The 107,863-nt window shown below is 40.6% G+C and overlaps 3 protein-coding genes across 4 annotated transcripts; all 3 read left to right on the top strand.

Annotated features, from left to right (window-relative positions):
* The first annotated feature begins 4,019 nt into the window (after nucleotides 1-4,019).
* HSF4 (heat shock transcription factor 4) lies at nucleotides 4,020-69,981 on the top strand. The gene is made up of 13 exons (XM_072117589.1): nucleotides 4,020-4,276; nucleotides 32,644-32,752; nucleotides 35,574-35,701; nucleotides 36,670-36,794; nucleotides 40,209-40,284; nucleotides 53,876-53,940; nucleotides 55,305-55,404; nucleotides 60,207-60,331; nucleotides 62,171-62,395; nucleotides 64,754-64,859; nucleotides 65,621-65,686; nucleotides 67,088-67,175; nucleotides 68,723-69,981. The coding sequence occupies exons 1-13, from the start codon at nucleotides 4,154-4,156 to the stop codon at nucleotides 68,896-68,898; spliced, it is 1,512 nt and encodes a 503-aa protein (XP_071973690.1). The 5' UTR covers nucleotides 4,020-4,153; the 3' UTR covers nucleotides 68,899-69,981.
* Nucleotides 69,982-75,150: 5,169 nt separating this feature from the next.
* LOC140070739 (5-hydroxytryptamine receptor 3A-like) lies at nucleotides 75,151-90,477 on the top strand. Its single transcript, XM_072117588.1, has 9 exons — nucleotides 75,151-75,412; nucleotides 76,426-76,586; nucleotides 77,393-77,437; nucleotides 79,712-79,821; nucleotides 85,418-85,584; nucleotides 86,954-87,111; nucleotides 87,198-87,405; nucleotides 88,702-88,908; nucleotides 89,285-90,477. The coding sequence occupies exons 1-9, from the start codon at nucleotides 75,376-75,378 to the stop codon at nucleotides 89,560-89,562; spliced, it is 1,371 nt and encodes a 456-aa protein (XP_071973689.1). The 5' UTR covers nucleotides 75,151-75,375; the 3' UTR covers nucleotides 89,563-90,477.
* Nucleotides 90,478-99,609: 9,132 nt separating this feature from the next.
* On the top strand, nucleotides 99,610-105,807 carry ARL2BP (ARF like GTPase 2 binding protein). Of its 2 annotated transcripts, none has more exons than XM_072117587.1 (7): nucleotides 99,610-99,793; nucleotides 100,806-100,859; nucleotides 101,842-101,903; nucleotides 102,400-102,506; nucleotides 102,637-102,722; nucleotides 104,181-104,277; nucleotides 105,347-105,807. In XM_072117587.1, the coding sequence occupies exons 2-7, from the start codon at nucleotides 100,822-100,824 to the stop codon at nucleotides 105,428-105,430; spliced, it is 474 nt and encodes a 157-aa protein (XP_071973688.1). In that variant the 5' UTR covers nucleotides 99,610-99,793; nucleotides 100,806-100,821; the 3' UTR covers nucleotides 105,431-105,807. The 2 variants fall into 2 exon arrangements, with proteins under 2 accessions (XP_071973688.1, XP_071973687.1); XM_072117586.1 differs by having other exon boundaries at nucleotides 99,612-99,782.
* The last annotated feature ends 2,056 nt before the right edge of the window (nucleotides 105,808-107,863 follow it).

Raw genomic sequence — 107,863 nt, 5'->3', positions numbered from 1 at the left:
CTTAGTGAATCGCGGCACAGTGCATGATCGTCGGCCAATGCACTTTCGGAAATTCTGCAGGACCGGGTAAGTAAATATGCCCCATTGTAGTTCCTAGTGTGGGTATGAATTACACAATGTTATTTAATGGATAGCTGGAAAAATATTCCCCATGCCTTGGTTTTTTTTAGTGATCTTTATTTATGTTTTTCCCTATTTGCTACACATGTCCCTTTATTCTTTGGATCCACACTTCATTTCACCATATTCTGACACCAATGACATTTTGGGGAACATGTGACCTTATGATCACTTTTTATTCAAATTTTTATGCGTTGTGAAAAAGTGGAACCCAATAATAATTGTTTTTTCATTTTGATAGATTAGGCATTTAGGAAATTAATTCTGATCTAGGAAAATAGCGGTGATATTAATTAAAATTTTTGTTTTCATCATTTAAATGGTGAAACTCACATTGCCCACAATATTTAAACAGTTTACTCCCTTGACCAGTGCCAGAAACATGATGCACACATAATAAACACATTTTAGTTAGGGCTAGGCGAAGGAACGGTTTTAGTGGGGCCCAAAATAAAACTATTTTACATTTACATTCAGTAAGAGGCTCCCTTTAGCCCTGCACAATAATAACACTTTGTAGTTTACAAGTAGTAGTATGGTAAGGCAATCCGTAATATGGGGCTGTAGAAGAATTGTATAGTAGGTAGACAGATGGTATGTAGATTGATGATAGTATACAACTCTATATTAGGGCAAAATGTAATCTTTACTTAAGATTCCCCCATCTGTAACAATAATTATCTAAAATTATACACAAAAAGCAGGGTGTATAATGTACCAATGTGATACTGGAAAAATTACTTTATTAAGCTCCTGAGCAAGGCTTTATTTAAATAAATGTATTACATTATATCGAATTACCAATAGTATAAATTTAGTACATCTCCAATAAAGCAAGGAATACTCTATCCTGCATTTTAAGTTAATTATATTATGTAACCAGTGCTCTCAGTATAATTATAGATAGATAGAACATAGATACAAGATATAGATACAGTAGAAGAGAGATATGAGACCTCTGGTGAAGCTCTCTGGATGCTTTACTTTAGTCCCAGGTTAGAAAAACCCATAAGAAAAAAATGAGAGTAATATACAATAGAGTATAAAATGGTAGAAACTTTATTAAATACAAGTTATAATAACAATCATAAAAAGTAGACAAGCAAGTGAGGTAACAAACAGACAAAAGAATAATTCAAAGGGACCGGGTGTAACCATATTAGACAAACTCCTGTGAACAGTTAAGATGCTTAATAAATAAGACCAAAATCGGTCAGCATAAAACAGATTAAACAGGGAAAATTAGTATAAACATGTATACAAACCACGGACCCAAGATGAAGACACAGCCCCGACACGTGTTTCGCCACGGAATGGCTTCCTCTGGGGGAAGGCATTCCGTGGCGAAACACGTGTCGGGGCTGTGTCTTCATCTTGGGTCCGTGGTCTGTATACATGTTTATACTAATTTTCTCTGTTTAATCTGTCTTATGCTGACCGATTAAGCATCTTAACTGTTCACAGGAGTTTGTCTAATATGGTTACACCCAGTCCCTTTGAATTATTCTTTTGTCTGTTTGTTACCTCACTTGCTTGTCTACTTTTTATGATTGTTATTATAACTTGTATTTAATAAAGTTTCTACCATTTTATACTCTATTGTATATTACTCTCATTTTTTTCTTATGGGTTTTTCTATTCTGATTTAAGGGGGTGGCATATGGCCCCAATTCCCACCCCTCCTTCTTCTTTTTTGGTGTGTAATTTAGTCCCAGGTTGCAATAATCAGATGTAAAGTGTCTGTAATGAAGCTTTATTGATAATCCTTCTTCCCATTAGAGCAAAAAATGTAGAAAATCTTATTGTCTGGAGCTACTATTATAACATATACACTCACCGGCCACTTTATTAGGTACACCATGCTAGTAACGGGTTGGACCCCCTTTTGCCTTCAGAACTGCCTCAATTCTTCGTGGCATAGATTCAACAAGGTGCTGGAAGCATTCCTCAGAGATTTTGGTCCATATTGATATGATGGCATCACACAGTTGCCGCAGATTTGTCAGCTGCACATCCATGATGCGAATCTCCCGTTCCACCACATCCCAAAGATGCTCTATTGGATTGAGATCTGGTGACTGTGGAGGCCATTTGAGTACAGTGAACTCATTGTCATGTTCAAGAAACCAGTCTGAGATGATTCCAGCTTTATGACATGGCGCATTATCCTGCTGAAAGTAGCCATCAGATGTTGGGTACATTGTGGTCATAAAGGGATGGACATGGTCAGCAACAATACTCAGGTAGGCTGTGGCGTTGCAACGATGCTCAATTGGTACCAAGGGGCCCAAATAGTGCCAAGAAAATATTCCCCACACCATGACACCACCACCACCAGCCTGAACCGTTGATACAAGGCAGGATGGATCCATGCTTTCATGTTGTTGACGCCAAATTCTGACCCTACCATCCAAATGTCGCAGCAGAAATCGAGACTCATCAGACCAGGCAACATTTTTCCAATCTTCTACTGTCCAATTTCGATGAGCTTGTGCAAATTGTAGCCTCAGTTTCCTGTTCTTAGCTGAAAGGAGTGGCGCCCGGTGTGGTCTTCTGCTTCTGTAGCCCATCTGCCTTAAAGTTCGACGTACTGTGCATTCAGAGATGCTCTTCTGCCTACCTTGGTTGTAACGGGTGGCGATTTGAGTCACTGTTGCCTTTCTATCAGCTCGAACCAGTCTGCCCATTCTCCTCTGACCTCTGGCATCAACAAGGCATTTCCGCCCACAGAACTGCCGCTCACTGGATGTTTTTTCTTTTTCCGACCATTCTCTTTAAACCCTAGAGATGGTTGTGCGTGAAAATCCCAGTAGATCAGCAGTTTCTGAAATACTCAGACCAGCCCTTCTGGCATCAACAACCATGCCACGTTCAAAGGCACTCAAATCACCTTTCTTCCCCATACTGATGCTCGGTTTGAACTGCAGGAGATTGTCTTGACCATGTCTACATGCCTAAATGCACTGAGTTGCCGCCATGTGATTGGCTGATTAGAAATTAAGTGTTAATGAGCAGTTGGACAGGTGTACCTAATAAAGTGGTCGGTGAGTGTACAGTTCCGACTTACATACAAATTCAACTTAAGAACCTATCTTGTATGTAATCCGGGAACTTCCTGTAAACCAATTTTAGGAGATAGATAAGTATACAGATAGATGATGGATATACAGACAGGAGATAGTTGTTAAGCATCTTCACCTGATAGATTGTATTGCTCTTTTATTATTAGGGGTATTAAAAGAACAATCAAGCTCTTCCCACAAAAGTCCACTTGCAGCGGGCCCTTTATGACAGGTTGCCAAATGACCTGTTTGCCGCCCTCTGGGTAGAGGGCCTCATATGGTGCAATATCGCCATTTCACAAGAGAGACCGACAGCTTTTATGTCACTTCCCTTCCTAATTTTGATAATATTATTTATCCGAGAGGTTTCTATTAAATAACTGCTTTCCTTTAGGTTCAGATGTAACCAGGGAAACAACTGCATGATAGTTGCATGTTTTTCACCTATTTGCGGAGTTTATTCTTTTTCATATACAGTATTTGGAATGTACCATTGATTATACCAGGTACAGGCCCATTGTGGCAGAGATGGATGTGAGTGCATTCACTGTACTACCTAGTAAAGCAGGTTGGCACTATACCACAAAAGTAATAAATGTTTTGATAAAATGAGTCAGATTTCAGCAGATTACTGAGCCAATCATAGCTAAATGCTGAAATACATCTGCTATGTATTATTATTCAATAGCCATTGAATGGGTTCTGTAAACTCTTTACATGAAGTTGCATGTTTGTTCAGAGCATTGTGGTCGGAGTATGAATACCGCATCACTGGGCATTGTCCCGTAGTGGGGAGGGGGTCAATGCCAGCAAATTAGTGCTGAGTGTCTATCAGTGTGACTTGCTGGTGTGAATCAGCTGCAGCCGCTCTCTTTGTGACATTGTGACATTAGTACATGGGTCCCTCTCGGCTTTCCCTATCACTGTACCATCGCGGAGGCATGGAGTTTGAATAACACATAACTGTCATAATGCAGGAATCTGCTAATTCCCTGGCAATGGATGGGTACTGTAGCAATGTGCCCGCCTTCCTTACCAAGCTATGGACTCTGGTGGAAGACCCTGAAACCAACCATCTTATTTGCTGGAGTGTGGTATGTGAAGAAAAGAGTTTTTTTTCTTTTTTTTTAATATATTATATTATATATAATATAAAGTGTGTATGACTGGATTAGTCATTTTTCATTTAGTGGGATACGTTATTGGCAAATCCATCTGGGTATTACTGCACTCTATAGCTACAAGCTTAGCAGTCACTGACTGCTTGATATCTTGTAAGATGTTGTTCATTATGGAAACTGCATCACGTGATAAATTACTAAAGTTTGGCTTAGTGTTACAAAAGTTGGGGACATTGCTGAAAGGTCTTTTTGCTGTACATTTTTAGGGGTTGTGAACATTAAGTAACCTAGCAGCAATTATAGGATGATCCGTGCTTGTCTATTTCTGGTAAGCAGATCACCTACAATTGTTTGCTAGATGTAAAATTGTTTACGTTCCAGACAAATGCAATATCGTTATATAGAACGATATCCACTCTGATTTATCAATTTCTGAAAAATGCAAGATGTGACTGTAACTCATTGTTGATAGTTATATTATTATGGTATACTACTGTGTTTTACCAGGAAAGTTCTTACAGTGATAGTTATAAAACCACTGAACAAGACATGAAGACAGGGAAACATGGGAATGAATAGAACAGCCTGAGCACATACTGTACAAACTATATATCACTCTACATAGTTCCTCCAACTTTATTATATTCTTCTGTTGGAGTAGATGCAATGTTCTATCTGATAGATTCCCATTAATGATCAAAGTAAAAGTCAAATTTGTTCTGCTGATATAGTAGGTAGTAAATCCACATTACCAAAACTACACATTGCCCCTTTCACTATTTTAATTTAGTCAAAGATTCTGAAAAAGGAACAAGACACTCAAGTGAAGACTGTTGTCTCAGCTCCATGCTCCAATATATCTAGGCGCCTGCAGCTCCGGGAGATTTTGGAACTTTATTAACTAGGTCAGTGGTAGAGTGTTGAAGAGGTATGTAAACTACCAGGCCCTGGGCATCAGTGACTAGCATTTAGGGACATATGGAAGGAAATCTAGCTGTTACTTTAGCCTTCAGCTGAGATCTCTGTGGCTTTCACATTGGGGGACAGTCAAAATGTTACAGTGGTTTGGAATGTGGAATGTTTGGCTGGCACAGTCCAATGGGAACGTTCATAGTTTTTTGTCTTTTATATTTTGAGCTCAAGTAGCAAGTAGAAATGTTATCTATGTATGTATTCCAGTTGTTGAATTAGCTGAGAATTAGCTTTGTGAATATTTGTCAAAGTTTGTACTGTTTTTTTTAATAGCTGAGACTGCTTGTACTAAGCAATGTCCCTTCCCCCACGAGATCAATAATGTTTTATTGTATTATATATACTATATTGGAATTGGCTTGAGTAGTTCTCAGTTGCATCTGTTATCTTGGAGAACAAATGGTGAAACTTCTGATCCCAGTACAGAAGATCTGAAGCTTGTGTGTCACAGTCACCTTCCATCATTTCTTGCCTTAGGGTGTAGTAACAGCTTCTTGACAGTAAATGAAGATCAAGTGGCCCATCAAGTCTGGCTAGTTTTCTTAGTAATACTTGTGTTGTAGGCTTCAGCTCTATGGCCTCACCATTTCAACTCTGAATGATAAATTTCAGAACATTTTAAACAGGGAAATTTCTACCCATTTCCTTTCCAATCAGCCATATGATACACACTGCTGAGTTGCTATTATCTGTTGTTTTATTTGCTCTCATTGTACACCAATATACATGTTTTCGTACTTCAATGATCTTCAATGATCTTCAGATCCCAGGGGCGTAACTACAGGGGTAACAGCCATAGCAGCTGCTATGGGGCTCGCAGTGTCAGGGGGCCCTGGCACCGGGGGTATACATAATATGTATATAACATATATGTGATGTGTATATGCTGTATGTTTGTGTATATGCTCTATGTGAGTGTGAATTTATGTACAAATGGGTAATTGTAACTCGCATATGAGAGTATACAGATATTCAGATTCTTCTATAGGGCCTTGTCTCTCCTAGTTACGACCCTGATACTATAAGTGTGTGTATATGCTGTATGTCTGTATATGGCATTGTATGTATGCAGGGCTGGCTACAGGATTCGGTAGGCCCTTGGGTGACAAAGCCTTAGTGGGCCCATTTTCAGTAAACTCACGTTGCCGCATGGATTAATTATATGCAGTCCCCCTCACCCTCCATAGATTAATTATATACAGCCCTGGCACCCCATGGATTGTATGCAATGTCTCCCTCCCTTGGATTATATGCAGCTCCCCTTCCCCCCATGGATTAATTATATGCAGCCTCCTCACCCCCCTGGATTATATGCCTCCTCCTTACCCCCATGGATTATATGCATCCCTCTCACCCCCATGGATTATATGCAGTCTCCTCATCTCCAAGCGTTATATGCATCCCTCTCACCTCCATGGATTAATTATATGCATCCCCCTACCCCACAATGATTAATTATATGCATCCCCCTACCCCACAATGATTAATTATATGCATCCCATGCCCCCATGGATTATATGCAGCCCCTCCTTACCCCATGGACTACATGTGATCAGTAAAAAAGAAAAAAAGTAATACTCACCTCAGTCTAGGGTTTCCACTATGATGTCTTCATCTGGTTCCTCTTGCCGGCAGCCGTACAGTGCAGAGATCCAGGCCAGCGTCCTGCAGTACCCTGAGCAACAATTTACGGCACCAGCACCCAGGCACTGCCAACATACTGGGGACTGAAATGTGGCCACAACTGCATCTCTGGGCCCCGGCACTTGCCCCAACACTTAAACGGGTATGCTGGGTGCTGGCGCCAACCGTGTATGTATGTGTGTATTTGCTGTATGCAGGGGCGGAACAATCGCGCTCACAGGGGGTGCAATCGCGACTGGGCCTGTAAGAGGGGATGAGCCCAGGACAAGGCTGTCACTTAATCAACTTCCTGTGCACGGTTATATAATTAGGTGTCACAGCCGTGGCCCGGGCCCCCCTGTCATAAATATCTAATTGATATGCGCGGGGGACCCACGTCTGTTGTCCGGTCCCATGCTGCAGCTTTGAGCTGTATCGGAGCTGAGCTCCGATACTGCTAGAAGCCGGGGCAGAGCACGGACACTTCCTGCTCTCTCAAGAGAGAAATTGAGCCGAGCACCAATCTACACTCAATAAACAATATAGATATGTATAGCGTTAAATATATTTAATAATAAAACAATGTATTTCAAAGTGTAACATTACACAAATTATTATTCTCATATGGCATAAAAAATATACAATATGTATAATAATGTTTAAATCTCAGGCTGGGCTAAAAAATAGGGGTTAGAGAGGCACTGAAGGGCCCAAGTGCACACTACTCCCCAAGAAAAATTTTTAAGCATATAAAAAGGATAAAAAAAATCAGTTAAAATAGATTTGGCAAATGGAGGTATGTCCGTGGAGAACGTTAAAAGTCCTGAATAAACAATGGTGGATGGTTGTCAATGTGGTTATTTAGTATCCAGCTATAAACAAGCGTTGATCTGATCCGGACTAATGGCGGTCTGTATGTATCGTTAGCTTATATGGAACTAGTGACTGGCATTTAAAAACTTGTACAGGCTTAGATTGGGTATAAAGTCAATACGATATAATGGTATTGCACTTGAGTTTTATACAGGTTTGCACTTTCTATCAAGAAGTGAACACCAAGTATTGCACTCAGGGTTTTGCCACACTAGTATTGGAGGGTTCCTGAAGACAGCCGCCACAGACGTTGCATGTGGGAGTGATCGTCTTGACTCGGCGTTCTGTGGGCTGTTGTGCGCATTCGTGAGCCCGCTGTGCCTGATAGGATCATATCCTCCGTATCCCAACCAATGTGTCTCCCAGTGGTCCAAACAAGCGGCAAACGGAGGTAGTCCGGTGAGTATAGACAAATATTGGTACATGTTAAAGGTGTCTAGGAGTATTACATAACAAAATGTCCTTATTCTATGGCATTAATCTCCACGGTATCCATCCAAAAAGGTTTTTAAAAAGGGATTGCTAAACGCGTTTCAAAGCCTCCTCTCGGCTTTTTCATCAGTAGCTGAATGATATATGTCGCCCATGTTGCCTGTTATATACAAAAAAAGATCTATAACCCGGCCTGGATCTTTTACAATGTTCACACTGCAGTTTTGGTTTAAATAATCAAATTAACCGGTTAAGGACCGGGCTCTTTCCTGTTTTTTCATTTCCATTTTTCACTCCACACCTTCAAAAATCTATAACTTTATTATTTTTACACGTAAAGAGCTGTGTGATGGCTTGTTTTCTGCATAACAAGTTGCACTTCATAGTGATGGTATTGAATATTCCATGCCATGTACTGGGAAGCAGGAAAAAAATTCCAAATGCAGTGAAAATGGTGAAAAAACGCATTTGCGCCATTTTCTTGTGGGCTTGGATATTACGGCTTTCACTGAGCGCCCCAAATGACATGTCTACTTTATTCTTTGGGTTGGTACGATTACAGGGATACCAAATTTGTATAGGTTTTATAATGTTTTCATACATCTACAACAATTAAAACCAGTTAAATACATAAAGAATAATACAGGTAAATAGATAACAGTAGTATGGCATATAGATTTGATTGTTGTCAATGTAAACTTTTAGTTTGTAATTATGGCTGTAAAGTATTTAACCCTTCCGTTAAATACTTGGTGTTCACTTCTTGATAGAAAGTACAAACCTGTATAAAACTCAAGTGTAATACCATTATATCGTATTGACTTTATACCCAATCTAAGCCTGTACAAGTTTTTAAATGCCAGTCGCTAGTTCCATATAAGCTAACGATACATACAGACCGCCATTAGTCTGGATCAGTTCCACGCTTGCTTATATCTGGATACTAAATAACCAAATCGACAACCATCCACAATTGTTTATTCAGGACTTTTAACATTCTCCACGGACATACCTCCATTTGCCAAATCTATTTTCACTGATTATTTATCCTTTTTATATGCTTAAAATTTTTTCTTGGGGAGTAGTGTGCACTTGGGCCCTTCAGTGCCTCTCTAACCCCTATTTTTAGCCCAGCCTGAGATTTAAACATTATTATACATATTGTATATTTTTTATGATAATATTTTGTGTAATTTTGTTACACTTTGAAATACATTGTTTTATTATTAAATATATTTAACGCTATACATATCTATATCGTTTATTGAGTGTAGATTGGTGCTCGGCTCAATTTCTCGCTTGATAGTTCCATATTATTACAGATAGGCACCTGTAATCTGCACATCTACTACTCTACTAGTCCAGTAACAGTATTAGGATAGTGCTGATATATATATATATATTTTGGTTTATACTTCCTGCTCTGTCCCTATAGTAGCGCGTGGGATAGAACACCAGTGTCCCAGCACCGCACAGCGTAATGATGTAATTATGCTGCCAGCACTAGACAGAGGACTGGAGGAACACAGAGGACTGTAGTGCATGTGCCCCTGGGTGTGCTCCCGCACATTTCAGTGAGTGGAGGCTGCTGCTGGACATTTTGGTGAGTGGAGGCTACTGTCGGTCATTTTTATTGGGTGGAGGCTGCTGCCATTCATTTTTGTTGATGGAGGCTGCTGCTGACGGTCGTTTTTAGTGAGTAGAGGCTGCTGTTGGTCATTTTTATTGAGTGGAGGCTGCTGTGTGGGAAGGCTGTCTGATGTTTGGGAAGGGGGTGGCAGCACTGAACCAAAGTGCGCATGGGCGCCCACTGCTGTCTTGTTACGACACTGGTTGTATGTGTACCTATATGTGATGTGCTTATGATCTATATGTGTGTGCATATGTGATGTGTATATGTTGTATGTCTGTGTAAATTATGCATGGGTGTATATGCTATATGTATATACTGGGGCACATTTACATACCCGGTCCTGTCACGATCCCTGCTGTGCATTGTCCAACGATCGTACGATTCACTAAGATTGTGCACCCAATTTCCTGCATGTGTCGCTTCCCGGCTCGGTACTGCCGGAGTTCGCCTTCTTCTTCCCGGTGCATGTAAATGTACGGTATGTCTTGTGACACAATTTAAATGTTAAATCCCACGCTCAGTCCAAATCCGTCGGATCCTTCGACGGCCTGCCCCTCCGATTTCCGTCGCAGGAAAGCCGGCACTATTGGGCCCTGCATCTACTAATTACACCCCTGTCATGTCCTAAAGAGATTGAATACACAACGAGCTGCTGGCAGATGTGAAATCAGATTTTACAAGAAGTATAAACAATCACGAGGGGAAGTCCATCCTCTTCGAATTATATGTTTTTAGGAAGCAGGAAATAATAATGAATCATTTGGTTCTAAAATACAAAATAATTTTTTTCACTCATTAATTTGGCCTAAATACCCCTCATGAATCAGTAGCATGTAGAAACATCTTCAGCAGAGGTAACTCAAACTAATCATTAAGTCCCCTACTTAAGAATACCCGATTTACAGAAGACCCCTAGTTACGATCGGACCTCTGGATGTTGGTAATTTACTGTACTTTAGCCCTAGGGTACAATAAACAGCTATAACAGTTATCACAGGTGCCTGTAATTAAGCATTATTGTTAATTGCTGGTTCTTATGACAACCCAACATTTTTAAAATCCAATTGTCACAGAGACCAAAAAAAAATTTGACTGGGGTTACAATGATAAAATATACACTTCCGACTTACATACAAATGCAACTTAAGAACAGACCAACAGAACCTATCCTGCACGTAGCCCGGGGACTGCCTGTACATGTAAATGTAAGTTACAGCGATCACATGCTTAAGGTCGCGATAGGCTAAAATTGGAGAATGCACTGTACACGGCTATGACAGTGACTTCTTCAATTTCTTAGTGGTATGTAATGGAGCATGACTTGTTATATTTACATTTTCTCAATTTTGTTGAAAGAAGACTAATGTTTACAACATTTTCAGGACAGCGATCAGAAAGCAGTTGGTAGCAATGTATTATTACTGACTCGGCAAAGCATGACTACGAACTAGGAGAGAAATAAGAGTGTAAATTGCATGGCAAACCTCTTTGTGGGCACCCAGGCAGTTCTTTACGATCAGTGCTATTTTAAAGTGACACATCCTTGGTCACTGCAGGAAGATCAAGTAGGTGTGGGCAGTGCTTGATTATGATTGGAGCTCCTGCTCCAAAAAGTAACTAAAAAGGTTAAAATAAATATTTTTTAAAAAACAATTTAGGGCAGCAGCGTATTCCGCTCTATGCTTTTACAGCAGGATTCTGTTTACCAGTATTTGTCAATTTACGTGTTTGTCTGGAGCTTTAATTGCATACATGCTGAACCAAAAAATTAGATCTGAAAGTAATCTTACAATATACATTCTATCACTTGAGTATTCAATTATCCACTGAATACAATTGTATTTAAAAATGAACTGCCTATAGTTGGATGATATAAAAATATACTTTTGCCTGGCGAAATGTCTATTAATGGAGGTTTTTGAGCGGGGAATTGAATCCCTGAACATTATTAGATACCTGAAGATACTGAGTGTTTAGTTGAGCCTTAGCAATAACACAACAGAAAGATGTTCTTATTTCGAGGAAAGCCAGCAAGACAAATGGAGGTGAAGCAAAAGGATCGGAAAGACTGGGGAGGTGCGAACGAGGACAAAACACCTATAAAACATTACTATTTAGACTGTGACCATGACAAGTAAAAAAACATTAGAAATACAACCAGAAAGGGAGAAATTCCATCTAAAAAACCTGAAACTCTCATCATAGAGAGATAGAGAGGCGCAGACCTGCAACAAGGTTAGATACCCCCAATAACCAATAATGTAAAACCTATTACACAGAGAAGGGAAATAAACAAAGTCCTACAGAACCGGCAAGCACAGAGGGTGGTGATATAATAACCTGCCTATGTTAACCCCCCCCACCACCACCACCACCACCACCACCACCACTGATCTCCATATTTACTCCTTCATTTTTGTAAATAATGTATAACCTAGAGGTGGAAGATATTTCCAGGAATCCCTGCACAGTCTAGAAACAGCATAATAAAGCATAATTAATGTTCTCTGTGTAACAAAAATCAATCAGAGAGTCTAATGTCCTCTAAGGGCATAAATAGGTACGGAGGGCTTGCCTAACTTAGAGACAATAACCTTCACATATCATCAAAAGTCAAGTGCCATCAAAAAATAGTCAAGTAGGTCCCCCTGCATGCCTGGATGAGGCCTCTGGAGTTTCATCTGAAGCCTCACGCTTTTTCATTTTTTTTAAAATAATTTTTATTAATTTTTCTCTTATAAAAAGAAATACATTGACACATTACTTTCGATGAATTACAATACTTATTCATTACATATCTTAAAGGGAACCTGTCACCAGGAGACCCATTTTAGCACTCCCCAAGTCCCCACAGAGCATAGTACACGTTTTTGTATAAAACATAGGTTTTACAGAAAAAAAGATATTAAATTGTACCTTTCATTAGCATCTGCTGTGTTACTATTGGGAGTGGCTGGAGAGGAGCAGCCCCCCCCCCCCCTTGGGAAGGCACTCCTCCATGTGACCTTTTTAAATATATGAAAACACCCATCACTGGGCTTAGCGACGCCCCCTGCTCCTCTACAGCCAATCCTGAGTGTGGGAAGTTATTCATATATTTGAAAGGGTCACATGTTTCCCAAGGGTGGGGGGGACTGCTCCTTTCCAGCCCCTCCCAATTGCCAACTGCCTAGTCACACAGCAGATGCTGATGAAAGGTACAATATAACATATCTTTTTTTCTGTAAAACCTATGTTTTATACAAAAACACTTTGGCAGTGTATGTACTATGCTCTGTGGGGACTGGGGGAGTGCTAAAAATGGGTCTCCTGGTGACAGGTTCCCTTTAAACAATATTTTCTACTGTCCAGATAAATACACCAAAGCGGTGGTGAAGGTTGCTGAACTCTTTGAACATGGTTGTGAAGATTCATGAGAAGGCAAAGGATCAAGTTTAGCCAAAAGTTGTTCCCATTTCTGTTTGGTGGAGGGAACAATATCAGTGTAGATTTGCATATCACAATACATTAAGTGGATTATAGAGAGATTCCTGTCCGCCTCCATGACCATTTAATGGTGTGACAATGTAGTTTTACAATGTCTCTCAGATGCTAGCCCTAAAACCCCATCCCATGATTTGTCAGCTATCCTCTACTCTCAGTCAAAAGTAGCAATGTAATGTTTACTGCCCGACACTCCCCTTTCTGGAGGCTCTGAGGGGGTCACTGGGCTCTCCCATGGTCTTATTTCCTTGAAATATAAAATTGTCTGGAGGTGCAGGCTGGAATGCCGACCCTTGTGTATGGTATTTAAATTTTATCATATAATATTTATATTACATGTAACTCATGTTCCTATTGTTATATTTTTCCTCATGTATACTGTTTGATGTGGCGAGGACTGCGTTCCTGGCTGTTATCTGCGTTCCTGCTACCATGAAGCAAATTATAAAAAATAACAATGTATTTTGGGAGCCCTTCTGACCTAGCTGCCACCAAGACCCTATGACAGTGGTGGCGACCCTATGGCACGGGTGCTAGAAGTGGCACTCAGAGTCCTTTCTGTGGGCACCCAGGTCTTCACACCAACACAGAGTTTGCCAGATATGACTCAAGGCTTTCTCCTGCGGTCCAAGACAGCTGAGGACATGCCATGCTCAGCGCCATTTCAAAGCAACATCCTTGGCTGCCAGGACTACAGGAGGAGCGAGAAGATGTGGATAGAGATGGATTGTCATTTGAGCTCCTGCTCTGGCTCCCTTGATTCTTCCTCTTCAGGAGACCCTGGAGGGAAGCTACAATCCAATTTTCTCTTTCATCTTTCTATTGTATTGGTGAACTCAGGACACCAACACGATTAAAACCTGTGATACAGCAAGGATCAATAAGTTACTGTTTAAATGGTCATGTTGGCACTTTGCAACATACAAGTGGGTTTTGGTTGTAGCTTGGGCACTCTGTCTCCAAAAGGTTCGCCATCACTGCCCTATAAGTTCGATTTCCAGGTGTGCTCCATAAATATTGGGGATAAGGTGTCATATTCATTTTTTTTTTTTTGCTACATTGTGAGAATCCATTTGGGATTCCGGGAGGCCTCTAAATTGTATCTGTGGGACCTTTTTTTCTAGGTCTTCTATCCATGCCAAAACAGTGTATTGTTAGCCTTGTGTGTCAGCAACATGGCTGGAATTTTGGTTGTATTATTAAGTTTTGACTCAGTTGCCACAATGTTGTTACCCACCTTCTGTAGATCATGATGTACATAGTTTAGAGCTCAACTTAGCAAGGTCCCCTTTTGATACGCGGTCCATTTATGCCTTCATGATTTCCTCCATTTGATCTTGCTGCAGAGTATCCATCTTAACTGTATCAGAGGCAGTGGAGACAAGGAAGGAACAGTGATGGGGGGACATCTGGCAGGTTCCTGAGATTGGAAGATGGCCGGGAGATCTTGAGATGCCATGTTAAGCAGCGTTGTATGCACCTCTATTTGTTGATTTGTTATATAAAATACTTATGGTTTAAAGGAAACCTACCACTTGAAGTGGCAGGTTTCAGATGGAAATACCGAGCACCAGCTCAGGGTGAGCTGGTGCCAGAGCTTATTTTTGTTAGTGTTTTAAACCGCGGTATCGAGGTTTAAAACACTTTTTAAACTTTATAGCCGGGGCAGGAAAGATTTAATTATTCACAATAATATCTATTATAGCCGGGGCAGGAAGGATTTAATTATTCACAATAATATCTGTTCAGTGCTATAACTGGGGCAAAATTCCTAACGGGAATGTTCTATATTTTATGGCTTGGGCAGTAGGCATGGGGCCGTCGAATCCACAGCCGTGAACACAAGCCCATACAAAATAATAGGGCCATGCTCTCTTTTAAAGTTACCCCCTCTTTTGAAGTTGCTTCCCAATCTCATGTTTAACCTTTTCCCTGCTAATGGCGTATCTCATACGTCCTCACAAGGTGGCACCTCTCTGGCCAAGCACGTATGAGATTTGTCCTGGATTCTAAAATCAATAATTTTGGATCCGTGACATCTAGAATATAAGTTTTTTTTTTCTCTGAAAGAGCAGAATCTCTTTTTCTTATGAATCTAAAATTTGTAGCTAGGAGCCAGGGAAGCAGAGAAATTCACATTCAAAAGCCCTTCACACAGGAGTTGTGGGGACGTATATACGGCCACAAATTTAGAGCCATATATGCAGCCCCATAGACGCCTATGGAGCCGGTGGTGGTATGGTGACCACACACGTGTAGCACCATAACGTGCTGTGAATGGGTAATAGATAAAGCTTGCTCTATATTTCCTCCTGTTAATGGCTTGGCGCAATTCTTTGCTATGTAGAGTGGCAGCTATATAGATGAGCAGCACTCACCCCCCCCCCGCACACTGCCGTGTTCTGGATTGGCTAAAGTAGCCAAAGATATATCTTTTTGATGTGTGTGGCACATTTACTAGGAGTAGTGCAAACCTCTTAAATACCTATGAAAGCAGTTTGCGCTATAAAGAAAGTGCAAAAACTGGCACAAGAGTAATGGAGGGAGAGGCTGAACATTCAATTATTTTCTTTTTATGTGGCTAATATTAACACTATCACAACAAACTTGTCCAAAAAGTTGCATGTAACATGAAAAATACATACAGGTTCCTGAATCAAGTTTTTATTTCATACCCTCTCTCCATTATTTTTACCTACAATATGTTGTTCTTACTAAATTTCTTATCAGCCACGGAAGATTACATTATTGCGCTGCTACTACAATGGCACACATATAACACCCTTTTAAAAGTGATCTTTGCTACCTCATTGGTTGGATTATAGATAAATATTTTTTTTTACATTTAGGTTATCATTATGTACTATATTATATTTCTGTGAAGCTCAGTGCAATTTTCTGCACAACTTGTTTGGCACAACCCTCAGATTTATCGTTCTCTTTGCTGCATATATTGGTGAATGAACTCCTCACATTGTAATTTTTGCAAAAATAAAAATTTTGTGTACATGGTAGCCTGTGTTTTCTGGAAAAACAATGATGTTGACAGGGATAGGAGCTTTTACGTTGAACTTTATACATTTTTTAACACATTTGTGGATTGCAATCAATTATCGTATGACTTTTGCATTTTTGGGAGTTTAAATTCTTGTTGATGTTGTGTTTTGCAGTATATGTAAATCTGCTCACTTTGACTTATTGGGGCACATTTACTAAGGGCTTTGCGCCAGTTTTCTGGTGGACTTTGCACGTTCTTTCTGGTGCAAACTGCTTGCACAGGTATTTAAGATGTGTCTGCATTAGGCATCATGCGACACAAATTAGGGGTTGTTCCGGTGCTCAAGTTGCATGATGGTGGTAAGCATCATCAACTGTTAATCAATGCTAATACAATGGGACTTCCAGGCCTGCACCTGATGGTGATGCATGTGAGACATACAGTGGAAGCCTGAATGGCATTGCCATGTAAACTGCCGCTTGCCTTCAAACTATGGGCAAACTGGGGGCTGTGGCTGGCTATAGGATTGTACTGAATAGCCTTCCTTTGTGAAAGGACCATTAATGGAAGCAGTGGTGGATGCTTCCCACTGTGTGAGCAGGAGGATCATGTGCTAGGTGGAACTGGAGCTCTGGTGGCATGTAAACTCCACGGGCTGCAGGAGCATTTGAGGACTGCCACTTCAGCAAGTAGACAAGGTGTGGAGGTTTCTCTGACTGAGGTGTGTACTAAAAGTGAGAAATTCTGTGGCAGCCTGGGTTTATGTGTCAGCCACGCATCATTGCAACTGTGAGGTGTGGAAACTTGCTCCAAGGAGAAGAGGACACTTGGCTTTGTGGTCCTCACACAGTCCCAGCATGGCCACTTAATTCACGGAAGAACACAAATTTATATGGAAACTAGAGTAGACATTGTCAGCTTTGTTCTGTTTCTCTCCTTGATAGGAAGATCCGAGATTACCAAGAACTTGTGGGTGGTCACATTCCAGTCTTATTTCAGATGCCAACGCCATCTTTGAGTGCAGTCTCAGACACAGACACCATCTTTAAAGAAAAGTATTTCACAGTAGTTGTAAAAAAATATCTGATTACATGCTGAAAGGTTAATAAATGTATTTTGTGTGCACAAGCAAACCTACTAAGCATAATCTTGAGATTTCTCACTTCACATTTGCTGTGTGCTTAGGGTCATTGTCTTGTTGGAAACTGAATCTTCAGCCCATTCTGCAGTCCAGTGCACTCTGGAAGAGGTTTTTATCCAGGAAATCTTAATATTTTGCCACATTTATCTTTCCTTCAACTCCAACCAGTCGTCCTATCCCTGCAGCTGAAAAACATCCCCTAGCATGATGCTGCCACCACCATGTTTCACTGTTGAGATTGTATTTGGCAGGTGATGAGCAGTGCCTGGTTTCCTCCCCAGATTTATACTAGAATTTTAGCAAAAAAGATTTGCTGAAGTGATTCCTAAATTGATTCATTCTTTTTAATATGGGCTTGTAAAGAGGCAGCATTGACTTAAAAATACCTGTACAGTTTTGGCGGTGCTGGAATGGGCCAGGTCAAGGTGCAGCATTTGAATGAATGTATATAAAACTGAGGGGGTAACGTCACAGGATTTTAAGATAGGCAGAGGTACATGTCAAGGGTGCCCTCTTTTCCCATTATTATTAAATTTAACTAGTGAACCACTTGCCAGGAAAATTCACAGGGATTCAAAAATTTCAATTATTTTGATGAGAAATAAACAAAGATTATATTTGTGGAACATTTATTGTTATTAAAAATATTGCAGAAACCACACGGTAGACTTATCGTTCCCAGATCTAAGAAGTTTTATCATGGCTTGCTATGTGAGATTTGTGGCATGGTGGAATCAGTAGACAAACCAAATTTGTAGATTTGGAAGTTGAAGAGAGTTTGGTGCGATCATTAACATTAGGAATATTCGTGCATGAGAATATCTCTAATATAAAATTACCAGGAAAAGCCTCAAAACTTTTAAGAGATACTAGAGCAGTCTGGAGAATAGCTTGGAAAAATTATCAGTTGCCAGTAGAGGTTTCTGAATATTTATCAGTAAGGGATTTCTTTGTTATAAGTAAATGGAATGGCAACAGAGCTGTATCTGAATTTGGGACAGTAAAGGTATATTCAAACTTTGGTTCTTTTCACACAACCATACGCTCTCTCGACTGTAGCCCGAGTCAGAAAACAGTCGCACACTGGAGAGAGACATTGGGGCTCATTTACTAAGGGTCCGTCGGACGCATTTTCGTTGGGTTTCCCGACGATTTCCGTTTTGCGCCAAATTGCCCCGGGATTTTGGCGCATCGGTGCCTGCTTGCATTTTTGGGGGGGCGGGCGGTCGGACAACCCGAAAGATTTGGGAAGAAGCAGGATTAAGAATGTTGAAAGGCTGGAGAAATACACAGAATATAACATGTTCAGATAATTTGAGGGAGATGCAATGGAGAATATTAGCCTGAACATATTGGGCATTTAATGTACCTATTGGGGATAATACTATAAACATTAATACCAAAAATGTAGTAAACTTAATGCTGATTTGATTCATTGCTTGTGGTATTATTCAGGCGTTAAAATTGTGCGGCGAATGGCAGAACTTTTTATTAACCAATCAATATAGGATTGTGATGTAATATTTATTATTATAAACCAAATAATATCAAAGAAGAATTGCTAAATTTATTTAATACCAGCGATCAAGAGAGTGTTGATGTTAAAATGGTTATCAATGTATTTATCTACAGTGATACCACTAAGTGGAAAAGTGGATAGAATATTTAGATTTTCAATGGTTAAATAAAAAGTAAAAACGTAAAAAGAAAAATGGGACCAAATGGGAATCTGTGAGCAGAATATTCTCCCATCAAGAACTGGTGAACTTTTATGGCACTATGTAAAGATTTGGAACAGTGGCTGAGTGGGTAGCACTACAGCCCTGCAGCACTGGAGTCCTGAGTTCAAGTACCACCCAGGTCAACATCTGCAAAGAGTTTGTATGTTCTCTCTGTATTTGTATGGGTTTCCTCCGGGTACTCCGACACTCTAAAACATACTGGTAGGTTGTTTAGATTGTGAGCCCCATGGGACAGGGACCAATTTGTCATGCTTTGTGCAGTGCTGCGTAATCTGTGTGTGCTATAGAAATAAAGAATTATTATCATCCGAGTGGAGATCAAATGGTGGATATATATCACAAGAGCAGAAAAAGGACAGGAAAGGGGCTAAGAAATGTATTGTTATGTAATTTATTTTATAATATTTGCTATTGTGATATTTGAATATTTATTGCATTTTATAATATATGGTAAACACCCATAAAAATTGGTTGTACTCTCTTACTCTGTCTCCCTAGTGACATTGGTAGATCACACACGGATCATTGATACACACAGCTGTTACCTCTCTCACCTATAGCGATCACCTATACTGATCTCGTACTAACTCCATATTCAGGATATTTACCCCCCCTCCTCCCACCTATACTGTACTAGTTCTGTTTGATACAGTAGCTGGCTATGTATAACTCTGAAATAATTTCCATGATTTCACCCTGGGAGGGGTATATGTTATGCCATGACCTATTGTAAGGCACTATTCTGTTTTTCAATTCAATAAAACTTTGTAGAAACTAAAATTGGGTGTACTGAAAAGTTTTAATATGCTGTTTAAAAAATAGATAATCTTTAAAAAAAAGAAAAAAAAGAAATGCACTCAGGGAGAACTCTGCCCAGGGAACAAAGAGGACCAGTCATCCTGACAGGCAGAGACAAAATGACCAAGGTAGCAGCCCAGAGTTTGACTGCGGATGGTACGCAGAAGAGAAGTCCAATTTCATATGCAGTTGATTACATAGAGATCGCCAGAAGCGGGAGACAAACTGGACCCTCGGTCCGATAGGATGTGCAGCTGAAAGATGTGGGTGAAGAACAGGCTGGCAAGGCGAGGAGCAGATGGCAGACCTGGCAGCGGGACAAAATGGAACTTGACGGTATTCCCAGAGGAAGATGGACGGTCCGTGATAAAGTCCATGACCACGTGAGTCCACGGGCAGTTGGGTATCAGCAACGGCATCAGGAGACCAGCGAGTTTGAGGTGTGATGGCTTATTACGTGCACAGGAAGTGCAGGAACCCACAAAATCCTGCACATCTTGGACTAGATCTGGCCACCAATAGTAATGGGATGTGAGAGCTACTGAGTGCTGCACCCCAAAATCTTCTTCCGAAGGGCAGGTCGGACATACATCTTGCCTGGTGGGAGCTGCTGGAGGTCCACTGGAGCAGCCACAACCAAACGTTTGGGAGGGATGATATGCTGAAGAGCCCATTAACATCAGAGGCATGAGAGAGAGCATCTGCCTTGATATTCTTCTCTGCAGGACGAAGGTGGATCAATATATTGAAGCGTGAGAAGAGCGACCAACAGACTTGCCTACGGTTCAGACATTGGGCTGTCTGGAAATACAAGAGATTCTTATGGTCTGTATACACGCAGAACGGCAAGCTCCCTCCAAAAGATATTGCCATTCTTCTAGGGCAAGCTTGATAGCCATAAGTTCTCTATCACCAATAGAATAACTTCTCTGCAGGAGAAAAAGTCTTGGAAAAGAAGCCGCAGGTGAGTGAGTGAAGCAAAGGGGGACCTTGAGAAGGCCTCTTCAGCTGCCTTCAGAGGGCAAGAGGCGGGATTTGGCGCCCTTCTTGGTGAGCACCACGATAGGAGACACCAGAGTAAAGAAGTGTGGCATAAACTCCCGGTAGTAATTTGCAAAACCTAGGAACCTCTGGATGGCACGTAGACCTTCTGAACGTGGCCACTGCAGATAATTTAGCAGGGTCCATCTGGAGATCTTTGTCCGAGATAATGTAACCGAGGAAAGGAAGGCTTTGCTGGTGAAATAGACAATTCTTGGCGTAGAGACGATTAGTCTATAGGCGGCCAAGAACTTTCCGTATGTGAGACTGGTGGGTCTCGAGGTCTGGAGAGAACACAAGATGTCGTCTGGGTTGACCACTACACACAAGTACAGCAGATCTCTGAAGATGTAATTGATGAATTCTTGGAAGACTGTGGGAGCATTACAGAGTCCAAAAGGCATCACTAAGTACCCAAAATGCCCATCACGAGTAATAAACGCTGTCTTCCATTCATCACCCTTGCGGATTCGGATGAGATTGTAGGCCCCACAAAGGTCCAATTTGGAGAGGATCTTAGCTCCACAGCTCTGTGATCAACGGCTCCGTGATCAACGGCAAGGGATAACGGTTCTTAACTGTGACCTTGTTAAGACCGATAGTCAATGCATGGACGGAGTTACCCGTCCTTTTTGGGCACAAAGAAAAAGCCTGCACCAGCCGGAGAAGAGGACTTACGTATGAATCCCCTCTACAGATTTTCCTTGATATAGTCCGACATGGCTGCGGTTTCTGGTACGGAGGGTGGGTACACACGGCCCCGCGGAGGGGACGTACCCCGCAGCAGATCCACAGGACAGTCGTAGGGGCGGTGAGGCGGCAATGTCTCGGCTTGCTTCTTTGAGAAGATGTCAAGCAAGTCCTTATAGCAGATGGGAAGACCCTCCAGGGGGTTGGGAGCCACAGAAGAAACAAAGACTGGCACTGGATGAGGTTCACACAGCGAGACCCCACCCAAGGATCTCCCACATCTTCCAGTTAAGAACAGGTGCATGGAGCTGCAACCATGATAGACCAAACAGGATGGAGGACGTGGACCGCAGTAGTACATAAAAAGACAGTCTCTCCTTGTGCAGCACACTGATCTGCAAGGACAGAGGTTTGGTGCAGTACTGGACTGGGTCAGAGAGGATTTGGCCACTGACAGAGGAGATGACCAAAGCCTTCTTGAGGAGAACCACGGGGATGCGATCCTAGGAGACCAGAGTGGCATCCATAAATTTCCCTGCAGAAGCATAGTCCAAGAAAGCCGAGACCTTGATCTGGGTGCCGGTGCCAATGCTGAGAAGCACCGGAATCATCAGGCGTGCAGAAGCTTTCTTACTCCCAAGAGCCCTAGGTGCTGACGTTTCCTGGACCCTGGGGACGGTTAGGACAAGACCCAAGGAAGTGTTCAGGACTGGCACAATAAAGCAAACATATGATTAAGCATTAGGAGTCTGGTACATTTCTTTTGAACATAAGCCACAATAGATATGAATTCCCCCCATGCTACCGTTTTGTGGGCTTCCCAGTTATACGGAAGGGGTAGATCTTCTCTGTTAGTGTATAAGAAATATTCCTTCACTCTGTCACTTAACACTTTTACCTGTGCTTGGTCTCCTAACAAGGTGCTATTTAAGGTCCATGACCAATCAGGGTTGGGCAAGGATGGCATGTGGTGCCATATGTATGGTCTGTTAGCAGAATGGAACCTATCTGCACCTCTTTAACCCTCTCTTTCAGGGCTGATATGAATACATAGTCAAGCGTGTGAAAGGTTTAATGTGTAGCAGAGTAAATGGTAAAGTCTTTAGCTCAGGGTTTAATTAAACACAAGACGTCTTCCACATCCAATCTACTAAGCTCTTCCCTAAAGCAAGCAGGTTCTTGTATGACAAATGTCCTGTCGTGTCTATCATGATTCCAGACACACATTCAGATTACCTCCAAATAAGCACAGACCCTCGTTAACCCCTTCCCGCTCAGCAGCAGATATATCTTTTAAAACCCGCCAAAAAATATGATTTTTACCTATTGAATCCCCACAAGCTTTTCTTCTCCTGCCCTCAAAAAAGTTCCTAAATTTCAACAATAGGGGATACCAACTCCAAAATGGTAACACTGGAAAAAGCATCTCATCCTGCAATAAAAATGCCGTCACATGGCCCCAACAACATAAAAGCTAAAATTTTATAGCCTGCAAAAGGGACCAATGAGAAAACATAAATCTCGGCAGCTGCAGGGCGCTCCTTCCCTTCTGCGCCTCGCTGTACGTCAATAAAACAAGTAACGGCCACATGTGGCGGGTCTCTGTACTCGGGAGAAATTGCAGAACAAATTGGGTTTTCTCTTTTTAACTTTTGGAAATGTGTAAATTTTAGGGCTAAATGATCGTATAACCAACACAATTTGACCATGCATTACTATGAAGATCTCAAGGGGTAAACAATCTTCTTAAAAGCTGTTTCTGATAGCTTGAGGGGTGCAGAATAAATTATCCAGACATTTAAAAAATTATGAAAATGTAAAGTAGACATATGGGAAATGATATTCAGCAATTTATTCAGGTGGTATATTTATCTGCCTGAAAATGGCAAATTAAAAAAAAAATCATAATTTTTTTCTTTTTTTGTAAATAAACGCAAAATCAGCCAAAATGTAACACTAAAATGAAGTACAACATGTGGGGTAAAACAATCATTTTGATAAGTAACCAGGGGCGCACCTACCATGAGGCGAGTTGAGAAACTCGCCTCAGGCGGCAGCACCTCCTGGTGGACGGAGGGGCGGTATCAGGTAGGTCACTCACCGCAGCTCGGCTGTGAACGTCCCCGGCCACCTGGTTGCCCCTCCTGCAGCTGCCTCCCGAACCGTCTCTCCCGTCCGTGACCTGCTTCTCGCAGCCAACCGGCCCGCCTTTTACAGCCACCCGGCCCGCCTCTCCCGTCCGTGGCCTGCCACTCCCAGCCACCTGGCCCACCTCTCCCCTCCGCGGCCCGCCTCACCTATCTGCGGCACACCTTTCCCACTCGCCCGCCGTCCACGTAAGTATGTATCTATTTTATCGTAAGATGTGTGGGTATATATATATGTATATATATATAATATATAATATATATATGTATATATATATATGTTTATATTCATCTGTATATACTGTATGGTGAGTGTGTGTGTATGTGTACTGTATGATTGTATATAAGTGTGTGTATACTGTATGTGTTTAGTGAGTGTGTGTGTTTATGCATGCTATATGAGTGTATATGCTGCATATTTGCTATATATATGTGTACATGCTGTATGACTGTGTGTGTATATCTATATATACCGCCATATAGTAAATTTTACATGGTGGCACACTGAATGCATCTTATATTGCATGGCGGAACGCTGTATATAATATGGTATATGGCGGCATGCTGCATGTATTATGTGGTATATGGCGGCACGCTGTATGTATTATATGGTATATGGTGGCATGCTGTATGTATTATATGGTATATGGCGGCACGCTGTATGTATTATATGGTATATGGCGGCACGCTGTATGTATTATATGGTATATGGCGGCACGCTGTATGTATTATATGGTATATGGCGGCACGCTGTATGTATTATATGGTATATGGCGGCACGCTGTATGTATTATATGGTATATGGCGGCACGCTGTATGTATTATATGGTACATGGAGGCATGCTGTATGTATTGTATTGTATATGGCGGCTGAATATCTTGAAATAAGGGTATAAAATTGGCCCCAAAAAGCCCACCGTAGGTAGGAGTTAGGTTAATACCCAGATATTTTAAGGAGGAACTTTTCCATGAATACGGGAATGCTGACTGCAATGCTTCCAGCTCCCCCTGGAGGATATTAATCGGCAGGGTCTCTGTCTTTGTACGGTTAATTTTATATCCCGACAGACTGCTATACAGTTTTAGGGTTTCGTGCAAGTTTGGTAAGCTTACCACCAGATTGGTTAAAGTGAGCAAGACATCGTCCGCAAATAGGGAGATTTTAAATTGCGTATTGCGGACCATAACTCCTGACACATCTGGGTTTGCTCTAATGTAGGCCGCTAGGGGTTCGATGCACAAAACGTATAGCAACGGGGAGAGTGGACACCCCTGGCGTGTGCCATTACGTATAGGGAAGGGAGAGGAGTGAGCATGTGGTAAACGCACCACCGCGTGTGGGGTGGAGTATAATGCCCGTAAGGCTTGTAAAAAAGGGCCCCTAAACCTAAAGCGTTGAAGGGTGGCAAACATAAAAGTCCAGTCCAAGCGGTCAAATGCTTTTTCAGCATCGAGACTAAGGAAGAGTGCTCGCTCCCCCTGGTGTCTAACAACTTCCAGGAGGTCGGCTGCTCTTCGCGTGTTATCCCCGCCTGGCGAAACCTGACAAATCCCACCTGGTCCTTGTGGACCAGTTGGGGAAGCCAGTTATTTAACTTGTCAGCTAATAATTTTGTAAAGATTTTTAAGTCTGAATTAAGGAGGGCTATTGGTCTGTAGCTAGCGCAAGTCAATGGGTCTTTACCTGGTTTGGGAATCACTGTAATATATGAGTTTAGCATAGTGTCAGGTATAGGCGTCCCTTTCAGGATACCTTATTAAAGATCTTTCCCATTGTTGACTTAATACTCCATCTTACAGTAAACACTTTTTGTATGTTTCAGCAGCGCTGGTTGTTTGAGCTGGCTTCAAGCCTGTATATTTCTGTGTCCTTACCCGGGTTCATGTATTTTATGTACCGCTCTCCGCTTTCTACTTTATGTGACTAGCAACCATTTTTACTATTTGTTTGCCATAATAAATGTGCAACTATGTCCATATACAGGTGGAGTCATGTAACTTCCTATTTGTATGTAGTACAGAAAAATACAAGTTTACTTGACATGACTGTATAGAGGGTGACAAGGTGAAGGGGGATACAATTTGAAGGGGGATGATGGGGACCCACAAGAGGAGTGGACATGAGAGGCCACAATATGAGGGGGGCCCAAAACAGGAGGGGGAAATGGGGGGGGGGGGGCTAGAACATAAGGGGGAGGTGAGGGGCCACAATAGGATGGGTCATGATTGACCACAATATGAGAGGGGGTGATAGACCACAATAGGAAGAGAAAGTGGGGGGCACAATGCGAGGGAAACCAATATGACAAGGAGCTGAAGGTGTCCACAATATGAGTGGGAGATATGGTGGTGTGAGAGGGAAATGAGGGGGCAACAATATAAGGTAGAAATGAGGGAGACCACAAAATGAGGGGGCTAAAATATGAGGGGAAAAGGATGGAGGCTACAATATGAGGGGAAGATGAGGAGGCCAAAATATGAGGGTGTGATGAATGGGGCACAATATGATGTTCCACAATACTGGTGGCTGATGGAGGCACTTATTACCTTTCATAAGAGGTAATGCAATGCACATCTGGAGTATCTCCTCCCCAAGCACATATGTGTTTAGACCTAAATGCTTGAATTCGGTTAGTTGCAACAAGTTTTTTTTAATACGGAAAAACACTTGTATGACGCAAGCATTTAGGTCTAAACCCAAGTGGTATCTGTGCATGCCCCCTAAAAGGTTTCTTTACATGGCTTAATGGCATAATAAAATCGGTTTGTAAACGTATATGCAACTCACCCGAGGTGAGTCCAATCACACTAAGGGTGCGGGCACACGATGCGTTCTTGGTCAGTTATTGGTCCGTTCTTGGTGTGTTTTAAATGCACTAAAACCGCATGCATTTTAAAACCCTGTTTTTCTTCATTTCTGGAAGTGTAAGCAGCTGTATCAACATTTTCACAGCTGTTTAAACTTCCACAAATGAAGAAAAACGGTTTTAAACCAGCCAAATGTATGGTAAACATGCAAAAAAAAACACCAAGAACTGACCAAGAACGCACCGTGTGTACACTCATGTCCTGTATTGCCCTGTCTTCTTGTTCCTGATTGACAGGTATGTATCTGATCTCATTAAATCACAGCATGCCTTCATGGAAGCATGGGGAGGAGTAGAAGTCCATGGAGGCTGCTGTGATTTCATGTGATCAGATACATACATGGGGTAAATGTTGTAAATGTAACAGGACCTTAGATGACATCTCCTTGGTCACATGACATGCTGAGTAAAGGCATGTGACATGTGGAGGACTAAATAAAAGTGGCTGGCCAAACAGGACACGCCCCATCTGATGCCAGGTAATATAAGATAAAGTTAATTTATGTGGTAAGGGAAACAATTTTTAGCTAAAATGGTGTCAGTTTTTTGTTTTGTTTTTTTTTAAATTTGTTTTATTGAAGACAGAAGCACAAAAAGAGCACTAGGAACACAGTCCTTATCACATTAAAATACATCAATTAGGAGTCACATATAACATAACCTGTAACAAAAACACTTTAAGTTTGGACTCTACAAGCTCATGTTCCAGTTTCTCCCGTGCCCCCATCGATTTTTACGAATTAAGAACCAAAGCCGGGGTGGAGTCTCCGGGATCCCATGGCGGTCCATGGAGAACTCACCATGGTAACACATAACTACGACAAATGGGAAGAGAAGTGGAGGGTAGGAAGATACTAATAAGAGTTGGGGGCAGAAGGGGAAGAAGGGGAGGTAGTAGGGTAGAGAGGGAAAATGGTGTCAGTTAATAGGGCTCTTGCACTAGCTCTATTTGTGAAAATTTGGTTACATTTTCCCTTTAAAATACATTGCAACCACAAGTGGACAAACCCATCTCAAATTTCATCTGGATTTTACCATCTTAAGCCCCTTGCCGCAAACTAACATAATAGTATGTCGGCTTGCAGCAAGGGGTGCATAGTGAGGGTGCTGTCAAGCTTCGAGGTTGTGGATCCTCTGGACCACTGCGGACGATGACACAAGCCACAACCTGGGACCAGAGTCTAAGTGGTACCCGGTTTTCACCAGAGCCCGCCGCAAAGCAGGTTGGTCCTGCTGCGGCGTGGTACCACCAGGTCGTTCCACAGGCGTGACTTGTCCACAATGGCAGCCAAGGTTGAGGTACTTAAACGGCAGGCAATCTCGTAGTCAGGGACAGGCAGGAGGTCAGGACGGGCAGCACAGGATCGGAGTCAGAGACGTAGCAATAGGTCAAGGCAGGCGGCAAAGGAGCAAAGTCAAAAGCAGAACCAGGGTCACAACGGGAATACACATAAACAGCACACGGTATAAACAAAGCTTTCTCTAGGGCACTGGGCACAAAGATCCAGCAGGGATCACAGGAAGAGGCAGGATTAAATAGATTACCTGAAATGGCTAGCGCCAATTAGTGGCTCGCTGGCCCTTTAAATCTGCAGAAGGAGTCGGGGACACGCGTGCACGGCCGAGGAAGAAGGAGCCAAAGCAGGAGCTGGGACCCGTAAGTTGCGCTTGCGGTGCGCAGGCGAGGGGCGAGAGGCACGGGTGAGCCTGCAATCCGCGATATGGATCGCGGGACCACCCGTGACAGTACCCCTCCCCCTTCGGCCTCCCCCTCTTCCTGGGCTGAAGAAATCTCTGCAAGAGGTCCTGGTCCAAGATATTGTCCTAAGGCTCCCAAGATCTCTCCTCAGGCCCGAACCCCTTCCAGAAGAAGAACCGCTTACCCCTCACTGTCTTCATATCCAGGATTTCCTTAACCTTATAGATGTCAGAGGAGTCGGCCACAGAAGCAGGAGGGGAGAGTTGTCGGGAGAAGCGGTTCAAGATAACAGGCTTAAGCAAGGAGACATGGAAGGAGTTCGGGATGCGCATGGTGGGAGGGAGACACAGCTTGTAGGAGACTGGAATGATGCGATTTAGCACCTGGAAGGGACCCAGGAAATGAGGACCAAGCTTGTAGCCAGGAATCTTAAGTCGGACAGGATTGAAGACAGGAGAAGGCCTGCGTCTTTTATCGGCCCGGGACTTGTTCCTAGCTGAAGCTTGTAGTAAGGAAAGACAAGTCTGTTCCCAAATGGTCTTAAAGTCCTGCACCAATTCCTCAACAGCAGGAATTTCCGATGACAGGGGTAGAGGAGGGCGGGGATGCAATCCATAATTAACAAAAAATGGGGCGGAACACGCGGACGTAGAGTCCAAGGAGTTATAAGAGAACTCTGCCCAAGGTAACAGAGTGGACCAATCGTCCTGACAGGCAGAAACAAAATGGCGTAGATAGCAGCCCAAGGTCTGATTAACTCTTTCCACTTGTCCGTTAGACTGGGGGTGATAAGCGGAAGAGAAGTCCAATTTCACCTGAAGTTGGTTGCAGAGAGAATGCCAGAATTTCGAGACGAACTGAACCCCAAGGTCAGAGACAATGTGTTGGGGAAGTCCATGGAGTCTGAAGATGTGATGGAAGAACTGGCTGGCAAAACGTGGAGCAGATGGTAAACCTGGAAGAGGGACAAAATGGGACATCTTCGAAAATCGGTCGGTCACCACCCAGATGACGGTATTGCCAGATGAAGGCAGTAGGTCCGTAATTAAGTCCATGGCAATATGAGTCCAAGGACAGCTGGGTATCGGCAACGGCAGAAGAACGGCAGAAGAAGACCAGCAGGCTTGAGACGTGACGGCTTATTACGGGCAAAGGAAGCATGGGAACCCACAAAGTCCCAAACGTCCTTGGCCAGATCTGGCCACCAGTAAAACCGGGAAATGAATGCTGCACCCCAGGATGCCACGCCACACGTGAGCAATGTCCCCAAGACAGAATCTTCCTACGTAGAGCAAGTTGTACGTATGTCTTGCCAGGGGGTAGTAGACGAAGATCCACAGGCGCAGCCAGTACCAGTCGGTCAGGAAGGATGACATGTTCAGGAGCCAGTTCCTCCCCAAGGACATCCGAGGCACGAGAAAGGGCGTCAGCCTTGATGTTCTTCTCGGCAGGGCGGAAATGAATGAGTAAATCGAAACGGGCGAAGAAGAGTGACCAGCGAGCTTGACGTGGATTGAGTCGCTGAGCAGTTTGTGGTCTGTATAAATGCTGACCGGAAACCGAGCTCCCTTCAGGAGCTAACGCCACTCTTCTAAGGCGAGCTTAATCGCCAACAGTTCACGGTCTCCTATGGAATAATTCCTCTCAGCGGAGGAGAATCTCTTGGAGAAAAATCCACAGGTGACAGTTCGACCTTTGGAACCCTTCTGCGTGAGCACTGCACCGGCCCCTACTGAGGATGCATCTACTTCCAGATGGAAAGGCTTCTCTGTGTCGGGACATACCAGTACTGGGGCTGAAGCGAACTTGAACTTTAAGTTTGTGAAGGCCTCCTCAGCAGACGAAGGCCAGAGTCGGGGGTTAGCACCCTTCTTGGTGAGCGCCACAATAGGGGATACCAGCGAGGAGACAGCACACATAAACAGCACACGGTATAAACAAAGCTTTCTCTAGGGCACAGGGCACAAAGATCCAGCAGGGATCACAGGAAGAGGCAGGATTAAATAGATTACCTGAAATGGCCAGAGCCAATTAGTGGCGCGCTGGCCCTTTAAATCTGCAGAAGTTGGTGCACGCGCACCCTAGGAGTCGGGGACGCGCGCGCTCAGCCGAGGAAGAAGGAGCAGCAGCAGCCGGAACTGAAGAAGCCAGAGAAGGAGCCGGGACCCGTAAGTTGTGCTTGCGGCGAGGGGCGAGAGGCACGGGTGAGCCCGCGATGAGCGATATGGATCACTGGACCACCCATGACAGGTACATTTGCTGCATATTGCACCAGCAATCGGCGCTGCCATCTTGGTTGTGGTTGTCAGCTATGATGTAATTGGGGATCCATGATCCATCGCCATGACAGCTGGGAGTCTGTCATTTTCTGTAGATCTGTTAGGGTGGCACATTGTTGCAGATCATGTGCAAAAATGCCAAATGCTGCTCCACTGTAGTATAGCAGTATATGGTAGGATGATCAGACCCCTAGGGTTAAAGTACTCTAGGTGGTCTAAAAAATATAAAAAAAATATAAAAACACCTAAAAGGTAAAATCACCCCCTTTCCATAGAACTGACATAAATATAAACAATAAAATAATAATTGTTAGATAACGACGGGTTCCAAAAGTCTTAATCTATCAATATATAAAAAAGGTTATTAAAAAAAATGGTCTAAACCCCACTTTTTTGTCGTGTTGTCTTTTAAATAAAAAATGATCAAAAGGTCCCACACATTCACATCTTGCATAAAATTTGCTCCATATGCCACAGTAAGAAAAAGTTCTTATCGTCAGAATATGGCAAAATAAAGTTCACTGCATATGAAATTTTTTTCCTGCTTCCCAGTACAATAGGACAATAGGAAGTGCAGAAAACAAGCCCATATAAATCTCTGAAAAAAAAAGTTGCATATGTTTAAAGAAGGCGAACAAAAAATCGAAACACAAAAACAAAAAAGGTCAATGTTTGAAACAGGTTAATAATGATGTGTTTTACTAAGGTCCTTGCGCCAGTTTTCTGGCCGGCTTTGCACGTTATTTACAGTGCAAGCTCATTGCACATGTATTTAAGAAGGCTGCACTATTCTTCATGTGACACAAATTTCTGCACTGAAATGGGCGCTGTGGTGCTCAGTTGGACCGTGCGCCACATATCATGTAAAGTTCGACAGAATTGTTGCCCTGTGTTAAAAGTGCACCAAGTGCTGCAGAGAGCTTCAGATTTATGAAGACGTTTCACCAGTTTTCTGTCTGACTTTGCACATTCTTTTTAGTGCAAACTGCTTGCACATCTATGTCCAAGACACCTTTGTGGCACATTTGTGGCACAGCTGCACTATTCCTGACACGACACAAAATTCTGCACATATAGGAGCTTTCTTGTGCACAGTTGGACCTCGCAACATATTTATCATACTCATATTCAGTCTCCGACAGAATTAAAAGTTGGTGTGCATAGGGCCCCATTGTGGCTACAGGGGGAGGAAGGGGGCCGTGTGGTTGCAGGAAGAGGAAGGGGGTCGTGTGGTTAAAGGGGGAGGAAGAGGGCAGTGTGGCTACAGGATGGGGGGGGGGGGCGTGTGGCTACAGGGGGAGGGGAGCACCAGTGTGTCTACAGGGGGAGGGGGGCACCAGTGTGTCTACAGGGGGAGGGGGGTCAGTGTGTCTACAGGGGGGGGGGCAGATGTCCACAGGGGCAGGGGGCAGTGTGGCTACTGGATGGTGGCCCATGAAGGGGCCCACTAAGGCTCTGTTGACCAGGGGCCTTCTAAAACCTGGAGCCGGCCCTGAGGCCTCCCATGGCAAATGGAAATTAGCCTGGGGGTTGAAGTAAAACCTTTGCTAGCTGCTAAACAGCTGCAGATAGCCAATTATAGTAAATTGGAGAATTGCTTATTTTTTCTTAGTGCAGAATTGAACTCTATCTAAAGTTATATGTTCACCATACATAAAAAACAAACCCTGCTGATAGGCCACCAAGTTCTGAACCTTGTAAACCCCAAATGACATGCTACTTACATTTTGATACCAGATACAGAACACTACACACTGGATAGTTCATGTCTTGACAGGTCAGATCTAGTAGAACACTGCTGGGCAGGTGGTTTGAATGTTATGACTATTGTATTGTCCCGGGAGCTAAAGTTGCTATAATCTTCATGTCATTCTAGAAGTTCATTTTCCCCATTTTATTTTGTTTGCTTTACTCTCTTCCAGAATGGAACCAGTTTCCATGTTTTCGACCAAGGCAGGTTTGCCAAGGAAGTCCTGCCCAAGTACTTCAAGCACAATAACATGGCCAGTTTTGTGAGGCAGCTCAATATGTGTAAGTGTACAATGAGCTATAGATTATTTGATTATTTTTTTTGAATGTCTTTACTGTCCATATTTATAGAAATACAGGTATTATAAATAATACAGGTAGGCAGCGCTCACTCCTACTCTCTCCAGCGCATGTGACAGACTAGGGCAGGATCTTTAACTCTATCCATACCTAGATCATATTTCCCTTAATGATTAAAGGACATTTAGCATCAGAATCACTAATGGTACACACCTAAAACTCACATCGCCTTGTGATGAAGTGGAGTCCAGTGTTGCCTTTGTCATATCTGGGAATGCTATGTATTTGAAGAAAAATGCATTTCAAAATATGTAAATGAGCCTTAGGGGCTCCACTCTTGGCCAACTTTTGATTTATTCACTCCTCTCCTCCTTTGCCTCCCACCTTGTTCCTCCCACACTCCATGCTGTTGATATCACCCAACTCTCTGCAAACTTTGTGCATGCACGTTACAATGTTCCATGTTCAGCCAGCTGTTTACCACTGCAGCTGTACAAGGAACATTGTATGCGTAAGAGCCCGTCAGGCTCATTTACATGTTTTTAAAACGCATTTTTCATCAAAAACCAGGCATTCATGGATATAAGAAAGGCAGCACTGGACTCCACTTCATCACATAGACATGTTAGGTGTCTACAATCAGTGATTCTAATGGAAGATGCAAGAAGTAGGAAAAAAGAAAACAACAGAGGACGGCACCTCGGGTGATATCGTCAGATAACCGGCAGAAGGACGGCACCCCGGGTGATATCGTCAGATAACCGGCAGATGTAGTAGACTAATCAGGGGTGCTCACCTTGACCGTTCTTGGAATCAATGCATATATAGATAAAAGGTAGGTCCACATCCAAGAATACGATGGTCCCGAGGTCCAGACCTGTTGTGTCTCTTACAGGTAGGTATAGTGGTAGGGCAAGCAACTGTGCTGAGCAGCTCTCACAACTCCATAGACTGGGATCCCAAATGACCAGTAATAATGCAATATACAATTACCAAAGAAAAGAACGGAGTACACATGGGGCGCTGACAGTGCCAATACCCAAAACCAGTTCCAAAATACCAATAGAGCTATATATTACTTTAGCAAAAAATGTTTTATTTTAAAAACATAAAAAATCACAGAGACATAATAAAACTATATATATATATATATATATATATATATATATATATATATATACACACACCTATTTAGTTGTTCAATATGACATACAGTATATATGACATACAGTTTTATTATGTCTCTGATTTTTTATGTTTTTAAAATAAAACATTTTTTGCTAAAGTAATATATAGCTCTAATGGAAGATGTCCATTAAACTTTGTAAATAGAATAGACTGTCAAAAGTTAAGTCATTAGATGCATTAGACTTTCAACAAATCAAATAGTTGAAATATTCAAATTTTGTTCTATATGAAAATATGAAAATTGCACAGTACTTCTTATGCCAAGGAAGTAGAATTGCACACATTTTAAACTATCAAAATTAGATGTGATGCAGAAGGGAGTTGTGAATAATACGGTAGTTGTAGTTGTAAGAAACTAGTGGTTGGGTTTGTGCCAACACAACTTGGGCACGCCAAACACCTTTTTAACTAGGAGAGCCTGTGCCCCATAGCAAACTTCTGAATGGAGTCCACCTCCCCTTACAAAAAATACACATATCTGTATCTCACAAATGTTTATACAATCACACACATTTATACACTCAGACACTCATTTATATACACTTATGTGCAATCATTTATACACGTATACATACAGTATATACACATCTTATACACACAAATAGTACATACATATCAAATATACACACATAGTACATATATATCATATTATTATACATACACTCCATATATACAAATGTATACAGTATTAACACACCATATATACACATACAGTATAAACACACATACATATAGTACAGTATATACATATCTTCCACCATACACACACACACATGCAGCATATACATACTATACACCATATACAGCATATAGGCATCACATATACACTCACATACAGCATATACACACATACATAAAGTACCTTATTCAGACATACAGCATATATACAAACACATTAAGCATTTACAGATTGCATATACATACACATATAGAGTATATAAATATCACATAAAGACATTTATACATTCATACACACATATTCACTTGTCTTCTAATCCTGGGGCCCAGTAGCTGCTGAAGACATGGGGGAAGTAGACTGCAAGAAGTAGAGATGAGATATTTCTAGTCCTGCCTCTTTGCCTTTCCCTTTCCCCCCAATATTTATTTTCTGTGCTGCTGGCTCAGCTGTGTACTGTGGAAGATGTGCAATTTTATATTCATAATATGCTGTACAATGGTGCACATTCCTCATTATTTAGATTGGCAGATTGGGTGGCCCCCTGACACTGCGGGCCCCATAGCAGCTGGTATGGCTGCTATCCCTGTAGTTACATATCCCTGTCTTTTTTTAAAACAGATTCCAAGTTGATTATCTTGGCAGCTACTATGCATAGTGCATTTTACAATAACATATTATTTGTAGTATATTGACAGCCTTATTAAGATTGGTAATGGAGCAGATTTATGAAACTTGTACTGTATATAGCAATAATTAATTGACTCGTATTAGTGTAAAATAATAAGTGCTGCCAACTACACCTTTCAAAAGAGAAAATAAACAGTCAAGTATTAGTCACATTATACCATATGAATACATTCAGAGTTTATGTGTGGATAATTATGTGACATCCATCTTGTCTTGTGTAATATTTTTTCAATTATTTAATTTTTTTAGATGGATTTAGAAAAGTGGTGAACATTGAACAGGGGGGACTAGTAAAGCCAGAGAGGGATGACACAGAGTTTCAGCATCTGTACTTCCTGCAGGGGCATGAGCATCTGCTAGAGCATATCAAGAGGAAGGTAACACTCATTTTATCTCCTTTTTTGTTACGAATGGTGATGCTTTGATTACGAAAGGGATGCAGACATGTGTGTCACAAAACTAGAGCCTGTGATTGGCTGCAGGGGTCATGGATTTGTATGGCATTTCATTGCTTCTGAAAAAATGTAAATACAGAACAGTGTGCAAGTCTATATTAAAATGTTATATTTGCAGTTTTCCCAACTCTCAGAGAAGGGCTGCAGCCAGAATAATCAGAGGTTCAGTTGTTGGGATAAGACTCAGGGTCTTTAATGGAGACTGCGGTCCCTTTGAGCCATGCCCCTGTAAACAAACAGAGGCACGGCTCTGACGGACTGCGGCGCTGGACACCGGGAGCACAGAAGCAGGTGAGTACGACTTTATTTTTTTAAATGCCCTCCCCAGCCCACTTATTACATCTTTGTAATAGTCGGACAACCCGTTTAAGTGCAATAATTTACAAGAGACACAATGGGAAAATGTATCAAGAGCTTGTGCGCAGTGTTTCCCCTGCCGCGCTCTTTCCGCAGAATATACTAAGAGGCTTCAGTTGCTTAATATATCCTGTATTATAATTCAGTTACTCAATAACTATAGTAAATGAGCCTCGTCCAATTGGTGTGGAGGTGGCTTAGGGAGCGAGGGAGTCTCTATTTCTTGTGTAGAAGCCATGATAAATACCCCTAATTGTCTCTATGACATGAGTAACCTCTTCACGGTCATGTTGTCCATCTTTGGTATCTGATGAAGATATCACACATCTTATTTCATTGCCTGCTAACCCAGAACATGTCTTGGCTGGAGAGACCCAGTGCCACCTGTAGAGGAAACAGGCTGTAAATAGGAGCTTTGTGCTACTCTGCCTGCCAATAATACTACGTCTCTGCATATACTGCCTGTCCTAAAAGTGCACTTGGTCCTTTTTCCTACATGAATAACTGTACATAAGTTTTGGCATTCCCTGCAGGTTTCTGTTGTCAAAAGTGAGGAGACAAAACTTCGACATGAGGATGTTAGCAGGCTACTTTATGAGGTGCAGAGCCTGCGGAGTCAGCAAGAGAACACAGAGTGCCAGATGCAAGATATGAAGCAGTGAGTTGTGTCTGTAGAGATGTGACTTACCACAGAGCATCACCTATTTCATGTAATAATCTGTACCTAATGCTGACATTATCTGAAGAAGTTGCAGGAAACATTTTAAAGAGAACCTGTCAGGCAAATTAACCTCCAAAACTAAATATATTTTCATAAACTGCCATTAGAAAGCATTGCCCCTATCCCTACATTGTCCCTCTACATGCCTACATACTCAAACTATCTGGTTCTAAAGCTGTATGCAAATGACATCCTGTATAAAGAAGAGACACTCCTGCACCTGGCTCCTCTATGTGCTTCCTATGAGATACTCCTATACACATGACTGACAGCCTGTATAATGATGTGACACTCCTGCTGCTGGAGGCCACACCCCCTGCAGCCTGTGTGTATGAGATACTCCTATACACATGACTGACAGCCTGTATAATGATGTGACACTCCTGCTGCTGGCTCCTCTATGTGCTTCCTGGTGCTGATGCCCCCTGCAGCCTGTGTGTGTATGAGATACTGCTATACACATGACTAACAGCTTGTATAATTATGTGCTTCCTGGTGCTGGCTCCTCTATGTGCTTCCTGGTGCTGGTGCCCCCTGCAGCCTGTGTGTATGAGATACTCCTATACACATGACTGACAGCCTGTATAATGATGTGACACTCCTGCTGCTGGCTCCTCCATGTGCTTCCTGGTGCTAGTGCCCCCTGCAGCCTGTGTGTATATGAACTACTCCTATACACATGACTGACAACCTGTATAATGATGTGACACTTCTGGTGCTGGCTCCTCTATGTAATAATTGGTTCTTGCACCCCCTGCAGCCTGTGTGTGTATGATATATTCCTATACACATAGGGATTTAAATGAAAACACCTAGCACCAACTCACACTGTACCCCAGATATGCAATAAAAATGTTTATTGGATCTAAAACTGGAACATATGTGTAGTATACAATTCTATGTTCAAAATGCGAGAATGTATAGGACCTGCAACATAAAAAAGAAATATATACCAAAATCTTTACTGAAATTCTATGATGTATACTAAGTAAACTAAGTAAACATCTCTTTTGCGTTTAAGATCACAGGCTGGGCAAGGAGTAGGGTGGCACTGAAGGGTCCAAGTGCCCACCTCTACAAAAAGTGTGAAACTGATTGAAAATGATAAAAAAAAGCATAGATCATAAAGTATGGATTGTAAAATCATAAAATCATATATGTTCGTGAAAAAGTCCAGAGAGCGAATTCTTTGTACTTCATATGCTTCTTGTAAACAAATGGAAAATAAAAACATAAAAAACATTTTAAAAAATTGTAATATTGAGCTTTCTATTTGTCAGCAAATTTTTAAATGTTATTTATGTTTTTATTTTTCATTTGTTTACAAGAAGCATATGAAGTATAAAGAATTCGCTCTCTGGACTTTTTCACCAACATATATGATTTTATGATTTAACAATCCATACTTTATGATCTATGCTATTTTTTATAATTTTCAATCAGTTTCACACTATTTGTAGTGGTTGGCACTTGGACCCTTCAGTGTCACCCTACTCCTTGCCCAGCCTGTGATCTTAATTGCATTTAATGAGATGTTTACATAGTATACATCATAGAATTTAAGTAAAGATTTTGGTATATATATTTTTTTTATGTTGCAGGTCCTATACATTCTCGCATTTTGAACATAGAATTGTATACTACACATATGTTCCAGTTTTTAATCCAATAAACATTTTTATCGTATATCTCGTGTACAGTGTGAGTTGGTGCTAGATGTTTTCATTTCAATCCATTTTTGTATATTGGTACAGGTTAGGCACCTGTATATTACCTGTTAGCACCTCCACTGTCCCACTATTACTTAGTCTGCGGGGCAAGGTTAGTGCAGAGATAACTGTATATATAAACTCCTATACACATGACGGACAGCCTGTATAATGATGTGATGTTTAATGGTGAAATGGCTCCTCCATGTGCTTCCTGGTGTTGGCACCCCCTGCAGTCTGTGTGTGTATGAGATACTCCTATACACATTACTGACAGCCTGTATAATGGTGTGCTTCCTGGTGCTGGCTCCTCCTTGTGCTTCCTGGTGCTGATGCCCCCTGCGTGTGTATTAGATACTCCTATACACATGACTGACAGCCTGTATAATGATGTGACACTCCTTGTGCTGGCTCCTCTATATGCAGTGCCAGGGCCAATTCTAGCATATTTGCTGCCTGAGGCGAATATTAAAATGCTGCCCCCCCCCCCTCCCGCTCCCCGTTAAGTAAATGCTGAAAAACTTTACTAACAATTAACATCCCCACAGGCAGTTCCCTGACACACTGTGACTGACTTCAGGTTCTGGGAGTCATTAGTGGCATCTAGTACCTTTTAGATGACAATCTCTTCCATCAGTAGGACAATATTCCAGGTTCTCCAATCCATGACGAATTTACGGCCGGATATCTTCAGCTCCGTGCAGCATCTCCACTCGGTGTACCTAAAAATACCACAATCACTTACAGTATAAAGTCTCCTGGATAAAAACACTGTGCTCCTAAATAATATATACCCCTCACAACTAAACTGACCGCACTCTCCCCACATACAAAACATCCCTTCATTATATATATATATATATATATATATATATATATATATATATATATATATATTTCTACTGGAATTATAGCAGGCACAGCCACCAATCAATATAAAAAGCCCCTTATTTATTAATACAGACCCCTAACATTTGTTTTAAATGATGCAAAGTAATCTATTGTATCCTGTAACTAATATATCCCACCCTGTTATTATGTTACATTATTTTACATACAGTGCTGACCAATGTAAATATATAGCACCTCCAGTTTAGTAATATACTGTACCCCATATACAGCCCCCTCACAGCTTAGTAATATACTGTATCCCATATACAGCCCCCCAGCTTAGTAATATATTGTATCCCATATACATCCCCCCAGCTTAGTAATATACTGTATCCCATATACAGCCCCCTCACAGCTTAGTAATATACTGTATCCCATATACAGGCCGTCTTCACGCAGCTCTTCTGTGAGCCGCGGCTCCGCACAGTGACACAGGTGGCGTGACGTCATGACGCCTGTGTCACTGCTTAGAACGGAGCGATGCAGCAGCTGTAAAGGCTGGTGGGCGATTCGGGCGTTAACGGGCATGACAACTCAATACGACAGATCTGGAAGCATTTTTGGTTGACCTGTCAGACATATCAGGAGAGTTGAAAATTATTAGCTAACTCTTTATTGTAAATTTCACCCAGTTGGGCTTTTCTATTATGGCCACAACAATTTTGCTATTCTGCTGAACACGAATGTCTATATGCAATACTAATTACTAATGACAGTATAGATGTAATTTTTAGATCTGTCTCTTTTCTAGGCAGAATGAAGTTCTGTGGCGGGAGGTGGTCTCTTTGAGACAAAACCATTCACAGCAGCAGAAGATCATCAGTAAGGTGAGTCTATAGCAGGCAAATATTATACATCATTAAGGTTGCCATAAATGTCTTAAGTTGATCAAAATGCAGACTTTCAATCTAAAAAGATTGCTACAATTTAAAAGACCACCATTTTAGCCAACCATCACTGTCATCATTGAAAGTCCTCATCAGCCAATAGTCATCATCCTTTTAGGCTCCTTTGCAATGAACTCACGTGGCTGCATTAAAAATTCAGAAACTAAAACCTTCTTCTATTCACAAAAATATTCCCTAGTTTATCATACCATATCATGGTTATTTTATATTAAGCCCCCTTATGGTTGTTTTATATAAAACCTACCTCAACTCCTATGGATTCATTAGATACAGCCCCTCACCCCATGGATTCCTCTTATACAGCCTTATGTGGGCCCCGGCCAATGCCCAGGGATGCCCAGTGCTGGCAGAGTTTGATGTGGTGGAATCTGTCTGATCTTAGTGTAATAATAAACACTTGGAACTCCATAACACAGAATTTTACTGGTGTACAAATTATGACAATCCAAATTCATGTAACGTTTCGGTCTTTACTATAGACCTTCATCAGACACTGAAAGTGAACATAAACAATATAGAAACTAAGTGAATCGATCAAAATTTAAAAAAAATGTCCATTATTCTATCTCTGATTATGTGTGCTCATAACTATGTTTATGCTTTACTGGTATTGTAATCTCGTCTTCCAGTACCCCTGTTTAGACTGTCCTTGTGGTCTATCTGCCACTACACCGGACTATGCACTAATCATGTACATGTGCATGTTTCTCTATGTCCGAATAAGACATAATCGTATTCTCACATATTCATCATTGTGACTTCCAACATCCCTCTATGATTAAGTTATGTACCATATGTACATACTGTACTATATGTTTCCCATTGTATTATACCCTTTATGTCTATGTAAATTATAGCTGTGTTTTTTTTTGGATCGATTCACTTAGTTTCTATATTGTTTTATGTTCACTTTCATCGTCTGAAGAAGGTCTGTAGTAAAGATCGAAACGTTACATGAATTTGGATTGTCATACTTTGTACACCAGTAAAATTCTGTGTTTTTGCATCATCAAATGGAGTGCCAAGTGTTTTATTATTATACTTAACGGACTGGTATCCTACTTGAGCACCCCCTTGCACACCCAAATGCAGTCCTTTACTACTGTCTGTTCTTAGTGAGCTGGATCATTAGGCTCTGCTCTCTAAAAAGAGGTGGCTCTTCTGGTTTTCAGGCAGCTAGACACCCAACCCCACTCCACTTTTAGAATTATTATCAGTTATTAAGTTTTATTGTTTGTAAATATATAGATAGAAAGAGTAATGCAATTAAAGAGTTTTTCCCATAAAAGAAAATTCTCACATCTCAACACCCTAGTGATGTTAGTCATGGGCGGTCTAAGCAGTCTAAGCAGACACAGAAACATATCAACTACTGCCGTCACACAGAAATCCAAGATGGGGGCCACCCGACCCTGAAGTCAGAAGTTACAGGGTCATGTCTAGGGGCAACTGAAATTGAGTACACCAGGACTGATAGAGACAGGTTGGACTTACATCTGTGAAATGCTGTATTTTTGTTAATAACAGTGAATTAGAGAAAGTGTTATTTTGTTATCCCGAGTACAAATAAGAAACTTGTTTTTGTGGGAATACCCCTTTAATATAAAAGAACTTCTATGCATATAATGGTCTCGTTTTTTGTGCTGACCAATAATTTACCAAAGTATCTATAAAAATGTAAATAAATAAATAGATAAAATATGCAAACATATTTCTAAGATAGATATATATATATATATATATATATATATATACATACATATATATATATATATACATAGAGATATTCCCATTTCAGCAAATTAATGTTATTGTTTGTATTATAAAAAGTTATACAATTTTCCAATATACTTTCTGTATCAATTCATCACGGATATACACTCACCGGCCACTTTATTAGGTACACCTGTCCAACTGTTCATTAACACTTAATTTCTAATCAGCCAATCACATGGCGGCAACTCAGTGCATTTAGGCATGTAGACATGGTCAAGACAATCTCCTGCAGTTCAAACCGAGCATCAGTATGGGGAAGAAAGGTGATTTGAGTGCCTTTGAACGTGGCATGGTTGTTGGTGCCAGAAGGGCTGGTCTGAGTATTTCAGAAACTGCTGATCTACTGGGATTTTCACGCATAACCATCTCTAGGGTTTACAGAGAATGGTCCGAAAAAGAAAAAACATCCAGTGAGCGGCAGTTCTGTGGGCGGAAATGCCTTGTTGATGCCAGAGGTCAGAGGAGAATGGGCAGACTGGTTCGAGCTGATATAAAGGCAACAGTGACTCAAATCGCCACCCGTTACAACCAAGGTAGGCAGAAGAGCATCTCTGAACGCAAACTTTCGAACGTACGTCGAACTTTAAGGTAGATGGGCTACAGAAGCAGAAGACCACACTGGGCGCCACTCCTTTCAGCTAAGAACAGGAAACTGAGGCTACAATTTGCATAAGCTCATCGAAATTGGACAGTAGAAGATTGGAAAAACGTTGCTTGGTCTGATGAGTCTCGATTTCTGCTGCGACATTCGGATGGTAGGGTCAGAATTTGGCATCAACAACATGAAAGCATGGATCCATCCTGCCTTGCATCAACGGTTCAGGCTGGTGGTGGTGGTGTCATGGTGTGGGGAATATTTTCTTGGCACTCTTTGGGCCCCTTGGTACCGATTGAGCATCGTTGCAACGCCACAGCCTACCTGAGTATTGTTGCTGACCATGTCCATCCCTTTATGCCCACAATGTACCCAACATCTGATGGCTACTTTCAGCAGGATAATGTGCCATGTCATAAAGCTGGAATCATCTCAGACTGGTTTCTTGAACATGACAATGAGTTGACTGTACTCAAATGGCCTCCACAGTCACCAGATCTCAATCCAATAGAGCATCTTTGGGATGTGGTGGAACGGGAGATTCGCATCATGGATGTGCAGCCAACAAATCTGCGGCAACTGTGTGATGCCATCATGTCAATATGGACCAAAATCTCTGAGGAATGCTTCCAGCACCTTGTTGAATCTATGCCACGAAGAATTGAGGCAGTTCTGAGGTCAAAAGGGGGTCCAACCCGTTACTAGCATGGTGTACCTAATAAAGTGGCCGGTGAGTGTATATATATATATATATATATATATATATAGTATAGTATGTGTATATATATATATATTTATATAGAGTATATGATACAAAGCGCTTTATGACGCCAGTAGCATCTGCATAAGGTATAAGATAAAAATCTGCACTTCTTTAGATATATCTTTGTTTATTTTATCTATTTATTTTATTTAAATTTTTATATATACTTTGATAAGATATTGGTCAGTCCAAAAAACTAGACCACTATATATGCACAGAAGCTACTTTTATTTTAAAGGGAACCTGTCACCAGCAGGACGCCTAAACATACCTTGTAGGGTGTAATAAATGCTGTCCAGGCATGTCCCTATAACGCTGGTGTGTCGGCCGCATGCTGAAATATCACCTTATTTTCCAAGTCATCTACTAGTCAGGGGGGCGGGCTTTGGGGTTGACTAGTCAAGCGTGCACTCAGCCTCTGGTGTTTAGCATCTCCTCTTCAGTCCTGCGCGTATCCAGAGGCCCAAGCGACGGTGAAGTGTGCAGTTTGCAGTTCATGCGCTGTGCATGTTTCTCCCTCCGCCCAATCCATAGGCCGGCAGTAACTGCCAAGTTTCACCGTCACCTCCCCTAATCCCACCCCCTCATGAATACTCTGGACCGCTTACAGCGCTTGTAACTGTAACACTGCTGCATCTGTTGTAGCACTACAGTAAAGTAAAAGTAAAGTAAGCAGCTCCTAGTGCCGTTTTTACAGGTGACAGGTGCTCTTTAAAGCTGGATGCAAATGACCTGAGATGGAGCCAATGAGTCATTATCATATTCAGCAGTCCAGATTATTCATGAGTGGGAGGCACAGCCACACCTCCCAGTGCTTGACTGGCTCCTCTATGTGCTTCCTGGTTCTGGCTGCAGAGCTCCCTGCAGCCTGTGTGTATGAGATCCTCCTAAACGGATGACTGACAGCCTGTGTAATGATGTGACACTCCTGGTGCTGGCTCCTCTGTGTACTTCTTGGTGCCGGCGCCCCCTGCAGCCTGTGTGTGTATGAGATACTCCCATACACTTGACTGACAGACTGTCTAATGATCTGACACTCCTGGCGCTGGCTCCTCTATGTGCTTCCTGGTGCTGGTGCTCCCTGCAGTCTGTGTGTGTATATGAGATATTTCTATACACATGACTACCAGCCTGTATAATGATGTGACACTCCTGGTGCTGGCTCCTCTTTGTGCTTCCTGGTGCTGGCGCCCCTGCAGCCTGTGTGTGTATGAGATACTCCTATACACATGACTGACAGCCTGTATAATGATGTGACACTCCTGGTGCTGGCTCCTCTTTGTGCTTCCTGGTGCTGGTGCCCCCTGCAGCCTGTGTGTACGAGATACTCTTATACACATGACTGACAGCCTGTATAATGATCTGACACTCCTGGCGCTGGCTCCTCTATGTGCTTCCTGGTGCTGGCACCCCCTGCAGTCTGTGTGTGTATGAGATACTCCTATACACTCCTATGACTGCATCCTGTAGCAGTTGTAACCGCCTGACATGCTGCTATACACTACTTATGTATCTGAGGTCTGTGTAGATAAAGGCAGCGGATAAAGCACTAGCAATGGTTTACTATACATTACACACAGACATGAGCAGGGGGAGGAGAGCGGAGGGGTAACAGGAGTGACATCACTTTCTTTCTTCATATGCCCAGGCTCATTTACATAATAAAATAAAGATGATATTAGAATGATTAACATATGAATCAACTAGATAAAGGCTGGTATGGAATCCTTGTGGCAGTTGTGACAGAATTAGTTACAGAGACCTGATGACAGGTGTTCATTAAATTGTCTAAGTTTATTTGCCATAATTGCCATAATGGTGATGAATAACCTATAATAATTCCAAACAAATCTAATTCACTAGTGTCAGGGAAATATCCCCATATCTCGATGTGATGTGTGGTTCCAAATCATTGTATAGTACGAGCTGCTCGGTGAATCACTCAGACCTTCACATGTTTGAGAGAATTCCAATTTATTTAGGTTGCAGACAGTTTTTATAGGTTCTTGAGACAAAGGAACCTACTGACAATACCCACATTCCAATAGCCCTCAAGAGGAGCTATCAGTGTAAAATGATCTGTGTACTCGGGGGGATGGTGCATAGGGGTCTTTTCTATCAATAGAGCCAAAGAAGAAGACATATAGAGGGAGAACACAATAGAAAATGGATTATGTTCCCTCCCAATTCCTCCCTTTTTGTGAATAATTTCAGGTACTGCTCAGGTGGTACATTGACATGTGCTAGTCACACATCCAGGACTTATGTAACCCTTCACCTGCTTCACTCCTGAGCATCCTGAACATTATATCACAACACAATTCATGTAAATCCACTGTAAAGGGTAGAATCTCTACATCCTATTGGTGTATATCCTTATACATGTCAGCCTACCAACCCCTGAGTACTATTAGACATGGTATGCGGCGCACACACTGTAGTAGGAGTGGTAGGAGTGGTAATGTCCATAGCAGCATCGAGCTACACAGATTCATGTTCAACAGTCTCTGGGTCCTGCGCCCTTCTTCAGCTGTCGCTGTCTCGTTGTAGTTTCTATACGTGGATATGTCACAGGTATTTGGGATGACACTTCAAAAGACTCTCAGGTGTCACATCAGGACCATCTCATCACCTGGGTGCAGGTCCTCTGCTCTAGGTTCCAGGTTCTGGAACTGAAACAGATACTTGGTTATGCACCTAAGAAAAAAATATATCTGCAGGTTTTGGACACCCCACCAATTCTCTATGACACCTCTGGACAACCTTAGGGAAGTATGTTCATCCATGGGGCAATTCTAAAAACAACCTCAGTAGGTGAAAAGAATTTTTAATCCCTAGAGCTCTCGTCAACTATATTACTGCCCCAATAGGGATTATTACTTTAGTCTCTAGAATAAGTGGACTAACGTATTCCTCGATCCCTGGCTGTGGTCTTTACAGTTGCTTTAGTTACAGGATAGGGTTCAGATTACCCAGAAAAGAGGTCCACACACATAAGTACATGTTCATAGCTACTTACCTTTGGTAGCTGTACTTAGCCAATCTGCAGCCTCTGGAAGGGGTAAAGCGGCTTTGGAGTGTATATATGAGGGTCTTCACTACTCTCCCTACATTGTACTAGGTATATATAAACTTGTGTAAATGGACAGTAGCAAAAGTGAATCTAAGTGATACTCCATGCTTATCCACCACGGAGCATATAGAGTCTTAAACTGGTGTCTCACCCTGTGGGTGCACATAGGGTAAAGGGCCCTTGGCAGACATTGCTTGTCACCTTTTTTGCCATAGTCCACCCTCCATCCATGGGGTCCCAGTTACTCCGGTCTTGCTTCCTCACCCGTGAAGCCGGTTTCTATATAGACAGGAGTATAGATAACCCTACTGGGCCAGCATGGGTCACGGACTGTACTGATCCAGGCTCCTTTCCCCTAGGCTTTCTAATAACCAGTATGGTCACTTCATGTATTAGAGCTTTATAGGTTTTACCTTCTAGGATGGACCTTTATTGTAACACTAAGGCCTCTATCAGCTATTTCAAAGTCTCATAGTTGTTGATATACTTACTATATGAGGTTAGGAATCATAAGGAATACCAAAAGAGTCAGATTCTTACCCTCTGCCACTTAACACCCCTCCATCAGTGCCCTCACCTCCGCCTCCTGTACAGACAGGTAGGTCAGGAGTGGTTCTGGTTCTGTTACCTCATGTTGTGTGACCGCTGCACATCTGATGTAGAATTAACCCCATTCCTGGTTTCTAAAGCCATCTACAAAAAAACTCAAAATGCAGATTAGTGATATATTCAGTTTTGACATATTAAAAGGTAACTGGTTCATTAATCATTAAGATAATAGAAAATTTTAAATACAACCCGTTTACCTCATGTCTCCCCCCTTTGAATCTAGCGAAAGTAGTGGAGCTGGATTCAATACATCATAAAGAGGGCACATTATAACCAAGGTTTCTAGTCATGAAGAGGTAAAATACTATCAGGATAGTCCAAAACTACCACAGAAGCTTTTTATACACAGGCAGCAGTAGGATACAAAACCAAGAAGGATCCAGGTTGTCATGTGACACACGATCAGCACAGCTTCCGGCCTGTGTCCTCTCCTCTGAGGTGCTTGGCTTAAACTTAAATGAGAACAATAGAAAGTGAACAATATATTCCAGAAAAACACAGTTTTGGGACCAATGCCGATGTATCAATGCTGTATAATTATAAAACTATACAGTCATCCTGGGGACACATACTGGGCAGAAGCATCACTAGAGACAGTGACGTAGGAGGCTTCTAGGGATGCTATAACTTCTGCCTAAAAAGCTCCTAATAATAATCTCAGTCATAGCTGCTGAATAGGACTAATAGTGTAGGGATCATAGGGAGGTTTTACTCCTGGTTAAAACATTACAATTACAGATGTTGCACCGAATCAAACCCAAAATCTACTTAGGGCCATGAGGGTTATCAGTCCTCAGTAATGAACACACATTCTCATTGTTCCTTTCTTCTCTTAACATTCCAACGTGTGCTCCCCCTCCCCCCCCCCCTCCTGTGTTCACTGAGACAAGGGGGGAGGCAGCCCCCTCCTTCTCCCTGTGGTGTCTGTAGTACTAGGTGTCCCAGCATACCAGGAGAACAAAGAAAGAATCTAACACACCATTGTAACATCTAAGTTCACTCCATCATCCTACACAAATTGCAAAAACTTTTGACCACACCCTTCAAACTTTAGGTGTATTATAAAGTTTTACACTACATGTCTGATGTTTTTAAACATAAATCACAGGATTTCTCAGGTCCAAGCCTGCAATGAACAATGTCCACAATTGTGTGCTGTGCTTTCCTCACATCTGGTAATACCATTATTACTATACATGATATAGACAAAACACATATTTATATCTTTGCCATAATCTGCAGGACGGTATAATGGAATAAACTCATAGAACATCTACAGTATCTGGCAAGGGTCAGCTCAGGGAATCCAATTAGGACTGCACAACCGTCCAGGAGCTCTCCCCACAGAAGACCAAAATCCGTAACAAATATGTTACTACCTGGGTTTTTGGACTTTGAAATTCTGAGAGGTGACTCCTAGATAAGCAGGCACAGTCTCCCACATTTATTCCCTGGGTACTATATCTTAGTTGTCTTCTAAAGTTACAGCAATACAGCTGAGCGGACTGTGGGTGCAAATCCAAAGATCTTTAGGCAATGCATTATTACCCATACCACTGCTCTACTGCCCCCTACAGGAGAAACATCTGAAGACTACGTCTTTGTTCTGTGCAGAGCCCGCACTTTTTCTAATCCAGTCCTGACCGGATATATTCCAGTGTGGGGGTTGGGTCGAGGTGCCACATTGCATTCACATGTCTCCACCAGTCTGTTTCTTTGTTTCCATACATCAATTCATCCACCATTTTAGGGTGGAGGCAGAACTTTTTCCTGAATGTTGTCTTTGTCTTTTGTCTGTCCAACGTTTTTGTCCATCATCGTCATAACACTCATACAACACACAATTTCCTATGGCTGTTTCTTTATAACCTCCTCTGGTCACTTCCTCTGTAACTTTCTTCTATCCACTTGCAATTTCCATCATATCATCATCATGCAACCAGCCTTTGTTCTTTTAAGAACCTTTCCATTTACCAACATACAAACAACCATCTTTTGATATACTTGTCCTTTTCCAACACTCTCTGACATCCTTTTACAGCCTCTTTTTTTTATCATTCAAGATCCGTACGTCTGGTTTTCCCTCTGAATTGCCTCTCATCCTACCTAGCAATTTTTCCCATAATTTTCTATATATCTCTAGTGCCGGCACACACTCGCAGTCACTCACTCTTCCATAGGGCAGTTTTAACCACTTCTAATTCTAAATTTTTTTTTTCTTTTTTTTTTTTAAACCGTTTGCCCGTCAAGAAATGACTGCAGTCCCCTTCCTTGAAGCAGCTCTGGATCCTACCACACAAAATAAATTTATAAAGTCCGACTGTCCAAACTCAGTCTACTTTGTCTCAAGCGAATTACGTTCCAAAAAGCTGCTCGTCTAGGAAACTCTTTAGGTAGGGGCAATTCCTGGATGTAACGTTCTTAAAACCAGTACAGTACAGTATCACAATAGCGCTATCAAACACACATGTTCAAACTCACACAATAGCCATATACACTACCACACATCACATGGAGTTTTCAAATAAACTAACGAGATTCTTTGGACTGGGCAATATAGGCATGCAACTCACAGGACGTGGGGCCATCCAAACAAGGAGAGACAGAGCAATTTTGTAAGAAAAAAGCTTCTTACCTTTTTGTGCAGCTGCATGGTCTGTCTGTCCTGAAAGGATGATCCCTAAATTCTCCGGTAGGCGTCATGCAAACCCATGTCCCTGTTCGGGCGCCATGTTTTGTCAGGGAAATATCCCCATATCTCGATGTGATGTGTGGTTCCAAATCATTGTATAGTACGAGCTGCTCGGTGAATCACTCAGACCTTCACATGTTTGAGAGAATTCCAATTTATTTAGGCTGCATACAGTTTTTATAGGTTCTTGAGACAAAGGAACCTACTGACCATACCCACATTCCAATAGCCCTCAAGAGGAGCTATCAGTGTAAAATGATCTGTGTACTCGGGGGGATGGTGCATAGGGGTCTTTTCTATCAATAGAGCCAAAGAAGAAGACATATAGAGGGAGAACACAATAGAAAATGGATTATGTTCCCTCACACTAGTGATACCCTAATGTTGTTCCACACTAGGTATTTATCCAATTAGTTTGTGCCTTCTTTTCAGTTACATATATATACTCCACTTTTAACTTGCTTTTTTCTGGTTAAAAGGGTTATGGTTACTGCAGAAGGGGTGAGGTGTTATACTAATAGGGGCATGGTTAAGAGAGTCGTCATTCTCAGCCAAGAACCGACTTCCATTGTTCACCTGAAACAGGCAGCCCTTAGAGCTGACTCGTTCCTGAGTGACCCATCACCAGTTGGATAAATGTGGCGGAGAGGAGACTGAAACAGGCTGCAACTGTTTCACATAATCACAGTCATAAGTTTTCAGACCCTTAACTTACATGCTGTCTATTTCCTTCTGATCCTCCTTGAGAACGTTCTACTCCTTCATTGGAGTCCAGCTGTGTTTAATTAAACTGACTGGACTTGTTCAGGAAAGGCACACACCTTATATATATATATATATAAGGTCTTGCAGCTAACAGTGCGTGTCAGAGCACATGAGAATCATGAGGTCTAAGGAACTGCCCAATAATCCCAGAGACAGAATTGTGGCAAGGCACAGATCTAGCCAAGGTTACAAAACAAGAGCACAGTGGCCCTCATATTCCTTAAATGGAAGAAGTTTGGGACAACCACAACTCTTCCTCTAGCTGGCCGTCCAGCCAAACTAATCAATCTTGGTAGCCTTGGCGATAGAGGTGAAGAAGACCCCTAAGATCACTGTGGCTAAGCTCCAGGTATGCGGTAGGTAGATGGAAGAAAGTTCCACAAAGTCAACTATTACTGGAGTCAAGGCTTTATGTGTCGATGGAATCCTCTCCTCAGTGCAGGACATATGAAAGCCTGCATACAGTTTGCAAAAAAACACATGAAGGACCCAGACTATGGGAATTAAGATTCTCTTACTAAGATTGATTGGTGTTACACTGTAAACACTGAACATTGTAAATAAAACTCAAAAAACATTTTAAAAAAAGATTTTTTATTAATACTCTTAAAAAAAGTGATTAGAAAAATTACGCGCCTCAAAATAAGACCTCTACAGACAACAACTCTTCTCGCAAAAAATAAGCCCTTAACTAGATTTGTCAGCTGTAAAATAAAAAAATTATGCCTATGAAAAGATGGTGATACTAAAGTTAACAACATTTTCTCCAAAATTAGTTTTTATTCAGTAAAATTGGGGAAAAAATAAGAAATCCATATAAACAACCAAAAAATAAAGGAAAACAATCTTACCAAAAATTTATCATTTTCATTTCCTCCACCAACAAAGAGTTAATAAAAAGAAAAGTGCATCTCATATGGCAAAACAATAAACCCCTATATCTTCTACATTAAAAAAAAGCCTTTACAATTTGACAATGAAAACCTGCTCCGTCCATTCTATGCCCGATTGTGTGCCCATTCAGCAGGTTACCACCACATGTGGGGTATCGGCATACTTAACCCCTTCCCGACGCATGGAGTCCCGGTGCATGGAGAGGGCTCACGGGCCGAGCCCTCTCCATAGCCGGAAAGTCTATGCTGCTAGTCTTTGCTAGCACCGATCGCGGGTGTTTTCTCCGCGATCGCCGCCGGCAATGCTGCCGGCGGCTTCAAAGAAATGGCGCCGCATGGGCGCCGCCATCTTGTCGTGGATCGCTGCTCCCCGATGACGTCACGGGGAGCGGCGATCTGTCGCCATGGTAACCTCGGGTGTTCCGAACACCCGAGGCTACTTCGTTTTAACCCATGCATTACAATGTGCTAAATGCACATTGTAATGCATGGGGGGTAAAATCCACATATACTGCCATACTGTAGTATGGCAGTATATGATAGGATCGATCAGACTACCTAGGGAGTCTGAAAAATAGTAAAAGTAAAAATAAAAAAAAAGTTTAAAAAAAAAAATTATAATAAAAAAACCTAAAAATTCTAATCACCCCCCTTTCCCTAGAACTGATATAAAAATAAATAAACAGTAAAAATCATAAACACATTAGGTATCGCCGCGTCCGAAAATGCCCGATCTATCAAAATATGATAATGTTTTTTCACTGTGTTGAACCCCGTAACGGAAAATAGCGTCCAAAGTCGAAAATGGCATTTTTTTGCTATTTTGAAAAATATAAAAAAATTTATAAAAAGTGATCAAAAGGTCGCACAGTCCCAAAAATTATAGTAATGAAAACGGCATCAAAATTCGCAAAAAAATGACACTATCCACAGCTCCGTACACCAAAGTATGAAAAAGTTATTGGCCCCAGAAAATGGCAAAATAAAAAAAAAATATTTTGTACAGGAGGTTTTAATTTTTTTAAATGTATGAAAACATTGTAAAACCTATACAAATTTGGTATCCACGTGATCGTACTGACCCAAAGAATAAAGTAGACATGTCATTTGGGACGCAGAGTGAAAGCTGTAAAATCCAAGCCCACAAGAAAACGTCACAAATGTGGTTTTTCACCATTTTCACTGCATTTGGAATTTTTTTCCCGCTTCCCAGTACACACCATAGAATATTAAATACCGTCACTATGAAGTGCAATTTGTTATGCAGAAAATAAGCCATAACACAGCTCTTTATGTGGAAAAATAAAAAAGTTATAGATTTTTGAAGTTGGTGAGTGAAAAATGGAAGTGAAAAAACTAAAAAAGGCCAAGTCGTTAAGGGGTTAAGAGAAATCGGGTTTTAAACTTTGTGGAGCCTTTTGTAATTTAATCCATTTGAAATGGATGTATTGTCCAAAAATATTATAATTTGTAAACCTCACCTCCATTTTATTTTACCCTTTAAAACACCTAAAGGGTTAACAAACCTCTTAAAAATGCTTTTTGATACGTTGAGAGGTGCAGTTTCCTAAATTAATTTAGGGTAATTTAAGAGTCTTGCTGTTATTTAGGCCTCTCACAGTCAATTGAAAGTTGAGCAGGTCCCTCTAAATACAGGTTTTGGCGTTTTTCCAAAAAATGTGACAAATGGCCCCCAAATTTTAAGCCTCATAAAATTCTAGGAAAATATGTGGTTTCTTAAAAAAAACATGCAACATAAAGCAGAAATTTGGGCAATGTAAGTTATGAATTAATATACATAGTATAGAATTTGGAGCTATGAAAATGGAGAATGAAGAATCTTTCGAAATTTTTGCCACATTTACATTTTATAACTTATGTCAAAAAGATATCATCAAAATTTTTAACTCATTTGAGTCTCAAAATTCCCTGGATATGTTAAAGCGTTCCAAACCTATAACCACTTATATTGATTTGAAAAATGGGGCTGTGTCTTTGAGGCCAAAATAGGCTGATTCCAGAAGGGCTTAATAAATTTGCAAAAATATCAACATTTCTGTTTTTTTCTGTCTAGATGGGGTGTTCAGTGGGCAAAAAAAGAACGTTTTTGATCTTATCAATTGCCTGCAATGAAACAAAGTGTAGAGTGAAGAATTTAAAGGGGTCTGAATCCTTCCCGCACCCACTGTACATGCTAATGGTGGTATTCAACTTCAAGGGCTCATTTACAGTGATAAATGTAGATACCATAATAAGTTGTTTTGCTCTGTTTTGGAAGCCTCCAAAGGTTGAAAGGTTAATTAGTTGTGTTACTAACACCTGATTATGTGTTTTTTCATGACAGTTAATCCAGTTTCTATTCGGACAGTTGCCTCCTGGCCCCTCCAGTACTGGGATAAAGAGAAAGATGTGAGTGCCTGCAGGAGATCACCCCCACCGGCTCACAAAACTCCCCACCAACAAAATCACAAGCTCAGCGAGGCCTCGAGTGCAGGTCACCTGACCCGCTCACCCTAGTAATGGGCACTGAATGGACCTGCTGAGTCAGAACTGCTGACCACTGGCTTTCAAATTACTGTGTACAAAGTGCAGTCTCAGCTCCTGGGACTATTGTAGGGGCAGAGAAAGAAAGGGAAAAGCATCCCAAAATAGACAAATAAGCATAACAACCAAAAACTGACAACTGGGGTAATGTATAGAATCTGAACACCCTTGTGGACCAAACCAGTGTATAAAGAACCTATTACAGACATCTACCATCAGTTTGACATACTTGTTTCTATATGCCCCTTTTAATGCACAAAAAACAGAACCAATTAGTGCATAAAGGAAAGAGCATGTTACACTGGACATCTAACATCAATCAAACTGATGGTAGATGTCCTTTAACATGTTGAAAAGTTAGAGGAAAAAACACCTGCATTGTGAGAAAATGATGCCCAAAATTACATTTCTGTGCCATGAACTTCTGTATAATGGCTTAATTTTGTCCATTACAGAATTAGGGACCTCAGGATATTGTACCATCATCCCTTTGTAGGTTCTATCGTTGATATGAAAGGCAAGGGGTGGGGGATTTGGAGTTTTGTTGTACAAATGCCCAAAACCATGGTAGGGGATATATTGGATGTAGACGTAATACTTGCAACTTTTTGGCTGAGGGAGGACCACATAAGAAGACACAACTATTATAATGGTACCTGGCTGAATTTTGTCTTGAGCCCTTGGTGCTTCAAGTATGGCTATATGCACACACGCATTTCTTTTGGGTATGTGATAGTACAAAGCTCCATGTGCGCTATTTCTACTGCCTTCTATCGAACCAACTGACCAAGCCACACATTTTGTCACATATTTTGATCCTCTCCCTGCCTCAGGACAGTCCATGTCTATTTCCAATGTATGGGGCCTGTGAAAAGCATATATGTTTGTGTCCAGGTAACCTTACATCTAGGAATGTCATACAATGTGTAAATGTATGGAAGAATAGAAGGAATGCAGAAGTACAGTGTAGTAATAGTTAAACCTAATAATTTAAAAGAGCAACTTCCTTCATTTTACACTTCCAATTGTATTTCCAGGATTGCTGATATATTGTGCATAACCAGTTTGCCAAGATAAAGCTCTCACACAAATGCTCATTTTAAATGAGCTTATTCAACACCCAGTTATTTCAGTATGCTAGTTAGAAATTGAACTTTTCTGGGAAGTTACAGTTTTGTCTTATGATTTAAATTATCTGTTTTTATAATAAAAGGTTTTTTTTTCTTTAGACCTCTTATGTTGGATGATGGAAACTCTGGCCTACCACTGTCAAAATTTAGTAGGCACCTTCCTGTAGATTCCTTGCATGATCCATATTACATTCAGTCGGTAAGCTTTCCCTTCATTTGCTTGTTTTATAAGATGTTGGTATTGGGGTGTTCATGGTATATTGTCTGACTAAGACTACTTGCACAAGAACGTTTTTTGTGGTCAGCTTTTCATCAGTTACATCCACAGGAAAAAGGCCATGAATCATTCCTATGTCATTTGTTTTGCGGATCAGGAAAAAAAAACGCAAGGCTGGCATATGATGTCACTAACTTTTCAAAAGCCTTGAAGGGTTACATAATTGTATTAAGTAGCAGCTGATCCACAAATGTGTGTCATTCGAGTGGCATCAGTATTTTTCACTGACCTTCTGCCTTGTATCTGACTCCGATACCAGTCCATAAAAACAAGCAGGATTAGGATCTGCTCTGAGTTTTCTACAGCCTTCTCACGCATCAGCAAAATACATGTTCATGTCTATAAGTCTATTGAAATCAATGTGTCAGTGTTCAATTCGCAAAAAAAAAAAACATATAGCACACGCGAAAAAACAATGTTTGTGTGCATGTAGCCTAACACATTTACAACAATCCATATGTTTGCCTCAAGTGGCAGATAACGAGCAAATATTTGGCAGATATAAAAAAAGGGGAAAAAATGAGTTCACTAGTAATATAAGACATTATAGGACACTTTGCGATCCTCCTCTATCAGCTATACAGTTTAGCAGTGGTATATATTGTGGAAATTCAATGGAAAGATGCTGACACCGTAATTCAAAATAAAATCATAAAAAGATGGTTTCAAAAAAAATGGGTGACACTACTGAATAAATTTAATAACACAGTACACTACTGCCAGTACAGTGTTTTTGCAAATATTCTGTAAGGACAGAATATTTATATTTAGCTCCAACATCTTTGCTCTATAAAATAGCAGTAACAGCATGGAGTTACAGTAGTCATGGCAAATATTATCACAGTCACTCAAGATTTTATGCATCCCCACCACAGTAAGTTGGGGTAAGGAGTATTGTGGGGTGCAACTTAAGCTGCAACTTAAAACTCTGCACATAAAGGTGTGTTCTGGTTTCCGATTCACATCGGTTGCCACATTTATATTAAAAGTCTGACATAATTCTGAGTCATGTTCATGAAACTAAGTGTACCAAAGAAAAACTGGTGCACTCAGTTTAAGCAAGATTGGGGTGCGCCAGATTATTGGAGAACGTGCGGCTTATCACTGTTTTAGCAGACTATTGCACACCAGTTTCTCCACTGGTTTCCCATGTCATAGCTAATTTAATTCAACCCCTTAAGGACGCAGGTTTTTTGCTCATTTCTCGCTCTCCCCCTTCAGAAATCCATAACTTTTTCATTTTTCCGTGTACAGAGCTGTGTGAGGGCATATTTTGTGCGTAACAAATTTTACTTTCCCATGATGTTATTTATTATTCCAGGCCGTGTACTGGGAAGCAGGAAAAAAATTCCAAATGTGGAAAAATGTAAAAAAAAATGCATGTGCGTCATGTTCTTGTGGGCTCAGTTTTAACGACTTTCACTCTGCGCACCAAATAACACCTTATTTTTTGCAAAATGAGCGGACATTTTCATTGCTCCCATTTAAGGACTGTGCAACATTTTGATCACTTTTTATTACATTGAAAAAGGTGTAAAAGTCGGATTTCGGACATTTGGGTGCCATTTCCCGTTTTGGAGGTCACCGTCGGCAATAACCATTTTTATATTTTGTGCATTTTGGGACCCGGCGATACCGAATGTGTTTGTGATTTTTACGGTTTATTATGTTTTATATCAGTTCTAGGGAAAGGGGGGGTGATTTGAATTTTTAATATTTTATAAATTTTTCACATTTTTGTAACTTTTTTTTCACTATTTCTTAGACTCTCTCCTATGTCATTTTTATATTTTGTGCATTTTGGGACCCGGCGATACCGAATGTGTTTGTGATTTTTACGGTTTATTATGTTTTATATCAGTTCTAGGGAAAGGGGGGGTGATTTGAATTTTTAATATTTTATAAATTTTTCACATTTTTGTAACTTTTTTTTCACTATTTCTTAGACTCTCTAGAGTACATTAACCCTAGATGGTCAGATCGTTCCTACCATATACTGCAATACTACTTTTTTTAAATATGATTCATTACAATGAGCCACTGGCTCATTGTAACGCATCTCCTGAAAACTGTCAAGGACCCGAGGCTGTCATGGCAACCGATCGCCGCCCCCCCGATAAGGTTTGGGGAAGTGATGATCTGAAGAAACATGGCGGCACCCATGCGCCGCCACGTTTAAAGTGCCGCCAGCGACTTTGCCGGTGGCAGAGAAGAGGTAAACATCCGTGATCGAACTTTGCTGCAAAATGCAGCAAAGCCCATCTCAGTATGGAGAGGGTTCAGCCAGCGATATATCCGTCACAGAGCGTGAAGGGGTTCAAATATTAACCATGACCTACAAAGCCATCCACAACCTGCCCCCTCCATATATCTCTGAACTCATCATGCAATACCACCCACACGTACACTCCGTTCCTCACAGGAGCTTCAGCTTCACTCTATTACCATCCACTCTTCTCACAACCGCATCCAGGACTCCTCTGTGAGATTTAAAGGGCCAGCACGCCGCTAATTGGTGCTGCTGGTTGTCTGCCTTGATAAATGGACTGCTTCTTCCTTTGCCCCCTGACGGATCTTTGCGCCTAGAGCCCTATGGCTTTGTCCCTTATGATACCCTGTGCATTTGTTGTGATTCCCTGTTGTGACCCTGGTTCCATTCCTGACTTTGCTCCTCTGCTGCCAGCCCTGACCTTTTGCCTTGTATCTGACTCCGATACCATGTCGCCTGTCCTGACCTCCAGCCTGTCCATGACTCCGTCTGACAATTCTGTACCTCACCACCACCGTGGGCTAGTATCCCACCGCAGTAAGTCCAATCCGCTTAGCGGTGGGCTCTGGTTAAAACCAGGTGCCACTTAGACTCCTCTCCCAGGGGTCGGCTTATGTCCTCGCTTGTGGTGGTTCAGTGGGTCCACTTCCCCTGACTCTTTACAGTCTGGAACTCTCTACCAAAATGTGTCAGACTGTCCCCCACTTTCCAAACCTTCAAACATAACCTGAAAACCCACCTATTCAGGTTCGCTTACAACGCACATTGGGGTACATTTACTTATCCGGTCTGAGCAGTACACTGAAAGTGCATTGTCCGATGATGGTCATGCACTCTGCCGCGATTCACCAAGATTGTGCGCCCAATATCCTCCATGTGTCGCTTTAACGCTCAGGTCCACCGGAGTTCACCTTCTTCTTCTTGGTGCATGTAAGTGCTTGGTCTTGCGACAAAATTTGAAAATTAAATCCTGCGCTCAGTCCAAATCAGTCGGATCGTCCAACGGCACGCCCCCCAATTTCTGTCGTATGAAAGCCAGCGCAGCTGCGCCAAAAACCAGTCGCCAAAATCCCAGCGCAAACCCCTGTTAAACATCTGTCACTGCGGTGCAAAACCCGAAAATGCTGCAAAGACTAACGAAAGTGCGTCCGCGGACCATTAGTAAATAAGCCCCATCTGCTCCCTTGCCTCATGTCTCCACTCCCCCCCCCACATAGATTGTGAGCCCTCACAGGCAGAGTTCTCCCCTACTTGTCTCCTGTACAGCTGTGCCACAAAAGGGCCACATATGTGCCGCAAGGACTTCATAAAAAATACCTGTGCAAGCAGTTTGCCCTAAAAATAACGCACAAAGTCTGACAAAAACTGGTGCACAGCCCTTAGTAAATGTGCCCCAATATCCTTTGTCTGATATATGAGGTTTTGCTGGTAATCTAAGGCCTCATACATTGGATTTTTCGCCTTTTGAGATACAATTTAACCACTGAAGGGAGACTCGTACAATGTTGTAATCTATAGCATTGTTTAGTCCTGGCACATTGTCTAATTGCAATGACGGAAAAATGTCATGAAGCATTTTTCTGGTTGGCTAGAAACCTGCTATGGATGTCAGAATAATGCACAACGATGTCATCATCGGGCATAAAACAGCTGTCTAAATACAAATGATATATGTGAACCCTACCTATACGACAGGCTTATTTGCTTCACATGATGATTCTTTTAAGCAAAGCTAAACCCAGAAGGCAGGAATTAAGGAAATAATACATCAAGCCTCGCTTCCTTACCGAGTTCTGAGTCATTAAGTTCATGTATTACAGATACTTGTTAACCTGACCTCTGTAAAATTAGATTTTTTTTGTAATAGAGTGTGGGTGAAATTCATTTTAGGTGTATTTCATTTTTGGAATATAATATATTAATAATATAAAATGTATTAAATAATATAATTCTTTTATATCTGAATCATTGATAGTTCCTGTAACTTTCATGGCTGAATAAACTGGACTGTAAGTATATAATAGATTTCAAAGCTCTCCCTAATGAGGACAGTATTTTATTTCCATATACACCTAGGGAAGGGAATTAATGCTCTCTGTCAAGGGCGTAACTTGAGGGGGTGCAGAGGATGCGGTCGCAACCGGGCCCAAGAGGTTTTGGGGGCCCATAAGCTCTCACTTTCCCATATGAGAAGACTAGTACTATAAACCAGGGGGCCTGGCACAGAATTTGCACTGGGGCCTATCAGCGTCAAGTTTTGCCACTGCTCTCTGTTCAAAAAGCCCACTTCCATTCTCAATATATTGAAAAAAAAATCATTACCTCAACCCAACAAAATAAACATTCAATTTAATTTGCAGAGAAAAGGTAAATAAATGCTGCAGGCAATGTTCTTATTAACCTGTTATTTCCTGCTTTACACTATGTGATCTTTGTATTTGGTTTCTCTTTGCAGCCATCTACAGATCCAGCATCCTCTTTAAGCAGCCCTGCTGTCAATGTTGGACCTATAATTTCAGATGTAACAGAAACTCTACCCACTAACTCAGTGCCCGAGCAGCCTGATGTCGATGGGGAAAGGTAAACTGCATGAAATGATTAATGAATGATTCTTTTAGAATAGGTTATGCTAGTCTCTTTTCTTGCCATGTCCTGCATCATTGCCTCACATCATTCCTGTTACTTTACTAATTCTCCAAGTGACCTTAGTGATAGATAACTCATAAATACGTCTGAAGAAGCTGTGTAGCTCTATTATCTATACAATGACTTACATGCATGTTGATGCTTACATTTTGGGTCCTCTTCTGTTTCATATTTTTGTTAATGACCTTATAGAATTTTGATATTTGAAGATGATACTAAACTCTGTTAAAGGGGTATTCCAGGAATCAGCATAATTCATATACAAATGGGCACTCAAAATATAAGCTAATATGTAATTAGTTGTTATTTAAAATTTTGCTCCCCTTAGCAGAAAATGCTGGTGACATACACTGTGATGGAGAATTAAAATGCTACTGGCCCTTTAATCAGTCCGTTAATTTCCTCCGTGCAGTCCGTTGCAGGACAGAAGATGGCTGCTGGTCACATGTCCACATCACATGGCCTGAACCTGCCTGGGCAGGGTCATGTGACCACCACTATGTTTGGCTGTAGTCGGTTGGTTGCAGTGCATCCAGTATGGTCAGTGTTATGGTGATGGCAGTTACACATCATTACTATGGTAATGAAAGTCTGTTATATCATCACTGTTAGCAGAGCATAAGTGGTAGGAGGAGTTAGTGAGAAATAAAGGATCATGGAACTTGTAGTTTCCAGTGGCGGCCATCTTAGTGATAACTCCACCTACTTTAGGGAGGCCATAAACTTTGTAAATCATAAAATCAAATTATTTAAGCTTTGGTTTGTGACTAATGACATTGAGTATTGTTGTATTCATTTAGTTATATCATCATGGGTTTTTGTGTCAGACGTTCATATTCCTGGAATACCCCTTTAAGTATTTAACACAAAGACAGATAGTATAATATAACAGAGGTATTTGTGTATGGTGGAGGCTTGGGCAGAGAAATGGCTATTGAAGTTTTCTTTTTTTTAACTCTGTTTTTATTAAAGATTTTTTCTTTAAAGAAAATAATTTTTTGCCTAATACAAATCGGTACATCTCTAGATGTATGTTTATATGTTGGTCTTGATGGTGTTAACGCAGCCCAATTTACAATGGTAAATTCTGTAACTATGGCACATTTATCATGGGATTTTTTAACTTTTCGGTACAAAAAAAAGTAGCAAAATCACTACAATGTTTTTTTTTTTAAATTGTTAATGACACAAAATTACAAAACCTGTTCCCACCACTCAGAAATAGTGGCTTAAACATAGAATCCCTGCTAAGGCAACACTATGTAAAGCCAGATTTAGGAGTTACGATTTAAAAAAAAAATACTAATAATTTCTTTATTTATATAGTGCACACAGATTACGCAGCGCTGTACAGAGCTTGCCAAATCAGTCCCTGTCCCCAATGGGGCTCACAATCTAATCGACCTACCAGTATGTTTTGGAGTGTGGGATGAAACCCACGCAAACACAGAGAGAACATTCAAACTCTTTGCAGATGTTGCCCCTAGGACTTGAACCCTGGTCCCCAGCACTACAAGGCTCTAATGATAACCACTAAGCCCCATACTGCCTTAAAAAAAAAAAAAATTGAATAGCCACTCCACTCCTTCATGGTGTATGTGCTGTTGTGATTTTTTACTCTTCTTGGGATTAATAAATCTCTCAGAAGTATCTGCAAAATAAAGGCCTCTTTAATAAATCAATGGGGCAAAAAAGCTCCAAGGAACTATCATAATGAGTGGCCTAATGATAAATAACCCCCTTGGTGTTATTAATTTGTGTTTTATCCTTCAGGAGCAAGTGTCTTCTACTGATCAAAGAAGAACCAATCAGTCCTGTAGTAAAAGGATCGGCAGAGGCAGATGTCTCTTTGAGTGGTTGCAGTGCATGCTCTGACCCTCCAGTGTTGCCAGTTGCAATGGTTCAATCCATACTTGAAGGAAAAGAAATTTGTAGTCCACCCCAGCCGTCAGGATCCCAGCAACTGGAGGCTCGAGTAAGGAGGAATCCACTAGAGAGGTTAGTTAATATTCGGTTTAAATATCCAACCCCTTGGACATCTTGGAAATGCTTGCTTCACTGGTTAAATAAGTCCCAATACACACCTGTCCTTAGATCTCCTTTATTATCTTTCTGACACTACAACGATAATAGTAAATGTCTAACCATGGTACTGTTTTTGGTCAGGAGCTGCAGTGTTATTTTTTCCTCCCTAAGTAACAGAAGCAAACGGAATCCAATCAAGTAACTAAAATCAATGGTCTTTAATGGATTCCTTACATCATTGTTATAAATGGTGGTGTGAACTGGGCCTAAGAGTGAGTTTTTTGGGCTGTAACTATTCACAACCTATTCAAAGGATTTGTTATTAATATGTGATGTATAGGTTAGCTCTGGCAGGAAACTACCACAATACTTCTGTTGTTTATAGTAGAAAAAATGTTGGCTGCAGGAGTATGTTTTTTATAGCATAAAAAATATAAGTTTCCATCGAATGCACAGACTCATAGTAAGCACCCAGTAATAGGAAACATGTTGTAACTGCTACTCGTTAGGGAGAGATTTTTTAGAAGTGTCTGAGATAAAACTTTTCTAGTTGCCCATGGAATCCAATCAGAGCTCAGTTTTAATTTTGTAACCAGTCGTGTGAAAATGAAAGCTGTGCTTTGATTGGTTGATAGGGGCAACTAGAACAGTTCTACTCTCAGACACATCTGATAAATCTCCCCCTTTGTGTCAGTCAGCATTCATCATTACAAATGTACGTTTAGATGGATTCTTAACCCCTTAAGCCACCATGACATTGGGTATTGTCATGGTGAGCTTCTTTTTGTGCCACCATGATGTTCCCCAAAATCAAGGGGATCACACAGACTCAGAAGCAGTGGCTGGCTGTATGTGACATGATCGTGATAGTCGAGAGCCCTGCTTTTTAACCCCTTAGGTGCCGCACCTAATGGACCGCAGCACTTAAAGAGGTTACCCACCTCTCCTCCCGTGAATGCTCTCCCTCCTGCCGAGTATGGGGGTGCCGATCATCTCCATGGCAGCCCTGGGGTCCGATGAAGGAACAAGCGATCAAAAATAGTGTAAAAAAAGTTTAATAAATTTTTTTAATACAAATAAAGTCCCCTAACTGCCCCATATAGCGTAAAACTCGCAAACACAAACGGCACATCTTGGGTTTCGCCACATCTGTAGCAACCCCTATAATAAAACTGTAACTAAATTACTGAACCTGTATGGTTAATACTTTCAATGTTAAAGGGAACCTACCACCCCGATTCTACCTATAAAGGAAGAAGGGGTGGTAGGTGGATGGATGGGACGTGAGGATAGCCCTTTTTTGGGCTAATCCTCGCGTCCCGGGTGTCTTTTACAAAACTTTATTACATGTATATGCAAATTTTTTTATGCGGCTACTGGGGCGTGGAGTAGCCGGACATGAGGCTACTAGTCGCGGCTACTCCACGCCCCAGTAGCCGCGTTACTCCGCCTACCAGGGAATTTGCATATACATGTAATAAAGTTTTGTAAAAGACACCCGGGACGTGAGGATTAGCCCAAAAAAGTGCTATCCTCATGTCCCATCCATCCACCTACCACCCCTTCTACCTTTATAGGTAAGGTAACATCAATGGTGGTAAAAAGCTCAATATAAACCTTGATAAATTGTCTGTGTGGTGTAGTTTCCAAAATAGGATAATTTATAGGGGGTGCTCACTGTTCTGGTACATCAGGAACTTTTCAAATATATAATGGCACCTCATCAAAATCTGCCCTCTAAAAGCTCAATGCCTCCTTCCATTCTGCGCTCTGCTGTGAACCCCTAAAGTAGTTTACATTCACATGTGGGGTATTACCCTACTCGTAACTGCACAACAAAATCTGATTTCAGTTTTATCCTGCATGAACGGGTCAATTTTAGGATTAAAGAATCATTTTATTGTCAAAATTTCGAAATTCCAAATAAAGCCTACCTTTTGTTTTAATTCTTGTGAGATGCTTATGAAGATGAATTGTACTCCAAAAATTTTTAATCTGAAATTTATTTTAAAAAATTTGAAAATTGCAGTTCGAAGTCCTAATAAAATAAATTAACATATGAAAAATTATGTCAGCATAAAGCAGACATATGGTTAATGTTAGTTATCAGTTTCCATTTTTTTTACAAATCAGTGGAATATATTTCAACTAAAATATAGAATTTATATGAAGTACAATATTTCATGAAAAAACACTCTGAAAATAAACTCGGTAAGATAAAGCATTTTATGAAATAGGCAGCTTTGAAAAATCGGGCTGTGTCCTAAGGGTGAAAATGAGCTTAGTAACTGGTTAAAAAAATTACTAGAATGTGTACATTCACTTTCTTAGGCCTGAACTGCCAGACTCTCTGGATAATGCAGATGTCAATTTGGAAGGACTGCAATTGTTGCTCAGAAGTCAGCATTATAGTTTGGATTCTGCTGCTGTTCTAGATGTAAGTAGTGATTGAAAAATTACATACAAGGTGTTAAAATTGTGAATATGGGTTTTACCGTGCTAACTGGGAAACTTCTGTGTGATTGGGAACATGCAAAATAACCGCAAACCTCTAGCAATCTTTTCCAGTGGCTTGATGCTCACTCCCTCAACTTTAATTCCAAGACAGAACTGACCAAATACTGGCCTTACGGTTAGAGGTGCAAATACGTGAAAGATCAGCAATGACATCTCTGTTCTTGCACACATAGCCACTGATGTATTGGGAGGGACCTGCATGTAGTTTCCATTGTGACTTTAGTTCTTTTTATAACCTTAGATATCGACTGTTTTCATATAAAAGTTTTACCAAAGTAATGTATTGGATGTGCACAGTATTTATGTAAATGTATGGGATGTCACATACCGGCGGTCCTCGACTTACAGACGACCCCTAGTTATAGACGGACCCTCTGCCCACTGTGACCTCTGGTGAAGCTTTCTGAATGCGTTGCTATAGTCCCAGACTGCAATGATCAGCTGTAAGGTGTCTGTAATGAAGCTTTATTAATAATTCTTGTTCCCATGACAGCAAAAAATTTTGAAAACCCACAGGTTTTCACAGGGATGAAAAAAATTGTCTGGCGTTTATAAAATATATAGTTCCGACTTACAAACAAATTCAACTTCAGAAAAAACCTAGAGAACCTATCATGTATATAACGTAGGGATGACCTGTATAGGAATATAACATTTTATTTTGCAACATTTACTCTGCAGGTTTTCAGCACTGGCCTCTGTGTAGCTGAATGGTGTCTTCCTGCCATGGATACAGATCTGTCACCGGTGAGAATGCCTTTATTATTCCAGAGTAATTCCTGCTACACAGAATTACCTGACATAGCCAATGCCAGGCATACACAATCCTCTGACAGTGGATGATCCTCTGACAGTGGACCCCTCGTTTTCAGGATCTGTGGGGGTCTCAGCACTGAGACCCCTACTAATCAGCAGGTTAGGCCCTATCTCGTCGGATTAGGCCTATCTTTTGTTTGTGGAAAAACCCATTTAAGGTTCCTTTTCAATATGAAATCGGGATAGAAAAGTAGATGTACAATTTTGGATAAAACACATTTCACTCCACACTGCCATATTTCCCCCTCTGTGAATGTGGCACTGAGGTGATTCTTTATTTCCTTTACTGTGAGGCCTCCACATCTTTAAAACATTTTAACTACCGTATAAATTCTAGTATAAGTCAATTTTTTCAGCACAAAAATGTGCTAAAGACCCTAACTCGGCTTATACTTGAGTCAAAAAAACAAAACAAAAAGTGTACTCACCTTCTGATGCCCCCTGAAGTCTACTATGTGTGCCGATGACATTATGATGTCAGCGAGCCACAATGTATAGACCTGCCAGGGGGCGTCAGAAGGTGAGTACACTTTTTTCTTTCCTACAGGCATTATATTGCGGGCAGGGGCTGCAGGCTATATACTGGGAGGGTGGTGCAGGCTATATATTACGGGGGGCTGGCAGGATATCTACTACAGGGGCTGGCAGGCTATATACTACAGGGGGCTGGCAGGTTATACACTCGGGGGCTGGCAGGCTATATACTACAGGGATTAGCAGGCTATATACTATAGGGAATGACAGGCTATATACTGGAGGGGGCTAGCGGGCTATATACTACAGGGGGAAGGCTAAATACTACAGTGGCTGGTTATATACTACAGGGCTGGCAGGCTATATACTACAGTGGGCTGGTAGGCTATACACTACAGAGGGCTGGCTATATACTATAGGGGGTGGCAGGCTATATACTACAGGGGTGGCAGGCTATATACTACAGGGGCTGGCAGACAATATACTACAGGGGGCTGGCAGGCAATATACTACAGGGGGCTGGCAGGCTATATACTGCAAGGGGCTGGCAGGCTATATACTACAGGGGGCTGGCAAGCTATATACTAAAGGGGCTGGAAATCTATATACTACAGGGGGCTGGCAGGCTATATCCTGGGGGGGCTGTGACCAATGCATTTCCCACCCCTGGCTTATACTCGAGTCAATTGTTTTTTCTAGTGTTAAATTAGGGGTCTCGGCTTATCGTCGGGTCCGCTTATACGTTAATTGTTAACAGACATTTTATAAAATAGATCTGAAATGAGCTTTAATGAAAATACCCTTACATGTATATAGGGGGAAATAAATTTTGTAATAATAACATTGATTTATATTCAGATACAACAGCTATCAGTGGATCTGGAGCGGAATGTATCTGAAACGCCTCCCAAGGGGTTGAATCCACAGTTTAACTCTACTTGCTCAGGTAAGAATGACATAGCCAAGAAGGAGAGAGACGATCAGGGTTAAAGTGACTCTGACCCCATATTTTGCCCCAATAAACTACAAGCCCCATCAGGTGGAGTATGAAATATCCTTACTAGAATTCCATCTTTTAAGTGTAATCTTGCACATTTACCTGTAAAAAATTTCCTCCAAAGTCATATGAAAATGGGCAGAGAAGAGTCATATTTTACCTGAGATGAGCCAAGTTTAGAGGCAGCAGGGGGACTGTCTTCAGATACCACTATCTTTGGTTATATGGTACATGGATAAATAAATTGTTTGTGCCATATCAAAGATAAGAATCTCATCTTTCAGATCACATGAGATGGTTCAAAGAGATATAGAACCAATAGAACCAAAGATAGAGGCAGTAAAAACCATCATTTCAGGTAAAAGTCTAGGTATATTATTAAAAGTCTGGACTTCAGGTGATGTAGGTAGCTAATGATGATGTACTTTATTTAACCCCTTCCCGCCGTGGCCCTTTTTAGTTTTTGTATTTTCATTTTTCATTCCCCATCTCACAAAAATCCATAACCTTTTTATTTTTCCATGTAAAGAGCTGTGTGATGGCTTGTTTTCTGCATAACGAATCACACTTCCTGATGACCATATTTAATATTCCATGCCGTGTACTGGGAAGCGGCAAAAAATTCCAAATGCTTTCACTGTGCACCCCAGATGACTACTTTATTCTCTGGGTCTGTATGATCACGGGGATACCATTTTTTGTGACTTTTGATGACGTTTTCAACGCTACCATTTTGAGGACTGTATGGCTTTTTAATTACTTTTTATTGAACTTTGGCTGCTATTTTCTGTTTAACTGTTATTATATTTTGATAGAACGGACATTTTTGGGACGCGGTGATACCTAACTACAGTATGGCAGTATATATTTTCCACATCATCTCTTACAATGTGCGAATCGACCATTGTAATAGATGGTGCATAACGACACAGCCTTGGGTCTTTATGTGACCAGAGGCTGTCATAGCAACAGATCAACGCTCCCCAATGACGTCATGGGGAACGATGATCTTAGCCAACATGGCGGCTCCGACAAGCCGCAGGCTTTTTAATGCTGCCAGCAGCTTTGCTGGCGACGACCGCAGGGTTAACGCTCGTGATTGGTGCTAGCATTGATCGCAAGTGTTACCGCTGGGTGTTTGCAGCAAGATGCAGCTACAGGTTATAGCTACGGATTATTGCTTCACGCATCATTGAGGGGTTATGCCAGTCTGACTCCTCTCAACATTTGACTCCTTTAGGATCATTTGTCTACAGCAGTTAATTATTTTTTTGAATAGTTTCAAAGAACATAGAAGAACATTGTGAACCTGTCACTGTCCTGGAAAACAGAATTTTCATTATATGCAAATGAACATTTACTTCTATACTGGGCAATCCTAGTTCTACTAAAAGTCACACTGAGTCACTTAGGCAATACAGTTGTGTCCTATGATAATTTTATACTCCTCTAATTTTTTTTTTAATAGTGAGATTTTATTTATTTATGTTTTTCAGGAAAAGAACCAGATGTAGAGAATACAGTACCTTATCTGACGGAAGAAATGGTGAACCTGGCAGGATCCTCGTCACTATTTGGTGCAGATGACAGTGTAGCATCTTACCTTTCTAGTGGGGTCCTTCAAGGAGATGCTGCAATTAGATTGTCCCCTCCACAGGAGAGGAATGAGTAACCTTCACATCTCTAAATATATCTCATACTTAGAGTGACACTTTACTGGAACCCTGTATATACGTTGAATGAAAATGGACCTACTGCACCGTATACAGTATCTCCTCAAAACACTAAGATGCTAAGATTATAAGCATTGTTTTCCCAAGTCTACTTTGACTGTTCACCTATTTTATCCAAATTCTCTGCAAACAGAATGTTGAAATTATTGGACAATGGTGTCGGTCTTTATCTGTCAACTAATTGGAAAAATGATTTTACAAAAGTGTTTCCATCCTAAAGAGCAGGCATATTTATTTCTACGCTATACCATCTTTGGAAGCTTGTGGGATTCTGCTACTTTGATGGTTCTTTTTCACTGACTTTCTTCTGTACAGTGGCCATGGGCCACTCTATTAAGGTCTTGCAAATCACTACTAGGTTTCCACTCACAGACACGTGGCACTGTGCAAGGAAAACTTCTATGGAATAAAGGAACTAAAGCAGCCCTGCACCATTTTTCACAATAGATACAGGTTCCACAGTTTGTAGAGGTCCTACCAATAGGCAATCATTTGATATTTTATGAGAAAACCCTATAATGTCAAGCTGTTTCAATTCTGCTATGCACCAAAATACTGTATACTGCAATACATTCATTTTCAGTAGGGAAATGCTGGATTTTGGGTGTGTAAGTAAAGCACACGCAGGTTTGAATGTATGAAAATGAATGGGATTATGAAGAAACCATGAAACACAACACAATTGTGTTAAACCTCTTTAGAGCCATCAATGCTTTACACATGAATGGAACATTTCTCCTGGCTTTTAAGAGGTTACTGCTATATGTCTATACGCCTATTACGCATATTAAAGCTTATCCCGTTATAAACCACTATTGCTTTCCTCTGACCTGATGAGGAAGGTAATAGAGTATTGTTGAATGTAACAAGTTACCTGCCATAAGACGCTAATAATAAGTGCTGGTAATTTGTTTTTGAAGACCAAGGTCATATAGATTATTTTTAAACAAAGTTGAGCTTTGTTCTTTTTATATATTTACACAAATAAATATGCATGTGTAGATATCCAGATTATAATAAGAGATACTTGTGTTTATATTAAGAACATTTTATTGATATATAAGAACATTCTTGTACTATTTAAATATATTTATGGGTTTCATTGTCAATTGAAGACATTCTATATTATAATCCATTCAGCACCAGGACAACCTTTATACTATTAGAGCTTCACCTACTGCTTTGTCATTTACTCCCCTCCTAAACTGCTTTCTGGTCAAACTGTGGGACTGCTAAAAAAAATAAGGAAATGTTTAGCAACCTATCAAAGTTTAGCTTTCATTTTACCACTCACACTGGAAACATGAAACAAAGATACTTACCGTAGTGGTTGTTTTTTTGAGACACATCAGGCCCATTATGCAAAAAAAAAGTGGAACAGGTAATGATAGCGACAAAACAGATTCTAGTTATCCATTTGCTAATGCAGGTTGGCTAGAGAAATAGAGGCCCACATTTATCAATAGTGAGGAAAAATGCACTTCAAATGAGTGCACCAGTTTAATGAGGGTGCACCACAATTATGTCATCCCTTTAGGAGCACAGTATTGTGACCCAGTGTACACAGTGCAGCTAAGACACAAAACTGGCCCAAATGCTACTTAAATACATGTGCAAGCAGTTTGCACATGTATTTATGCGCAAACTGTGATGGAAAACTGGCGCAGACAGTTTTATAAATGTGGACCATTGTATTTTGCTCTGGGGCCTCCTGAATGGAATCCATGCTATGTTATATCTTGCCATTTTGCCATCCTTTCATATGTCAACCCTCTTCTGAATCAATGGGGAGAACTAAATAGTTTTTAAAATAAAAAAGGAAAGCAAAGAAAAAATAACAGCTAAGGCTCTATTCATATTTATATTTTCCATGTTCTATTAAATTCTTAAATTTTCATTAACATTAACTTAATTGGATTTGTGTGACATCAAATCCATTAAAAAGAAAGTTGAGAAGTAATGTGAACAAAGCCTGAGCATGACGGTAGCCATTTTAAATTAGAAAATTTAATTAATTTATAAAGCCACAGACCATAAAGTCTAAGACCTCATGCACAGGTATGTGTTTTGGGGTTGTTTCAATGGCAAGTACACATGCCAATATGTATTTCTATGGATTCATAAACACGGCTGTGGTTTACATGGCCCCAGGCATGAGCCGACTGTGTGAGCTGCAAAACTGAGAGCATCTGTATTATAAAAAAAAGAGAGGTAATGGAGGCACTACCACTTTTCTAATGTTATCTGCCATTTCTTCAATGAGTTGCTATAACTTATATATCTTGTTTGGTATATGGAGTGCTCCAATCTTGACAAACAGCATCCAGAAATGGAATAGTAAAAAAAGGTGAATAAGAGACTGGCACTCACCGATCTTCCGATTCCAAAAATTGCTTCTTTTAATTCATGAAAAAAGAGCATACTCACAAACAGGACCAGGGTATTGGGTGGGAGGGAGGACGTGCAGATAGCCCACAAAAAGAGACTGCCATTGTTTCGCACTGACTGCGCTTCTTCATGTCTCTTTCTTTCTATGCTGATTCCTGTATTAGTTTGTGGCTTGGGAAATCCACATCTACTGTCATCACCATGATAGTGCACCTCACAAGGTGATAACACAAAGCCGGAAACAATGGACTATGGTTGTGCGCATAGGGCCTAAGCATGATAAATAAATATATATATTATTGTAATTCCTAAAGTAATGATTTTGCCTATGGCAAAACATTTGTATGTATATCACAACCTAAAATTAAGATATTAGGAATATGTGGCTTCTTACTTTACATTGTGACTTATTATAATCTTACACTTTCTTTAATACTAGGGCATCAGATGACAGATGATAATACATGGTATGTTTAATGTTTCTATGATTTGCAGGGCTGTGAATTCGGTAAGCCAAACCTCGACTCCTTATTTTCCCTAAACCCGACACTGAACCCCACATACATGCAGCATATTTAAATTATACATTTACAGTAATAAATAAGCCTTTTTATCACCATTATGATGCAATAACTAGGTTATTTAAGTAGAACATAAAAAATATTCAATATGAGTTTCATATAAGTTTAATAATTGTAATTATGCAAAATACTATATAGAAAAAAAAAGTTTCAACAAAAATATACTGAATAATATTTGTTTTGTGAGTCTATGAATTTGGTCTTGGAAACACTATCGCCTCCATAAGATCCTTCTTCACAGATGACCTCAAGTCTGACCTAATTATTTCCTCAACTAAAAGCATACAAATATGAGCTCAGAGAAAAAGCAAACTAAGCAAACATATGGAGGGAGAGAATATAAACTGGGAAATTGAATTAAGCACATTTCATTGAAACTTTAGATATGGTAAGTATTTACCTTAATTATAATTTTCTCATCACCCTAGCAATACTGAGATGCGTGCTAACATTCCCAGTACCTTTTTACTGTGATATGTAGGTAGGAGCTTCACTACTGAGTATCAGCACAATATGGATCCACATTCATCTCCACTGTAAGCCAACATCCTTAGATCAGGAATAGGACAGTTATAGGACATTCCAAAATTTCTCCGAATTCTTACAAAAAATATTCAGCACATACTGCAGTGAACACATTGCAATAATTTATTATATATATCTGGAGTCAGTCTCGATCCATTTTGTTCCGAATCGACTCCACCGACTCTGACTCCATAACTCCGACTCCACAGCCCGGATCATTTATTATATATATTTGTAGTCGGACTCCATTTTATTCCAACTCCACCAACTCTGACTCGATGACTCCGACTCCACAGCCCTGATGATTTGGGATGTACAGTGGTTTTCACTCCGTGTCAATTGTGTTTAACCATATGATTAAAGGCTATTAATGCACTAGTCCCACCCCTAAATTTAATTTTGTCCATATCGATTTCCCTGCTTTTAGAAATTAAGTTGTCAATGAAATTACCAGTAAACATAGATATAAATTCTACATAACAATTCTAATTTCTCCAATGTATGTTAAGACTTGAAGTGTTGTGTTATATTAAAAAGTTGAAATATTTCCTTGCCTGATATATCTATGCAAGCATAGAAATTTCCAGTGTGTATTAAAGGGATGAGTGCTTGAGGTCTTTAGGTGTTCTTATTTATGGGACTGGTGCATTAACAAAGGCATTCAGTGATCACCTCTATGAAGTCTTAGGATCAATGTATCTGCCTTACACATTTGCACTGTGGCCTGTTGTGTTGTGTGTTTTGTTCAGTGTAATAAAATATTTATTTCTATACAACTGTGAGGTCTCCCCTAACCTTGTTGTGGTATACCAAAGATTTTACCATATGGCTCTAGGTGGCCCAAACCTACACATGACTAACTGGACAAAAAATCACCTTACACAATTTAGGGTTGTTTTTTCATCACTGATAAATATACTTAAATGGGTACCAGTATGATAACATTTCTGATGATATCCCTGGCATGACTTTATTAGAAGATTACACTCAGTGGTGTAAGACTCTCATGCCTCGGTGCCATCTAAAAGGATAAAATAAAGATGCTGGTGGACCATAATAGATGTCATGTCAGTGCAGAAATACATTGCAAAACAGAGGCTTTAAGAACTTTGTAGGAAGATTCTATCTGACCTCACCCCCAAAAAAATGTTTGTGGACCACAATAGATTTCATAATTCAGGAGAGGCTTATAGGCGTCCTAATGTACAATCCGAAGTGATATTTGAGAGCTCAGGACGTCCTTCATCCTCCAATGTGAAATAAGGTTCATAACAACCATGTGGCTGTATACTCAAAAGCCTATCATTTTCATGCCAACCACCATTGTAACTGACAAGAATATGTATGTGAGTGATAAATGTATGGTCGATGTGACTGTATTCAATCAGCATGTATACATTAGCTGATATTGGTAACATAGATGACATCCTCATTCTCCATTCACCATAACTGTACACCTTTGCTGTATATATTCCATAGTTGTGACTGATAGCTCTACTTTACTCTCTGCTGTATACACTGTAGCCCTACTTGAATCGGATGCACTAATAAGACCTATTTGCACTATGCTGTAAATTTGTATAGTTTTACAAACAGCCCAAATTCAATAAATATTGTTTTCTCAAAGTTGTTCTGAGTCACCGTTTGTTCTAGCTTAGTTATTTTATTTTATTGTATGTACTGTTCCCAGAAGAGGGTTGTGGACATTACTAATCTAGATGACTGTTACGTAAGTAAATAGCCACAGGAAACAAAGGTAGACTGGTGCCTACTTTGCCTTTTCCAATGTACTTCCACATATGGACGCACATATTTTGTCTGTCAGAGCATAAAGAGCATGTTCTCCAGCAACACTGGTGTGAGATTTTATTTTAGGATCAAAGTGGCACATTTCTGGCTGGAAGGTTCTATCTAACCCCAAGTCACCTTCACCAATGTATCATAGTTTCTCACAATTATCAATGATTATCAATATAAAAAAATAATTTTGACTGGATTTATTTTTTTGAAACTGGTTACATAGAGGAAAAAAATTACAAAATAGACATGAAAAGAAATGTTCTATGCAAGCGAGATGAATTTATAATTCTGACTGGAAATGAAAAATGCATTTAAAAGAATTTTAAAGGTTAATAATAATTATATGTATGAGTACATGTTTGCTCACAGCCAACGTTCTTATTGTTAATTTGATTTTAACTGAAATGACTGGAGAACTTTATCATGGACCAAGCCTCTACCCTTTTGACAGCTTTGATTGTCTCCCTGTAAGAGCTCTATATCACTCACCTGCTATGTGCCGTTTTTCTACCTCTTATGCCTTTTGTTGTTGTTATTGTCTGTCTACAGACTCTTATATGATTTCTGACCACTTATGTAATGGTTATATTCTTTCTTTGTTTAATTTTAATATAAAACACAAATCTCCAAAATAAATTAAATTATTAATAATTAACTAAAGGAAAATGATCCACTCTCCCTATTTCATTGCCCTGATCTGATATCCTTTAATTTCCATCGGATTTAACCTGTTCTTCTATCAAAGTACATATAAAATATATAGTATATGTAAATAAATAAATATATATATATATATATATATATATATATATATATATATATATATATACAATTTTGTCTCTACCCCGCTCCTTACTCCTCCCTCTTTACCCCTCCCAGGTATGCACATGCTATACATAAATTCCAAGCTGGCTATTGTGCTGTGTTCAGTACCTTTTTGTTGTATACAATTTCTTCTCCTTGCTCCATCCTCGGGTTGCTGTTCCTGTGAAAAAAAACATGTACACCAAAATAAGTTGCTTGTCCTGTTCAACTGCTAAATCTTGGCATGCCAAGGATTTCAAGATTAACAATGAGATCTGAAGGGTGCAAGAGTCTCTCGTGCTGAGGACTGCTAGTGAAATGAAGAGGACGCTTCTTCTTTTGGCTTTTCTGGGCGGTAAGTTACTCTTTTAAATGTGTTTTTTATGACCCTTTTTGCCTAGTCTGCTTTAATTCGCTCAATATCAGATATGCCATTCATTTAAATACATGGTTTACCATCTTATTCATACATTCTGGGTCTACCATTTGGAAGCTGACCGATACTCATATGGGGAAAAGATTACAAGTAGAAAACCTCTCACTCATATGTCCATATAACATAAGGACACAGGTGGTTTTCGAGTGGCAACTCCTTGAAGAAATGTTTATATCTAAACTACAGACCCATTTGCTATTTTTGCTAAGTAATAAAACCACAAAATGACCACTCCAAACTATGATTAGAAGGAAGGTACCGGTATCTATAAATATGGGCTCAATGTAAATATCTTCATACTCTACTGAAGGTTTTAACAGCAGATATTTACGGTATTCTTTCTCCATTAGTAAGCATGTAGCTTTTTTAGCCAAGCTTCACCTGTCACACAATTCACAAATTCTAATGTCAGAAAATGTTGTGAACACATTTAATCAGCTTATGGGAAAGTGAATGTTTGCAATCAACTTCCTTAATCTATTCTTGTCTATAGGGTACAGTATTATAAGTGGTGTAGTTGTAATAAATAATACTCCATCTATGGGATCATAAATGCTCAATACGCACTAACATTGCAGCTGTCCCAGATGCCGCTTACATGTTGACTGTATGATAAAATGTCCTGCAAACAAGAATTTGTCATCTGGTAAAATAAGCAGTACTCCAAAAAACACCAAAAGACCCACTGTATTTTAGCTTCTGGACACTGTTAGTATCTGTTATAGGACCTGTTGGGAGATGTTTTAACTGTTCTGCTCCAATAACAGAGAAACACAAGGGGAAGAGGAATTTATTCTTAGAGTATATCATATAATGACCAGAAAAAGTGTTATTCCTCACTGTACAATTTCTGCAAGCGTTGCAAATGTTAGGTAAAAGTTACGTTTTACTGTAGTAACTGATCACAATTTTACATTTGGATCTTTCAATAGCTGTTTCTTGCGGCCAAGACACATGTGGATATTACAATGTGACAGACAGAATTGGTGTCCTGGCGCTGTCTCCTAGTCTTGTGAATATGAGACCTGTCAAAGATTGGCGTGATCCTACAATTGTATCAGTGGATATGACCTTCAGAGGAGTCCTGGATATGGTACAGTAAGACCTGCTGTAAAATTTAGTTATATAAACTTGTAGTTTAATAACATACAGTCACAGGATAAGTTTCACTGTCTCTATTCCATTTCACAGTCTTACAATGATTAGTATTGTCATAAGTTTTTCACCTTATTACTAATATGTTAGGAGGGCTTAAAGGGGTTGTCCGAGTTTAAAAAAAAATATATGTGGTTGAGAGCAGGCTGCCTAAAATAATAAAGATGTACTTACCTCCGGTGCCCTCCGGTATCCAGTGCTGCTGTCGCTCCGGTCCGGGCGCCATGTAAACAAACATGGCCGCCGGAGCAGCGCTGGACTCAGCTTCCGGCCGGCCGTGGCCGGGTACGCCTATCCGTCCCTATACACAGCATTGTGTATGGGGCCGGAAGGTTGTCGGGTCCGGCCGGAAGCTGAATGCAGCGCTGCTCCGGCGGCCATGTTTGTTTACATGGCACCCGGACCGGAGCGACAGCAGCGCTGGATACGGGAGGGCACCGGGAGGTAAGTACAGCTTTATTGTTTTAGTCAGTCCGCTCCCGGCCACATATAGTTTTTTTTGAAAACTCGGACAACCCCTTTAAGGTCTAGATACTAAGAAGTCACATAGGCAATGTCAATTTAACCTCATTTTCCTGGACTATTTCAATGTCTTGTGACATAGCTCAATGCCTTGGTACAATCTTTATATTTTCTATATTCTATATACAGTATATCTAAATTAAAATCACACTGACATCTTCAGTCCTTCTTTTAGCATTGCTTCAATGAATACAGATGATGTTTTTCACAAATATTTTGCAGGATGAAAAGCTTCAAATTATGACAACTTTGATGGACTTTGAAATGGTAAGATGTTTTACTGGTAAGTGACTTTACTAGGTAAACAGCCTCCAGAAAAGAAGTGACAATCTTTATGGTTGATGAAAACAGATAAAGGGATCTCATAACATTCCATACAAGAACAATGAGCACAAAGCTTCTCCGTCCTCACCAGGAACTGAACGTTTCATTCTACTGTACTTCCCATTGAAACAAATATGTAATGACTAATAAAAGTGAAACAAAGGTTAGGTTATTCCTGATAACAGCACTTTGATATACTTTATGCCTTATGGCAGCCACATGGCCCATAGACACAGGGCCACGTTTATCAAAAACAGTGCAAACTGCATTATGTGGAATTTGCCTGTGAAGTGTGCAGGGTGCGCCAGATTCAGGAATTGTATACGATAATAGAAGAAGATGACGGCACTCACCGGTTCCAAAAGTAGAAATAGCGTCCTTTATTGGTGGATAAGCATGCAGGGAGGTATACAGACAGACTTCGGCAACGGGGCCGTTTCGCGCTGCGGCGCTTTCTCAAGCCGATTCAGGAATTGTGGTGCACGTTCCTCATGCACCATTTTTTGGTGCACTTTGTTCATGCTGTAAAATTGTGGTACAGACATAATTGTGGTGCACATCAAAAAGAATTGTGGCGACTAAGCAGTAACACACCCAAAACACAAAACAGGCGCAGACACTTTATAAATGTGTCAGCAGTTTGCATGTTCTTTCTAGTGCAAAGTTAGACAGAAAACTGGCGCAAACACTTAAATAAATGTGGGCCACAGTTTTCTCTGGGACCTGTGCTAAGGACATTCTACAGGAAGGGATAGAAAATAATATTATATTATGGTAAGTCTTTACTATGTTATCCACATGAAGGTGCCAACAGAAAAAATATTTTCTAGGGACCAGGACATGCCAGACTATTGCAGTGACACCTGCTAAATATTATGCTTTTTTGTTTTAACAATACAGTATGTCAAAAAGATCTTCCTTTACTGTAGCAGTGACTGAATCCACTTTGCAGCTGCAAGTGCATTGGGGAGCGTCACCAGAGCTCCTCCAGACTCCTGCTGCACAGGCAATAACATGTTACCCAGAGTACTTACATCTCATTATCATATTTTTAAAACATCTTTTTTTTAGGAAAAGGAGACCATTAAAAGTGATTACAAGGCCAGATTCTGCCTCATGGTGCAAAGTAGATTCAGTCTGTAATGCTGCTTTATATGAATCTGCTGTCCATATTGCCATTATGGTATCTTAGAGATTGCCTTCACCTCTTGTGGCCTTCTTGCCATTCTTAAATTGCCTTCTCTTTTTGATTCTCTGTAGGAAAAAATTCCTACCCTTTAGAATCCATACATGTTGTGCCCCACAGTGCTCCATAACTGGTCAATTTTCACAAGACCAAGTCTACTGATGCTTGGGATTAAAGAAAATCTGTCGAGTTGTTTAGGACCACTTAACCACCAACATGTCTTTATACAGATGAGTCCCAAAAATGTTTAGCTCACTCCTGCCAAATGGAAAGGTGGTGGGGGTCTGCAGTAGTACACCCCAATGGCATATGCTGTGAATATTGAGTACTTGTACAATCAATGTTGCTAGGAAACCAACTGGGCCGGACAAAAAACACATTAGAAAACCATCAGGTTTTTTTTTTGCAGACATAAAAAAATTTGATGTGCATACAATATGGACTGCACACAGATATCAGACAGTCACTTTTTTTGCGAACACGCAACTGACACATACATCTGAATGTGCCCTAAAGCAGCTTCTTCTATAAGAATTAGGACACATTCAGACAGGTCTGTCCATTGCGTGTCCATAAACAATGCTGACAATTTGATATGTTCACCTCAGTATATCATTTTATTTTTTCATAACCTAAAAAAAAAAAGAATGGTTTACTAATGTATTGCCCAGCAACATTTGAGAAAAATTGGACCGCATACAGATCTGTCTACCATACTTTTTTTTTTTGCGCATCCATTGACTTCTATGGAAGATCATGATCCATATGTGAGAAAAAAATAATGCATGCTGCAATTTTTTTCTCAGAGTCTGCATATCAGTGAAAAAAAACCCAGACATGTGAACAGATCTATAAATATCAGTGGTTCAGTATGTATGCTATCTGCAAAAAAAACTGATAGCATACTGATGTAAAAAGCACCTGAAAATAAAAAAAAACACCCCCAAAACACTCCAAAAACATCTGAATGAGCCCTTTATGCATGTAAGTTACAGTAACAGAAAGATGGCTTATTTTTTATTTTATAACAGATTTGGGAAAATCAGTTCTTATCTTGGAACCCTGAAGATTTTTGTGGTATAGACCGTATTCTTATACCCGAGGGCACAGTTTGGATCCCTGATATCCACATATCTGAAATGTAAGTCAAAAAATTTAACTTTATTCTAACAAAAACATAATGATTTAAAGTGCATAGGAGGCAGATGATTTGAAAACTTATATTGCAGAAGGGCCTTTCAATCCCTCAGGCATTAGGGTCTAGGTGCAACTTCAGCCTCTGAGAAATCATAAATCTGGTATTCAGCCGAGAGATCTGTAGATTTATGGATAGTAACACCCTACCAATGCGCTCCATAGTAGTACGGCGCGCATCGGGCCCCAGTGCATGGAGAGGGCTCACGGGCTGAGCCTTCTCCATAGCCGGTAAGGCTTTGCTGCATATTGCTAGCACCGATCTCGGGTGCTATGTCGTCGATCCAGCCGGCAACGTGACGTCATCGGGGAGCAGCAATCCGTCGCCATGACAGCCTCGGGTCTCGTTTTAACCCTTTAATTAGAATGTGCGATCAGCACATTGTAATGAATGAAAAGTTTAAAAAATTATAATAAAAAAATCACCCCTCTTTCCCTAGAATTGATATAAATATAAATAAACAGTAAAAATCATAAACACATTAGGTATCGCCGCGTCTGAAAATGCCTGATCTATCAAAATATAATAACGTTTTTTCACTGCGTTTAACCCCATAACGGAAAATAGGGCCCTTTTTTTGCCATTTTAAACATATAAAAATTCTACAAAAAGTGATCAAAAGGTCGTAAAGTCCTAAAAATGGCAGCATTAAAACATCATAAAAGTCCCAAAAAAATGACACCACCCACAGCTCTGTACACTGAAGTATGAAAAAGTTATTAGCGCCAGAAGATGGCAAAATTAAAAAAGGAGTTTTTGTAAATCTATGAAAACATTATAAAACCCATACAAATTTGGTATCCCCGTCATCGCATCGACCCAGATAATAAAGTATATGTCATTCAGTGAAAGCCATAAAATCCAAGCCCACAAGCAAACGGTGCAAATGCATTTTTTCACCATTTTCACTGTAGTTGGAATTTTTTTCCCGCTTCCCAGTACATGACATGGAAAATTAAATACCATCACAATGAAGTGAAATTTGTCACGCAGAAAACAAGCCGTCACAGAGCTCTTTACGTGGAAAAATAAAAAAAGTTATAGATTTTTGAAGGTGGGGAGTGAAAAATGGAAGTAAAAAAACGAAAAAGGGCCAGGTCATTAAGGGGTTAAGACATTTTACCATTGTCCTGTAAGGTGTCATTGAAATCAATCTGATAACAACCATTCCATTAAAGATATTTTACTGGGAAATTGTTATTTTTATAATTTTTTCCTATTTTGTTTTTTCTTTTGAGAACTTTAATTAAATATTACAAAATACTTTCTTATCCAGATTTTATACAATAAAAAAAAACAGTTTGTTTGCCCGCCATGGAATCTGTATTACCGTAATTACATTTCTATATATCACTGCCTGATTGGGATACTTAAAATGACTCTTTAGTAAATACTTTATTGCCAGTGCCCGGGTTATTGGTGGCCCCAAAACATGGTTGAGGTGTCACCACCTGTCGCTGCTCTCCGGAAGGGTGGTGCACCCCAATGGGAAATAAGTCCAGAGAGTCAGGGTCTGCAGTGAACAGTTTCCTTCAGCATACAAGCAAAGCAAAGGGCTGACTTCCTTAATCTCCTCCCTGGCAGAAGAAGGGTTCTATGTTGAGGAAAGGCCTGGGCTAGCTGTCTCTATCTTTTTCAGAATGCTGGTACCCTTGTCACATGCCAGGTGCCCAGGATCAGTGGTAGAGTATCCCCATCTGAGCTTCTTCTTCTAGTTGCTCAGGTAGACTAGGAGTCTTAGTCTTTTCCTCCAAACTGTCTTCCCTAACTGCAACGCCCTAGGGACTGGGACTGTTCTCCGTATATACCGTCTACCATATACTGTCTACCGTTTAAATAAACAATGACAAAGCATACTCCAATCAACTTAAATTAAGTGTAAACAACTTTCAAGACAGCACATGTCATTCTAAAACTTAAGCTGTCTGCTTTTCTGGTAATTTTTCAGAAAAATTACTGTCCTGTCTCTATTTAGAGATACAAAGAATGTCTCTCAATGTTAATAAACCCTTTCTGAAAGTCTATACATATACAGTACTGTACTAATAAACAGAAAGTATATAATAAGTTAACTCTTGATGTAAAATAAAGCAAGAAGTTTGCATAGGGAAAATACTCAAATGCCCACAAATGCCCAAAGTTCAACTCTCCTCTGCTTCAGGGAGCTACACATTAATACATCTGTGCTCTACATTAAGTATGTGACATTTGTACTTCTAAAAAACATGCATGGTACAATACACAGACATATCTTTTTTCATCATTTCTGCTGGATGACTAAGAGTTTGAGTATCTGTTAAGTTAACTGTGTTTGGTATAACATCCCTGATGAGTCCCCCTGTGTATTTAGAGGGAAGATGAAATGCATACGTTGCCGAATACTTATGTACACAGCTGCATTCTCTCTTTAATATTGCACTCAGTACTGAGTAAGCGTGAACAAGTGGAACAAGTGGGAAGGGATACAGTGAAAACAGTTGTTGAACAGGAAGAGATAGCAGCTTCTCGAAAAAATATCATTTGAGCACTCTTATGCCCCCTGCTGGTTTATTGAAATACTAGCTGATATACAACAACATTCGGCCCTTGCATTGTACTTGGAAGCCGGATTGAACAGAAACAATTGGGTTAGATCTCACATTTTTAATTAAGTATTTAATAAAGAGTTATTTTAAAGTATTCCATTCAGGCAGTAACATAAATAGAAATAAACTTCATTAATTACTGTTCTTATAATTTTATCTAGCCTCTCAGCTGTTAGCGCTAGCTACTTCTATAGGTCTTTCACAACTCTCCGATTCCCCCACTCATGATGAGGGAAACATCCAAGACTTGGTCTTCTCCCGACTTTCTTCAATATCTAATTTTACTAATTCTTCCTTTCTACTTTTAGACCATAAACTCCTTTCTTTTACTTTCAATGATCCTTCACCTTCTCAGAATCCTTCCACCCATCGTTCATACCGGAACCCTAGTACCATTGGCACTCACCAACTCAGAGAAACCTTACAGTCTTCACTGTCCCCCATCTACTCTTTCACTTGTCCAAACCTGGCTACTAACCATTATAATGAGATGGCACCACTCTCTATTTGAAATTTTCAACACAGATGCAGGCAACCTTGGCACATGGATTATACATGGCTATAATCATGCACATACCTAATATTGGTGGATTATCAGAATTCGGCAGAAAATCATTTAAAATCAGCAGAAGCACAGACAATCCAAGAACAACTGTTATCTTAAATCCCAGGCGCTCACCACCCTCCATTGGGATGAACATACTTGCTACATCTACTAACACATTTACCATGAAATAATTTCTCAATCCGCTCACTCCCCTTCCCTCTAGTACCTTACCCTGCTCGCTCTCTTCCATTGAGCCGGTCACAGAGGAAGAAGTCCAGGTTCTTTTTTCTGTGTCCGCCCCACCACCTGCATCAGTGCTCCCATCCCCTCACATCTCTTACAGTCTCTCCCCCAGCAGTCACTTCTCACCTAACTAAAATCTTCAACCTCTCTCTCTCTTCTGGTGTTGTCCCCTCTTCTTTCAATCATGCTGTTGTTACCCCATTACTAAAGAAACCTTCCCTGGACCCATCCAGTGTTGCTAACTACAGACCAGTTTTTAACCTCCCTTTCATCTCCAAACTCCTGGAAAGCCTGGTCTATTCTCGACAGCTGTTATCTCTCAGCTAACTCCCTACTATCTGGTTTCCGCTCTATGTATTCCACTGAAACTGGTCTCCAATAATCTCCTCACTGCTAAATCCAAAAGTGACTATTTGCTCCTCATTCTTATGGATCTATCAGCAGCGTTTGATACTCCTACTTCTCCTCAGGAGGTTTTGCTCCATTGGCCTAAAGGACACTGCATTCTTGTGGTTTTCTTCCTATCTCTCTGACCGCACTTTCAGTGTCTCCTTTTTTGGATCTTTCTCTTCTCCTCTTCCTCTCAGTGTCGGGGTTCCTCAGGGCTCAGTCCTAGGTCCTCTTCTCTTTTCCCTATATACTGCCCCCATCGGACAAACCATCAGCAGATTTGGTTTCCAGTATCATCTTTATGCTGAGGACACCCAGCTGTATACTTCCGGACGTAACATCACCCCTGCCTTAATCTAGAACACTAGTGACTGTCTCTCTTCTGTCTCTAACATCATGTCCTCTCATTTCTTGAAACTTAATCTTTCTAAGACCAAACTCTTTCCACCATCTACTAACCAACCAAACCCTGACCTTTCCTTCTCAGTCTGTGAGATCACTATAACACTGAGGCAGCAGGCCCGATGTCTTGGGGTTGTGCTGGACTCCGACCTCTAATTTGCACATCATATTCAATCACTTGCTCCCTCTTGCCGAATGCATCTCAGAAACATGTCCACAATCCGCCCATTTCTGACAATTGAAACCTCTAAAATGCTAATTGTTACTGATTCACTCTCGACTACTTTAAACCCCTACTAATCAGTTTTCCACTCACTATACTCTCTGTTCTACAATCTATTCTTAATGCAGCAGCCAGGCTCATCTTTCACACCAAACGCTTCACAGATGCCTCCAGTTTGTGCCAATCACTGCACTGGTTGTCTGTCTCCTTCTGAATTCAGTTTTAATAACCCTCATCCACAAAGCTCTGAATAATGCTGCACCTCCCTATCTCTCTTCTCTCATCTCAGTCTATGGCCCAACCAGTGCTAATCTGCCAGTGATATAAGATTAATCTCTACCTTAATTCGAACCTCTCGTGCACGTCTCCAGGACTTCTCCCCAGCGCATCAATTTTCTGGAATGACCTTCCCCAGACTAATACCCAAACTCCAAAGTTTCAAACGTGATTTTTTTTTTAGGCAAAAGAACTTTTTAGGCAAGCCTATCACACTTCTAAACTGCATGAAATGTCAACTCTCTATTTACTAATCCATCCGATGTCCTCCTCCTCTCTGTTATCCAGATATATACCAAGCTCCAGGCTTCTTTGCAGTCATTTTCCTCTTGGACTTCTTATATAAGATTGCAGCTGATGGCTGGTTCATTTATTTATTAAATCATTTGATTCTGTTCCCTTATAAAGAATGGCTGGATCATTATACAAGCCCTCATCCTCATAGTCTGTAAGCTCTTGCATGCAGGGCCCTCATTCCTATTGTTCCATATGACTGTTTGTACTTTGTAATGTAATATTATATTTGTATATATGTCCCTTATGATTTGTAAAGCGCTACGGAATCTGATGGCGATATGACTAAAGATTATTATTATTACTATTATTAGAAGAAATAACTCTTGTTATGATTTTGATATCTGAGTTAATCAGAAATATAGGTGTGTAACACCCAACCTCCCTTTTGCAACCTTGCATCAGCTGTTTGAAGTGCCGAAGACATAAGCCATGTGGTTAAGAGAATTTTAATAGATCATCAATACAAGATGATCAAAACCAAAAGATATCACCGGTGAAATATTGATGTCATGTACTAATAATAGAACATCAGTATAAAAACGGAATCCTTCCTATAATACATTCCTTTATTTTTAACAGGACAGAGGATGATTCTCTTGATGTACTTTATATGCAGCTGTATTACAATGGCACCATACGAAGGACTAGGACTCTGAAAGTAGTGACCACATGTCCTCTTGACCTTTATAAGTTCCCTTTTGACACACAGAAGTGCAATCTGACATTTGGCATGAGCATGAATACAGGTAAATTAGATAAAGAACAAGAATTGTCAGAGGAACAACAAAATAAAGCCTTTAGAGCTCTGCTGCCCGTCAGATTTATGAAAGTAGTGTTGGCTCTGATTTTTTTTTAAATAATTGCAAAACAATCACAAGAAGAGAAAAAAAATAGCAACAGCACATACAGCAGAAGGGGAGTGGAGTGACTAAGTAATTAAAAAAGTCATAAAACTAGCACTAGCAGTGGTTCTATGTTTAAAGGAAATCTACCATTAGAATAAGGAATGATGAACCAGGGACACTTACTCATTGGTCCAGGAGCGGTAATCTTCAGTGTAACAACCTGCGCAGTTGCCGCATGGAGGGGCTCTGGTAAAATCTCACAAAATATCCTATGATAAATGTCCCACAAAAAGTGATTTCAGCCATTCAGTTTAACCTGCAAACTAGTAGCAACGTTATTTATCATCACCCAATTTTTGTATCAAAGATGAGTTTTTGGTCAGTTTACAGATTAGATACATTTTATAATCTGCTATAGTGGCCACTTCTGGAGAGATGAAGCATTTTTTTCAGCACACCTCAATCCCAACCAGTAGGGTCAGCTCCAGGTTTCAGTAGGCCCCTGGGCGACAGAGCCTCACTGGGCCCCTTTGTAGTGAACTAGCATGGCAGCATTTAAAACTCAGAAACTAAATTAGTTTCCTGTTCCCTAGTTTATCATACCAACAGCCACCCTCCCCATGGTTATTTTGTATAAAGACCCACTCACCCTATGGATTCATTAGGTACAGCTGCCCTTACCACCATGGATTCCCTGTATGCAGCCCTATGTGGGCCCCCCAGCAGCTCTCGGCCCCAGCACATGCCTGGCGCCGGCCCTGCCAACCAGCACACGCTATTGCACAGATGATCTAGAATGTGATAAGGTTTTTAAGATTCCAAAATGTATGTTTTTTCCCTTTGGCACCTCTACTTATTTTAAATGAAGATGGAATAAAAGTGCTTTCTTAACTTTCTCTATCTTTTTCTGGATATACCCTTTTTGTGTTTGGGTTACAAAGTGGCCACTGAAAGCAATGTAATCAATCTATGTAATCCATGGTTGTGCTGGCACTACTCTGGCTAATAGATAAGGAGTTCCATTTTTTAAACTTGATATCCTATTCCTATATTTGAACATTTGTTTTGTTCAACCAAATAGCCTTCTAAATGTCTGGAATGTCACAGCTTCATCTCTGCTGTGGTGGCCCCGCAGCGGAACTCACCATATAGCCCCCTGTGATGAGCACATGTAGACTTGCTGGAACAATTGTGGAGTAGTCTGTTACTAGCAGTAACTCATTGCTTGTGACTGAGACATGAAACAATGAAATGTGTAATCTTCCACCAGTGTCTGATGTTCTGCTGATCCCATCCTCCAGTGCTAAGGAAGTTACTTTGCTTTCGTTGGAAGAATTTGCTAAATCAGAATGGATTCTTAAAGAAGTTAACATTATGCATTTAAATATTTCCAAGTATGGTGAACAATGGAACAAAGTCATTTATCAGGTAACTCCATCCCAATATATTGCAATATATTGTTATTCTTAGAAATCATTCATATAATCGACTGTATTATATTATTTCACCCACAGGTCTTGATAAGGAGAGCTCCTGTTCTGTACGTCATTAATCTCATTATCCCAGCCTGCCTACTGGTGTTAATAGATGTAGCAAGTATGTTCATCCCAATGGAGGGTGGTGAGCGCCTGGGATTTAAGATAACAGTTGTTCTTGGATTTTCTGTGCTTCTGCTGATTTTAAATGATTTTCTTCCGAATACTGATAATCCACCAATATTAGGTATGTGCATTCATAATTATATCCTGTGAGATTGTAGATTTGTGGTTTTAAGTCACTCAAGCAAATAATCAACCGATTTATAGGATAAAACTCTAAACCCAAAAGACATGATTAGTAGGCAGACCACATTTAAAGGACACCTGTCATCAAGTCTCTGCAGCTAACACTGTCACCACTACCTGTTGGAGCAGCTCACAAGGATCCATCCCAGCTTTTATCTAGTTATTTCATTCATTAATCATTATAAAATCATCTTTTCTTTAGTATGTAAATGAGGCTGGTCACATGGTCAGAGGCAGTGATGTCACCCCTGTTAACCCTCCCCTCCCCATGCTCTTGTCTGTGTGTAATGTATAATAAAGCATGGCTAGTGTCTGTGCTTTATCTGCAGACATGCTCTCCCTCCTAATACACATGTGAGAGACACAGACATCAGCTACACAAGTACCTGACATGTTCTGCTATAACATGGCTGCCTGGAGCTGTTGTATCTCTCCTATACACACACCAGCACCAGGAAGCACACAGAGAAGCCATTACACCATTATACCTCACACCATTATACAGGCTGTCAGTCATGTATATAGGAGTATCTCATACACACACAGGCTGCATGGGGCACCAGCACCAGGAAGCAAATAGAGGCGCCAGCACCAGGAGTGTCACATCATTATACAGGCTGTCAGTCAAGCACTGGGGAGTGAAGGGATAGAGGCAATGCTTTCTATTGGCAGTTTATGAAAATATATTTAGTTTCAGGTTAATTTGCCTGACGGGTTCTCTTTAAAGGAGTTTTCCAGGCTAATGACCTATCCATAGGTGGTTTGCTATTACACTTTTGTAGACGCAAGAATCAGACCGCTTGGTCCACAGACTATTGACAGTCTGGCCACACTGAAGACAGAGCTCTCACTAAAATGAATGAAAGTTGCACATACACTTGCAGCTTGACAGACAATACATGACATGTAGGACAGTCTGCTGCCTCCTGTGACCATAGTGTAGTAGCATGCCTTCACTGCTTCAACCATCTTATCATCAGGGGTAGAACTGTCATCAAGGTAGCAATGCACGTGTGTGGCTGTTTTTTGAGGTTTTAGCTCTGTTCAGGCCTGGAGCTGGATCAAATAGTGATCCTCTTATGACTTCTCTGACTTTGTAAGGGACCTCAGTGATAAGTATTGGCTTAAATTAGAATTGATTTGCCAGATATATGATGTTGTGATAACTCTTAATAAAATCGATCACTAGACGAATTTCAAAACTTTGTTTTGACTGTGCAATATCTACTTTCAGGTGTCTTCTGTATGGTATGTCTACTGATAATGATTGTAAGCATCATGGATTCCATCTTTATATCATACATGCTATACCTGTCTGCTGTAAAGCCGGAGGTACCGAAATGGTTGAAGCTTTGGGTACTGAAGAGATTAGCATTTGTTCTTTGTATTTCCATACATAAAGAGTTTTCAGATACCAAGATGGTTGCCTTAAATAACAAAGGTAGGCATGAGTTTTACTTCAGGAGGAAGAATACATTTGTATGCATTCTTATTCTCAGTGTCAAAATAAGAATCCCAATATCAGAACAGCCAACAGACCTTAATGTAAGGCATTGGGGTGCAGTGAGACTTTTATTGACAGAGCTCCTCTGCTCATGTCCTCTCCATTTATGAGCCAGGTAATAAGTGTGGACCATATTCATATTTCTGTGAAAGGTTGGCATGTAAACACAATATAGATTTAATCTATTGCAAAATTTTACACATCGATTATAAAAGATCCAAGAATCAAGCTAGTAGTATTCATATCATAGCATCTCAAGGGGGTGTATACTTTTTAATGCATTTTTACTGACCTAATGGGAATCTCTTTATAGCTATGGACGAATCTCCAGCACTTCATGAATCAGAGACTGAAACAAATAAACAACTATCAAAAGACAACTCCAAGGACAGTCCAGAGATTAAACTACTGAAGAGATTATTATTGGAACTGCTTATGGTCCGTCGACATCTCATCATATCCAAAAAAGAGGAGGCAGCAAAGTCAGAATGGAATTTAGTAGCATTTGTCCTGGACCGGTTTATTCTCATCCTCTATCTGCTAATTGTGACTATTATTATAGTTGTGGTGGTACTGGTTTGGGCCATTTAAAAAGAAATTGCTGTTTGTTTCAGTTCATAGCAATGTACCGTTTAATGACAATACTTAAAAATGTGCAATGCATGCAGCTGAAAGAGGTCAATATGCTACGGCATAAACAATTACAGTATTTACAATTACATATTTTTCAATTTTGTTTTACAAAATTTTTGGATTATCTTTCTTTTTCTATCTATTTTTTCATGTTAGAACCTTTATTTCATTAAGAGTACTATATCTTAAGCAATGGACTGAAGAAGCCAACAGACTTCCATATCAAATGTGTATGTGCAGGATCACAGTGAGCATATCTAAAGTGCAATTGCCTGGAGGGGGGGGGGGAGTGTTCATTACTGTGAGTGCTGGAGCTGGATTGGCTCCTGTTACCCCCACCACCAAAGCACTTTAGACTCCTCTATGCATTTACTAGAAGTTTCTTTCCCCGGTGGCTACAGAACTGAATGGACAAAAGCTATATGTAATGTCCGTGCCTAAATGTCACATCCGCAGTTGGCAGATTAAATGGCGTGTATTTGTGTGTGAACTGTGGCTTAGTGTTTGCATTAACTGAGCCACACCCTGCTCCTTGCATTTCAGCCCTGCCCAGCAAGAGTTACTAGCCTGATGGACAGTTCCCCCAGTGTGCTGCTGGAGGCGTGTCCTGGATCGGCCATATATACCTGCCTATTCCCATTATACCTTGCTGGTTATTCTTCAAGTCTTACCTGTGTATCTAGTGCACTTTCTATTTTGTTTGGTATTCTGTGTTTTGTATCCGATTCCGTACCTTTGCAGCCATCTTTGTTTTGACCTGGTTTGTTTTTCTCCGCTTGTATCTGACCTGAATTGTAAAATACCTGTTTGATCTTAACCTGACCTGTATATAATCTGCTTGATCTTGACCTGACCTGTCTATATCTGCCTGAAGACCTGTATATATCTGTTATATATATATATATATATTTGTCCCTGTCTCAGTCCTGTGTTAGTATTCTGTGCGCCAGTGTGAACTCTGGTCTATTCCTGTATTCCGGTTACCTGTCCGCTCCACCATCCAGCAGCTGCCAGACAAAGTAAGTTTTCCTTGTCATCTTGTAGGGTCACTCAGGGACCGTCAGCTAGGTTCCTGATAGTGGGTTTATCTGTGTTCGCCTCCACTTACCTAGTCTGACAGCTAGCGCCAAGCCTGGTTGTGGTTGCTTGGTTTGCTGGACAGTGCTTACACTATACCTGGATTAAAAGACATCTACCATCAATTTAACGGATGGTAGATGTGTCCTACTAAGAAATTAAAATAAGAAATTTGTTTATAAAATTGAAGAAATGGCACCATATATACCATAGACTATGTTAGTCTGGGCGATGCCCCTAATAACTCACAATTACCACTGATAAAGGGGGGTTTGGGGATTGGGTTTCTATTCAGTTCCTCTAGGCTCCAGTGGTTCTGTCCAACCCCTTAGTCTGTGCTATTTACCATAAGCACCCACTCCAGTCCTTCATATATCACAGGAATAACATACAACCCTCGCAGATACTTATATACAAAAAGACTTTACTAACAACATACATGTGACAAAGTAACTACATAAAATACAATACAAAATACATAGAGAACACAACTACACACAAACCTTCTTCTCCTGACCCCTCCCGGACACAGTAATGTGTATGTATATACAATATATAGTTAACACTACAGAAGCTCCTGGATATATCCTGAAGCAGGAGTCACATCCAGTACCTGACCATATACATGTACATATAGAGACTCATGCACAATAGCATCTATATATCTAATCCTCCAATACACGTGCAGGGCACAGATCCACTCACTGCTTCTCTGTGTGTCTCCACCTGGAATGATCAATGGAAGAGTACACTGCATAGAGGAGGAATCCTCAGTGACTGCCGCATGATACAGAACGCAACCTGCAATACATGTATTCTATGTACATCCACCATGGTTTATTCTCACCTCATCAATCAGGAGACATGATGTTCTCCCCCTGTGGACAGAACCTTTACCTCAGATATACCACTAAGACATTGGTTAGCAAAAAGCAAGCTTTATATACTGTATACCTGGCACCTTCAGATCACACGGTATAAACCAAGGCTGGGAATCTCACTACTATGGTGCTTCCCCTTTGACCGGCAGCTTAAAAGACCCGCGTCCGACTGAACAGTCATTGTACCATAATGCGCCTCTGCAGTTCACCATGGTTTTACCCACTCCCTGCAGAGTCCCCAATAGCGAGAGCTATGCCCCACGGACTATTGGCTGCGCCGCGGACTTTGCTGGCGAATTACACTGTACGCTGGATAGGTCCTAGAGATAGTTGACCACTTTCTTTCCTGAGACCTATTGCACTTAGACAGGGGCAGGTAATCACCCCTTTACCCGAATTTTAATTACTGGGGTGCCAGAAATTAGAGAGAATATACAACCAATCTTAGTGGATATTATTTTGTAATTGTCCAACATGTTACCAGGTGAATATCCAATCGCTGAGAGCAGAGAGTTCTGTGTGCAACATTAGCTTAAGAACCATCATATTGCCAAAACAAATATGCAAACATAAAGAAAAGACCAAATTTGTTATTTACGATTAACACCTTTTGTCTTTACAGGCAGAGGCCTGACTTCAGGATTGAGCCATAAATGACTGAACAATACACTTCCCTTGCACTTCTGCTCCTCTTAGCTGTTGAAAACAAAAGGACTGGACCTCATTAACACTTGTTACAGACAGACTATTTACACAGGTTCAGGGACAGTAAACCTCCTCCCTCCCCCCTCTAGGTGATAGAATCTCATCACCAAGCAATGAGAGCTAATGAGGTTTACAATACACATCCTGGCTATTATATGGGGAATCCATGATTTTACTAATTTTGGCCAAGTATATTATGGATCCCCAACTTTAAGCCTATTGCAGCAGATTCCCAGTAGGGCTGTCTGTTGTACAGTTGTGTGGTCCTGCTCCATGTGGAGCCACACATTTGTGCCCCTCATTTTGTGAGACCATCCCCCGTTCATACAGGTTAACCCTTTGTGGACAGAACGTCTTTATATGTCCATACTGTAAACAGTGAAAACACCTAACACTACCCCACTTCCTCAATATTTGGCTGGGAGATGCTTTCTTTTGCACTTGGCTTTGTTGCAGTTTGGGGTGAATTGCTATCTGTTTCCTGATCTTTATAGCCCTTCTATCTTTGAGTAGATCCTGCCTGACCTGTTCTATTACCAGGGCAGCCTCCATGAGTGAAGCTTCTTTTGCTGCATTCAATCTAATTGTGGTGTCAAGGTATGGAAACTTTTCCACAAACATGCGGATCATGCCTTGTGGGGTTCCTGGACTATGATTCTTAGTCACCTTTCTATACATAACTTCAAACCTCCCACACAGAGACAAGGGCTCATCATAGATGGTTGGTTTGAAGTTAACCAGTATGTCTGGGGTGACATCCAAATGCCCTGTTACCAATTTCATGAGGATGGAAAGTCTGTCTCCCTCATCATGAAATTGGCCGTTACTGGGAGCTGCTTTCCCTATGGCCTCATATCTTTGGTAAAGATGTGCTGGTAGCCATAGTTTGAACAGCTCCATGCGATGTTCCATTGGAACAGAATTTTTCTTACAATAACCTTCAAACGTGTCACAGGAAGTGAAAGGATCTAAATTTTCATCATAGCTTGGGATATATTTACATATATTCAACAGATATTGCATCCTCTCCATCTTATGGGAAGATTGTGATTCCTGTACCTTACTGTCACACACATGCAGGTTATGTCTGATCAGTGAAGTCTCTGAGTCGCCCTCTAATCCTCCATCTATCCCACCAGCAATGCTAGTCCCTCCATCTACTACACTGCCCAGTAGCCCAGGCCTAGTAACAAGCAGGGGTGTGGAGTGATTTGTAGCAGCCGCAGGTTCAGCCTCATCTCTCCCCCTGTTTGCACTCGAAACACAAACTTGTTTCGTGGGCAAAGACTCTTTGATGGACGTCTGCCTGCTACAGATGATCTCATCCCTTTTTGCTATTTCACATTTCAAGTTCTCAATAATCACCTCAGTAGTTGCTGCTTTTTGCTTATATTCGGTTATTTCCATGTATAACTGTATAAACACCTTATCCACATCTGCATAATACTTCTCCTTCTCAGCTACATGAGACTGCAGCGTGTGTATCCGGCTGTCCCTATCTTTTATAGCCTTCATTTGCTGTTCCAGTTGTGTCTCTAAGCTGTTCAGCCGTTTAACCCCTTCCTTACAACAATTGCAATGCACATCTTCAGGAACCTTTGATCCTTTGTCTCCATCTATCTTCTCCATCTTACTAATGGCCTCTTCAAATACACACACAAGCTTGGCCATCATGTGGAGCCTCTTAGATGTCTGGTTCAGTACACTGCGCTTAGCAATATGCAACTTATCATAGGAACTCGCCTGCTCTACCAGGGATTCCCATAGCAGCTCAATAGATTCCTCTTTCTTAGATAACACTGGGTTAAACGAACTACATTTACTCAACTTTTCAAAAGTCACATGTTCAACTTTGCCAGTCATTGTATCCCTGCGATCTGTGTTACTCCTGTACTAAGGACTATACAAAGCAAAGACCCTCACACCCGGGTCACCTCACAAGGGTCTGATAACAGAAAACAACCAGAATCCTAAGAACTGAACTCATATAGATTCGCTGCCAATAACCACACTCATACTAGGCCTCAGATGAAACTGTGCTACCTGTCCGAACCTACCCAGTCTAGTAACCTAAGTTCACAGTATAACAACAATTTCACCACTATATCCTAATATAGATGGATCATGACATTTGGGCCTGGCTCGCCATTGATAAAGGGGGGTTTGGGGATTGGGTTTCTATTCAGTTCCTCTAGGCTCCAGTGGTTCTGTCCAGCCCCTTAGTCTGTGCTATTTACCATAAGCACCTACTCCAGTCCTTCATATATCCCAGGAATAACATACAACCCTCGCAGATACTTATATACAAAAAGACTTTACTAACAACATACATGTGACAAAGTAACTACATAAAATACAATACAAAATACATAGAGAACACAACTACACACAAACCTTCTTCTCCTGACCCCTCCCGGACACAGTAATGTGTATGTATATACAATATATAGTTAACACTACAGAAGCTCCTGGATATATCCTGAAGCAGGAGTCACATCCAGTACCTGACCATATACATGTACATATAGAGACTCATGCACAATAGCATCTATATATCTAATCCTTCAATACACGTGCAGGGCACAGATCCACGTGTGAATGGGATACGGCTACAGGTTATACATATAGTTACGCTAATATATACACACTCACTGTAAACACTTAGCTATGTATATATATATGGTAAAACACATAACACCTGGAATATCTATAGGTACACGTATAAAGTCTACTGTATTATAATAAGTACTATGTTATAATTACTCTTATAAAGTTATATACATACACAGAAAGCACACACAATATATGACCTGTTCCTTTGTTAAGTGCTGTACGTCCGGGGGGGTCAGGAGCAAGAGACAAAAGAGAGTGATTTCTGTTTTTACCATGCTTAAATATCCTTGTGTGTAGTCCCTTCCCACCCCCTTATAACTCCACCCTAAGACCCTCTCAGGATAGACCCCAGTAGTGTGCAGGGAATCTCACACCTGGTTCATGGTGGCTTCTTACTGTTCAAAGCCTTTTGATATGTTAATGACCCAATGGCTTCAGTACACACTGACATCTCACCACAGAATATCAGTGCCTGCTGTCAGTATATACTGTATCCATTTACACTATATGTAATATATATAATAATAGAGCAGAGGGTCCAGTTATGAATAATATCCCCTGTAACAACCACCTAAACCTATTCCAGGGACCATTTCACATCTGTTAGGTCTTCATTTATTTCCGTCAGTTATTTTGAGCCCAAACCAGAAGTGGTCTTACACTCAGAACACAATTAATCTAAATGGTGAAATCTATATTTGAAACTTCTAATGGTTTGCATTTACAAATGCTTAGACAAACAAGTATAACTTACAATAAAATGCTTGAGTACAAACATACAGTTGGCCCACGCCCCAATTGTAGACAAATATCTCAATCACACACCAACGTACATCAATGCAGCAATTGTTGGGATAAAAAATTATATAGAGGCAGAATTCCAGGCCCCTGTAGGGGTCTAACCAGTCCACGGCAGGCTGAACAGCGGATCTATGTATGGAGATATGGTTCACACTGGTCCTTCTCAAGAGGATGCAGTGGGAGCGTGGAAGGTGAGTACTGGTGGTTTTATTTTCAAAGCACAAACTTATATTATGTAAATATTGGAGTAACGAATGACTTAACTACTTAAGGACGTAGGAAAAAACAAATTGTCCTAATTAGCAGCAGGGCCGGTTTTAGACAAAGTAGGGCCCTGGGCAAAACTAAAACTGAGGACCCAAAATAAAACTATTTTATGAACATTCAGTAAGATAATAATAATAACACAATAATAGCACTTAGCAGTTTCTAAACAGTAATATGGGAGGTACGCTTATTTATGGGATTTAAGAAGACTTTGATAGATGATAGGAGGTAAATAGACAGAGAGATAAGTAAATAGACAGATTTATAAATAGACAGAAAATCTTCAAGCAGTGCACTTACAGTTTAAAACCATGTGGATGCACGTTACCTTAGGGCTGAGCAGGCAAAGCCCTCCAGAAATATAGCTAGAAAAAATAGCAGCACTCCAGTCCTGGTATAAGGTGAAATAAGATAAAACAAAAGTCTCCTAAACCAAAACATCACAGCTTACAACAGTGCTGCTCTTTTTTTCCGGACAGATAGATATGAGGTACATTGTAGAAAGGAGTTAAATAGGTAGATAGACAGATGAATAGATATAAAGCCCCCCCCCCCCCCCCCCCCAGCACCACTACCCTGGCCCAGTGATTTCACAGACAAAACTTTAAAAATCAGCCACCTAAAAATACCACAGTCACTTACAGTATAATGTCACCTAGATAACAATGCTTACATACATGTAGTCCTAATTATTATTATACTACATGCGTTGTGTTTTAAAACCAATTGCGAACTCACAAGGCAAAACAAATCAAATCACCAGTTATTGATATAAGTAACAATATGTGTTTTGTCTTCTAGCATTAATAATAACGATTATCAATGTAAAACACATGTTCCTACTAATACAGCACATATATGCATCTATATGCAGCCCCCCCAACCACTGTGTCTATATGCAGCCTCCCTTCAACACCCCCAGTGTCTATATAAAGCCTCCGCTATTCCCCCCCCCAGTGTCTATATACAACTTCCCCCATCCCCTTCCAGCGTCTATATACAGGCCTCCCCACATACCCCCCCCACACACAGTATTTATATGCAGCCCCCTTAGTTTATGTACCCCCCTCCCCCCCCACCAGTTTATACACATCCCCCAACTATTAACAGCATTCCCTCCCATTAATTCTATACAATCCCCCATGTGGCAATTAATAAAATAAAAAAATGAATACCTTATATACTCGAGTATAAGCCTACTTTTTCAGCACAAAAAATGTGCTGAAAAACCCAAACTCGGCTTATACTCGAGTCAAAAAAATAAATATATCTAAACTCAACTTTCCCGTGACCCCTGTATATCTTCTGTGCGATCTGTCCGGCAGCGGCGGCAGGCTATATACACTGGGGCAGGGTCTGGCAGGCTATATACACTGGGGCAGGGTCTGGCAGGCTATATACACTGGGGCAGGGTCTGGCAGGCTATATACACTGGGGCAGGGTCTGGCAGGCTATATACTGGGGAGGCTGTGACCAATGCATTTCCCACCCTCGGCTTATACTCGAGTCAATAGGTTTTCCCAGTATTTTGTGGTAAAATTAGGGGCCTCGGCTTATACTCGGGTCGGCTTATACTCGAGTATATACGGTACTTACCTGCCTGCCTGTTCTCATGCCGCTTTGTTCTTCTTCCAGCTCTCCTGTCGTATTGTGGCTCTATGGAAGGATGCAGGTGGCATTGATTTATGTATAGCAGGTCTGCCCGAATCACCTTCCCGAACAGCCAATGGTCAGGGGCCCTGGGCAATTGCCCACTTTGCCTATGGGTTTCGCTGGCCCTGATTAGCTTATATGTCCCACATTAGGATGATCTTAATGATGATCCTGCTGTTTGCACTGGCACTGCCAGTGCGATCCAAAGCACGAGACCAGCTGTTACATACAGGCTTGTCCATGCTGCGCCTGGTGGCAGGGATATCTCTCCTTGCCTGGCAGTTTAAACCCTTAAATCCAGCAATCAAGCACGATTACAGCAGCAAAGAAGGCAGACAAAGGAGACAGGGTTCCCTCTGTCCCCCTCAGCCCACGGGTGCCCGCGGCTGCCATAACAGCTTGAGCCTTGATGAAGGCCTCCATGTCTGCCATGTACAGTGGCCTTTTACGCCCAGTCCAAGACTGGGTCTAGTAGGCGAACTGTCAGTAAGTACTGCATTGTAGTGTATGAAGGATCAAGGTATCCCAAGTGTAAGTCCCCTGGGGGGACAGTAAAAAAAAAAAGGAAAGTTTTTAAAAAATAGATGTAAAAAATCATCCATTTTCCTATATATAATTATTTTTTGCATTAAAAATAATAAAATAATGAACCCTTCCAAACAAAATTGGTATTGTCACATCTCTAGCAACCTTAGCAGATATTATTATACTTGTATTGTGAATGGTATGAAAAATAAAAATGAGAAACTAATTAAAAATTGCAATTTTCGTGCTTCCAAGCTCTCCAAAATATGTAATAGAAAGTGATCAAAAAGTCAGATTTACCCTATAATACTACCAATCTAACTGTTACCTTTCCCGCAATAAACTAGCCCTAATAATCCTCTTTTTATTGAGAAATAAAAAAGTCATAGCTCTCAGAATATGGCGACATATCAGTAAATGCGGTTTTCTTAAAATGGTGTTTATATTTGCTAAATTAGTAAAACCTGTACATGTTTGGTGTCTCCTAAACTGCACTTACTTATAGAATAATTTTATCATGATTTTTTATGGTACTTTCCCCCAGGCTCTGTCCCATGGGAAATATGGGCCAGGACATCACCTCTGTCAGCATCCTGCGGACGCCAACAGAGATGATTACAGTGTAAATGCAGAGAGCTGGCAGCTTCCTACTGGGCACCTGATTCTGCTGTGTGTAGAAGAGATGGCAGGTCCCCTGTGATGATGTCATCCTGTCTGCTGGCTTCAGAGCTAAAGACAGCAGAAAGAGAGGAGCTACTGCGGGGGAACAGGAAAAGATGAGTATATGTGTTTATTATTTTACTGTGGCTGCACAATAAGAGGGAGAGCTGCTGGGTGAAGGCAAAATAAAAGGTTGAATTTTTGGGAGGGGTGGGGCAAAATAAGAGCGGGAGCTGCAGGGAGCAACAAGGGGAGGCTGCAGAGGGGAGAACAATAAGAGGGGGAACTGCAGGGAGGCCAAGAAGAAGGGGAGGCTACAAAGCAGGCCCAATTAGAGGGGAAGCAGCTGGGGGCACAATACTGGAGGGGCTACAAAGTGAGGACACTAAGGGGAATATTTTACCGTGTAGGGGTAAAGGGGCGGAGTAAAAGGTGTGGCTTAAGACAAAACCCATTTCCCGGGTGCACGTATGGCGCTGCCCCTTTTCTCCATCCTTTGGGAGGAATAATTGTCACTAGCAGCACAACCCTGAGCTGGGTGAGGGATGAGGCTGTGACATCTTTCCTCATCTCCCTTGTGGAGGGCCGGGAGACATGTAGTACAATACACTAAGGAGCATGTTCTACACGGGGTCCCAGCAGCTTCCAGTGGCGCCTCTATAGCATATATGCCTCAGCTCCACACAATACAATACAAAGTGTTTAAACTTTATTTACACGTCCACAGTCTTCAACCGCTCCGGTTATTCCTTCCAGGGCAGGTGACGCAAGGCCCAACCGCTCTCCGTTGCCGTGGAGACGTGTAACTGTGGCATCCCTGTGCTGATTGGTTGCTGCTACAAACGTCTAATCATAATTCGTTTCTATTGGTCGAAGTCTTTTGATCCGCAATGATTATTGGTCGGACGGGAATTTGCCACATCCCGGAACTAAAAGTCGCGCAGGAGACAAGAGAAGCTTATCTGTAGTCGGGCGGTAGAGCGTGCACGTCCGTAGGTGAGCTTCCCGTATGTAATGGCTGGACTATTAGTATTGTCATGGAGTATATATCTCCGAGCCCATTGTGTGCAGGGGGAGACTGGTCCAGTATATGCAGCAAAGCTTGTGAGCTCATGTGTCTATGTATTGTAAGGCACGTCTACCTTGTCAGAGAGTCGGATTTGTTGCAGTCTCTGATTGAAGTGGGGTCCGGCTGACTATAATGGGGTGCAGCGCTCGTATCAGGGGGGGGGGGGCGCTCTGTATCTCCTGGGCACAAGGATTTATTCTATTCTGCGCTATTCCTAATGGATTTCTTCTTTGTTTTATCTGATATGTGAGGAGAGCAAATAGTTGAAGTGATTAAAATAGTTTTTATTTCTGTACATAATGATGCATTTTAAGTAGGAAAAGGACTTTTCTGGATTCCTTTGTATGATGGATGACCGCTCCCCTGCCATTCTGATGTCCTGTGTTCTCTTGCTGTGTGTACTATTACTGCACAGTGGTTTGTTGTCATGTGTGTTTCTATCTAGTAGTGGCTTCTAGTCACTAACCGGCTCCCTCAGGTACAGAACTCCATGACAGCTTCTTGCAGACATGACTCCTCGCTGCAGAAATGGCCTCAGATGTCTTTGGCTCTTAGCTGAACATCTCCTGCTCTCTGCTGTAAGGAGAGGCTTTGGGAACTGTCTCACACAATTACCACAGTCATGGCATCTAGATCTATGAGTAAGTGTCCCTGGTTTAGCCATGCTTGATTTATATGGTAGATTTCCTTCAAGCACTTGCCTCCCAGTGCTTCCATGTACTCCTCCTTTAGGCCACTATTCCTGGAATTGAAAGATAACAGCAGTGCAATAACATCATCCTTCAATTCATGGAAGTGACAAATATTGCTTTCATAATCAGTGGAATCTTACATTTCTTATTTTTCCATGGGAGTATCTTTCTTTTTATATTTCTTTTGGAGTAGTTCTTTTTGAGACCCTTTTTTCTCATCCTTTTTGTATGTTAAATGTCTTGCTTTTCTTTTCACAGATTTAGTCAGTTTAATATGGAGGACCTGGAAGAAGAAAATTTTACACTTTCAATGTAAGGCCATGGAGGAAAGCAAAATGTAACATTGTGATAGTGACTGAAATTATAGAGAATGTCTCAAATGGGTTTATCAGAGGAAATAGACCTAATGACTTATCCTTGGGGCTCTTTCACATTGGCTTTTTTTTCATATCTGTTTTTCAGTGATTTCCACGGATTCCTTGCAAAGCTTTTATTTTCACTGATCCATTGTCCGTAGGAAAAATAATAATACATGTCCTATTTGTTTTCCCGTATGTGAATCACATGATGCAATAGAAGTTTATGGGTCCGCAAAAATAAAAACTGATGAAACATCCATTTTTTTTTTCACTTATGAGGCTGAAAAGCCAGATGTGATGTTTTCAAAGCAGTATTAATCCTTCATTTTTTTTTTTATTCTTGCGGTCACAGAGACAAAACACTTTAAATGCACAACTGAAGCTGATCACTAACGCTAAAGTGAAAAAGCTCTTAAGCTGGATTCACACTGTCGGTGATCAGTGGTCACAAAATGTGAAATGTGCCATGTCATGGACTGACCGCACTCCTGGGAATGGTTAGGGCTGTTGACCTGAAATCCCATAAGATTTTTTAAAGATTATATTAAAAAAAGGTGTTTATGGTCCTTTTTCCAGTAACAAAATACCTTTTAATAGGTGATCACTGGGGGGTGCCACAACCAGAGCCTTGCAATCAGTTGTTTAAGATTTTACTACTAAGGATTATTGATTTTTTTTTTTTTTTTTTTTTTTTTTTTTAGTAGGTTATCTACATCGGATTAGTGGGCCTACCGGCGCAGAGCTGGCATTTCTGAAATCGTCCCAGCCAAAAACTGCAGCTCGGCTCCAATTCGCTTCAATAATAGCCCAGCCATAGTTTTCAATATTGGGGTAGAACTAGGTCCACTGTAGCATCAATTTAATTTCTTTTGTCCGTTTTACCCTGGTTGGTTGGTTGTTTGTTTTGGTCATCCAACTTTTTCTTTGCATTTCAGATCATCCCCAAAAGATGCAGAATTCGACTGTGTGATTGGACACCTGGAGGATATCATAATGGGTAAATTAGAAAATATTCACACACTTCATATAATGTTGTAGGGCATTATAGTGCATGGAGCAATGAAGCATTTGCCATAAAAAAGGTTTCTCTACAGTGTGACTAAGCTTTTGAAAGGGATTAAACTAAAATGTTTCCTTGTCCGGATAATTTTCCTTCAGTTTTGTCTCTCAGAAGAGGAAGAGAAATGGTTTCTAGTGACTTTCAAGCATGATAAATCAGGGACACTTACAGATGGATGCAAACACTGACTGTGGTTATCTACTTATGTTTGTTCTCTATGGCCTCCTCCTTCTAAAATCAAATATAAGAATATAACCACAGTCACTGTGCTGGATCTATAAGTAAATGTCCATTGTTTATCGTGATTAATTTTGAGGGTAGATTTCTGCGGTCATATTACTTGCTAGGAGAGACAGTGGAGTCAAATGAATTAACAGTAGTAAGGTAAATGTACAGAGAAATTAATGTTCTTTTATTCCATTTTTATATAAAGATGATGTGTTCCAAGTACTACAGAGAAATTTTATGGAAAAGTATTATCAGGAGTTTGAAGATACTGAAGAAAACAAACTTACATACACACCAATATTTAATGAATATGTAAGTAAATTAGTTTGTGAGTACATAACAGGTGGGGGTAGTTTATGTGGTCACTTAACTTTTTCTTGTAAGGTGTTACATTTCTAGTAGACTTTCCTAATCTCTCTTTTTTTTTTTTTTTTTTTTATAGATCAGTTTAGTGGAGAAGTTTATTGAAGAACAGTTAATTGAGCGGATACCAACATTTAACATGAGCGCCTTCATCTCCTCACTACAGTAAGTCTTCTGTAGATAATGTGTAAACAGGATTTTCAATAGAAAATCAATCTAAAACTGTGTAAACCCCCCCGTGACCTCATCAGAGGGTGGTGATCAGTTGCTATGGCAGCCTACAGTCTCATGGAGACTTGCCATCTGTAACGATCTCTCTGATGGGCTATCAGATATCAGCAGGAAAATTGCTATATACTGAAATACACTTGTATTGCAGTATATAATATTTGCAATCAGACTCTGCAAGGTTAAAGTACCCTGGAGGGTCTGAAATAATGGTAAAAAAAAGTGTAACTCGCCCTCCTTTCCCTAGATCACATATAAAATAAAAATAAACTGTAAAAATCATAAACATGATGGGTATCGCCATGTCCCCAAATGCCCATTTTGTCAAAATATAAAAAATATCATTCCCAGCTGTGAACACCGTGACGGAAAATAGCGCCCAAATGTCCGAATCGCAACTTTTTTTCCATCCATGAATATTTTAAATTAAAAAATGATCAAACAGTCATGTAGGTCCCAAATTGATATGTTTATAGGTCAACACATACCGCAAAAAATGGCACCATGCATAGGTCCGTACACCAAAGTTTGGAAAAGTTATTGGCCTCAGAAATTGGCAAAAATGGAAATCTTTGAAAAAATCTAAAACGTAATAACAGCTATATAAATTTGATATCCCTGTGATCATACCGACCAAAAGAATAATGAGAGTGTCATTTGGAGTGTAGAATCAAATGCGTAAAAACAGAGCCCACAAGAAAACGCCTCAAATGTGTTTTTTTTTTTTTTTTTTTTTTTTGTCAATTTCACTGCACTTGTAATTTTTTTCCAGCTTTCCAGTACATTGCATGGAATATTAAATGGTGCCACTAAAAATTACAATCTGTCCCGCAGATAACAAGCCCATATACATCTCTGTAAACGTAAAAATAAAAGTTTGGAATGAGGGGAGTAAAAAACAGAAAAACAAGAAAGGGTCGAGTCCTGTAAGAGTTAAAAAAAAAAAAAAAAAAGTGCCTTTGCTAGACATGAGAAGTTGGGGCCAATGATTCTATAGACATTAGTCACAAAAATTAACAATGGAAGTCAGGGGTTTGTAGAGTTATATAGATGTTGCAGAAGATTATTACATTATTATTTATGATTAAATGTGGACTTTTTGGGGGAAAAAATTGGACATTCTCTCAAAATAAGTTCTAGTCATTTTTTTTCTGCAGCATAAAAACATAAGATCCCGTCTTATCTTTGGACAATGGTATTGAGAATTTTCTCTCTGGCCTGCACTATTCTGGAGTACCCGCTTTATTAGGCTATAAGACTTTTTAATGATTTCATAATTATAGCTGAATGTCTCTTTATTCCTCAAGTTTGCTCAGGTATTAATTTATATGTATGCACTTGAATAATGGCATTATTTTTGTTGTATTTATAAAAGTTTTAATGCTTCGTTGGCAGATCCCATCGTCAGGAAATGGCCGGGGACATATTTGATATGTTGCTGACTTTTACAGATTTCCTGGCTTTTAAGGAAATGTTTCTTGACTACAAAGCTGTAAGTACCACAGGAGTCGTATATAACTATATAACGAACATTAACTGAATGTCTGCTTTATGTTGACTTTTTTTATGCGTCCTCTCACTTTTAAGGAGGTTATGGCTTTGTGCTTTAGGTGCGATTTTTCAAATTTTCATAAAAAACGGGTTTTGTTTTTACAGCGTTCACCAAGTGGGTCCAATAATGTTTCTAATTTATTGTACAGATTTGTTAAGGACGTGGCGATACCAAATATGTGGGGTTCGTTCATGATTTTGTGTATTTTGTACTTGATTTGGTATGTTTAGGGAATGTTTTTTTTTTTTTTTTTTTTTTTTTTTAACAGGTTGTTCTGATCTCCTGTTCAAGCTCTTATTTCTATAACAGTGTAATACAGATGTACATATTGTACATCTTGTACATACTTTGGCCATGAGCTTTGTCAGGCATTGTAACGTTACATACCAGGACCTATTGTGATGAGATGATATTTTAAACTTTAATGCCTTAAGGACTACGCTACATCTTCATACACTAAAACTTCACTTTTATTATTCACCAATTTAAGATCAAATGTTCTCATACCATACTATCAGTTAGATGTTTTATATGTTACTTCCAGATGTACAGTGTGTTAACAGCTAGGGCCTGCTAGGAGGCAGGACCTCTTTTGCGGAGCAGATCGCGCAGCCCCAGGGCAGACCCTGGGGCTGCCAACGGAACCACAGACCCCCTTGCTAAGTGCCGCTGGGGGTCCAAATCAGTACATATGGCCCATACATGCCACGGTCAACAGTATACATTATAGTTGGCTCCTGCAGCTTCTAGCATCCAATGTAGGTAAGGGGTTAAAGGAGTTATTCTTTTCAGTATACCCTTGTCATCTTCACAGGTTCCCAGAGCCCCTTATTATCAGTATGAGTTTGGAAAGCAGTCGGCCATCGTTAAGTAGTATATGTAATATTGAGAAATCTACACTCACTAGTTATTTTCGTTTTGCTTTTTCTAACTTGTACCACCGTCGGTGAATAAACATTGCCTCCTCTGGAAAGTGCTGCCACTAACCTACATTTATTTTTCTCTTTAGGAAAAAGAAGGAAGAGGTCTTGATCTTAGTGGGGGTTTAGTGGTGACACCGATATTCAACTCTTCAGTTTCCTCCTCCTCCTAGAGACAATCCACTATGTGGTGTGTGTAATTCTCAACAATTTTATCATGAGTCACCATTTTTCATACCAGCCTTTCAATGGGTTTTCCTAAAATTTCCCAGGAACCAGCTACCATCATCATATGAAGTATTAAGAGGATTACAATGTGTCTTTCAAAAACTTTTCCTATAAATGTTTCTGAACTCTTTGACTTTCTGGAAATGTTACATATATAGTCAGTTATTGTGTTTGTACATATTTTATGTATCAATTTTGTTACTGGAAGAATTTGTTGCCGTCAGTAATAGTGAGCGTTTCTATAACCAGTTTAATCAAATGTACAATAGGCAGTGGTTATCAGATATTACCTGCTAAACAGGAATATCCGATATTACATACATAGAGACAGGGACTGAAAAGTACTGTAGCCAGAATAAATGTTTTCCATTGTTCCGTTTTGACGTGGCCAACTAAAGATCTTCACATTGCAGCAATCTGCCAAGTCTTGTGGATGCAGCAAATTCCTGTAATATCTAAGAACCACCAGAAAGCAGCCAGATTCAGCAGTAGTATAAGGGTCCCATTTTTCTCATGACTAAATCATAAATGTTAAATCATTACTGTTCCACTTGAAGTGTAAACATACGATTCTGCAATATAACATGGCACAATGCAATTACAAGGGCCAATGACCAGTCTTCTACTGTACATCCAGTGTATTTTGAGTTACTGAAACGACTTGTTGTGTATTGTCCTATTTAAGGGGTTTTCTTTTTATAATTAAATATCAAGAAAAAAAAAGTTGGACTCTCTTATTAATGCAATACTGTATATGCACATAGCAAACACTGTATAACTAGATCTTCCCTTCTGTGAAAGGTTTGTGTTGTGCACTGGCTTTTACTGGCCCATAAAAATATCAGCGCATTCTTTTCATAGAATACTTCATATATACCAAAACCCCACTCTTGATATGTGTGTGTGACATATTAGTAATAGTATCACAGCCAGGAGATTTCCTTCCACATTATATTTATGCCCTAAATACTTTGGCCATGAGCTGAGTCTGGCATTGTAACTTTACCAAGAAAAATGCCCTGAGGGCTACGCTACATCTTCATACACTACACTTTACTTTTATTATTCACCAATTAAGATCAAATGTTTTCATACATGAAGCTATCCGTTAGATGTTTGATATTTTACCTCTATTCTCTGTCGGTGAATTCAGTGATTCTATCACCTAGTAACAGCAATGGTATTTGATATCTCCAGAGGTGTAGCAACTCTAATGTAACAATAAATCCCTCTACTTTTCCAAACAATAAGCTGTTCTGTTATTGGTTACATAGTTTCTTTTCTTTTATCCCCTATGAGCTTAGTGGCTTAATGCAAGTCTCACCGTATATTTTCCAGCTTCTAATAACACTCACTCTCCCTATAGTTGACTCTCATTCAGGGTGGGGGGCATGTAATTTTTAACAGAGGATGAGGAGTGATTTAGTATGGAGAGACAGTATAGGGTAGGGTTGCTTGATGCATTGAAATATCGGTACTTGTGTGATACTTTTTAAAGTCAGAATGCTTCAATACCAGGTTTGTGTTACTTGCGGCACTGGAAGACTTCTACTGTTATACAGACTCCTTGTATCTGTCTGCAGAGGATTCCCATAGAGCAGACATCGGGCAGGAAATCCTTTTGAGAGATGTCAGGTTAGCGGCAGAGCAGGGGCCATGTCATCAGGGATATATCACCATCTGTCCATATATGGTCTCTCTACATCGCCCAGGGCTTCCCCAGACACAAGGCTCTAAATTATGCAATTAAATAATTTTTGTCCCAGCCCGGGATTTGAACCCACAACCTCCACACTTCACCTGCCATGGAGAGACAGTACGGAGCCTCTGGCTTTAAATGGGAGGATTTTGTGTAACTAAGAGCTTCACTGTGACACCGGCTTAATGCACTTGTTTATAGAGATGCATCTTCTCAGATCTCGCTCTTTATATCCTGACATTTTTTTAAGCATATAATACAGTAAAATGACATTAATAAAAAAAAAAATGTGCAAGACAAAACATAAGGGCTCATTCAGTTCAGTATCCCTTTTTTTTTTTTTTTTTTTTACATCCGAACGCCATCCGTTTTTTCACATATCAGCTTTTTTTGCACGGGTTTCTAATCTACTTCTTGTCCTGCTCAGTTGATTGCCTAGCAACATTTGAGAGAGGACAGAAAAAAAAAAAAAAAAAAAAAAAAAAAAAAAAGAAGGGCGTTTTTGATATCCGTACACTAAATGAGCCCTAAATTATACTATTTTACATCAACATTACCAGGACAACCTTTAAAACACATATACTACACTGTCAAGGCACTAAAGCTTCTCCTGGCAAATCACTGGTGACAGTTACTGGCTGAGCCCCATCCCCAGACATTTGCATTGCATTTCTAAATG

The sequence above is a fragment of the Engystomops pustulosus genome, chromosome 7 (genome assembly GCF_040894005.1).
Source record: "Engystomops pustulosus chromosome 7, aEngPut4.maternal, whole genome shotgun sequence".
NCBI lineage: Eukaryota > Metazoa > Chordata > Amphibia > Anura > Leptodactylidae > Engystomops > Engystomops pustulosus.
Note: the sequence above shows the minus strand (reverse complement) of the source record. Positions and strands in the feature narration are given on the sequence as shown.

Excerpts from the sequence above, each read along its gene's own strand:
- HSF4 (XM_072117589.1), top strand. The coding sequence starts at position 4,154 with ATGCAGGAATCTGCTAATTCCCTGGCAATGGATGGGTACTGTAGCAAT. Across the intron at positions 36,795-40,208 it reads CAGATGCAAGATATGAAGCA|GCAGAATGAAGTTCTGTGGC; the intron begins GTGAGTTGTGTC and ends TCTCTTTTCTAG. Across the intron at positions 64,860-65,620 it reads ATTCTGCTGCTGTTCTAGAT|GTTTTCAGCACTGGCCTCTG; the intron begins GTAAGTAGTGAT and ends TTTACTCTGCAG.
- LOC140070739 (XM_072117588.1), top strand. The coding sequence starts at position 75,376 with ATGAAGAGGACGCTTCTTCTTTTGGCTTTTCTGGGCG. Across the intron at positions 87,112-87,197 it reads GGAACAAAGTCATTTATCAG|GTCTTGATAAGGAGAGCTCC; the intron begins GTAACTCCATCC and ends TTTCACCCACAG. Across the intron at positions 88,909-89,284 it reads GGTTGCCTTAAATAACAAAG|CTATGGACGAATCTCCAGCA; the intron begins GTAGGCATGAGT and ends ATCTCTTTATAG.
- ARL2BP (XM_072117587.1), top strand. The coding sequence starts at position 100,822 with ATGGAGGACCTGGAAGAAGAAAATTTTACACTTTCAAT. Across the intron at positions 102,723-104,180 it reads GCCTTCATCTCCTCACTACA|ATCCCATCGTCAGGAAATGG; the intron begins GTAAGTCTTCTG and ends CTTCGTTGGCAG. Across the intron at positions 104,278-105,346 it reads TGTTTCTTGACTACAAAGCT|GAAAAAGAAGGAAGAGGTCT; the intron begins GTAAGTACCACA and ends TTTTCTCTTTAG.